The sequence below is a fragment of the Heterodontus francisci genome, unplaced genomic scaffold, assembly GCF_036365525.1.
Source record: "Heterodontus francisci isolate sHetFra1 unplaced genomic scaffold, sHetFra1.hap1 HAP1_SCAFFOLD_304, whole genome shotgun sequence".
NCBI lineage: Eukaryota > Metazoa > Chordata > Chondrichthyes > Heterodontiformes > Heterodontidae > Heterodontus > Heterodontus francisci.
In genome coordinates this window covers 1,882,363-2,026,541 of record NW_027141800.1, presented here as the reverse complement: position 1 = coordinate 2,026,541, position 144,179 = coordinate 1,882,363, and the positions used below count along the sequence as shown (strand labels likewise).

Here is a 144,179-nt window from a genome sequence, read left to right as displayed (position 1 = left end):
CCCCAGCAATTACTGACACCCATTTCAATGTCAATCTGGCGGCACGCTGAGCCCAAAGTGTTTTATTTCCATGATGCAGGCAGTACTGAGTGAGAGGTAGTGGGAGCTGCACACTCAAATGGAGCATGAATTAATGTCAGCTTCTGTGGATGCCCCAAAGTGGTACATATCCCCGGATTGTGCATCATATGCTCCTGTAGCACCTGAAATTGCCCAAACAACTCCGATCGAAATCGAGCTCATTTGGCTGACACAGGCCTTCTGCACAGTACAGCCAATGTTGTCACTTACGAAAATATTACCTGAAACCCAGTAAGGAACACGTCCCTAATCAGTGTTTCACTCACATGGAGGTGGTGGTATTGCACAAGTTTGTATTTCTTCCTCCTGTGCTTCACTAACTTCCCTTGTATACATCGATACTATTCACCTCAACACTCCCTGTGGTAACGAGTTGCATAGTCTCCACACTGACTGGGTAAAGACGTTTCTCCTGAATTCCCCATTGGATTTATTAATGACTGCCTTATGCTGAGGGCCCATGCCACCAGTTCCAGTCTCACCCGCAAGTGAAAACGCCTTCCCTACGTCTACCCTATCTCTGTCTTCTGTATGTTATGCAACATCAGCAATGTGAATTAATATAGCAAGCGTCACATCGTGAAGTGTCCCACGACGTTTTGTGTGACAGGAGAAAACCCAAAAAACATCAGTCACCGAGCCATGGAAGGAGATATTAGGGCCAGGCTACCAAAAGCTCAGCCAAAGAGGTCGGTTTAAGGGAGCGTCTTAAAGGAGGAGAGAGGGAGACAGAGAGGTTTAGGGAGGGAATTCAACAGCTTAAGGATCCAGGCAGCTGAAGTCTGCTGAGGAGCCCTGAATTGGAGGAGTGCAGGGATATCAGAGGATTGTCGAGGCTGGAGGAAGTCACATAGAAAGGGGGGGGGGGGTCTCGGAGCAATAGAGGTATTTTTAAAGAAGGATGGGTATTTTAGAGGCACTGCGGACTGAGAGTAAGTGTAGATCAGCGATCACAGGGGATGAAGGGTGAATGGGGCACAGTGCACGTTAGGATCTGTGGGCAGCAGTTTTTTGGATGAACTCAAGTATATGGAATCTCTTCTCGGGGTATAGCCTCAGACAATTTTTAGGGAGACGAATGGAATCAGTAGCTGGGAAACCGAGTTTGTGATGGGGACAGAAGATAATTCCTTCAGTCTTCACAAATTTAACGGAAGAAGATTTTTGCTCATCCAGTAGTGTGTGTTGGATAAGCAATATGATAAAGTAGAGAGTGTGGAAGAGTCGAGAGTGGTGGTAGTGAGGTAGAGCAGGGTTTCGTCAACATGCATGTGAAAACCAATGCTGCATCTTTGCGCGATGTCCCAAGGGGTAGTTTGAAGATGTGAAATACGAGGTAGTGAAGGGTAAATCCTTGGTGGGTGGGGGGATAAAAAGGTTAAGTTGATGGGGATAATTAATACATTTGAAAATTGCAATCTTTTGAAAACGTTCAAAACGGAGACGGTTGTATTCTCATTGGGAAACGGAGTGGATTGTTAGAGCACCAAGGTGGATAGATGGAATTAGCATGCATATCAACATGAGCTGGTTGTATGATGGAAGAGGCTTGAGGGGCTGATTGGCTTCCTTTTCTTCCTACGAATGGTCCTAAAATTTAGCTAGTGCAAGATTTATTTACCTCTCGCTGGAAGATGTTTATTCTCTTCCATCGCAGTGATGGGCTATACCAAGGACTCCAAGAACAAAGAGCACTGTATTCATCATCTTCTGTCGAGCTGCTCAGTTACAATGAGATGGCTGAAGTACAGCAGATCTTTATATGAGCTCAGGGAATATTCAGTAATTAATAACCACACCAACACGCAGAGGCGATTGGCTCCATATTTGGCATGTTAAAGGGGCAGTGCACTAACTAGGACAAACAGTAACTGGAATCAAACATTGAGTGTGTCTCCTAAGCTGGTTGCTTTTCAAATTAATAAAGGGAGGGACCAGTCTGACTAATGAATGAATTGCTGAAGGTTTAAAGGAATTATTTGCAGTGCTTATTGTACGAAACATGGAGCAGAGGAGGAAGCCATTCGGCCCATGATACCTATGCTGCGTCTATGCAATGTTTGGCCAATTATTCCCACGTATCCACTACTGACAACCTGCGCATCGAGCCAAGCTGTTCTAATAAAGCTACAATACTGGCATCGGCCTGGCAATGTGAAAAATTGCTCATGTATGTCCTTTCCTTAAAAAGCAGGACAAACTGGCTAAGTACCACTCTGTCAGTCTACTCTCAATCACCAGCAAAATTGTGCAAGGTGTCGTCAATAAAGCTATCAAGCAGGACTTGGTCAGCAATAACTTTCTCACTGAGGCTCACTTTGGGTTTTACCAGGGCCACTCGGCCCCTGACCACATTACTGCCGTGGTCAAAGCATGGACAAAAGACATCAGGTCAGAGTGACAGACCTTCACACCAGGGCAGAATTTGACCAAGTGTGGCATCAAGGAGGGAGATTAAATTTGAAGTATTGGACATCAAGCGGAACCAACTTCCCCTCCCCTGGTTGGATTCATTCCTAGAACAAAGGAAGATGGTTCTGGTTTCTCGAGGCCGATCATTTCAGTGCAAGACATCGCTGCAAGTGTTCTCAGGGTCCTAGGCCTTAGCATCGTCAGCTGCTTCCTGAATGACCTTACCTCCATCATAATGTCAGATATGGGGATGTTTTCTGATAAGTGCACAGCGTTCAATACCAATTCTCAATACCTTGGATACTGAAACAGTCCACTTAGAAATGCAGCAAGATGTGAACAACATCCAGGCTTGGAATGATATGTGGTAACTAACACTCACGTCATATATGTTCCAGGCAATGGTCATCTCAAGCAAGAGAAAATTTAACCATCTCCTCTTGACATTCAATGGAATTATCATTGTGAACTCCCTATCCTGAACATCCCAGATGTTACCATTGACCAGAAACTGAACTGGACCAACTGCATAAATGCTGTGGCTACAAAAGCAGCTCAGGTGCTGGGTATTCTGCTTTGACTAACCCACTTCCTGACTCCACAAACTACAAGGCGTAGTCAGGAGTGTGATGGAATACTTTACACTTGCCTGGATGGTACAGATCAACAACGCTCAAGAAGCTCGATACCATGCAGGACAAACTAACCCGCTTGATCGGCACCGGATCAACCTTCAGCATGCACTCCCGCCACCGGTGGTACACCGGGACAACCGTGTGCACCAAATACAAGATGTCCTGTAGCAATTTGTCAAGGCTACTTCGACAACGCCGCCCAAATCGATGACATCTGCCACCTAGAAGGACAGGAGAACAGATATGTGGGAACACCACTGCCTGCAATTTCGCCTCCAAGCCACACACACCATATTAACTTGAAACCATATCAGCCGTTTCTTTACTGTGGCTGGGTCAAAATTCGGGAACTCCACTGTATGTGTACTTACATCACACCGACTGTAGTGGTTCAAAGGTCACCTCACCAAAAGGGCAATTACTGATGGTCAACAAATGCTGGCTTGCCAGCGACACCAACATTCCATGAACGACTTCATCAAAAAATTGTTGAATATGAAGCAGTGTGAGTCAGCGAGCTCAGGGGCGATGGTTCGATAAGACACGGGAACGGCAGAGTTTTGGATGAGCTGAAGATTACAGAAGGTAGGAGGTGAGAGGTCGAGCACAGTGCCCTCCGTACATGTTTGACGGAGACATTGTCACGGGGAAACCCTTTGTGATTTTGTAACTTGACATTGAAAGAGAAAACGTAGAGACCTGCCTGCGCCAGACAAATCAGTGTTTCTATAACTGTGGTTAGTTCAGCAAGCAGGCAAACACTGGTCCCCGAGATTGTCAGGGGAGGGTTTTCCAAACAGCGGGTGAGAATTTCGATAAGGAATGTACTCTAGATATGGAGGGGGTTCCGAAATACCCATCACTAACAGTTTAGATAGGAATGATGGTAGTGCCACCGAGCTGGCCAAGTACTGAAGAACATAGCGACCATACGGGGCCTGCACCAGGTGGTGAGAGAAACCACATCATAGAAACAAAAAGCACTCTCTGGCTTTCTCTCTGTTTCTCTCAGTCTCTAATCTTCTCTCTGTCTGTCTCTGTTTGTCTATCTCTATTGCTCTCTGTTGCTATCTCATTCCATCTTTCTCTCTCCCTCTATCTCTGTCTGTTTCTCTGCCACTTGATCATCATCTCTCTCTCTCTCACACGCACACATTTCGAGGAGTTGACACTGAGATACTTACCGGAACCATATATTGCCAGACGGGAGTGAACCTTTCCCTTTTACCCACTGTGTTTACTGTAAATGTGAAGGAGCTGAACCTGAGACACACACACATGCACCGTGCAGTACAAGATGGGACTCAATCATTCCCCTCTATGCACTGTGTACATGGATAAGAGCTGATACTGTGATGCACACAGGCAGTACAGTACCAGATGGCAGTGAATCATTCACTTTTTACCACTGTGTGTACTGCACATATACAACAGCTGATACTGATACACACATACACACCAACAGTACAGTAGCAGATGCCAGTGAATCATTCCCTTTTATCCTCTGTCTGTACTGTCCATGTACAAGAGCTGGCACTGTGACACAGGCACACTTCTTCGTACAGCACGAGACCGGAGTGAATCACTCCCCTTTAACCACTTTGTGTACTGTACATGCACAGGAGCTGACGCTGAGACACACATACACAGACCATACAGCATCTGCACAGGAGTTGACAATGGGGCACAAATGCGTTTATGTCGCTGCTGAAGTGTTGGGTGAATAAGGAGAGACAGACAGCATTGCTGTACTGTCATCATCTACTTCGTATTCCCCCTATATGTTCACACTATATTACCCCCAGAAAATCACGTTTTCGTGATTGCTTGTGAGAAGCCTCTCTAACCAGTAGGCATGAAAAGCAAAAACAAATCAGCAACCATGGGGTTAAATGGCGTCTCAACCAAAGCTAAATGTAGCAACTTAAATATTGAGAACAGCGCCAGCTAAGATGGAATGAGCACACGGTGTTCTAAACAACGAGTACCAGAGTTAATCATTGCAACCACTGACGGATTTGGACACTAAAATAAAAGTAAAATTTAGATGATGCAGTTGAGGTGCTTTCTACTATTCCAGGAACCTGGGACGAGCTGGCATGCCTGACGCTGCACTGTTCAGGACAGCTGATGCCAGACCACCTCTGCTCAGTCTTATGAAGGCCAGACTTTCGGTCTCCAAATCGGTTGTTCCTCAAAACAACTCGATATCTAACAGACTGATGCAGGGGTAAAACGTTAACCAGGAATAACAGTCGAACAGAACACTTCATTCCTCTATTATACACCACTGGCACAGGTGTGACAAGGAAAAGGTGAGCTTCATTCTATTCATTATCGACAGGAATTGACTGACAGCAAAGTCCCGAAAATTGAAGAGGGCTTAAATATATCAATATTGGCATTAGCAACAGTGCACAAAAGTGAGGATATTATAGCTAAACTGGAGAAGCTGGTTTTGTTCTCCTTAGAGAGGAAAACGCTAAAGAGGAGATTAAATGGATGCATTTAAGAACATCATCCTGGCTGGGAAATGTAGCCACGGTTCCTTCAGTGTTACTTTGTCAAACTCCTGGAACTCGCACCCTAACAGCAGTGCAGGTGTACCCACACCACATGGACTGGAACAGTTCAAGTAGGCGGCTCACAACCAACTTCTCCAGGGCAATTAGTGATGGGCAACATCTAAATAAAATTTTTAAAAATCCATAAGAGTCAGCATTTCGAAAAGGCAGACAAAATGGAAAAATAATTGGGTGCTTTATCACTGGATAATAAAGCATGTCATCAGGGCATGAATGATAAATGGTGTCTGCTCAGGAGAATGTGTCGTAGAATCAGTATCAGTGGAGATTAGAAATAACAAGAAGTAGAAAGCGCTGGGGGGAGCAGTTTCTCAGTTGCGTAACAGTAACTACTGTTAGACAGAACAATAGTCAAGAAATAAGAGGAGCTTGTAACAAAGGGATTGCACTAGTCCTGGGTGACGTTAGTCTCCATGTAAATGGGACAAAACAATTCAGCAAGGTAATTTGGAGAAATGCATTCATGATAGTTTCCTGGATCTGTATGTCATGGAAGCAATCAGAAAAGAGGCTCTTGTGGGTCTTACTTGTGCAAGGCGACGGAGTAAATTAGTGATCTTGAAGAAAGGGATGCTGTGGGGAAGAGCGGTCAGAATCTGGTGAAGTCAAAATTGAGTTTGAGAGAGATGAACATCAGTATGAAATCAGAGCACTGGACTTAAATAAAGACAAATGCATAGAAATGAAGGATCAGTTGATAATATCGATAACCAATCACAAAACATTTGAAGAAATATTGCATCATTCCTATCTAAACCTGCATTCCATTGAGAAAGAGAAACTCCATTCCAAAAATATTGGGGAACTAAGTAACTGTACTGTTAGACCGCACAGATATCTGTTAGAGTTCATTTTATTTGAGGATACAGAAAGTAGGGTCGATAAGGGAGAACCAGTTGATGCAGTACATACAGATTACCAAAAGGTGCCATGCAAGGGTTGTTACACAACATAAGACTTCATCGAATGGGGGGTAACGTATTGGCATGGCTATGGGATTGATTAACTCACATGAAACAGAGAGTCGGGTTGAGTTTTCTGGTTGCCAAACTAATTAGTGGAGTGTCGCAATTATCAGTGCTGGGACTTCAGATATTTGCAATCTATATTATTGACTTAGACGAAGAGATGGAGAGTAATGTATCTAGGCTTATTGAGGATACAAAACTGGGTGGGAATGCAAGCTGTGAGAAGCATAGACAGAGTCTGCAAAGAGATATAGACAGGTTAAGTGAGTGGGCAACAAGTTGCCAGATGGAGTATAATGTACAGAAGTTTGAGGTTCTTCACTTTGGTACACAGCATTGAAAAACAGTTTTTTTTTAACGAGGAATCTTGTCAATGTTGATGTTCAGAGAGACTCAGACAAGTCACACAAAAATTTAAACATACAGGTACAGCAAGCAATTAGGAAGACAAAAGACGTGTTGGTCATTATTGCAAAGGGATTGAAGTACGATAATAAAGAAGTCTTAGTACAATTGTACGGGGCTTTGGTGAGACCACACCTGGAGTACTGTCTGAAGTTTTGACCTCCATATTTTAGGATGGATTTACTTGCAATAGAGGCTGCACAACGAAGGTTCGCTAGACTGGTCGCTGGGATGAGAGTGTTGTCCTGTCATGAGAGGCTGATTAAATTCGGCCTATACTCTATGAAGTTTTGAATAATGAGACGTGATCTCAGAGAAACAATATTATGAAGGTGCTTGGCAGGGCAGACACTGAGAGGTTGTTTTCCCTAGCTGAGAATCTATATCACGGGGGCACAGTCTCAGGATAAAGGAGCGGTAATTTCTCACTGCAACAAGGAGACATGTGTACACTCAGAGGGTTGTGAAACTTTGGAATTCTCCACCCTAGATGGGTGTGAACATTGTATCATTGAGTATTTTCATGACAGAGATCGATAGATATTTGGACTGCAAGGGAATTGTGGGATATAAAAAGGGGGCAGGAAAGTGGAGTTGAGGTCAAAGATCAGTCATGATTATGTTCAATTGCAGAGCAGGCTCGAGAGGGCGAACACCGACTACAACTCCTATTTCTCATCACAACTGTCCCTGCACTGAATGCTATCACTGTACTGAACATAGTCGATTAAATTGAAAACAGCCTTAGAATTGCATAAAACATTCACCAGCTCAATCATTATTCAGAACGGTCCCTCCGTTTATTAATGAGAAAGCAGCTTTTGAGATTGATTTAATCATTGATTCCAGTTACAATTGGTCTCAGTTAGTGGGATGTCCCTTTAACGTGCCAAGGTACAGCCAATCCCCACTGCTTGGGCATTATTATTATCTGCTGAATATTCTTCGAACTCGTATAAAGAGGTTCTGTACACCAGGCATCTCACTGTGTTTCTGAGAAGCTCAATGGAAGATGAGGAAACTGCTCTTGGTTTTTGGTGTCCTGGTGCTTGTACAGCCCATCCCTGCCGAAGAGGAAGAGAGAACTACAGTTTCATTCATAGGTCAGCATATTGTTCTGGAGCCAATCACTCGCAGGAACAGGAAGAGACCTTTCTGCCCCTCGACATTTTCTTTCTGCCATTCAATTCGATTGCAGCTGCTTTGTATCTGAAATCCATCTGGCCTCCTTGGTTCCGTTGTCGTGAATATCCTTTCCGAGCAAACAATCTATCAACATCTGCCTTCAAAATTCCAGTTCTACCCCGGCATCCACATCCGTTTGAAGGGGAGAGAGTTCCCTTTTTCATTCATTCATGGGGGTGTGCATCACTGGCCAGGCCAGCATTTATTGCCCATCTCTAACTGCCCTTGAGAAGGTGGTGGTGAGCTGCCTTCTTGAACCGCTACAGTCCATTTGGGGTAGGTACCCCCACAGTGCTGTTAGGAAGGGAGCTCCAGGATTTTGACCCAGCGACAGTGAAGGAACGGCGATATAGTGCCAAATCAGGATGGTGCGTGACTTGGAGGGGAATTTGCAGGTGGTGGTGTTGCCCTTGTCCTTTTTGTTCGTAGAGTTCGCGGGTTTGAAAGGAGCTGTCTGAGGAGCCTCGGTGCATTGCTGCAGTGCATCTTGTCGATGGTACACATTTCTGCCACTGTGCATCAGTGGTAAAGGGAGTGAATGTTTGTAGATGGGGTACCAATCAAGCGGGCTGCTTTGTCCTGGATGGGGTCGAGCTTTATGAGTGTTGTTGGAGCTGCACCCATCCAGGCAAGTGGAGAGTATTCCATCACACTCCTGACTTGTGCCTTGTAGATGGTGGACAGGCTTTGGGGAATCAGGAGGTGAGTTCCTCACTTCAGCATTCCTAGCTTCTGACCTTCTCTTGTAGCCACGGTATTTATATGGCTACTCCAGTTCAGTTTCTGGTCAATGGCAGCCCCTACTATGTTGACAGTGGGGAATTCAGCGATGGTAATGCCATTGAATGTCAAGGGGAGATGGTTAGATTCTCTCTTGTTGGCAATGGTCCTTGTTTGGCACTTGTGTGGCGCGAATGTTACCTGATATTGTCCTGGTCTTGCTGCATTTCTACACAGACGGCTTCAGTATCTGAGGAGTCACGAATGGTGCTGAAGATTGTGCAATAATCAGCGAACAACCCTCTTCTGACCTTATGATTGAAGGAAGGAAATTGATGAAGCAGCTGAATATGGTTCGGCCTGGGACACTACCTTGAGGAACTCTTGATATCCTTGGAGCTTAGCTGATTGACCGCCAACAACCACAACATCTTCCTTTGCGCTACATATGACTCCAGCCAGTGGAGGGTCTTCCTCTGATTCCAATTGACCTCAGTTTTGCTAGGGCTCCTTGATGCCATACTCGGTGAAATGCTGCCTTGATGTCAAGGGCAGTCACTCTCAGCTCACCTCCTGAGTTCAGCACTTTTGATCATGTTTGAACCAAGGCTGTCATGAAGTTAGGAGCTGAGTGGCCCTGGCGAAACCCAAACTGAGCGTCACTGAGCATGTTATTGCCATGCAAGTGCTGCTTGATGGCACATTTGACGACACCTTCCATCACTTTACTGATGATTGAGAGTAGGCTGATGGGGCGGTAATTGGCCGGGTTGGACCTGTCCTGCTTTTTGTGTACAGGACATATCTGGGCAATTTTGCACATTTCAGGGTAGATGCCAGTATTGTAGCTGTACTGGAACAGCTTGGCTAGGGGCGTGGCAAATTCTGGAGCACAGGTCTTCAGTTTTATTGCCGGAATATTGTGAGGGCCCATAGTTTTTGCAGTATCCAGAACCTTCAGTCGTTTCTTGATATCGCACGGAGTGAATCGAATTGGCTGACTTCTGGCATCTGTGATGCTGGGGACTTCAGGAGGAGGCCGCGATGGATCATCAACTCGGCACTTCTGGCTGAAGGTTGTTGCAAATGCTTCAGCCTTTTCTTTCGCACTGATGTGCTTGTCTCCCCCATCATTGAGGATGGGGATATTTGTGGAGCCACCTCCTCCAGTTAGTTTTTTAATTGTCCACCACCATTCACAGCTGGATGTGGTCGGACTGCAGAACTTAGATCTGATTCGTTGGTTATGGGATCGCGTAGCTCTGTCTATCACATGTGCTTAAAAGCTTTGGCACGCAGATAGTTTTGTGTTGTAGCTTCACCAAGTTCACACCTCATCTTGAGGTATGTCTGGTGCTGCTCCTGGCATACTCTCCTGCACTCTTCATTGAACCAGGGTTGGTCTCCTGGCTTGATGGTACTGGTAGAGTCGGGAAATTTCGGGCCATGACGTTGTGGTTGAGTACAATTCTGCTGCTGCTGATGGCCCAATGCGCCTCCTGGATGCCCAGTTTTGCATTGCTATATCTGTTCGAAATCTATCCCATTTAGCACGTACATAGTGGCACACAGCACGATGGACAGTATCCTCAATGTGAAGGCGGGACTTTATCTCCACAAGGACTGTGCGGTGGTCTCTCCAACCAATACTATCATGGACAGAAGCATCTGCCGCAGGCAGATTGGTGAGAACGAGGTCAAGTATGTTTTTCCCTCATGTTGGTTCTCCCACCACCTGCCGCAGACCAGTGTCGCAGCTACGTCCTTTAGGACTCGGCCAGCTCGGTCAATAGTGGTGCGACTGAGCCACTCTTGGTGATGGACATTGAAGTCCCCCAGAGTTCCTCCAAGTGGTGTTCAACATGGAGGTGTACTGAGTCATCAGCTGAGGGAGGGTGGTAGCTGGTAATCAGTAGGAGGTAACCTTTCCCATGTTTGACCTGATGCCATGTGACTTCATGGGATCCGGAGTCGATGTTGAGGACTCCCAGGGCTGCTCCCTCCTTGCTGTATACCACTGTGCCACCACCTCTGGTGGGTCTGTCCTGCCGGTGGGACAAGACATACCCGGGGATAGTGATGGCAGTTTTTGGGACATTGTCTGTTCCGTATGGTTCCATGAATATGATTATCTCAGGCTGTTGCTTGACTGGTCTGTGGGACAGCTCTCCCAACTTTGGCACAAGCTACCAGATGTTAGGAAGGAGGAGTTTGCAGGGTCGACATGGCTGGGGTTGGCGTTTACGTTTCTGGTGCCTCGGTTGATGCCGGGTGGTCCGTCTGGTTTCATTCCTTTTTTAGTGACTTTTGTAGCAGTTAGGTACAACTGAGCGGCTTGCTAGGCCATTTCAGAGGGGATGTAAGAGTCAACCACATTGCTGTTGGTCTGAAGTCACATGTAGGCCAGACCAGGTAAGGACAGCAGATTTCGTTCCTCACAGGACATTCGTGAACCAAATGGGTTTTTATGAACAATCGGCAATGGTTTCACGACCATCATTAGATTAGCGTTTAATTCCAGATATATTAATTAAATTCAAATTGCACTTTCTGCAGTGGTAGGATTCGAATCCATGTCCCGAGAGAAATACCCTGGGTCTCTGGATTACTCGTCCAGTGATAATACCACTGCGCCACCACCTACCCTGTCTTCTCCCCTTTGCACCAATATGTGTTGGCCGACATCAACGCTGAATGGCCCGGCTCTATTTTTGAGAATCTGCTCGCCCTGCTTTTGGGTGCCTACAAGAGGGAACTGTTGCTCTCTGTAACCTATATACCTGTCCTTGTGTTAAAACTCTTTGAGACCTCGGGTTTGTTCTGGTGAGTTTCGACTGTACCCCGTCCAAGGCTGATGGATCATTCCTCTGTTTTGGAGCCCAGAATTGAATGCAATTATTCAGAAGTTATGTCAATCGCTGCTGTATACCACTGTAACATGAGTTCCCTTCCTCCATCCGACCCTTGCTCCCCCCGCCCCCCCACCCCTCCACACACACACACCTTTGCTTTCCAGTCCTGTTGGGACAAGGTCAGTATCCTATTAGTATTATTATTTATCAATGATGCGATCTCATGCAAAGTCACCCGGGGCCAGGCAGTCAAGAGCCCATCTCAGGGCAAATATTGGGCTCCGGGACACGTGGGACAACTCTCTCCTCCAACTCGCTCTGATTCCAATAGCTGTCAGGATGTCATTTAGTCCTGCCTGAGAGGTAGATGAGAGCCTGCGTTACCTCAAAACATGGCCCCTGAAACAGAGGGCACTCCATCAGTACTGACCCTCTGACAGTACAGCACTCCCTCCCTACTTGACCTTCTGAAAGTTTCGTGCTCCATCAGTGCTGACCCTCCGACAGTGCGATGCTCTCGGTACTAAACCTCTGACAGTTTGGAATTCCGTCACTACTTGACCCTCCAACAGTGTGTTGCTCCCTCAGCATTGACCCTCCCACAGTGCGGCACTCGCGGTACTAAACCTGAACAGTACAGCGCTCTCTGTACCGACCTTCCAACAGTGCAGCGCTCCCTCAGAACCGACCATCCATAGTGTGGTGATCCATCTGCTGACCCTCCGACAGTGCAACATTCCTCCAGAACCGACCCTCTGATAATGAGACGCTCTGCCACTGCAGACCGTCCAACAGTGCGTTTCTCCCTCAGCACTGACCCTCCCATAGTGCGGTTCTTCCTAAGAACTGAACTTCCCACAGTGTGGCCCATCCTCAGTACTAGTCATCCCATGGTACAGAAACACTTCAGAACTGACCCTCTGACAGCACATTCTCCCCCACAACGAACCGTCCACAAGTGTGCTGATCACTCAGCACTGACCCTCCAACAGTGCAGCATTCTCCCTCTACCGATCGTCCGACAGTATGGCGCGCCTTCAGTTCTGTCCCTTTGACCGTGTGGCTCTCCATCATTATGAACCTCCCACAGTGTTGTGCTTCCTCAGGATTGACCCTCCGACAGTGCGGCTCTTCCTTCGGCCTGAACTTCTGACAGTGTAGCGATCCCTCATTACTGACCCTCCCATATGTGGTGCTCCCTCAATAATGACCCTCTGAGAGTGCAACACTCCTTCAGTACTGACAATCCAACAGTGCACTGCTCCCTCAATACTGACCCTCCGTCAGTCTAATTCTTCCTTCGTACTGGCCCCCCGACAGCATCGCAACCCCTCAGTACTGACCTTCCAAAAGTATGGTGCTCCCTCAGTGCTAACCCACCGACAGTGCGGTGTTTCCTCAGTACTAACCCGCCAACAGTGCAGCTCTCCCTCAGGACTGGACTATGGCAGTGCAGGCTTCCCTCAGTGCTGAGCGTCCCACAGAGCAGCACATCCTCAGTACTGACCCTCTGACAGTGCAACACTCCACCAGAACTGAGCTTCTGATAGTGTGGTGATCTGCCTCTGCAGACCATCCAACAGTGCGCTACTCCCTCAGCTCTGACCCTCCCACAGTGCGGTTCTTCTTCAGTACTGACCCCTCCACAGTGTGGCGCTTCCTCAGTACTGGCCATCCAATAGTACAGGAACCCCTCAGACCTGACCCTACAACAGCGCTGTGCTCCCCGACAGCCGTCCCTCCAACAGTGCACCGTTCCCTCAGCAATGGCCCTCTGAGATTGCGGCCTTCCTCCTCTACTGACTTTCCAAATGTACAGCGCTACCTCAGTGCTGACCCTCCGACAGTGTGGTGCTTCTTCAGTACTGACCCTCCGACAGTGTGTTATTTCCTCAGTACTGTCCCTCCGACAGTGTGGTGCTACCTCGGTACTGACCGTCCTACAGGGAGGCGCTTGCTTAGTACTGACCCTCGGACAGTGCGGCATTCCCTCAGTACTGATCATCCACCAATATGGCGCTCACTCAGTCCTAACCCTCCGAACTTGTGGCGCTTCTAAGTACTGACCCTCTGACAGTGCTGCGCTCCCTCACTACTAACCCTCCAACAGCGTGGCTCTCCCTCAGTCCTGACCCTCCGACCCTCCCTCATTGCGAACCATCCCACAGTGCAGTGCACTAATTGATGCTCTGACAGTGTGGCGCTCCCTCAGTACTGACCATCCTTCAATGTGGACCTGCCTCAGTACAGATTCTCCGACAGTGCAACTCTCCCTCTGTACTGTCACTCCAACTGTGCAAAAGTCGCTCAGCACTGGGAGCTGGGGAGTTTGAGCCGTACTAGTCTCTTGAGTTTCTGGTGTGTGTGTGTGTCCTGAAGCCACATACCTCTTACTGAGGAACGGGAGGCAGTGAATAAGCAAAATCAGAAAGCATTAACAAAATTGGAAGGAGGGTGTTATTCCCTTTGTCGGTGCACAGCGCACACTACAGACCCTGACCAGTTTGGACACATGGAGACGAAATGTTGATTGAGGTCTGTACCAAGTCTCTGATGCAAAATGTCCCATTCAGAGGCTGCACCTGAGACAGAACCCACTGGGACAGAATGTCAAATGAAGTGGGGCATGGGGATTTTAGGAGTGGCAGGAATTGACTGACAGTAGTGTCACGAAGGAGAGATGTCCTGGCAGACGATTACGTGCGGGTCCTGGAGGACAGCCTGGCTACTGTCGAATGCCCTCCTTGTAGCATCGGGCGGTCACTGTCCTACTGCCGAAGATGGGCGATCTCTACTTGCTTAAAAACTGGCATCCAGTCTACATCCTCAGCACGGATTATAAGATCTTTGCCCGGGCAATGTCTACCTGCCTGGCCTCCGTGCTGGCCCACATGATCCACCCCAACCAGTCCTACACAGTCACATGCCAGTCCATCCAAGCACAGCATCCACAATGTTCCAGGACCTAATCCGTCTGACCCACAGGACTGGTCTGTCGGCAGCCTTTCTCTCCCTCAAACGGGAGAAGGCATACGACAGGGTGGATCACGAATACCTTTACGGGACTCTGCAGTCTTTCGGACACAGGCCTCATTTTTTGGCCCGGGTCCGATTTTTATACGCCACCGCAGAGTGTCTAATCAAAGTTACCGGGTTCTTGATGACGCCCCTTCGCTTTGGGAGAGGATTGTGTCAGGGACGCCCCATTTCTGGCCAATTGTACAACATCTGTGTGGAGCCATTCCTCTGCCTGCTTCGCAGGAGGTTGACGGCATTGGGTCGACGCCAGCAGGCCATGTGGGTAGCCCTCTTGGTTGATGACGTGCTCCTCGTGGTCACAGATCCCGTTGAATTGTGGAGGCTCTGCAACTGCCAACAGACCTTTTCTGCCGCGTCTTCTACAAAAATCAATTGGGAGAAAGTTTCCAGTCTCCTTGTGGGTCAGTGACATGTGGATTACCTGCCAGAGGAGTTGACACCTATTGTGTGGAGCACTACGCACTTACTGAATCTGGAAGTCCACCTTAGCCCCGCTGAGGAAGCCTGGCCAGAAAACTGGCCGGGCCGGGAGGCGAAAGTCACCACATGGCTGGGGCGTTGTACAGGACTGCACCATGTGCTTTCAAACAGGGGTCGAGTATTGGTCATAAACCAACTGGTGGGTTCGATGCTGTGGTACCGATTAGTCATTGTGGCCCCACCGATTGCATTTGCCACCAAGATCCAGAAGAAGCTTGTCGATATCTTCTGGGGGAAGAGGAAACACTGGTTCTCTGCTGTGGTCCTGAGTCTCCCGATCGAGGAGGACGGCCATTCACTTTTGTGCTTCCACACCCAGGCTGCGACTCTCTGCCGCCAAACCCTTCTCCCTCTATGTCGAGGGTCCTCCCAGATGGCGTGCGCTGGGCAACTTTCTCCACCAGTAGCAATGCCTTCAAGCTGTCACGCAGCTCCCGGCAGAGTCCATTAGCTGCACCCCTGTGAGAGAGTTGCCTGTCATTCACCGGGATCTATTCAGAGTCTGGAACATGGTCGTCTCCAGTCAGGGCACTCCACTGCCAGCGGAGGAGAGCGCCGCGGCTCAGTGGGCGGCCAGATCCAGGGATAGGTCAACGGGCGGAGGAAAAGTCGAAGTCCTCAGGACGCCCCTCACTGTGGGTGACGCGGGGATTCGGGAGCGCGGAGCGCTCCCGGTGGAGCTGGTTCTTCAGACCCAGGCCCCAAAACCGTCTGCAGCAGCCGGTCCCACACAACCCAAGCCGCCTCTCAGAAGTGCCCTCCGTGCCATTCCAATCGGTATGGAGGGGTTTCCTGTACGGGCTGGTGCTGCACACGGTCCATGTCCTTGCCCTCGTCAGCCGTCAGGTCACACCCTGGTGGTCTGTGTTGCCAGCTGGCGACGAGTGGAAACCCCGGTGGAGGTCTCTCTCCGCGGGAGTCCTCCTCCATTACATTAGGGACCAGTGTGGAGGGTGTTGCACAGAGCAGTCCCATGCAATAGAGTTTTAAGTAGGTTCACGGACTCCCAGGCCGCCTTTAATTTCTGCGGCCAGGGCGAGTCCTTATTGCACGTATACATGGAGTGTGCGAGGTTGCAGCCCCTGTTTGAGTATTTGAAGGGGCTGCTCCTCAGGTTTTGTTTGCACTTCAGCCCCATGCTCTTGAGCTTTGGGCACCAGGTGGAGAGGAGCGTAGGCCGGGAGCAGGATCTCCTCGTCGGTCTGCTCCTGGGCCTGGACAAGGGGGAAATTCACATGCGGCCACCGTGGAAGGGGGTGGGGAGGGGTACGTCCTCCCTGATTGCCTGCCGCTCTTCTGTGGTTACGTTCGCGCCACTGTCTTCAAGTGGAAGGAGCATGCGATATCCTTCGGTACGCTTGAGGCCTTCTCAGGCCAGTGGACAACGCGGGGACTAGAGTGCATAATTGACACCGACAATGTTTTTTTTAGCTGAGTTCTGTTTTATTTATCTGTTTTGTTCCAGTAAATATGTTAAATAAAATATGTATAAAGGGGGTTTTGAGAATAAAGGCCCCTCGACATAAAATATATAAAAGGGGCCTGGGGTATAAATGCCGCCTTATAAAAATAGGGAAAGACAAAAAAAAACAGGTTTAGGTGAGAGTAAAACTCCCTCCACATTGTCCCCATCAAACACTACCAGGACAGGTCGAGCACTGGGATTGGCTGGGCAATTTGGGAAGCACTTCTTGTCTGCAGTCAGGGGGAGCAGCTGCGCTTGTGTTGCTGCAACTGCAACTGGAGTGGAATAACTGGAAAGGAGACCGCAGAGTGGAGTAACTGCAAAGAGGTGACTAGAATGTGGAGCCAGCTGCATTTACTTTGGAACTGTTGCACTTTTTCAACACTAAAAGACCTGCAAGTCATTTTGGAGAGGTGGGTGTTGGAGCACGAGATAACTGTTTGTTGTTTGAACTTTTGGGTGAGGGAAGAACTAGGGTTGGGGCTGCCACATTCTGTAGCCCCGATAGTTGTATTTGCTCCTGTATTTATCTGCCATTCTGCACAAAAGAGGCTCCCTCCCCACCGCCAACTGTGTGGCTCGGGAAGGCTGGAACTGCCCGGCTGAAGAAAGTCTTCACAGTCTTTACAGAACAGTGGAAAAGGAGAACTGGGCGGCTCTAACTGGCCCGGGCGAAGAACCCTCCCATTACTGGAAGACAGGACTGTGAACTCCGAAATAAAGTGCTCCAACTACCGAAGCACAGCAAGATCCTCACTGGTCAACTCTTCCTTCCAACACTCGGCTGTCTATCCTCTCCACTCCTTGCCCATTTCCTTTGCACCCCTATTCTGCTCTAACCCCACCCCTCCCATCATATTGCTTTAGTTTAAAAACTGTGCGTTTATTTCTGAAGGGTGGCCGTGGCTCTGCGACCCCATGGCAAGTCCCTTTTCACCGGTAGCGGGGCATTCTCGCACGTGTGCTGCTGTGAATACTGCAGCTGTTGCCCCATCATCGTTTGCACTAATAACATCAAAGCATGGGGTCAAGAGTTACCTCCATCCAAACATGACGATAGAGGTATGTGTTAAGGCAATGGCCGAGGTTCTCGGCCCGTCGACCATTGTTTCAGCCCCTAAAATATATGGGAAGCCAATGTTTTTCCTGAACACCGAGCGGGCGGTGTCCCTGGCTCTGAAACAAGGGCTCACCGTGGGCGGGACCTTTCTGCCAGTGGGCACCCTGGAGGCCACTGCACAAAGAGTCATATTGTCAAATGCCCCACCCTTCATTCCTTGTGAGCTCCTCCTTCCCCACCTGCACCATCTGGGGGACGTAAAGTCGGGGCTCACCTCAGTCCCGCTCGGTCTTCGGAAGAACAACATCCAGCAAGTGTCCTCTTTCCGCCGCCAGCTATTCATGCAGCTGACGTGGGAGGAAGTCACAGAGCGCCATTTCAATGTATTGTTCCAGGGGAGGGCCTCCCGAATCTTCTGGACCTTGGACGAGGCACCATGTCACGTCTGCAAGGGGGTGGGGCATGCTTGTATGAACTGCCCCAACCTCCCCGCTGCCAACTCCACCTTGGCAGCTCAGGGTGGCGCCGCTGCACTTCCTCGGTCGGTCGGTTTCCTTTCGTTCCCTCGATCAGGAGAAGGTGTTTAACAGGGTGGATCAAGGTTACCTTTTTGGGACTTGGACCGCATTTCGTGGCCTGGGTCCGACTTTTATACGCCGCCACAGAGTGTCTGGTCAGGGTTAACAGGTCCTTGACGGCGCGCCTTTGCTTTGGGAGAGGAGTGCGTCAGGGATGCCCCATGTCCGGCCAATTGTGCACCATCTGCGTGGAGCCGTTCCTGTGCCTGCTTCACAGGAGGTTGACCAGATTGGCTCTGCGCGAGCCGGCCATGCGGGTCGTCCTCTCGGCTTACGCTGACGGCATGCTCCTCGCGGTCACAGATCCCGTTGACTTGTGGAGGATGCGCAAGTACCAGCTGACCTTTTCTGCCGCGTCCTCCGTGAGGATCAATTGGGAGAAATGTTCCCGTCTCCTGGTGGGTCAGTGGCGGGTGGACTCCGTGCCGGAGTCCTTTTGCCTGGAGCACCACTCCCCTCCTTTATCTGGGAGTCCGCCTTAGCCCCGCTGAGGAAGCTTGGCCGGCAAACTGGAAGGAGTTGGAGGTGAAAGTCACCACTCGGCTGGGGCGCTGGACAGGATTGCTCCGAGTGCTTTCCTACAGGGGCCGAGCGTTGGTAATCAACCAACTGGTGGCCTCGATGCTGTAGTACTGCTTGGTAATTTTGGCCCCGTCCCCTGCATTTGCCACCAAGATACAGAAGAAAGTTCGTCGAATTCTTCTGGGGAATGAGGAAACACTGGCTCTCTGCCGCCATCATGATTCTCCTTTTCGAGGCGGGCGGCCAGTCGTTGGTGTCAGTCAGCACCCAGACTGCGACTCTCCGCCTCCGGACCCTGCAGAGACACATGTAAGTCGAGCATGCTTCCAGATGGTGCGCACTGGCGATGTACTTTTTCCGCCAGTGTCACTGCCTTAAAGATGATAGGCAGTTCCCGGCATAGTCCATTAGCCACACCTTTCTGAGGGAGTTGCCTGTCTTTTACCAAGATCTATTCCGAGTCTGGATCATCGTCGCCTCCTGTCGGGGCACTCAGCCCCCGGTGGCGGAGAGTGCCTCGGCTGTCCGGGCGGCTGACTCTGGGGGCGGACCGGCAGGTGGAGGAGTAGCCGAAGCCCCCGGGACGCCCCTCACTGCGAGTGGTAAGGGGACTCGGGATTGCGGAGCGCTGTTGGCCGAACAGACCACCGCTCGGCCGGAACTGCTCATCAGACCCAGGTCCCAAAACCCTCCTCGGGAGCCGGTCCCGCACAACCCAAGCCGCAACTCGGAAATGCCCTCTGTGCCATTTTAATCGGCGCGGAGCGGGTTTCCTGTACGGGCTGCTCCTGCACACTCTCCACTTCCTCGCCCTCGTCAGCTGGCCGAACACACCCTGGCAGTCCGTGTTGCCATCTGGCAGCGAGGGGAAACCCCGATGGAGGTCTCTCTATGCGGGAATCCTCCCCCTTTAAATTGGGGACCTGGTGTGGAGGGTGTTGCACAGGGCAGTCCCGAACAGACTTTTAAGTAGGTTCACGGACTCCCAGGCTGCTTGTAATTTCTGAGGCCTAGACGAGTCTGTATTCCATGTACATATGGATTGTGCAAGGTTGCCGACCCTCTTTCAATATCTGAATATTTGAAGGGGCTGCACCTCAAGTTCTTGCTGCACTTCAGTCCCACGCTCCTGATCTTTGGGCACCCGGTGCGGAGGGCTGTGGGCTGGGAGGAGGAACTGCTCGTCGGTCTGCTCCTGAGCCTGGCCATGGTGACAATTCACAGGTCCAAGCTGCGGGCCGTCGGGGGGTGAGTCCTTCCCGATTGCCTGCCCCTCTTCTGCGGTTACCTTCGCGCCTGGGTGTCCCTGGAGAAGGAGTATGCCGTTTCCACCGGGACGCTTGAGGCCTTCCGCGACCAGTGGACACTGCAGGGACTGGAGTGCATTGTCAATGCCGAGAATGGCATTTTAGCTTCCGTTTTTTTGTTTATTTATCTGTCTTTCACAAAGTTTAAAACATAAATATGTATAGAAAAAGGGGCCTGAGGAGTAAAGGCCCCCTCGACGTTAAATTATAAAAGATGCCTGGGGTTTAAAGGCCAACTTATAAAAAAAGGGGGTTTGATTAAAAAAAAGGATTAAATACAGAATTAAGCTCTCTATTCGTAGTCCCCATCAAACACTCCCAGGACAAGTATAGCACGGGGTTAGATACAGAGTAAAGATCCATCTGCCAATGCTGGCCACAATCTTCCTCTGTCTCTTTCTCCTCATCTTGCTTCTAAATGGATCAGAGGGTGAAAGCAGGAACACATTACTGAGTTGGGTGATCAGCCGTAGTCATAATGAATGTTCCAGGTTTGAGTCGGTTTGGGTTTTGTTTGATGTGTGTTGCATTTCCCAGATCTAGGTCATGCAATGCCAAAGATGTTCTCCCTGGTCTATCTGTTCATACTGTCTCCTGTTCTTTAGCAGCTTGGCTCAGTCACCCCGGGACTTCTCTGGAAGACACCAGATTATTTAACAACTTTGCATTGGCTAATCTTATTATGGAGGTTTCGAATTGAGGACTTTCAGTCACAGATGTATCAGTTGAACCGTCTGCTGCAGTTATATCACCATTTCCTTCCTTACTACCTGCAGTAAACTCGCTAGTTTTCTAGCCTCCCTATCATAATATCGTTGAAGTATTTACATCATGCATTTGTTAATTTTCCCTTCTGTCTCTAGTGCTAATTACATAGTTTAACCCGTTAAGTTTATTTTTAACATAATAATGTCCACTAAACCTAGCCTTCAGTGATTCGCTCGGCAAAGGCAAGATAACAAGAACTTTATCCCCAGCTTTAAAAGTTCCAGTTTTCATCTGCCTTATCCAATCGGTTTTTCATTACTTGTTGGGAAACTTGAAGATGCTCCTAAGCTACTGCACATAATTTTAACATTGTTTCTCGAAACTGGGACAAGTATTCCAAAAATAAATTTATTCTTCCCAAGCCATAATGTTTCTTTAATAAATCGAAATTTTCTCCTTGCCACATGTCCATCGACAAACTCAAATTGAATGAAACCAATTGGCTCAATAGGTTGATCTTTTATGGCAAATAATAACAATGAAATTCCCTTATTCCAATCTGCGGGATTTTCATGGAAATAAGGTCTAATCACACTTTTTAAATGTTTGATGACATATTTCCAATGCCCTCTGAGAATATGGATGTTATGCAGATGAGTTAAACTGCTTTATTCCTAAGCAACACATTGTCTCCCGGAATGCTCTGGAAATACAACTTCATTCATTATCAGATTGATCCTCTCTGCGAAACCCATAACTAGTGAAAAACTAAACTTAACCTTCGATTATCACATCTGCAGTCAACCCTCTTAAGAATAATGTCTCTGGGAACCGAGTAAAAACATAATCTCTGATGATTAACAGATTTTGATACCCCGTTTTAGTTTTGTGCAGGTGTCCCACGCAATCAACTAGAACCCGACTGAATGGTTTATTCAGCGTTGAAGTAGGGATCAATGGAGCTGGCTTAATTGACGGCTGGTGCTTCCCAATCATTTGATATGAGTGACATATCTTGTAGAATTCAAACACACCTACTTACATTCCTGGCCGACAGACATAATTCAATACTTTAAAACCGAGTATCTATTATTTCTAAATGACCTTTCATCTGAATATCACGGCAATTCTTAAAATTTCCCTGTGGCAACCATGAGGGACAACAATGTTATGGATTATTGTCCACTCCTTATTCATCCATTTCTCAGGATTCATTAACTTGTCCTTTTTATTAATAGCATTCAGAGATGTTTTCTGATTCTTCCTCAGAATACATTAACTGAGACAAACCCGGGAAACCAGGATCTGCCTGTAAGGCCCCAATCAATGAAGACCAGCTCAATCATTTAGCTCTCTGTTTTAAAGAGTTTTATCCTCATTTAAAAGACCTAGCTAACCGATCACCTGGAATCATCCTCTCTGTCAATTGATTCATCGTCATTCTGTCTCGACTTACGAGCTTGAGACCTAATTTCCAAAAAATCTGTAAACAATCTATGATGTTCCTCCTGAAAAATCTCAGTTTCTCACACCTCAACCTGCTTTCTCGAAACGCTTGGAAATGGAGTTGAGGGCAAATTATTAACATGGTTAGAAGGTTGGTTGAGTGGTAGGCGACAGAGAGTGAGGATAATGGGTAAGTACTCCGATTGGCAGGATGTAACTAGTGGTGAACAGCAGGGATTTGTGTTGGTGTCTCAATTATTCACATTATTCATTAACGACATGGATGATGGCACAGCAAGTCATATATCTAAATTTACTGATGATACAACGTTAGGCGGCATTGTAGACAGTCTAGATGATGGCATAAAATTGCAGAGAGATGTTGACAGACTAGGTGAGTGGGCAAAACTGTGGCAGATGGATTTCAATGCGGGCAAGTTTGAGGTTACCTTTTTCGGATCAAAAAATGATAAATCAGGGTAGTTTCTAAATGGGAAGAGGTTAAGTACTGTGGATGTCGAAAGAGACTTGGGGGTCCATTTGCATAGATCTTTAAAATGCCACGACCAAGTGCAGAAAATAATCAAAAAGTCTAATTGAGTGCTTGCCTTTTTTGGAGTATAAAGACACAGAGGTTATTCTGCAGCTGTGCAAAACCGTGGTTAGACCCCACTCGGAGTACTGTGAGCACTTCTGGGCACCGCACCTTAGGAAGGATATATTGGCCTTGGAGGGAATGCAGTGCAGGTTTACAAGAATGATACCTTGCCTACAGGGGTCAAGTTGCGAGGAGAGATTACACAAATTAGGCCTGTTTTCGCTAGAATTTGGAAGCTTAAGGGGTGATCTGATTAAAGTCTTCAAGATATTAATATGAAAAGACAGGATAGATAAAGATAAACTATTTCCACTGGTTGGAGATTCTAAAACTAGGGCGCATAGTCCAAACATTTGGGCCAGGCCATTCAGGAGAGATGTTAGGAAGCACTTCTCCACGCAAAGGGTGATAGAGGTTTGGAACTCTGTCCCTCAAACCGCAGTTGAAGATAGAACAGTTGTAAATTTTAAATCTGGCATAGATAGATTTTTGTTAAGCAAAGATATTAAGGGATATGTGTCAAAGGGAGGTATATGGAATTAAGCCGTGGATCAGCCATGATCTCATTGAATGATGGGACAGGCTCGAGTGGCTGAAGGGCCTCCTCGTGTTCCTATCTTCCTAAGTTCCTATGCTGATACTCTCAAACTTGTCAAATAATTTCCGAGCATAAACTCTAGCCCTTCAATAAATATATTAGGAAACCCTCAACAGTAACAATTCTGTTTGCTACGTTATTTCAGAAGCTAACTTTATTCAAGTTCACAACTCCTGTGAACACACAAGTCATCAGAAAGAAAGATCATGTCATCAGCCACAATAAATGACTAAACTGCTCCAGTATCCCTCACGATATGAATTGGTTTACTTGTTTACTTGAAGGAGTAGGGAACACTTATTCCTTCGAGACAATACCTCGATATCTCTAGTAACCCGACTCACTTCAACAGTATAAATGTTGCCATGCCTTTGACAATCTTCAGAGGCTACATCACCCTTCTGGTAGGTTCTGAGGGAACATTGTGCATTTATACTGTTGCTACTGTTTTATCATCTGTTTCTTTTACTGGTATTGTGGCTTCTGAATACTCCTATTCATTTATCTTTCAGCTTCCATCAATGTGCTTTTACATGTCCTGGCTTAGGGCAATGGGAACATGCTGGTTTCCTTACATCACTTGTATCCATTCTGCCATTATTTATATTGACCAGAAGAGCTTTTGCCTTTCCCCGAAAGCAATCACCGTTTTCCATTCTCAAATGTTCTATTTCTGCAGTTTCCCTGTGGGCTTACAAATGAAGATCTACTGCTGGCTAGCTCTCTTTGTCCATCTAAACATCTCTCTGTCTTGTTTCATGCAGACTGGGGATAGAAGTAAGCATTTCCTGCTCGGTTAGTGCCTCAGTATCTCTCTGCATTGCTTCATAAGTCCGGGGATGGATTGAGGCCTTTCCTCCTCTGTTTGTAGATCTCAGTGTTTTGCTGCATGTTTTTGCGCAAACCGTTTATTTAATTAGGCAATTCATGATATGTTTGTGGGTCTCAGTGACACTTTGTGTTGTTAAATATGGACCCGAGGATGAAATTAGACATTTCCTGCTCGGTTTGTGGATCACATTACCGCGCTGTACCGTTTAATACAGATCGGGGATAGACTCAAGCCTTCCCTTCTGTGTGTGTGTTTCTCAGTATCTCTGTGTATGGTTTAGTGCAGATTGCAGATACAATTAAACCTTTTCCGCTCAGTATGCGTGTGTTAGAACCACTCAGTATGGTTGAGGACAGACCAGGGACAGAATTAGTTATTTCCTTTGCTGCTTGTGTGACTCAGTATCTCTCTGTGTGATTTCCTCATGTCTGGGGCTGCAATTAGACCTTTCCTGCTTTGTTTGTCTGTCTTAGTATCTCTCTGCTTAGTTCAACGCAGATTGTTGACAGATTTAGGCCTGCCCTGGTCTGATTGTTTGCGTCTGTGTCTCTGCGGTTGGATACAGACCAGGGATGAACGTATTCTGTTCCTGCCCTTTTTGTATTCCCATTAACTCTCGGCATGGTTAATAAAGATCGTAAATAGATGGAGGCTTTTCCTGCTCTGTTTGTGTGTGTCTCTGTGTGTTTCAATGCAGGGCGGGGATCGAATTAGGCATTTCCTGCTCTGTTCGTCTGTCTTTGCCTCTCTCGATGAGGCCTTTATACTGACTGGGGATGCAATTGGCAATTTTATGTGACAGTTGCTGTTGCCTTTTAAAGTCATCTGCTGTCCAGCCATTATGAATGCCATGTTCCCCGGCCATTTCAACTGAGATGCACTATGGCTATTTTAAATGATATGCACTGGGGTCACTTTAAATGATGTGCACTGTGACCTCTGTCACCATGCGACAGGTCCCGTCCTCGCTCTGTCACCACAGTGACAACCGCCTCCAACCCCACCCCATCCCACCCCCGCTGCTGATAACAGTCAGTGATTCAGCTCCTCTCATCATTGAATGAATTTAATAATTAAAATAAAGGGATATGTCAGCACTATCTTTAACTGCTCTCTGAACTGAGTCTGTGTCACGGCATAAATGGCAGTGTTTGTGCAGCAACTCAGGAGCTGCAGCATGAAACCCAATTCCTGCAGAAAATCAGGTAGAAATATAGACTGATCCCCCCAATATCGCATCCTGTTCCATATCGAATACACCATAAACACTGACCATAACAGGATGAAATTGGCCGAGATGACTAACAGTAAAATGATGGATTTCCTTCGGGTCTCCATTTCTGGATCTCTGCGACTCTCCCCACTACTGTGAGCCCGTAGTCTCTTGCGTCCTCTGCTGCTCACTAAAATGTGTCTAACAGTGAGAGCATTGAGCAACAGAATCACCACAAATGGGACTCCCGGTGTTAGAATGTTATGGAGAAACTCGATTATTACCCAGAGACGAGAGGACTGAACATATCCTGTTCCAGCACAAAACCAAGGGAGGTTCAACATCAAATACCGCACTGAGAACATGAAATACCAGATGATGTTCTTCAAACAGCTCAGCACAGTCACTGTTCCCAGAACCACAGCTGCTGTTTTCTTGAGGCAATATTTACTTTTCAGCTTCTGGAAACAAATGGCCACAAATCGATCAAAGGTGAAAGTGACGGTGAACCAGACAGAACAGTCAGTGGCTGCGTAAAGCAGGGCAGCGTGGATATTACACATTGGGATGTCCCACAGAAACTGAAACTGTTCCCAGTAAAGAATGGGAATGTGCCTCAATATTAGGTCCAGGATAATGACCAGTAGATCCGCCGCTGCCATGGCCACCAGGTAGCAAGTGACACATTTGGAGAGACCACACTCTCCCCGAGAAAAGATCCCAATCGTTAGCAAGTTAACTGTGAGGATGGAAAATACACAGGGAAATTATACATCAGGCAGGATCAAAGGTACCAGTTTGATTGAGGAGCTATTGAGATTTATAAATGTGTTACTGTATCCAATGATGTATTGGAATGATTGGAACGGAAAGAACAAATTGGAAGTTCTGTGATACGGTGGAAGTAAGGAGAGATTAAATAAAAGGAGGATAATATTGAAATTGTTAAACTCATGTTGATCATAATGCCCTTCCCTCTCCTTTCCCTGTCTGGTTTACAAACTGTTCCATCTCTATTCTCTCCCAGTTCTAATGAAGGGTTACCGACCTGAAACATTAACTCTGTTTCTCACTCAACATAAGCTGCCATACCTGCTAAATATTTCCAACATGTTACGTTTTTATTTCAGATTTGTAACATCTGCAGCACTTTGTTCTTGTATAGAAAGTTAAATGTTGGAATGACTGAGAGATTCCGTCACCTGTGACAGTCAGCACGGAATTCAAATATTTCAAAGCAATTATTGGGAATGAGACTACTGATAAATTAGTGAAAAAATGTAATCTCAATCGTCACTAAGTTAACTGTAAACAAGGAAATTTATGACGAAATGATACATCAACTTGGGAGCAGAAAGAACCGTTTGAAGGGGTGCACAGTGATATTTGTATATTGGTTACCACTGTCCTGCTGCATCTAATTATTGTACCAGTGATAGGGATGTCTGCTGGAGGCAGGGAGCTGAATTTAGTGGAGCCAGCCTGGTTCCTAACGGCGGTACGAAAATACAAGGGGAACCGAGTCCGAGTTATTGGGAACTTACAGCCGATGCAATTCAGTGACCTAACGGCAATTAAGTGGAGTAGCCGTCGTCAGTCTGGGAGCAGGGGCCATTGCTGGTACTGCACCCGGATCAGGAGCAGTCTTGGAGACCCAGCCCCCAGGTACGGGGGACTGGAGCAGAAGTAATAAGTCCCATGGGGGAGGGGTATCCTGGGAGGGTCATTGTTTCCTGACCGGTGCCATATGTGGGCCACATATTACCCAGGGAGGAGAGAGAACCCCAAGCCCACAGGAAGAGTGTCCCTTTATACATGGCGCCCTCCCCAAGTGACAGAATTAACTCATCACTAGTTAGATCCCAACAGCGGTGGTGGCCACTTGAGGGTCTCAATTGGTCACTGGGCTGGAAGGTCATCGTCGACCTATCCTGCACTTATCAAGATCACTTGAAGATGGGAGAACGAAGGGACCACTGCCCTTACTGCCCATTGCAATTCCATGGTCTCCCCCGCCTCCGACCTCATGGGGACCCATAAAATCCAAATCAGGGAGTACTGAGGCCAGGGATGAATTTGAAAATAATGATGAGAATTTTAAATAAAGGACTTTTCTTAATCGATAGCCAATTAAGTTCACGAACACAGGAGTGATATGTGAACCGGATTTTTGTGAGTTAACACATCAGCAGCAGGGTTTTGGATGACCAGCAGTTTACAGTGAATAGAATGTGCGAGGTCAGCAGGGGGGCATTTTACTGGTCAAGTTCAGTGGCAACGATGGCATGAATGAATGTTTTGGTCACAGGAGCTGAGACAGGGGCAAAGTCAGGCGATGATAAGGAACCATTTTTGCTCAGTACTCAGGAGAAACCTTCTGGCCAGTATGTGGCAAATGCAACAAGAGAGGGCGCAGTTTTAGATATACTTTTAAGAAATGAATCTGGGCAGGTGGTAGGAGTGACAGTGGGAGCCCATTTTGATGGTCGCGCCTTTTAATGGTAACCATCATAAATCAATCAGTCTGAACATAATGCTGGAAAAGACAGAGATAGAACAGGAGTTAGAGTTCTCAATTGAGGCAAGGGCAATTGTACTAAACTGAGGAATAATTTAACGAAAGTGAACTGGAAAGAGCCACGTGATAGTAAGACTATGTCAGAGCAGTTGGGAGCATTTGAACGGGGGATTCAGAGTAAACATGTTCCCAGAACGAAAAATGGTGAAATGGTCGAATCTAGAGCCCTTTAATGTCAGGGAACCTTCAGGGTAAGTTCGGGCAGAAAAGGAAAGCTTATGTCCGACAAAGAGAGCTGAATACTCCAGAAAGCTGAGAGGAGAATAGAAAGTGGAGCGGTGAAATCAAAAAGGAAAGTAGCAAACAAAAGAGAGGGCATAAGGAGTATTGGCAAGGAAAATCAAGGGGAACCCAAGATGTTTCATCAGTGAAGCGTAAGAGGATAACTAAAGAAAGAGTAGGGAACATAAAATACCAAAAAAGTAACCTATTTGTCGAGATGGAACATAATGGTATGGCTCAATATTAATACTTTGCATATGTCTTCACAAAAGAGGGCAATGATGCATTTACTGTAGTTAAGGAAGAGGAGTGTGAACTATTGGATGTGATGAACCTGAGAGGAGAGGATGTCTTAAATGGATTATTATCCTGGACATTGGATAAACCATCAGGGCCAGATGAAGTTTACCCTCGGCTGCCAAAAAAAAAAAGAAGAATTAGCAGAGGGTCTGTCTATCATTTTCTAGTTCTCAGTGGATACAGGTTCGGTGCCAGGGCATTAAAGAACTGCCAACATCGTACTTTTGTTTATAAAGGGAGCGAGGGATAGAACGAATAACAACAGGCCAGGGAGTTCAAAGTCAGTCGCGGGCAAATTATTGGAATCTATTCTGAGAAAAAGTATAAACTGTCACATTGAAAGGCACAGGTTAATAAAGGACAGACAGCATGGATTTATTAAGGGAAAATCTTGTCTGACGAATTGGATTGCGTTTTTGGAAGAATTAACAAGGGAGATTGGTGCGAGTAGTGCAGGTGATGTGGTCGACATAGATTTTGTGAAGGGGTTTGACGATCTCCCACGTGGTGGACTGGTGAGCAAACTTCAATCATTTGAATTCCAGGGGAATGTAGCAAGCTGGGTTGAAAATTGGCTCAGTGGCAGGAAGCATATGGTAGCTTTTTTCGAGTATTTTAGTGATTGGAGTGCTCTTTCCAGGGTTTCTCTGCACGGTCCTGTACATGGTACCTTGATTTTTTTTGTACATATTAACGATTTGGATCTAAATATATGAGGCAATGAGGTTATTTGCAGGGAACACAAAAATTGGTCGCGTGGTTGATAGCGAGCAGAATAGCTATAGGATGCAGGAAGGTATTGATGATCTCGCCAGATGGGCAGAATAGTGGAAAATGGAATTCAACCTGGAGAAGTGTGACGTGATGCATTTGTGAAGGTCAAACAAGGCAAAGGAATACACAATAAATGGAAAAGTACTGAGAAGTGGGGAGGAAGTGAGGGACCTTGGAGCGACTGTCCACAGATAGCTGAAGGTAGCAGGACAGGTCGATATGGTGGTTAAGACGGCATATGGAATATTTTCATTTATCAGCCAAGGTATAGAATAAACGAGCAGGGAGGTATGCTGGAACTGTATAATTCATTGGTTAGGCCGCAACTTGAGTAATCTGTGCAGTTTTGGTCACTTCATTACAGAAAGGATGTAAATTGCCCGAGAGACCGTACAGATGAGAATAATGAGGATGTTGCCAGGGCTGGAAAAATGCAGCTCTGAGGAAAGATTCGATCTGTTGAGGTTGTTCTCTTTAGAACAGAGAAGGTTTTGGGAAATCTGATTGAAATGTACAAAATTTTGAGCTGCATTGGTATACTGGATAAAGGCTCCAGTCACCTTAACACATCGGTCTGCAACGAGGAGGTATAGATTTAAACTGACTGGTAGAAAAAATAGCATGGCGATGATGACCGCGTTTTCTATCCAAAGTATGGTGCCTGAAAGGGTAGTTGTGCCTTTCCAAAGGAATCTGGATATGCACCGCAAGTGCGCAATCTGCAGGGCTACTGACCAAATGCTGGAAGGTGGGATTTAAATAGGTGGATAACTTGTCGGCCGACCCAGACACGATAGGCCAAGTGACCTCTTTCCGTGCCATAAGCATTCTGTGATTCTATGATTCCACCTGAATGCTTCCAGGGATTATGGATTTTTGTTGCAAGGTTACTTTGGAGAAGCTGGAAGTTCTCTCCTCGGAGCAAAGGAGATTAACAGGAGATTTGATAGAAGTGTACAAGATTATGAGAGACAGAAAGAAAACACAGCGGGAGCAGAGCTTTGAAAAGCGCACCAAATGGAACAGGGTCGGAGACCAGACAGAGCGAGAGAGAGAGAGGCAGATGTGGCGGCGAGAGCGTGAACAGTGGGCCTGCTTGACCAACAAATAAAACACGAAGTATGACGTCATATGGGAGCTGATCTGTGATTGGTGGGTATTTCTTCCATGTCTCTTTTTTGTTTTGTCCAAGTGATTTAAATTAGGAGACGTCATTACAGGTTAAGAGTGCACTTAAATAATTCATTTTTTAAATACTGAGATCATAGTTAAATAATTAAATAGAAGAAGACTGGCCAGGCGATCTGTGCAGCTGCAGTTTGTGGGAGCTGGTGGACGCCTGTTCGATCCACAGTGACCATATCTGCAGCAAGTGTTAGTTGCTCCAGGACCTTTGGTTCAGAGATGAAGCAAGAAAGAATTATTTTTTTTCAATGGATATGGATATAAAAAAATGGGCCAAAATGTGATAGATTGAGTTTAAGTGTGAGGTTATCCATTTTGGTCAGAAGATTAGAAAGGCAACTTATTATATAAATGGAGAGAAACTTCAGAGTGCTTTGGTGCAGAGGGATCTGGGTGTTCCCGTGCTGGGATCACAGAAAGCTTGCGTGCAGGTACAGCAGGTAATAAGGAAGGCAAATGTAATTTTGGAATTTTTTGCAAAAGGAATAGTATATAAAAGAAGGGAAGTGTTGCTGCAACTGTACAAGGTATTAGTGAGACCTGGAGTATTGCGTCCAGTTTTGGTCCCCTTACTTGAAGAGAGATGTAATTACTTTGGAGGCAATTCAGAGGAGGTACATTAGATTGATTCCAGAGATGGCGGTAGGGGTGGCGGAGGGGGGGCGGGGGAGTTCTCTTATGAAGAGAGATTGAGCGGTTTAGGCCTTTACTGTCTGGAGTTCAGAAGAATGAGAGGAGATCTAAATGACGTATATCAGTTGATTCACTGGATTGACAAAGTAGACGCAGGAAGGATGTTTCCTCTTGTGGGGCAATCTAGAATAGTTTTAGGTTAAGGGGTAGCAGATTTAAAAGAGAGATAAGGAGAATGTACTTCCCTCAATGGGTCGTGAGTGTGTGGAATTCACTACCCCAGAGTTCGGTGGATGCCGGGACATTGAGTAGATTTAAGCAGGGGAAAGACATATTTTTAATTAATAATGGGTTTACGGGTTATGGAGCACGGGGAGGAAAGTGGAGCTGAGGCCGAGATGAGATTAGCCATGATCATTATGAATGGTGGAGCTGGCTGGAGGGGCTGAATTGCCTACTCCTGTTCCTAGCTCATATGTTTCTATGTTCTTTCGCAGTCCAAGCTTTGGACACTGCGACACACCAGGCAAGGGGAGAGCTACCTTACACAGGAGACATTCACACCCGTTAGATTAATTCCATCACATTTGGAGCGTTGTCAGGGACAGGAGGGTGTGACTGTGAGCGAGGCAGGTATGAGGATCCAGACTTTAGCTTTGAAGGAGCCTCAGCCAGTGCCCTTGTCCAATAGGTACGAGGCTCATGCTCCTGGTGTGGACGAGGGCACAGACAGCAGGGAGGATGTGCAAACTGACCACAGCATAGTAGTTCAGAGTGCCATTCAAGTGGGCAGAGGAGAAGAGAGAAATATAGCAGTAATATTGGATAGCATAGTCAGGTAAATAGATACTGTACTCTGCAGCAAAGATAGAGAGTCCCGAAGGCTGTGTTGCTTACCTGGTGACAAGGTTAAGGACATAATTTCCTGGGCTCGAGAGGAACTTGGACTGGGAGGAGAAGAATCCAGTTCCTGTGGTCCATGTAGGTACATGTAGGTACCAATGATATAGGTAGGACTAGGAAACAGGTTCTGCTGAGGCACTACGAGCAGCTTGGGGCTAAATTAAAAAGCAGAACCAAAAAAGTAATTATCTCCCCATTACTACCTGAACCAAGTTGAAATTGTCGGATGGTAAATAAGATTAGAGAGGTAAATGCGTAGCTTAAAGATTGGTGTGGGTGAAATGGGTTATGATTAATGAGACACTGGCACCAGTACTGGGGAAAGAGAGAGGTGTCCCGTTGGGATGGGCTTCACTTGAACCATGCTGAGACCAGTGTCCTGGGAAACTGTGCAACTTGTATTGCAGATAAGGCTTTGAACGAAATCGTTGGGGGGGTTCAATTGAAGGGAAGTTTAAAAAGTCATAAGTATCGAAAGTGCAGAGGTGCAGGGTAGTGAAGGGACATACATTAATCAGAGTGTGTCAGGTAGGGACAGAGAATACAAGCATAAGAGTGTAGCAGAAATTCGAACCAGAGTTGGTAAAAATATTAAAAAGTCAAAGCATAAAGCTGTTTATCTGAATGCACGTAGCATTTGTAACAAGACGGCAGAGGTAGAAATAAATGAAAATGATTTGATAGCTATCTCAGAGACGTGGTTGCAGGATGACCAGGACTGGAAACTAAAAATTCAAGGATATTTGACGTTCTGGAAGAATAGACCTAAAGGAAAAGGAGGTAGGGTTGCTTTGCGATCAAGAAGGGACCAGTGCAGTTTTGAATAAGGATATAGGTGTAATCGATCGTGATGTCGAATCAGTTTGGATAGAAATAAGGAATAGCAAGAGAAGGAAATCACTTGTCGAGTGGTCAATAGGCCCCCGATGAGTTGCCTCCCTGTAGGACAAAATATTAACCAGTAAATAATGGAGGCGTGTAAGAAGTGCACTGCAATTATCGTAGGTGATTTTAATCTGCATACAGACTGGACAAATCAAATTGGCAAGGGTAGCATGGGAAGACAAATTTGTGGAATGCATCAGGGATTGTCTCTCAGAACAATACATTGAATAATCTACCCGGGAACAGGCTATTTTAGAGTTGGGAATGCGTCGTGAGGTAGGGTCAATAAGAGATTTCGTAGTTAAGGATCCTCCAGGGGGAAGCGATCAGTACATGGTAGAATTTCAAATGCAATTTGAGAGTGAGCAACTCGGGTCTCAACCTAGTGTCTTCAATATAAGCAAGTGCAATTACATAGGTATGACAAAAGAGTTGTCTAAATCGGGCGGGGAAAATCAAAAATAAAGGAAGACAAAGCAGCGGAAGCTTGTGGTAGACCAAAGGATTAGGATTTTGTTTTAGAAGCCAGCATCAGATGACTAAAGATTCTGATAAAGAGGGAGAAAATTGTTTATGATAGTAATTTGACAAGAAATATATAAAAAAGTAACAGCGTCTTTCCTTTTTGGCCTCCTTCTCTCGCGAGACAATGGTAAGCGCCTGGAGGTGTTCAGTGATTTGTGGAGCAGCGCTTGGAGTGGCTAAATAAGGCCAATTATCGAATGACAGACTCTTCCACAGGTGCCGCAGATGAAGTTGGTTGTCATAGCTGTTACACAGTTGGTTCTCTCCTTACACTGCTGTCTCTTTTCCTGCCACCTGCTGAGTCTCTTCAACTCACCTCTGTTTAGCCCCGCCTTTATGGCTGTCAACCAGCTCTGGCAATCGCTGGAAACTGGCTCTCACGACTTTTGGTCAAGGTAGCAAGACTTCATGTCGCGTTTGAAAGCGGAGACATGGACGGCTGGTGGGTCAGATACCAGCGATAAGCTCACTTTACAATATGTCCTTGGGGGATCCTGCCATCTTCCATGCAGCTCACGTGGCCAAGCAATCTCAAGCACCGCTGGCTCAAAGGGGCGCAAATGCTGGGGATGGTGGCTCGAGGACTTGTGTGTTTGCGATACTGTCCTGCCACCTGATGCCAAGGATTCTTCAGAGACAGCGAAGTTGGAATGAGTTGAAACGTCGCTCTTGCTGATAGACGTTGTCCAGGCCTCGCTGCCATAGAGACAGGTATTGAGGACACAGGCTTAAAATACTTGGACGTTTGTGCTCCGTGTCAGTGCGTCATTTTCCCACCCTCTCTTACCCAGTCTGGATATCGCAGTGGACGCCTTTCCCATGCGCTTATTGATTTCTGCATCGAGAGATAAGTTGCTGGTGATGGTTGAGCGCACGGAGGTGAACTCGTGAACCACTTCCAGAGTGTGGTAGCCGATATTGTGGGATGGAACATTTCTGACGTGCTGAATGCAGCATCGTCAGCAAAGAGGAGTTCCCTGATTCGGACTTACTGTACTTTGGCCTTCGGTCCAAGATGGGCAAGGTTGTAAAATCTGCCATCTGGCCTTGTGTGGAGGAAAATTCCTTCTTCTGAAGACTTGAACACATGTGAGAGCAGCAGGGAGAAGAAGATCCCAAACAATGTAAGTGCGAGAACACAGCCCCTTTTCACGCCACTCAGGATAGGAAAGGGGTCTGATGAGTAACCATTATGCTGAATTGTGTCTTTCATATTGTCATGGAATGAGGTGATGATACGTAGCATCTTGGTGGACATCCAATCTTTGCTAGTAGCCTGAAGAGACCACGTATTCGGACGAGGACAAAGGCTTTGGTGACATCTATCAAGGCAACGTTGGGGGTGGGGGGGGGGTGGGTTGCGGTGGCATCCGTTGTTCACGGCATTTTTCCTGGTGAAGGGACAACAGCACATTAATGTCAATAAGAGCTTCAACTTGTATATATAAAAAAAGAGAGTAGATAATATAAGTGTGGAGCCTTTAGAGGACGAGACTGTCGAATTAATAACAGGGAACAGGAAAATGCCCGACAATTTAAACCAATATTTTGCTTCGGTATTTACGGTGGTGGACACTATAAACATCCCAACAATAATAAATGAGAAAGGTGTAAATGGGAGAGGGAGCTTGTAACAACCTGTACCACGTGGGGAAAGGTGCTGGAAAAACTGCTGGTACTGAAGGCAAAAAAATTGTCAGGTCCTGATGACCTGCATCCAAGTGTTTTGCAGGAAGTGGCTGCAGAGATAGTGGAGGCATTGGTCAGAATGTATCAAAACTCACTGGATTCCGGTCGGATACCAGCGGATTGGAAAGATGCTTATGTGATGCCCCTCTGCAATAAAGGGGATAGACAGAAAGCAGGAAACGATAGACCAGTTGGCTTAACATCTGTCATTGGGAAAATGCTAGAGTCCATTATTAAGGAAGAAACAGCAGGACATTTAGAAAAATATAATGCAATCAAACAAAATCAATATGGTTTTATGAAAAGGAAATCGTCTTTGACAATTTTGTTCGAGTTCTTTGAGGATATAGCAAGCAGACTGAATAAAGTGAAACTGGTAGATGCAGTGCATTTGGATTTTCAGAAGGCGTTCGATAAAGTGCCACATCAAAGGTTATTGCACAAAATAAGAGCTCAGGATATTGGGGATAATGTGTTGGCATCGATTGAGGATTGGCTAACACACAGAAGGCAGTGAGCTGGGATTTATGGGTCTTTTTCAGGTTGGAAAGCCGTATCTAGTGGGTGCTCCAAGGATCTGTCCCAGAGCCTCGACTATTTACTTTCTACTTTAGTGACTTGGAGGAAGGGGCAGAGTGTAGTGTATCTAAATTTGCTGACGTTACATAAGTAGATGTGAAGGCATGTTGTGATGAGGATACGAAGAATCTGCAAAGGGATATAGATAGCTTAAGTGAATGGGGAAAAACAACTTCGCAGATGGAGTTCAATTTGGGAAAGTGTGATGTCATACAATTTGGTAAGAAGAATGAAAAGGCAGATTATTATTTAGATAGAGAAAGACTACCAAATACTGCAGCACAGAGGGATATGGGTGTTCTTGTACATGAAACACAAAATGTTGCCATGCAGGTGCACAAGTAATTAGGAAAGCATATGAAATCCTGACCTTTATTGCTAGGGGGTTCGAGTTTAAAACTAGGGAAGTCTTGTTACAACTGTTCAGGGTGTTGGTGAGGTCATACCTGGAGTGCTGCGTGCTGTTTTGGTCCCCTTATTAAAGGAAGGAATTAGCAGCATTTGGGGCAGTTCAGAAAATTGTCACTTGGCTGATTCCTGGGATGAAGGGGTTGTCTTATCAAGAACAGCTAAACAGGTTAGGCCTTTTTCCATTGGCGTTCAGAAGAATGAGAGGTGATCTGATTGAAACATGTAAGATTCTAAGGTGGATTGACAGGGTAGATGTTGACAATATGTTTCTACTGATGGGAGAATTTCGAACTAGGGGCCATGGTGACAGAATAACAGATCAAACATTTAAAATTGAGGTGTAAAGGTATTTCTTCTCTCAGAGGCTGGTGAATCTCTGGAAATGTCTACATCAGAGAGTTGTGGTAACTTAATGAATTTGAGGAGGATGTGGCTCGATTTTTGAACACTCAGGAAGTCGAGAGTTATGCAGAGTAGGCCCGAAAGAGGAGTTGAGGCCTGGGACAGATCAGCGATGATCGTATTCAATGGCGGGGCTGACTTGAAGGGCTGAATGGCCTACTCTTGCTCCTATTTCTTACGTTGTTTTGACATGCTTAGAGAAGGTAGACCAGGAAAATTGTTCCCATTAACTAATGGAACAAGCAGTGGGGAACGCAGATGGATTGTTTTGGGTAAAGGATGGAAGGAGAATATGAGGAAGATATTTTTATGCAGGGGATAATAATGAGCAGGAACTCACTGACCATGAAGGTAATGGAAGCCAAGACCATTATGATTTCAAAAGGACATTGGGTGAGCACTTGAAGGAAATGAACTTGCAAGGCTACGGGGAGTGAGCAGTGAGTGGGCCAGACTGAATCGTTCCACAGAGAACCGGCATGGAATCGATGGACTGCATAGACTCCTTCGGTAGCGTAAATGGCTCTATGACTCTCTGTGACTCTATGTTGAATATGCCGCCCACACCTGCCTGGAAAGATCAGGATGCAGTGAAGATCAACAAACTGTGACGTCAATAGCCACAGACAGCTCCATCCTCACCCTGGTGGGAGGCTCCAGGTCGTGTTGCAGGAAGTGATGCTGCCCTGTGAACATCTGCCTATTGAATCAGAGTCACCTTCCACCCTGCTCCTGGGTAAGGTGTATATAGGAAAGTGCTCTTGGAAAATCCGGAGTGGGTCGGGCACAGTGCTCTCCTCCTCCCGCTTTACAGAGTTCACCTTCTCGACAGCCTGTGCTCCATTTTTTTGGTCATGTTACAAACCCAGAGACACTGTAGCTGCAGTCCCCATACCTCGTCCAGAGTTGGGTCACAGAATCCACTGTCCTCCCTGAATGTCCGCAGCAGCTCACAACACAAACTCCAGAAAAAAATATCCAAAGCACCTCCAATAAGTTTAAAATATCAGAAGTAAGTCAAACGGCCATTGTGAAAATTGGATGCCTGGTCCTTTTAATTGACCGCAGAGGGGGTTCCTCGTGCTGCTGAATGCATGTTGAGCTCAGAGTGACTAACACAGGCGGTCAATGGACATGCACAGACCAAGTTTCAAAGACGTACATCAATGTTGTCTGAATGGTACATTGACGTCACATTGAAATACCACCCTATATGAGCAGCACATTCAGGGTGCGACTGGGCTACAGCCCTGCCCAGCATGGGGCACTGTTCAGGCCACACTAGAAGTGGCTGGCTGTGAGGTTCACATCTTATTATGGATCCCAGCTTCCGTCCCGCCAGCAAAGAGGTGTTGTGGAGTCGAAAACCGTAGCGAGGGAAAGATGCAGAGGGAAAAACAATTGACTTTAAAAGAAGAATTGAATGAAGACTTAAAGGCAAAATACTTACAGGAATATGGGAATGGACAGAGGAATGGGACTAATTGGAGGGGTAAGGCCATGGACGGATTCAAACACAAGAATGAGAATATTAAAATTAAAGTGCTGCCAGACTGGGAGCCAATGTAGCTCAATGAACACAGGAGTGATAAAATATCGTAATTTGGTGTGAGTTAGAATACAGGCAGCAGAGCTCTGGGTGGGCTGTGATTTATGAAGGTTTACAACTGGGAGGGCAACCAGGATAGAATTGGAATAGTCAAGTGTGGATTTAACAAATGTACGGATGAGGGCTTATGCAACAAATTCGCTGAGACAGAGGTGGATACGGGTGATATTGCAGAGGTGGTAATATGCAGGATTGGAGATGGGGAGAATATGGAGTTGAACTCAGCTCAGGTTTTAGTGGAACACAGAGGTTGCAGACAGCCTACTTCAGCCTCAGACATTGTAAAACTTGGGATTTGTGTTTCACAGATAGGGATTGGAGGATAAGCAATGGAACCAAAGCACAATTACAGCACAGAAGGGGGCCATTCAGCCCGCCGTGCCCGTGCCGGCCCAAAGATAACTAGCTGCCCAATCTAATCCCGCCTTCTAGCTGGTCCATAGCCTTGCCAGTTTCAGCACTTCAGATGCATTTCCAGGTACCTTTGAAACAAATTGAGGAAGATGATTGTGGTTGTTCGAGGTCAATCATCTGAGCTCCAGGATATCACTGCAGGAAGCCCTCAGGGGAGTGTCGTAGGTCCAACCATCTTCAGCTGCTTCGTCAATGACCTTCCTTCAATCATCAGGTCAGAAGTGTGGAAGTTCTCCAATGATTGCACAATATTCAGCACCATTCATGACTCCGCAGATACTATAGCAGTCCTTGTAGAAATGCAGTAAGATTGGACAATATCCAGTCTTGGGCTGATAAGTGGCAAGTAACATTCACGGCACACAAGTGCCAGGCAATGACCATCTCCAACAAGAGAGAATCAAACCATCTCCCCTTGACATTCAACGGCATTACCATTGCTGAATCCCGCACTATCAACATCCTAGGGGCTACCATTGACCAGGAACTGAACTGGAGTAGCCATATAAATGCCGTGGCTGCAACAGCAGGTCAGAGGCTAGGAATCCTACGGCGAGTAACTCAACTCCTGACTCCCTAAAGCCTGATCACCATCTGCAAGGCAGAAGTCAGGAGTCTGATGGAATACTCTCCACTTGCCTGGATTGGTGCAGCTCCAACAACACTCAAGAAACTCGACACTATCCAGGACAAAGCAGCCCGCATGATTGGCACCTCATCTACAAATATCACTCCCAGCACCACCGATGCACAGTGGCAGCAGTGTGTACCATCTACAATATTCAATTCCGCAACGCACCAATGCTCCTTAGACAGCACCTTCCAAACCCGCAAACTCCACCAACTAGAAGGGCAAGGGCAGTAAATGCATGGGAACACCACCACCTGCAAGTTCCCCTCCAAGTCACACACCATCCTGACTTGGAATTATATCTTAGTTCTTTCACTGTCGCTGGGTCAAAATCCTGGAACTCACTTCCTAACAGAACTGTAGGTGCACCTACTCCAAATGGACAGCAGTGGTTCAAGACGACAGCTCACCACCACATTCTCAAGGGCAATTGGCGATGGGCATGAAATGCTGGCCTGGTCAGCGATGCCCACATCCCATGAATGAATAAAAAACTGAGTGTTTCTGCCGTTCCTGACAGTGAATTCCAGACGCCCAACAACCTCTGGGTGAAAACGTTTTTCCTCATGTCCCTTCTACTCCTTCTATCAATCAACTTAATTCTGTGCCCCCTGGTAATTGAATCAGCCGCCAGGGGAAAGAGGTCCCTCCTGTCTACTTTATCTCGGCTCCTCAGTTTTGTACAGCTCAATTAAGTCATCCCTCGGCCTCCTCCGTTCTAAGGAAAACAACACTAATCTTCCCAATAAGTCCTTTTGGCTGCTACTTTCGAGCCCTGTCACCAATCTTGTCAATCTCCTCTGTACTCTCTCCAGAGCAATTATGTCGTCTCTGTAATGTGGTGATCAGAACTCTATGAAATACTCCAACTGTGGCCTAACCAGCGTTTTATACAGTTCAAGCATTGCATCCCAGCTTTTCAATTCTATACCTCGGCCAATAAAGGAAAACATTCTGCATGCCTTCTTCACCACTGTCCAACCACTTTCAGGGAACTGTGGACATGCACTCCAAGCCAGGTTTCTCACTTCTTCGACGCCTCTCAATACACTGCAGTTCATTGTGTATTCCCTCAATTTATTTGCCTTCGCCAAGTGCATTATCTCACACTTTTCTGGATTGAATTCCATTTACTACTTTTCTGCTCACTCAACCAACCCATGGCCATCCTCTTCAACTGCACGACCAATTTTTGTGTCATCAGCAAATGTTCCAATCATGCCTCCCACATTTAAGTCTAAATCATTAATATATACCACAAACAGCAAGGGGCCCAGTGGTTAGCACCGCAGCCTCACAGCTCCAGCGACCTGGGTTCAATTCTGGGTACTGCCTGTGTGGAGCTTGCACGTTCTCCCTGTGTCTGCGTGGGTTTGCTCCGGGTGCTGCGCTTTCCTCCCACATGCCAAAGACTTGCAGGTTGATCGGTAAATTGGCCATCATAAATTGTCCCTAGTATAGGGAGGTGGTAGGGAAATATAGGGACAGGTGGGGATGTGGTAGGAATATGGAATTAGTGTCGGATTAGTATAAATGGGTGTTTGATGGTCGGCACAGACTCGGTGGGCCGAAGGGCCTGTTTCAGTGCTGTATCTCTAAACTAAACTGAACTCTGGCTCGCCACTGGAAACAATTTTCCACTCACAGTAAACATTCATCCACGACTACCCTTTGTTTCCTCTCCCTGAGCCAAATCTGGATCCAACCTGCCACATTCCCCTTTATTCCATGGGCTTTCATTTTACTGACAGTCTGCCATGTGGAACCTTGTCAAATACCTTACTAAAGTCCACGTGATGCAGACAAATGACACTGGCTTCAGTCGTCCCAAAATTTACATTAGATAAGAGTATTTCAGAGATCCAGCATTTACAGATCTCAAAGCTGGAAATGGAGACAGCAGCAGCAGCAAAGTTGAGAGAGTAAATTACAAGAACTGAAATAGAGTTCATAGAGCTAATAGCTGGCGACAGAGATTCACCAGGAATAACAACATCAGCAAGGAGGACATGGTAAATTACCGGAGCAGTAATTCAGGTAAACATGGCTTAGATAATTAATAGCTGGATAGAGAGACTTACCAGGGACACCAACAATAGCGAGAAATGGATAATAAATGTATTGAATAATGTGAATTGCGAGACCGATCCGTTGGTCAAATGAGTACCAATCATTATCTGTAGTAAGAATGTAAAGCTCCCAGGATAAACTCCTGTTGCCCATTGTTGTAACATTCCAATCCATTACTCTCAGATTCTGATCTAGCCTCTCCCTTTCACTGCAGGCGTTGATTCCTGCTGGTGCCAGAGCTGATGCTCCCACTGACACTATGGAATAATACATTGAAAACATTCCCTTATTAATAGAGGAGGCAAACCCTCCAGTGACAAAATTAGGGTCCGTGGAGACTGATATTAATTATAGTCGCTGAACAAACAGGTTCAGTTAACCCCTTTCAATGCAACGCTTACTGTGCCACAATAAAGTAGAGCATTTGCACGTTCTGGATGGAATGTATGAAGATTGCTGAGGGAAGGAATGGTGTAAATGGACCCTCATCCAGCAAATCCCCGGTCCACCTCAAAGAATGCCCTGTGTGTTATCCGGAGCCTTGTGGCGTATCAGTGCACCCTCATCCCACGATTTGCAGAGACTGCGAGTCTTCTTTATGAACTACCAAATGGTGATGATGACCAGGTTTAACCCGGTTGGACTGAAGAGAACATGGAAGCAGTGACACAGTTGAAGAAATCAGTCACCCAGGCAACGTGCTTTTTCTGACCTAACCCTGACAAGACATTTTACATGGTAGTGGGGGGCACAGAGAAAAGCCTGGCTGCTGTCCTATGTAGAGAAAACCAGGAGGAACTGCTCCCCATTCTGAATGACTCCAGAATTGTGTGTTGGGCTGAACTGATTCATTCTGTTTGTGAAGGGCATTTGTTAACCATGTTCTGGGGCATCAAACATTTCACTTACATCACGGGGTTCAACAGAAATGGAATATTTCAATAGAAATATGATAAATTCAGTTTATACAGGAGATGCTTCTCAACTAGGTGTGGGAGACCTGACCTGGAACCCTCCGACCCCTGTTTTAATGCCCACTCCAGATGTGAGGGGAAATTTGGAAACTGATGTGCTGAACCAATACGGAGCTATAATTGATGATAACAATAACTGCTGTTCGGGAACAGCATACCATCGAGATCTCAGATGTCCATTCGCTGTTCGCGATTAAGGAACCTTCTCCCTCCGATCCTCTGAGCCACTGTGATGCTGGGGCGATGGGACCAACCCATCAGCACCATCTACTGTTCATCACGTGTAAGCATGATTGCAGCCGAATGACCTGGGAGGAATCCAAAAATGGGACCCCATACACACCAGTCGAAAAATACCCCGTCCATCTGGAGAGTTACCCTTTTGTCAGGGATACTATTCAATCCCTCCTTCAGCAGGGTGTTGTTAGCGCCGGTTACTTTCACGAGCAACATGCCTATTTAGCCTGTAAAGAAACTGGACAGCAGTTGGAGATTGACTATTGAATACAGCACGCTTTATTTTGTAACACCAGTCTGTTCACTGGTCGGGAGGGAAACGCCAACACTTTTGTAACAGATATCACTGGGATGTAAGTTCTTTTCGACACTGGACATTTCAAATGAATTTTGGAGTATTCCAGCTGAGAAAGTGGATCAGTAAAAGTTTGTATTTACCTTTAAAGCTATAATTGGACATGCTTGCCTCGGGGATTTCATCATGCCCCAACTATTTTCCACAGATGTCTGGCAAAGACACTGAAGGGATTTTCAAGACCAGAGAGTTTGCTTTCGTACGTGGATAATTTGCTTTTGGCTGCCCTTACTGTAGACAAACATGTATTCTGTCTCGACGAAATGTTAACTATATTGTTCCAGGCTGGTCTTAAGGTTAATTCACGCAATGCTCAGTTACTGAAAGAACAAGTCACCTTTTTGGGACTGCCTAAATCATTTGCAGGAAAAACCCCGGAGATATCGTGGTAGGAAATCCCTTCTCTGATACTGTTTAACACTCTCACAGTTTGCACCTTATTTGGATTTTCGTTTTTATATGCTCGCGCCCATGTCAATTTAGTTTATACACTCCCCAAGCATACTGGTGAATCTCCCCATGAGGACTTTGCTCCCAGTCCTGTTTCTGCACAACCTGTCTCTTTTAAATAGGTGCCTCTTGGCCCAGACCTGGGGCAATGCCCGAAGAATCTGAAGCCTGCCTTCTGAATGCTTCAAGGCATGCATTGATCCTCCCTATCTTCCTATTTCTACACTCACTAGCACATAGCACTGGAAGTAATTCAGCGATTACTACCTTCGAGGTCTTGCTCTTCAACTTCATTTTAAGTCCTGAATAACAGACTGAAGGATCTCAATACATGTAATTTCTGCGCCAGCGGTAGGACATGGAGGAGTTCTCAGAGACAGGGAGGGTTGTGCGGGCTGGAGGGGGATTAAGAAATATGGAGAATTCCAGGGGCTGGAGGATGCTACAGAGATAGGGAGTGTTGTCAGGGCTGGAGGAGTTTATAGTGATGTGACGCATTGTAGACTCTGGCGTAGGTTGCAGAGATAGGGAGGGAAGTAGTTGCTCGCAGACGTTACAGAAGTAAGAATGGTGACAGGGACAGAAGGAGATTCTGGTGATCGGGGGGGGGGGCGGTTGTCGAGGCTGGAAGAGTTTGCAGAACAAGGAATTGTTCTAGCGGCTGGTGCAAGTTACAGCCATAGGGAGCTTTGAGCGGCTGGAGCATGTTATAGATATAGGGTCGGGTGGAGGGCCTGGAGGAACTTACAGAGATAGGGAGCGCTGTAGTGCTGTGGGATGATACAGAGAAAAGGTGGGTTTACGTGGTGGAGGAGGTTACAGTGATAGTGAGGGGTGCAGGGGTTGGAGAAAGTTGCAGACAACCTCGGGTCGTAGCGTATGGTGGTGGATACAGTGTTAAGAAGGATTGAAGTGTTCCGAGGAGGTTACAAAAATAGGTAGGGATCTCGTCCCTGGAGGATGTTACAGAGATAAGGATTGTATCGGCCTATATATGATAGAGGATTATGCAGATTATTTAGAGAAGAGGGGAGGGTTGATGGAGAGAAACCTTTTTCCTGCTGGTGGCTGATTCCAGGCCAGTGGGATACACCCGTCAATCATAGCCAGGCCATTCAGGAGTGAATTGAAGAAACTGTTCTTCTCACACAGGATGGTAGATTTGGGGAAACCTCTTCCAGAAAAATGCAGTGAATGCTAGTCTTCAATTAATCATTTTAAATCTGAGCTGGATAGATTTTTGATCGCCAGTGAAACTAAGTGGTATGCTGGATTGTTCTGATCTCACTGAATAGCAGAACAGGCTCAACAAGCTGAAAGGCCTCCTGATGTCTCGATGTATACAAGTATTCATCACACTAAACAGAGCAGGTTAGCTCCGGTTATTCTGTGCAATGAATGATTTTCATTCATTTTTGGATGTATTTGCAGACTCACGGTAGATGTGCCTGCCATCCGGGATTATGAAAATAACACCACGATCTTCCTCGACACATTTCTACCATTCAATTCTCCCCCACAAACGGGTAACAGTTCCACTAGACAACGGGGAAAATGAATACTGGTTTGTTAATGTATGTTTGTGAGTGTGCGAATGTGTGTGTGTATGTGTGTGACAGCGAGAGAGAGAGAGCACGAGTTTGAGCATGAGTGTCTGCCTGAAAGTGTTTGCGTATTACTCTAAATATGTATGAGAGTGCATGTCTCCGTGAGTGTGTGCATAGATTGTGAATGTGTGCAGTGAGTGTGTGTATGTGAGTGTTTGGTTCTGTGTGAGTGAGTGTGTCTATGTGAGTGTATGTATGTTTGTGTGTGAGTTATGCGTGCATGTGAATGTATGTTTGTGTGAGATTGGCTGTGTGTATGAGTGTATGTTTGTCTTTGTTTGATTCCACCTTACAAGCTTCAAAAACTGCCTGCTGACCATACCCATCTAGGCCTATCATTACTGCAGATAGGCACCCTGTGAATGACAAATCTCTGTCGCTGTACTCCAGGAAAACCTAAAACGGGGGGGGGGGGGGTGAAATTGTGCGGGGGGTGGGTGTTAAATTAATTTGGCAAGGAGATGGGATACAGAGTGGTGGTACAGTAGGGGGTGATGCACAGTCAAATATGGAATGGAAACTAAGTCAATCTGGAAAGAACGAGCAGATATGGACCTGGTAAGACACAAACGAGTAATACAAGGCTGGATTGCATCTGTTCTAACGCAAGGAGTCTTACTAGCAAGGGAGATGAATTGAGGGCGTTGTTTTACACTTGGGATTATGATATTATTGCTATCACAGCGACATTTTGATGGAAGGGCAGGAACGGCAGCTCAATATTCCAGGGGATAGAATCTTCAGGCACGACAGAGGAGGGTGGAAAAGAGGAGCTGGCATTACACTGTTGATCAAAGAGTCAATTACTGCAGTAAGGAGGGATGATATCTTAAAAGGTTCCTCAAATGAGGTCAAATGCGTAGAACTTCAGAACATGGGCCAGGATTTTACAGTAGGCAGATGGGATCCGTACTGCGATGTAAATGTTGGTGCCGAACCTGCTTCTGCGCAGCCTGGAGATACATCCCCTTATTTTACGGATCCCCAGGCTTTAATTGGCCCGAGGCGGGAGTTCCACCCACTTGAGGGAGGAGGTCCCGCCTCAGTGAGCTGCTGGTCAATCAGCGGGCCGGCAGCTCTTAGTCTCAGACGCGCCACCCAGAGCGCCTGCAGCCTAGTCCACTGAGGAGGACAGCAAGGAGCTGGGACTGAAGGTAAGTTTGTGTTGCCTCACCAGGGGAATCGGTCGTGCTCTGGTGAGGTAACACACTGGGGTGGAGTAAAATTCCGGCCATAAATCGGGCAAACATATGGCTGGAAGTACAGTACAGGCCTCCAGCAGTCAGGGAAAGATCGAGGAGCAGATGTGTCGGCAAAACTCTAAGAGATTAATAAATAATAGTGCAAAAATAGTAGAGGATTTCAACTTCCTCAAGATCAACTCGATAGTCATGGTGAAAAAGAAAGATTAAAGGGGGCAGAATTCTTAAATTTCATACAGGACAGCTTTTTGACCCAACCCATGGAGCTGCCTACAAGAGAAGGGGCAATAATGGACCTAATCCTGGGGAATGAAGTCTGACAAGTGGTAGAAGTGTCAGTGGAGGAGCAGTTCTGGGATAGTGACCATAACTCTGTAAGATTTAAGGTCGTTCTTGAAAAGGACAAAGAGGGACCGAAAATAAAAGTACTGAATTGGGAAAGACCGATTTCAATATGATAAAACAGGATCGATCCAAAGTGGAACAGTTACTTGTGAGAAAGTCTACACTACTCCAGTGGGAGTCATTCAAAAAGGAAATACTGATAGTTCAGGGCCCACATGTTCCCGTAAAAGTGAAGTGCAGGACCAACAAGTCCAGGGAACCCGGGATGCTGAGGGATATAGAGGATAGGATAAGGAAGGAAGAGGAGCCTTATGGCAGATTCAAAGCCCTGCAAACAGCGGAGGCCCGCGATGAGTATAAAGAGTGTAGGGGGTACTAATACAACGAATTAGGAGAGCAAAGAGGAGGCATAAAAACAATGTTGGGTAAGATGGAGGAAAGTCCCAAGACGTTTGATAAGCATGTGAAGGACAAGAGGATAACCAGGGAAGAGTAGGGCCAATTAGGGACCAAACTGGCAATCTGTGTGTGGAGCCGGAGGACATAGGTGAGGTTTTAAATGATTACTTTTCATTTGTGTTTACTATGGACAAGCACGATGTAGGTGAAGAGATCAGGGGTGGGGTGATACACCTGAACAAGTTAGCATACGAAAGGGAGGATGTATTAGCTGTTTTAGCGGGCTTAAAAGTGGATAAATCCCCAGGCCCACATGAGGTGTATCCCAAGCAGGTATGTGAAACAGATTTTCAAAACCTCTCTGGCCACAGGAGAGGTACCAGAGTATTGGAGGACAGCGAACGTGGTACCATTATTCAAGAAGTGTAGCAAGGAGAAAGAAGGTAATTGTCGGCCAGTGAGTCGAACGTCAGTGGTAGGACAACTATTGGAAAAAATTAAATCGGAGGGACTGGATTAATCTCCACTTGGAGAGGAAGGGATGAATCAAGCATAATCAGCATGGCTATGCCAGGGGGAGATCGTGTCTAACTAACTTGATTGTACCTTTCGAGGAATTGACTAGGTGCGCAGAAGAGGGGTAATCAGTTGATGTTCTCCATCTGAACTTCTGCAAGGTTTTTTGATCAAGTCCCACATGTGAGATCGTGCAAGAAGGTAAGAACCCATGGAATGCTAGGCAATTTGACAAATTGTATCCAAAATTCGCTTCGTGGTGGGAGGCAGAGGGTGATGGTCGAGGGTTTTTTTTGCGAGTGGAAGCCTGTGACCAGTGGTGTACTGCAGGGATTGGTGCTGGACCCCTTGCTGTTTGTAGTGTACATTGATGATTTAGACGTGAACATAGGAAGTATGATCAGTAAGTTCGCAGATTACACGAAAATTGGTATGTCATAAATAGTGAGGAAGAAAGCTGTAAATTGCAGAACAATATGGATGGACTGGTAAGATGGGTGGAGCAGTGTCAAACCGAATTTAATCCTGTGACGTGTGATGTGACGTATTTTGGGAGGACTCACAAGGCAAGGGAATATACAATGAATGGCAGGATAGTAGGAAGTACAGAGGGTCAGAGGGACCTTGGTGTACTTGTTCATAGTTCACTGAGGGCAGCAGCACAGGCAGATAAGGTGGCAAGGAAGGCATGTGGGATACTTGCCTTTATTAGCTGAGGCATGAAATATAAGAGCAGGCGGGTTAAAATGGAGCTGTATAATACATTAGTTGGACCACAGATGAAGTACAGTGCACAATTCTCGTCACAACACGATAGGAAGGATGTGATTGCAATGTGGAGGGTGCAGAGGATATTCACCAGGATGTTGCCTGGGCTGGAGCATTTCATTTATGAAGAGAGACTGGATAGGCTAGGGTTCTTTTTCTTAGAGCAGAGAATGCTGAGGGGGGACTTGATTGAGGCATACAAAATTATGAGCGACATTGATCGGGTAGATAGGAATAACCATGTTTCACTTAGCCAGGTGGAAGAGATTTCAAATAAGGGGCAGGAGGTTTCGAACGGAATTGAGGGGGAGAGAAGAATGACCCAGAGGGTGGCTGGGAGCTGTAACATGCTGTCTGTCGGTTCCTGGAGGCAGGAACCCTCCCAAAATATCGGATGTATTTAGATGTGCACTTGAAACGCCTTAGCATACAAGGCTAAGAACCAAGTGCTGGAAAATGTGCAATTAAAATAGACAGGTGCTTGATGGCCGGCACAGAGACGATGAGCCGAAGGGCCTATTACTGTGCTCCATGTTTCCATGATCCTTTGACACTATGCTATCCACATCTGCAGCCCGAAGCCTCAGAATAACCGAATTCATCCGGGAAGAGAACTAAGTCACCAAACTCCCGGCACTATATACTCCAATTTAACGCTCAAGATTCTAATTCGACAAATCCATCCCTCCCCATTATGTGACCTATTTGTCTTTCTATTTGTGCGTGTGTGTGTGTGTGCTTGCGTGTGTGTGTGTCCATGTGCGTGCGTGTGTGGGTGTGTATGCATGTGCATGTGTGTACGCCTGTGTGTGCACGCATGTGTTTGTGTGTGTGTGTGTGCGTGTGTGCGTGCATGTGTGCGTGTTTGTGTGATTTCCATGTGCATGTTTGCATGCATGTGTGTGTGTCTGTGTGTGCGCGTATGTGTGAGCATCTCTGTGTGTGCTTATGCACGTGCTTGTGTATCATTGTGCGTACGTGTGTGTGCATGTATGCATGTGTGTTTATGTGTGCACGTGTATGCATGTGTGTGCATTTGCGTGTGTGTTTGTGTGTATGTGAGCCTGTGTGTGTGCATGAGTCTATGTGTGAGTGTGTTTGTGTGCGTGTGCTTGCGTGTGTGTACTTGTGTGTGCGTGTGCGTGTGTGTGCTTGCATGTGAGTGCGTGCATGCGTGTGAAAGCATGTGTGTGTGTGTGTGCGAGCGCACATGTGTGTGTGAACCTGGTGTGTGTATGTCTGTGTGAAACTTGGAGTGCAGTATGCTGTTTTACTTACATCTGTTTTATTAATTGTTCTCTCAATCTGTCCTGCCTGCTTCAAAGATCACTGCTCTTTTACCATCACGTTCCTCTGTACTTGCACACTCTTGACAAATGTGCCATTGTAAATCAAACAAAGCCACGTGGTATTCCAAAACAGAAATGTTTCTTGAGGATGCAATTATTCAGGCAGCTAAAGAGGTACCAGGAGATGTTTTATACGTGGATTTCGGAAAGGAGGCATACGAAAGATTAAAATGAAAAAATAGGACTCATGGAGTTGGGGATAATATATTAACGTGGATGGAGGATCGGTTAATGGACAGGAAGCAAAGAGTAGGGATAAACAGAGCTTTTTCAATTTGGCAGACGGTGACTAGTGGAGTGCCACAAGGATCAGTGCTGGGGCTCAGCTGTTTGTGCTGAATATATTTGTTCTGAACGCTCACTAACTCTCACTGCTTCGCTCGGTCCCTCTGCCACTCTTTGTCAGTCTCTCCGCCCATTTCTCTCTCTCTCTGAACTTATGTATAAATCCTCACTGAGAACCTCAGTAAGAAAACACAGTCACAACATTAGCCATTCAGTCACTTAATATCAGTTTACAAACATCAATCGGCCATTTTAGGTTTGTTCACGGTGGCCATTCTATGTTACTACAGCACTGTTGCATTTATTTCCAAGACTAACGACTCCTCACTAATGTAAATTTAGTGCTTTAAAAGTGACATTGACACAGACAGGAAGACACTGAGATACACAGTACCAGACAGGAGTGAATCGTTCCCTTGTTACCATTGCGTATTGTACATGCACCGGAGCTGACACTATTAAATTCATTCACAGGATCTGGTCATTGCTGACAAGACCAGCATTTATTGTCCATCCCCGATTTCTCTTGAGAAGGCACTTTTGAATCGTTATCCTCATCGACCCACCGTGTTACGCCCACAAAAAAATCATCAACCTAGTCTGATACGATCTTCACTTAACAAATCCATTCTGACTGTTCTTGATTAATCTGCACCATTTTAAATGACGGTTACTACTGTTTATCAGTATTTTCCCAATAATTTATCCCACAAATCTCTGTCCACAAATGTGGTCTGACCTGCTCAGAATTTCCACCATGTTCTGCAGGGTTTCATTATCTGAGGATGTGCGAATGGACGTGAACACTATGTAATCATCATTGAAAATTCCCACTTCTGAAATTACGATGGAGGGCAGGTCAATGAGGCTGCAGCTGACAATGTTTGGGCCGAGGACTCTAACCAGGGGAAATCCTCCAGTGATGCCCTGCTGCTGAGATGACTGATCTCCTACAACCAAATATGTCTTCCTTTGTACGAAGATGTACTGCGGGAGGACACCTCTGAGGGGTCATGCAGCGAGGCAATATGGGTGGAGCACAGGAATAGGAAGGGTGCAGTCACGATGTTGGGGGTTTTCTACAGGCCTCCCAACAGGCAGCGGGAGGTAGAGGAGTAGATATGTAGACAGATTTTGAAAATATGTAAAAACGCCAGGGTTGTTGTTGTGGGTGATTTTAACTTCCCTTATACTGACCCGGACTCACCTAGTGCTAGGGGCTTGAATGGGACAGAATTTGGAAGGAGCATCCAGGAGAGCATCTTGAAACAATATGTAGATAGTCTAACTAGGGATGGGGCCGTACCGTACTTGGCATTGAGGAATGAGCAGGCCTGGTGGTCGAGGTTTCAGTAGGGGATCATTTTGGGAACAGTCACCATATTCCATAAGTTTTAAGGTATTTGTGGATAAGGATAAGAGTAGTCCTCGGGTGAAGATGCTAAATTGGAGGAAGGCTAATAATAACAATATTAGGCAGGAACAGAAGAATTTAGATTGGGGGCGGCTGTTTGAGGGCAAATCAACATCTGACATGTGGGAGTCTTTCAAAAATCAGTTGATTAGAATTCAGGGCCAGCCTGATCCTGTGGGGAAGAAGGATACATTTGGCAAGTTCTGGGAACCTGTGATAACGCGGGATATTGTGACCCTCGTCAAAAAGAAAAAGGAAGCATTCATAAGGGCTGGACGCCTACGAACAGACGAATCCCCTGAGGAATATAAAGACAGTAGGAAGGAACTTAAGCAAGGAGTCAGGAGGGCTAAAAGGGGTCACGAAAAGTCATTGGCAAACAGGAATAAGGAGAATCCCAAGGCTTTTTATGCGTATATAAAGAGCAAGAGGGTAACTGGGGAAAGGGTTGGCCCACTCAAGGACAGAGAAGGGAATCTATGTGTGGAAGAAGAGGAAATGGGCGAGGTACTAAATGAGTACTTTGCATCAGTATCCATCAAAGAGAAGGACGTGGTGGATGATGATCCCAGGGCAGGGAGTTCAGATAGTCTCAGTCATCTCATGATCAAAAAAGGAGGAGGTGTTGAGTGTCTTGCAAAGCACTAAGGTAGATAAGTCCCCAGAGTCTGATGTAATTTACCCCAGAATACTGAGGGAGGCAAGGAAGAAATTGCTGGGGCCTTGACAGAAATCTTTATCCTCATTGGCTACAGGCGAGTTTCCAGAGGACTGGAGAGTAGCCAATGTTGTTCCTTTGTTTTAGATGGGTAGGACGGATAATCCAGGGAATTATAGGCCGTGAGCCTTACGTCAGTGGGAGGGAAATTATTGGAGAGGATTCTTCGGGACACGATTTACTCCCATTTGGAAACAAATGAAATTATTAGCAAGAGGCAGCATGGTTTTGTGAAGGGGAGGTCGTGTCTCACCACCTTGACTGAGTTTTTTGAAGAGGAGACGAAGATAATTAATGAAGGAAGGGCAGTGAATGTTATCTATATGGACTTCAGTAAAGACTTTGACAAGGTCCCTCATGGCAGACTGGCACAAAATATGAAGGCACACGGGATCAGAGGTGAGCTGGCAAGATGGATACAAAAATGGCTTTGTCATAGATGACAGAGTGCAGCAGTGGAAGGGTGCTTTTCTTCATGGAGGGTTGTGACTAGTGGTGTTCCACAGGGATCGGTGCTGGGACCTTTGTTGTTTGTGGTATTTATAAATTATTTGGTGGAAAATGCAGCTGGTCTGATTAGTAAGTTTGTGGATGATACAAAGGTTGGTAGAGTTGCGGATAATGATGAGGATTGTCAGAGGATACAGCAGGATATAAGTTGGTTGGAGACTTGGGTGGAGAAGTGGCAGACTGAGTTTAGATTAGAGATACAGCACTGAAACGGGCCCTTCGGCCCACCGAGTCTGTGCCGAACATCAACCACCCATTTATAATAATCCGACACTAATCCCATATTCCTACCAAACATCCCCACCTGTCCCTATATTTTCCTACCACCTACCTATACTAGTGACAATTTATAATGGGCAATTTACCTATCAACTTGCAAGTCTTTTGGCTTGTGGGAGGAAACCAGAGCACCCGGAGAAAACCCACGGAGAACTTGCAAACTGCACACAGGCAGTTCCCGGAATCGAACCCGGGTCCCTGGAGCTGTGAGGCTGCGGTGCTAACCACTGCGCCACTGTGCCGCCCGTTTGATCCGGACAAATGTGAGGTAATGCATTTTGGAAGGTCGAATGCAGGTGGGAAGTATACAGTAAACGGCAGAACCCTTAGGAGCATTGACAGGCAGAGCGATCTGGGCGTACAGGTCCACAGGTCACTGAAAGTGGCAACCCAGGCGGATAAGGTAGTCAAGAAGGCATACGGCATGCTTGCCTTCATCGGTCGGGGCATAGAGTATAAAAATTGGCAAGTCATGCTGCAGCTGTACAGAGCTTTAGTTCGGCCACATTAGAATTATGTGCAATTCTGGTCGCCACGCTACGATGTCTCAGTTTGTACTGCACGTGACCATTTGTCTGTTTGTAATACAATAGACCTTGTCTTTACTCTGTATCAAACCCCATGCTGCTCTTGCCCTGGGAGTGTTTGATGGGACAGTGCAGAGCGAAATTTACTCTGTGTCTAACCCAACACTGATTGGCTTGGGACTGTTTCAGGGGACAGTGTAGATGGAGCTTTACTCTGTGTCACTGGAATTTAGAAGATTACGTGGTGAATTGATCAATTTTTTCAGAATATTGAGGGAAACTGATAGGGTCGATGGAAAGAAACTATTCCCATGGCTGTGGAATCCTGAACTTGTGGGCGGAGTCTAAAAATCTAAACATAGTCTAAAACCACTCAGTAGTTTAATGAAGAAACACGTTCGACTCTGCAGGTGTGGTAATCAGTTTGGGACACACTTCCACTAATAGCATTGATGCTGAGCCACTTGTTAATTTTATATCTGAGTCTGATAGATTTTTGCTCACAAAAGGTATTAAGTGATATTGGGCAACGACGGGTATATTGATTTAGATCACTGATCAGCATTATTTCTCTGAATGATGGAACAGGATTAGAATTAGAATTAGAACATTACAGCGCAGTACAGGCCCTTCGGCCCTCGATGTTGCGCCGACCTGTGAAACCATCTGACCTACACTATTCCATTTTCATCCATATGTCTATCCAATGACCACTTAAATGCCCTTAAAGTTGGCGAGTCTACTACTGTTGCAGGCAGGGCGTTCCACGCCCCTACTACTCTCTGAGTAAAGAAACTACCTCTGACATCTGTCCTTTATCTATCACCCCTCAACTTAAAGCTATGTCCCCTTGTGTTTGCCATCACCATCCGAGGAAAAAGACTCTCACTATCCACCCTATCTAACCCTCTGATTATCTTATATGTCTCTATTAAGTCACCTCTCCTCCTCCTTCTCTCCAACGAAAACAACCTCAATTCCCTCAGCCTTTCCTCGTAAGACCTTCCCTCCATACCAGGCAACATCCTAGTAAATCTCCTCTGCACCCTTTCCATAGCTTCCACATCCTTCCCATAATGCGGTGACCAGAACTGCATGCAATACTCCAGGTGCGGTCTCACCAGAGTTTTGTACAGCTGCAGCATGACCTCGTAGCTCCGAAACTCGATCCCCCTACTAATAAAAGCTAACACACCATATGCCTTCTTAACAGCCCTATTAACCTGGGTAGCAACCTTCAGGGATTTATGCACCTGGACACCAAGATCTCTCTGTTCATCTACACTACCAAGAATATTCCCATTAGCCCAGTACTCTGCATTCCTGTTGCTCCTTCCAAAGTGAATCACCTCGCACTTGTCCGCATTAAACCCCATTTGCCATCTCTCAGCCCAGCTCTACAGCCTATCTATGTCCCTCTGTACCCAACCACATCCTTTGGCACTATCCACAACTCCACCGACCTTCGTGTCATCCGCAAAATTACTAACCCACCCTTCTACACCCTCTTCCAGGTCATTTATAAAAATGACAAACAGCAGTGGCCCCAAAACAGATCCTTGCGGTACACCACTAGTAACGAAACTCCAGGATGAACATTTGCCATCAACCACCACCCTCTGTCTTCTTTCAGCTAGCCAATTTCTGATCCAAAGCTCTAAATCACCTTCAACCCCATACTTCCGTATTTTCTGCAATAGCCTACCATTGAGGGGCAAAATTGCCTCATCTTTCTCTGTGCTGCGACAAATATCCTGCTATCACTCTCTGCATCTGCATCACCTTCTCGGTCAGTTTCTCCCTATTTGTCTCTCTTTCTGTCTGTCTGTCTCTCTCTCCCTCCTCTCTCAGAACATCTGTGGATATCCAGAAACATCAGTCCGCCACTTTAGATTTGTTCTCGTTGGCTATTTTATGTTGCCACAGCATTGGGACACTTATTTCAGAGACTGACTCCTCACTAATGTACTGTTAGTGCTTTAAACGTGACAGAGACACAGACATGGAGTCACTGAGACACACATTATCAGACAGGAGTGAATCATTCCCTTGTACCCATCGTGTACTGTTTGTGTATTTGACACTGTATTAAATTCATATACGGGATCTGGGCAGCGTTGACAAGAGCAGAATTTATTGCCTAATTTCCCTTCGACAGTGGTGATGAGCTGCTCCCCTCATCGACCCTGCTAGTTACTCCCACAAAAAATATCGTCAAGCCAGTCTGACACGGTCTTCACTTAACAAATCCATGCAGTCTGTGCTTGATTAATCTGAACCTTTCTAAATAACGTTTACTACTGTTTATCAGGAATTTATTTTACAATAATTTGCCTTCCACTGAAAAGCTGAAAGGCCTGTAATTACTCAGTCTATCCCTTTCTCCCTTTTTAATCAATGACACAACATTAGCAGTCCTCCAGTCCTCTGGCACCATTCCTGTCACCAGAGAGAATTGGAAAATGATGGTCAGCGCCTCGATTATTTCCTTCCTGGCTCCTCTGTGCAATCTGAGCCTGGCGAATTATCAGCTTTGAAAGATGCAAACCCCTTAACATTTCCTCTCACTATGTTTTTCCCATGCAATATTTCAAACCCCTCCTCCTTGTGACAATGTCTGACTCGTTCCCACTTCTGGAAAGGCAGATGCAATGTATTCATTATGAACCATGCCCATATCTTCCACCTCCACTTGGACGAAGAAGAAAGAGAGACAATCTAAACTACCGGATATAATTGTAACAGGGGGTGCAGAAACATAGAGATCTGGGGATGTTTCTGTGCACCAATCACTGAAAGAGGCAGGACAGGTTGAGATGGCGGTTAAAATGCATTAGTGGTCCTGGGACTTATAAAAAGAGACATAGAGTGCAAAAGCAAGAAAGATATGATGGACCTTTGTAAAACACTGGTTTCACCTCATCTGGAGTATTGTGTCCAATTCTGAACTCCACACTTTGGAAAGGATGTCGAGGCATTAGCGAGGATACAGAAAAGATTCACGAGAAATATTCCAGGGATCGGGGAGCTTCAGTTACGTGGATAGATTGGAGAAAATGGGGTTGTTCTCCATAGAGAAGAGAAACTTGAGAGGAGGTTTAGTAGAGGTGTTCAAAATCATGAGGATCCAGACAGAGTAAATGGACAGAAACTGTTCACATTGGCAAGGGTTCGAGAACCAGAGGACACTGATGTCAGGTGGTTGGTGAAAGAACTAAAGGCAATGTGAGGCAAAGTGTTTTTTTCTTACAGGGAGTGGTTGTGACCTGGATTGCACTGTCTGAGAGTGTGGTGGAAGCAGATTCAAACATAGCTTTCAAAAGGAAATTGGATAATAACTTGAAGGGAAAATATTTGCAGGCCTTCACAAAAAGGCAAATACAAGTTTGTTATTTTTTTCAGGTAAACTACAGTCAAAACCCATGGCAGTAATTAACAACCTAACACAGATATCACCCATCTTAGAGACTGTGCGGCAAAGCGCACAACTCTTTCTCTTGCAGCTTTTGGTCGTCTATTTTTTGTTTGATCTCTCTCTCTCTCTTGTCTCTGGTTGTTTTTAGAAAATGTTCTGTCATATAATATCAAAGACAGGACTTATTTTATCCTGGCAGCATTCCGGTTATCCCTCCTCTCTCCCAATCAGTGATTAGTATTGTATTAAAGAACGCCTTTCTTAACCAACCAAGGATCATTCTGTGATGGTTGCTATTCTTTGTCATTTGCAAGAGTAGTATCCTTTTGATAAAGTTGACTGCTTTATCTCAATGCTTTCACATTTCGAGGCTCCTTATCTCAGTCCCAGACAAATATACGCAGAAGCTGTTTTCACTGTCTGCTCTCAAAGCCTTACCCTTTTGCTGTAAGTAAACATTTTAAAACTTGACAAAATCTCCCAGAATCCCTCTACCTTTACATCTTGTCGAAACTGTGCCCTATTTCCTGCATTTTCCCACTTTACCACACTGCAAAGTATGTTTCTAATAAAGCGAAATATTAGTTTTAGTTGTTAGTTATAATAACTAGATATTAACAATAAGCTAATAATCTTACATGGATGAGTGATTGGCCTGAGGCAGAGACAGAGGCAAGAGTTATTATGGAGGTGGAAGGAGGCGTCATTTCTGATGGAAACAACATCAGGTCGGAAGCTCAGGTCAGGGATGACAGTGATCACATTTTACACAACATTACCCTGATTTAACAGCTAGGAATGGCGATGGAATCAATGACACGAGCATGGAGTTTGTGGTGGAACCAAAGATGGAGGCTTCGCTCTGCCCATGTTTATTTGGAGGAAATCGCAGATCATGGGAAACAGACTGTTGGAGTCCGATAGCACAGAGGCAGTGGAGGGTCACGAGATATTGATGGAGATCTGGAGCTGGGTATTGTCAGCACACATGTGGCAGCGAACCCCATATCTGTTCATGGTGTCGCCAGCTGGCAGTATATAGATGACGAAGAGGAGGAAAGAACAATGGAAAATTCTGGGACTCGAGGTAATAGTGTTGGTTTGGGAACAAAGGCCATTGCTGGCGATACTCTGGTTACAACCAGATCAGTCATATTGGAACCAGGCGGGGCCAGTCACGATGAAAGATTGCAATGCCAGAGATCTGGGGAGATCACACATGTTTGCTGGAGGTTTGGATGAGTGGCTGGAGATGAGTAGTGGTGAGGACATGGAAGGATTTTACCCGAATGATAAGAATTATGAATTTAACTACTTAACGGAGTGGGAGTCAAAGCAGGTCAGTTAGGCTGAAGGTGTTGGACGAGATGTGAGTTGGACATGGAAGCAGGGATTTGGATCAGTTGATGGTGAGGGAAGGTGGAATTTGGGTGTCTGGTCAGCAGTGAATTGGACCTCAGGAGTCAGGAGTTGGCACAGTTCCAATTTCACGGGAATCAAGAACCACTGTAGAACAAACAGGTAAATTTCTGCAGTGAAACAGTGGATTGAAGATTTTTTTAATGTTCTTTCATGTGATGTGAGCTCCGCTGGCAAGGTCAGCACTTGCTGCCCTTGATAGCTTGCTGGACCGTTTCAGAGGGCAGTTAGGTAACAGCCACATTGTTCTGGTTCTGTAGCCACATGTAGACCGGATCAGGTAAGAATGACATATTTCCTTCCCTGAAATGAATTAGAGAACCAAATGGGTTAGTACAACAATCAATGGTAGTTTAATGCAACCATTAAAGAGACTAGCTTTCAATTGCAGACTTTTGTTCATTGATTGTATTTAAATTCCAGCAACTGCCATAGTTGGATTTGAACTGCCGTCACCAGACCATTGGGTTAGGCGTCTGGATTACTAGCCCAGTGATGTTATCACAACTCCACTGGCTCCCACATGATGTGTACATTGTCTGCCCCCTAATATCACCAGCAGTAATTCTAGGCTGTAGCCCTGCGTGTGGTCCCGAATTAGAGACTCAACGTTCACATTTTAATTGGGAAAAGGCAGGAACAGAGTAAATTTTGTGGATTGATTTTCTCCCTGGATTCAGTGCACACTGAAGACAGATCAGGTACATTTATAATATAAACGCCAGGAGTGTACAAGGTCAATATGGAAAATGTAAATGATGCCACTCATAATTGTAGCACCCACCAGTATGAGTACAGATTTCAGGATTATTCCCGAGAGAGGTTTTCCTGAGAAAATGTCATTTGCATTGTAATGATTGTGTTTTTGCCACCATATTATATATAACAAAGCAAACGCTGCTAATGTAATGTGTTTGTACAGGTGAGTGTAAATAATACCAATGATCATGGTATAACTGTGTCGGGGATACCTATTCCCTGTATAAATCAGGACGCATTGGAATCCATCAGCACAGAATGCCTGTTGGAGCTCTGGGTTCTAGGATAACAGAACTCTGCTTCCGGCAGAAATGGGATATCCATTAATGCATCAGATACGACACATTTATTATCCCGTATTTGGAACAACTGGAGTTCCTGGTCAGCCTCTTTTCCAGCTTTTAATGGTGCAAATTGATGTGAACTGTGCTTCTGCTCTCCGTATTATTTCTCAATGTGTGTTTTACACAGCTGGCTGTACACTTCCAACAATTGACGGATGGAATCTCCAAATTGTCTACTCTTTCAGTCTGACAGCAGCTACATTATGTCTTGAATGGTTTTGCTTCAAATTACAATGACATTGTTACTGGATTATTCTGTGTATTGAATGCACTTGAATGAGATGTGTCAGTTAGGATCAACATTCAGACCATCAGACCAATCAGACCCTTTGCAAGCAGTCAGAGGAAGGGGGAATAAAAGACAAGAGCAAAAGACAAGTCAGGGAATAAGAAACGTGATAGACAGAGAAATCAAGGGCTAGCATCAAACGGGGAACCAGTGAAAAATAGAAGAAAGGGGCCAAGTAATGTCAAAAAACAAGCCTTAAGGCTTTGTGCCTTAACGCGAGGAGCATCTGCAATTAAGTGCAAGAATTAATCCTGCAAATAGATATATATGGGTATGATATAGTCGGGATTACGGAGACATGGATGCAAGGTGACCAGGGATGGGAAATAAGCATCCAGGGGTATTCAGTATTTAGGAAGGGCAGACAAAAAGCAAAAGGCAGTGGAGTTGCATTGCTGGTTGCAGAGAGCATTAATGCAACATTGAGGAAAGATATTAGCTCTGACGATGTGGAACATGTATGGGCAAAAAACGTTAGTGCGGGTTGTATATAGACCCCAAAACTGTAGTGGTGATGTTGGGAATGACATTAAACAGGAAATTGGGGCGCATGCGATAAGGGAACATCTGTAATCATGGCTGCTTTAATCTGCATATAGATTGGGCAACACCGAAGAGGAGGAATTCCTTGAATGTATACGGGGTGGCTTTCAGCACCAATATACTGAGGAACTAACTAGAGAACAGGTCATCCTAGACTGGGTATTGTGTAATGAGAGAGGAGTAATTGACAGTCTAGTTGTGTGAGACCCCTTGGGGATGAGCGACCATAATGTGATAGAATTCTTCATCAAGATGGACAGTGATGTAGCTGATTCTGAAACTAAGGTCCTGAAACATAATAAAGGAAACTGCGAAAGCATGAAGGGCGAGTTTGTTATGATGGATTGGGAAACGTTACTTAAAGGGATGACGGTGGAAAGGCAGTGGCAAAAATTCAAAGAGTGCATGGATGAACTACAACAATTGTTTATCTCTGTCTGATGCAAAAGTCAAACGGGAAAGGTAGCCAAACCATGGCTTACAAGGGCAATCAGAGATGGTATTAGAACCAATGAAGAGGCATATAAATTCGCCAGAAAAAAAAACAAACCTGCGGATTGGGAGCAGTGTGGAATTCAGCAAAGGAGGATTAAGGGACTGATTAAGAAGGGGAAAACAGAGTACGAGAGCAAGCTTGCGGGGAACATAAAAACTGACTGTAAAATTCTATATAGGTCTGTGAAGAGAAAAAAGTTAGTGGGGACAAATGTAAGTCCCTTCCAGTCTGAAACAGAGGAATTTATTATGTGGAACAAAGAAATGGCTGACCAACTAAATGCATACTTTGGTTCTGTCTTCACAGAGGAGGACACAAATATCATACCAGAAATGTTGGGGGACACAGGCTTTAGTGAGAGAGAGGAGCTGAAGGAAATCAGTATGAGTAGATAAATGGTGCTGGGGAAATTGATGGGACTGAAGGCAGATAAATCCCCAGCGAATGATGGTCTACATCCCAGAGTACTTAAGGAAGTGGTCCTAGAAATGGTGGAAGCATTGGTGGTCATCTTCCAAGATTTTATAGACTCTGGAACAGTTCCTACAGTTCGGAGTGTAGCTGATTTAACTCCACTGTTTAAAAACGGAGGTAGGGAGAAAGCAGGGAATGAAAGACCAGTCAGCTTGACGTCCGTAGTGGGGAAAATGCTGGAGTCCATTATCAAATATTTTATAGCAGAGCACTTGGACAACAGTGGTACAATCGGACAGAGTCAGCATGGATTTATGAAAGGGAAATTATGCTTTCAAATCAGCTACAATTCTTCACGGATGTAACTAGTAGATTTGATGAGGGGGAGCCAGTGGATGTGGTTTATTTGTACTTTCAGAATGCTTTCCACACAGTCCCACGTAAGAGATTAACATGTAAAATTAAAGCGCATGAGATTGGGGGTAGTATGTTGTGATGGATAGAAAATTAGTTGACAAACAGGAAACAAAGATAGGGATAAATGTATTTCGTTTCCGAATGGCAGGGACTGACTAGTGGGGTACTGCAGGGATCGGTGCTCGGACCACAGCTTTTTACAATATGTATTAATGATTTAGATGAGGAAACTAAATGTAAAATCTCCAAATTTGCAGATGACACAAAACTGGGTGGGAGGGCAAGTTATGACGAGGATGCAGAGCGGCGTCAGGGTGATTCGGACAAGTTGAGTGAGTGGGTAAATGCATGGCAGAAGAATTATAATGCGGATAAATGTGAGTTCATCCACTTTGGTAGCAAAAAACAGGAAGGCAGATTGTTATCTGAATGGCTCTAAACTGAGAGAGGTGAATATGCAACAAGAGCTAGGTGTTCTCGTACACCAGTCGCTGAATGTAAGCATGCAGGTCCAACAGGCGGTAAAAACGGTAAATGGCATGTTGGCCTTCATAGCGAGAGGATTCGACTATGCGAGCATGGATGTCTTGCTGCAATTATTCAGCGCCTTGGTGAGGTCACACCTGGAATATTATGTGCAGTGCTGGTCTCCTTATCTGAAGAAGGATGTTGTTGCTATAGAGGGAGTGCAGCGAAGGTTTTCCAGACTGATTCCTGGGTTGGTGAGACTGACATATGAGGAGAGATTGAGTCGGTTAGGATTATATTGGTTGGAGTTCAGAACAGTGAAGGGGGGTTCAAATAGAAACCTATAAAATTCTAACAGGGCTTGACAAGGTAGATGCAGGAAGCGTGTTCCCGATGGCGGGGGAGTCCAGAACCAGGGATCATAGTCTAAGGATACGGGGTAAACCTTTCAGGACTGAGATAAGGGGAAATTTCTTCACAGAGAGAGTGGTGAACCGATGGAATTCGTTACCACAGAAAGCAGTTAAGGCCGAAACGTTGCATGTTTTCAAGAAGGAATTAGATATAGCTCTTGGGTTTAAAGGGATCAGTGGATATGGGGCGAACGTGGGAACAGGTTACTGAGTTGGATGATCATGTATTATCATAATGAACGGCGGAGCAGGCTCGAAGGGCCGAATGGCCTACTCCTACTCCTATTTTCTATGACTCTATGTTTCATCAGGAGCTTTAAAATGTTTCATGATGTTGAACAAACCGGTCCTGGATTTATTAATGGATCTTTTTCGTTGATTATTAATGAGACATCTCATGGTCTTAGTGTTGCAAGGAATAGCGCAATGTCCTCGCTCCCCCATAGCAAGGTTCAATTTAACTAGCAGTTCAAAGTATTTATTGGTTATCACTGTTATAAAATAATTTTTTTCCATTCACTGTGTGTCTGATGCTGCTTCAGATGTCTGGCTACTAAACTGTGTTTGCTGCTGACTCTTTCACATCTCCTTCTCTGCTTCACTCTGGAACCTTCACTGTCACTTTATTACATTGTAAATATAAAACATTGATATGATGTTTTATTGGTTTATTTTCTATCAGTTGGAATCAAGAGTCTCCCATTTATCTGTACATTATTAGATGCACGCTGATGTTGGTGTTTATTAATTAAATAATCTCACATTCTAGCGGTGTACTTTATAATTCCAGGAGAAGGATTTTCAATGATTGTGAAGCTTGTCTGAAAGAAGCTTTTCATCCTGTTTATTCCATGCATGGTAGATGGGATGAAGAGTGCAGCTGAAGAGCTGGAGATCTGAGTGTTCTGTAGACACATTAAAATATGCACAGAGGTTTCACTATTGAACAAACTGCCTCTGTGAATAGAATCATTGAATACGGGCCTGGCGAACAGAACACATGCGTAGAATGTTAAGAATAAAACGTACACGAAAAGTAGCATTAAGTAACTGTTTGCAGGGTGTGAGTACTCCAGAGAGATAGGGTGGGAAACTGACAGAAGGAAGGGGAAAAGGAGCAGGGGAAACGAAAACGAGCGGAAGAGATAAACAAAAGTAAATAGAAATATAATGAAGCAGCAGTGTGAATAAGTCACTATCATAAAGTGCTGGAATATCCAGAACAATTAGTGACAGAAACTGTGAGCTGAATGTATCTGTTATCAGATTGTGTTAATTTTACTGTTGGATTTGATCCTCTGTGTTTATTTCTGTCAGGTCTTCCTTTTTTATAGGAAGTTCCTATTCCTTACTGATTCACTGAAGAAACAGAATAGAATCAGTTCTTTACTGATGGTAATTTATTATTTAAATACTGAAATTTAAAATCTCTGTTACTGCTGAAATCAATGAAAAGTGAGGCTGATATCAGAAATCTCTTTCAATTCATAGCTAATTGCCTGTACAAACTAAATGTATTGACTATATTGGATAACCAATGAACTGTTCGCCAACACCAATAACCACAGGGATAATTGTTTTAATGTATTAATTAAGTTCAGTTACTGGGATCCATAGACCTGATTTCCTCTAACACTCTGCTGCAGTCTCTCCTTGTGAATCTCAGCCTCTCCTCTCACTAGATTGAATCCTCAGTCTCCTCATCCATTGCTTCAGTTTATCCACTTTCCCAAACCATCTGCTCCTGTCTCCATTCCAGATGCAACAGGTCCTTTTCGCTGTCTCACCACCAAATCTTATTCACTGGCTCCACCGTCAGCTGCCGCGTCCAACCTGATAGGATCATAGGAACATAGGAGCAGGAGGAGGCCGTTCAGCCCTTCGAGCCTGCTCTGCCATTCTAGATCATGGCTGATACGAGCACTCAAAGCCAGCGCTGCAGTTTTAAGCCTTTTCCCATTAGACTACAGTCTTAGTCGGTTCTCTGACGCCAGAGCAACAAACCAGCTGCACTTCCCGCTGTCCACAAACCCTCCCGACAGTCTGGAGACAAATTCCGATTTACCCCATCTCTGTAAAACATTCTTCTCATTTACCTACCAACCCTGCATCCTCACTCAGTGCTTTCATTTGTTCCAGTGCGAAGTTTATTCACTTTCTGCATCAATTTCCCAATACATTAATAATTGTGCTTCACACATTTCACTGTGGCAAAGCCTTTCCCATGTCAATGAATCAGTTGTAACTGCTCGATGCAGCAACAAAGCTGTACATTTCAGCCCAGATTCTGTCAAACCGCTGCTTTGTCTCCAGGTCTGATCAGTAAGTTCTCTGCTTCCTTTTATCTCTCTTCCAGTTAACATGGTGGCGATTTTGATCCTGTCCCGAGAAAAACGCGGGCTCTCCAAATGTATCACTCTCTACCTGGGAATGGCAGTGGTTGATCTCCTGATCGTTATAACTGGTCCAATATTGTAATGGATTGTTGGAATGTATTTCCCAGATTCATTCCTGAGATTTATTCCCGTGTATTGTCTCATTGTCGTTCTAGGTTCTGCATCCACAGTTCTTTCTGTCTGGCTCACAGTCACTTTCACCTTTGATCGATTTGTGGCCATTTGTTGTGAGACGGTGAAAACAAAATATTGCAGTGAGAAAGCGGCGGATGTGGTTCTAGGAACACTGAGTGTGCTGGGTTGTTTACAGTCTCTCCCCTGGTACATTACACTGGAACAACAGTACATTATTGATAATGTTCCCATGGGTTTTGGCCATAAATCAAGCTTCTTTACTTCCCCCATAAGGGGAGATTTGAATGGTTTGACTGCAATTTATCCCCTTGTTTCCCGGTTTTTCTGATTTTCCTGCTCAATGTTCTGACTGTCAGACGTATTTTATTCGCCAGTAAAGTCCGCAGGGGATTCCAGGGCCACAACAATGGAGAGAATCACAAGTACCCAGAGATGGAGAATCGGAGAAAATCTATCATTTTACTCTTCAATATATCTGGCAGTTTTATACTGTTCTGGGTGATTCGGGTTGTGTATAACATTTATGCGCGAATTGCACATATTCTGTATTACTCGTCCTACACTGACCTCTCTTTACCCCAGAACAAGCATCAATAATGTTGTAGCTTCTCCGTTCCTGCACCAACACGTGTATTTACGGAGTGACCCAGACTAAATTCAGACAGGAGCTGAAGAGGCGGTGAAATACCCTCACAATCTCATTGCTAAATTAGTGAAATAATAGAAACTATGAACTATGAACATAGAAACACTGGAACTAAATCCCATTTCATATTCCATTCTCTGCATTCCACACAGAACAGAAAGTACATTTTACATTCACAGCACAGAGCCCTGAAATTATTTTAAATCTGATTCTGAGATTATATTTTATGGATAATCTGATTTACTGAGGTTCTGCAGAAGATACATTATGTGTTTCTCAAAAAAGGCATCACTGAGACGGTCAGCTGGATTCAACTAAACCCACCCTGGACCCACAGCAAAATGGACAAAGCTGCATATCACAGTGATTGTGCAATTGTGGCAGGGGCAGCAACTGCAGTGAGACAGGGACACCAGCACATGGTGATGGTGAGGGGAGGGGGTGGCAATAACTACAGTGAGACAGAGACATCAGCACATTGAGATGGTGAGAAGCGACAGTAACTGCAGTGAAACAGTGACACCTGCACATGGAAATGGTGAGAGGGGACAGTCACTGCAGTGAAACAGGAACACCAGCACAAGGAAATGGTGAGAGGGGACAGTAACTGCAGTGAAACAGGAACACCAGCACACGGAAATGGTGAGAGGGGACAGTCACTGCAGTGAAACAGGAACACCAGCACACGGAAATGGTGAGAGGGGACAGTCACTGCAGTGAAACAGGTACACCAGCACATGGAAATGGTGAGAGGGGACAGCAACTTCAGTGAAGCAGGAACACCAGCACACGGAAATGGTGAGAGGGGACAGTAACTGCAGTGAAGCAGGAACTCCAGCACACGGAAATGGTGAGAGGGGACAGTAACTGCAGTGAAACAGGAACACCAGCACACGGAAATGGTGAGAGGGGACAGTCACTGCAGTGAAACAGGGACACCAGCACATGGAAATGGTGAGAGGGGACAGTAACCTCAGTGAAACAGGGACACCAGCAAATGGAGATGGCGAGAGGGGACAGTCACTGCAGTGAAACAGGGACACCAGCACATGGAAATGGTGAGAGGGGACAGTAACTTCAGTGAAACAGGGACACCAGCAAATGGAGATGGCGAGAGGGGACAGTCACTGCAGTGAAACAGGGACACCAGCAGATGGAGATAGCGAGAGGGGAGACAGTAACTGCAGTCAGAAAGGGATACCAGCAGATGGAGAAGGTGAGACGGGACATTAACAGCAGTGCGACAGGGATGCCAGCAGATGGAGATGGTGAGAAGGGGGCAGGAACCAAGTGCAGTGAGACAAGTATACCAGCAGCTGGAGATGTTGTGACAGAATAGTAACTGCAGTGAGACAGGGACACCAGAAGATGGAGATGTTGAGAGGGGGACTGTAAAAGCAGTGAAGCAGGTACACCAGCAGATGGAGATGGTAAGCGGGTGACAGTAACTGCAGTGAGCCAGTCACACAAGCATTTGGAGATGGTGAGATGGGCCAGTATCTGCAGTGAGACAGGGGCACAAGCAGATGGAGATGGCGAGACAGAATAGTAACTGCAGTGAGATGGGGGCATCCGCAGATGGAGATGGTGAGAGGGGCAGCAACTGCAGTGAGACAGGGGCACCAGCAGATGGATATGGTGAGAGGGGGCAGCAACTGCAGCGAGACAGGGACACCAGTCGATGGATATGGTGAGAGTTATGACATCGCTCACTTCTCTTTTTGTGCTGCTATCTTCTCTACGATCAGTGAGAGGAATTGAAGTATTGATCCAATTGTATTTTGATAGCGAATATTAAATCTGTTTCCACCAACCTGTCCGGCAGTCAATTTCAGCTCAGAGCAACTTAATGTGGATTATTTCCCCTGATTCGCTCCTTGTATTGCTATCCCATTATTATTCATTTTAATTATTTTCATTGCTTCCTGACCCCCGCGCATCATCACCCACCCACCACCACCCTCCGCTCCCCCCCCCCCCACGCCCCACCACCACCACAACCATCAAACTCTGCTGTTGGAAACAGTCTCTCCTCAATTATCCAAACTGAGTGAAAGAGTTTGAATGTTGTTATTGCTCTATGGCAGCTGCAGATTCGCTGGTACCTCCTGAATTTGGACAGTGATCAACATGTGAAAGAATCCCTCTGAATACTCCAGCAAAGCAGAAGACACAAACAGTGAAGATGGAAAGTTAAACAAGTGACACTTTATTGCAGCAGCAAAATCTCTTCCAGATTTTCGAGGTAATTATTGCTGAACTTTATAAAAACTGGAGGTGAAAAGTAAAAGAGCTTCCATACAATTTGTCGTCAGTGGTCGTTTTCCAACGTTGTAAGCCTTTGCAACATTAAACTGGTAAATGTAAAGAAAATTACTTTGAATGATTCGAGGCTAATACATAAATGTAACAACATCAAATGAAATACCAATAATCATTTACAGATACAACTGTAAATATGCATCCGAATTGTAGTGTGAAATGTCACCAGTTGTAGATGTTCTATTGGCTGCATCATTTACCAGGCTCTAGTTTAAGGGATTGTCAGCCAATGGAACTGAGAAACCTAATAGAAACTATCTGTTCATCAAACTGCAGCAAACTGGCCTCTCCAGCAAAAACAATTTGCCAGAATTTCAAGGTAGTTATTGCTGCACTTGCTGTAAATTGGAGGTGTCTCGTGAAAGGCATTCAGTACAATTTGTGCTAAATGGCCATTTTCCAAACATGTCCCTCCAGGTTTGATATTGAAGCATTTATTTTAATTTTCTACATTCAGTTGTTACTGAGGTTTTGTGGGAGGGAGAAAAATGCACATAGACAGACAGGTTCCTGGGTTGTACCATTTACGACATTGGCTGAAATATCCCTCTCCCATTTCCTGTGTACACAGGGACTCACCTTGGACTGTCCCATACCTGGGAGGAAGTGTTCAAGTGGAGGAAGCTAAGAGATGGTTGGACGAGCTGTACTTTGGGAAGACTTGGTGTTTGAATGATAGGTTCTGGGACATATGAGGACAACATCAGGTCCCATTCTGTCTTTTTCATGCGATGTCTGAAGTTGTGTTTCTGCATCTCTGTCTCTGCGTTTCTGTGCCCAGGTGAATAGGAGCTGTCTACTGTGTGTGTGTGTGTGTGTGTGTGTGTGTGTGTGTGTGTGTGTGTGTGTGTGTGTGTGTGTGTGTGTGTGTGTGAGCGCGATTCCAGCCTGAATGACCATCTCTCTCTCTGTCCTACATTCACCTTTTAACCTAATTCCCACCCTAATCACACTCTGGCCAATGTTCATTCTCCCCCCACTTCCACCATGGACGAGCTGATGGTGGGAAGGGTTGAGAGTCCAACGATGGAGCAAAGGCTGCGCGGGATGGTAAGTATTAAATCTGTAATGTCCCTCACATTCGTTCTGCCTCCCTCATCTCAATATCTCTTTCCGTCTCTCTCTTTGTGTGTCTCTTTTCTCCCACTGTGTGTGCACTTCTCTCACTGTCTCAGTCTCTCTGTCTCCCTCTCAGGCTTTCCTTTCTTTCTTTTTTCTTTGGCCCTCTCACTCCCACTTTTTCTCTCTCTCTCTCCCTCTTTGTGCGTCTCTCTCTTTCGCTTCATTTCCCTCTCTCTCACTTTTAGGCTTCCCTTCCCTCTTTTTCTTTGACTGTCTCTTTCTTTCTCTTGCTTTCGCTCTTTCTGTCTCTTTCTCTCTCACTCTCAGTCTCTCTCTCGCTCTCGCAGACTCTCTGGTTGACTCTTTCTCTCTTTCTTTCTCTGCGTTTCTTTATTTCTCTCTCACACTCTCAGGCTGCAAGTCTCTCATTCTCAGGCTTTTTTTTGTCTCCCTCTCTCTGTTTCTTTCTCTTTGCCTCTTTTGCTTTCTCTCTTTCTCGAGATTTTTATCTCTTTCTAGCTCTCTCTTTCTCTGACTTTATTTTTCTCCGGCTGTCTTTTCCCCTCTTCTTTGGCTCTGTCGCTTCTCTGGATTTCTATCTATTTTTTTTCTCCCTCCAACTCCTTCACTCTTTTCTCAGCTTTGTCCTCGACTCTTCATCTCTCTACCTCAGTATTTCTTTTCTTTTTCTGCCTTTTTGATGCATCTTTGTAGTTTTTTTTCTTTCATTCGGTCCTTCTTTCTTTCTTTGGCTCTTTCTCTATTTCATTTGCTCTTTTGCTCTCTCTCTCTCTCTATCTGAATTTCTCTTTTACTCAATCTCTGTAGCTTCATTTCTGGTTCTTTATCTGTCTCAATGGCTTTCCCTTTAGTTGTTTCTGTGACTCTCTCTCTCTCTCTCTCTCTCTCTGGTCTTGTCTGCAGCTGTTTCTCTGAATTCTTTTCTCTGGCGTTCTCTTTCTCTCTGGCTCTGTCTCGGCGGCTTTTCCAGTCTTTCTAGATTTCTTACACCACCCCCACACACGGAGAATGTGGGTGCTCCACGCCCCCAATCTACCCCAGCAAAATTCTCCTCCACAAATCCCTCCGAAAAATCCACCCCCTCAACCTCCCCACCCCCACCCCCCACAATGCGTTGCATTTTGGAAGGAAGGCTGAGGAGAAGCGATATAAACTAAATGGTACAATGTTAAAATGGGTGCAGGGACAGAGAGATCTGGGATTTCATTTGTGTCACTTTTTAGATCTTGAAGATTCAATTTGGAGCTTGGTATCTTGTCAGTTGAATTTAGCTTCATCCAGATAAGTGTTCGCAAACGTGTTGGAAAATGTGTCAAAAGCTGTTTCCATTCAGACATTCCTGCATTGTGGAAGTGTGAGCTATCTTTGCAGAGACAGGAAATAGGGGTGTTTGAATTGACCTGCAGGTTTTGGTTGATGCAATAAGGTGAGAATTTGAATTGTGTCCCTTGCAGATCCACAGAATTGAAGGTATTTACAGAACACCGTATGAAGTAGTTTACCAATTTCTGACAAACGTCAAAAACTTCAGACACTTGGAAGAAGAGGAGAAGGAAACAATATACAAAACCTGAGACAGACGGACAATAGCAGTAGGAAAATTAACATCTTTTCCTGGTTTTAATTTGAAGGCCTGAACTGATGATTGAAAAAGCAGGCGTTCAAATCCCACGCTGGGCTGTTGTGAATTTGAATTATGTTTTTTTTTTCCTTTTAAAAAAGCATAAATCTGGAATTAAAAAAAAAGCTTTAGGATGGAATAATTCACTCCTGTCTACTCGTGCTAAACCCGTGTGTGTCTCAGTTTTGCTGTATTTATTAACAATTTAAGATGATGGGGTAGAATGCCACATACCCATGTTGCTAATGACACATAACTAGGCAGCATTGAGAGAAGTGTAGCTGGAAGCATCAAATTACAAAGGGATATTAATAGCTGAAATGAATGGACAAAACTGTGGTAGATAGATTTCAATGTCAGCAAAAAGTTTAGAACAGAATACTTTATAAATGGTGAAAAGCTAGAAACACTGGGGATCCAATTAGACTTGGGTCGTCCATGTCCATTTGAATGCAGCGTAGATTTGCCAGAATTATAATTGGACTCCAAGGGATAAATTACGAGGTGGTATTATACAAACTAGGGATGCATTCCATGGAATTTAGGCTAATCAAGGTGATTTGATCAAAGTTGTTGAAATATTAAGGGGAACGGATGGCGTAGTTTCAGCAGCTTGGGGACATAGGAACAGGACTAGGCCATCAGCCCATCCTGCCTGTTTCGCCATTCAATGCTATCTTGGCAGATCATCCACCTCAATGCCGCTTTGCCACATTATCCTCATATCCCTTTATATCACTGGTATTTAGAAATCTGTCACGATCTGCTTCAAACATACTCAATGACTGAGCTTCTACAGCCCTTTGGAGTGGAGAAAACCAAAGATTAACAACCCTCTGAGTAAAGAAATATCTCTTCATCTCTATCCCAAGTGGCTTCCCAGTTTTTTTGAAATTGTGTCCCCTGGTTCTACACTCCTGACCAGGGGAAACATCTTACCTGCATCTACGCTGTTGATCCCTGTAAGCATTTTATAGGTTTCAATAAAATCACCTCTCATTCGTCTAAACCCCAATGAGTAACGGCCCAACCTGTTCAACCATTCCTCACAAGACAACGACTTCATCCCAGGAATCAGCCTAACGAACCTTCTCTGAACTGATTCCAATGCATCCAGGCCTGACCATTTATTCACTTTCAAAGAGGCCAAACCTTCATATTTCCCCTCTCACTCTGTTTATCCCATCCAATATTTCACACCCCTCCTCTTTAACTACAATGTCTGCATCATTCCCCCTCTTATACAAAGACAGACACAAATTATTCATGACGAACACCATGCCCGCATCTCCAACCTCCATACACACATCCCCTTTTTGGTCCTGAATACACTATCCTTAGTTATCCTCTCGCTCTTCATGCATTTATAAAACGTCTTTGCATTATCTTTGATTTTACTTGGTAATATTATTTTCCGACTGTCTCTTAGCTTTCCTAATTTGCTTTTTAATTTCTCCCTTCAACTTTCTTAACTGCTCTCAGTTTTCTGTGGTATTGAGCTCTCGGTATCTGGCATAAGCTTCCCTTTTGTACCTTATCCTACCCGGTTTGCTCCTTGATTTCCAGGGGACTCTATATTTGTTCTTGTGGGAAAATATTTGTTATCAATCCTCACTAATTCTCATTGCACTGACAACTTGATGTAGCTGTTTCCAATTCACTTTGCTAAACCGTCCCTTCCCTGGAACTCGCATCTCCTCTGATCCCCCTGAAGATCCCACATATCCTTCCTAATGTGTTGTGTCCAGAACTGGATGCAGCATTCTAGTTGTGGCCTAACGAGAGCTTTGTAAAGGTTCAGCATAACTTGCATGCTTTTGTACTCACAACAATTTATCAAAGCCCAAGATCCCATATACTTTGCTGACGACTCTCTACATAAAACCTGCCACCTTCAAAGATGTAAGTACATGTACCCCCCGATCCCTCTGTCGCTGCACACTCGCTAAAACTGTACTATTAAGTCTATATTGTCTCGCTCTGTCTCTTCTGCCAGAGAGAGGGCAGGGTTGGCGCGCGGGGTGGGGGGGAGGGTGGATTAGCTGGAGAGGAGAGAGTGGGGGAGAGAGAGCGAGGGGATGAGAGAAAGACGGGGGAAGAGATGGGGACAGAGAAAGAGAGTGTGACAGAGAGGAAGAGAGGGTGGAACAGAGGCGGGAAAGAAAGGGATGAGAGGAGGAGGGGAGGAGAAAGAGAGAGAGGGCAGAAAGAGAGAAAGATCTGGGAAGAGAAAGCAGGGGAGAGAGAAGGCGAGAGAGAGGAGGTGTTATGGCCATGTGATAAAGGTGTCTACGGGTCTGTTACTGTCTTCACCTGGTCTTATAGTAACAGCGTTTAATTTTAAACACGCTGTGTTTTGTGTTCGCCCTTGGTGAATCCTTGTACATCGCTTTCCAATGATTGGGCAATAAAATGAGCACAAACATGCTTTCTTAGGTTTAAAGAAGAAAAATGAAATTTATTGAACCATAAACATAAACACTAATATGGTTAACGCCTCCGGATATACGGCGCACCCACGCTATCATGCACACACAATATAAACATCCAAATAGGGACAAAAAAGAGCAGAAGGAAAGATAAGTAAAATAGTTAGAGGCAATATCTTGTTACTGTTTCTCGATCTCGCTGAAGTCCTTGTTTGAAGCTATGGTCTTGCGTTTCGTTGGGGCCCAGTGTTCCTTTTAAACCTGGTTCACGTAGGCGACATTTTCTCTCTTTGAAGTTATATTTCTTCTTTGGTTTCCGAAGCTGGTGACAGCGAAATGAGGGCAGATTGGTGAGAGGTCTTATAAAACCAGGAGCCAGGAGTTTACTCAGTTCGAATCCTTTGTTGGAAGTTCAAATCTCAACAGCCAGCTAGTAATATGACTATGTTCAGTATGGAGAAGGACGATGTAGATGTAAACATCAAGAAGGGAGATTGTGATATACTTGAACAAATTAGCATTGAAAGGGGGAGGTATTAGCGGTTTTAGCAGGCTAAAAAGTGGAAGGATTCCCAAGCCTAGCTGAGGTGTATCCCTGGCTGCTACGTGAGGCAAGGGAGGAGATAGCAGTGGTTCTGACACAAATGTTTAAATCCTGTTTGGCCACAGGAGAGATACCAGAGGACTAGAGGACTGCGAATGTGGCACCATTATTCAACGGTAGCAGGGTTAAACCAGGTAATTACAGGCCAGTGGTCTGAACAACATCAGTGATACGGAAAATATTGCAACAAAATTCTGAGGGACAGGATTAATCTCCACTTGGAGAAGCAGGGATGAATCAAGAATAGTCCGCCGGCGTTATCAGGGGCTGATAATATCCAACTAACTTGATCGGATTTTATCAGGTGACGAGATGTGTAGATAAGGGTAAAGCAGTTGCTGAAGTCTCCAGGGACCTCAGTAATGCTTTTGATAATGTCCCAAATGGGAGATTGGTCAAGAAGGTAAGAGGCCATGGGATCCAGGACAATTTTGCAAATTGGATCCAACATTAGATTAGTGGCAGGAAGCAGAGGGTGATGGTTGAGGGTTGTTTTTTCGATTGGGAAGCCTGTGGCCATTGGTGTACTGCAGGGATCGGTGCTGGGACCTTTGCTGTTTGTAGTGCACCTTCATGATTTAGACGTGAATAGGAGGTATGATCAGTCAGTTCGCAGATGACACGGAAATTGATGGTGTCGTAAATAGTAAGGAGGAAAGCCTTAGGTTGCAGTACGATATAGATGGGATGGTAAGATGGGCAGAGCAGTGGAATATTGAACGTAATCGTGAGAAGTGTGAGGTGATGCATTTTGGAAGTAATAAAAACAAAAGGAAATATACCCTAGGAATTACAGAGTGCCAGAGGGACCTTGGTGTACCTGTCCATAGATCACCGAAGGCAGAAGCCCAGTTAGATAAGGTAGTTCAGAAGGCATATGGGATACTTGCCTTTGATAGCCTAGACATAGAATATAAGAGCAGGGAGGTTATGATGGAGCTGTATAAAACGCTAGTTCGACCACAGCTGGAGTACTGTGCACAGTTCCGGTCGCCACACTATATGGAGGATATGATTGCACTGGAGAGGGTGCCGAGGAGATTCACCAGGATGTTGCCTGGGCTGGAGCATTTCAGCTATCAAAATAGACTGGAGAGGCTAGGGTTGCTTTCCTTAGAGCAGAGAAGGTTGATTGGGGACCTGAGTGCGGTATACAAAATTATGAGGGGCATAGATAGGGTGGATACGAAGAAACTTTTCCCTCAACGGACGTGTCAATAACCAGGGGGCATAGATTTACGGTAAGGGGCAGAAGGTTTAGAAGGGATCTGAGGAAATAATTTTTCACGCAGAGAGTACTGGAAATCTGGAACACGCTTCCTGAAGGGGTGGTATAGGCCAGAACCCTCGCAACATTTAAGAAAAATTTAGATGAACACTTGAAACGCCAAAGCATACACGACTACGGTCGAAGTGCTGGCAAATGGGATTAGAAGAGATAAGTGCTTGAAGGTCAGCATGGACACGATGCACCAAAGACCTATTTCTGTGCGGTATATCTCTATGCCTTTATGACATAAACTGGTCTGACCGTTTCTTCTCTGTATTGGGGACGCAACGACTGGATCTCTTTTGTTCCATCACTGATAGTAATATGCAAATATCCTTACAGTCAGGGGTTTGCAATTTTAAGTTTTAATGTTCATGTGACGAAATCATGTGTGCATCAGTCTTGGCAGGTGGGGTTTTGCCTGACAGGGGGTGGGGTTTGGGGGGTGGGTGGACAGGAAGAGAGAGAAGGGGAGAGGGAGATCTGCAGAGAGAGAGGGGAGGAGGCAGAGAAGGGAGGAGGGACAGAGAGAAACAGCGAGTCGAACAGACAGAGAAGGGGAGTGGAGCGGGGGCAGAGAGATAGAGTGGAGGGTGTCTGGGGAGATAGAGGGTCGGGGAGAGAGTGGGAGAGGGAGGGGGGAGCAGAGAGAGAGAATAGAGGGTGGGTGGGGAGAGAGATGTGAGGTGAAGAGAGAGGGTGGGGACGAGAGGGGGAGGGAGAGCGGACAAGAGAGAGAGGGGATGAATGAGGGAAGGGGAAAGAGAGGGAGAAGAGATAGAGGGGAGAAAAGTGGGAGCAGAAAAAGAGGAAGAGGGAGAGACAGAGCACAGCACAGAGAAAGGAGCAGAGAGAGAGGGGGCAAAGAGTAAAAGAGGGGGCAGACAGGTGGTGCAGAGTGAAGTACAGAGAAGCAAGAGAGAGAGGGAGTGGAGAGAGAGGGGCGAGAGAGAGAGAGAGTGCGGAGTCAGAGAGGAAGAGAGGTACACTGCGAGCAAGGACGACACAGAGGGGAGGGGAACAACACAGAGAGGGGGAACAACACAGAGAAGGGGTAGACAGAGATAGAGAGAGAGGGAAAGACTGATCAAAATCACTCTTGACTGTTCCTCCATCGTAAGGTCAGAGGTGGGAATGTTCACTGATGCTCAGCACTATTTGTGACTCCTCAGATACCGAAGCAGTCCGTGTCTAGGTGCAGCAGGGCATGGAGAACATTCACGCTTGGGATGATACGTAGCAAGTGACATTTGCATCACACAAGTGCCAGACAATGGCCATCTCCAAAAAGAGAGAATCCAAACATCTCCCCTTGATATTCACTGGCATTACCATTTCTGAAACCCCACTATCAGCATCCTGGGGGATACCATTGACCTGAAACTGAACTGGACCAGCCACATAAATGCCGTGGCTACAAGAGCAGGTCGGAGGCTAGGAATTCTGCAGTATGTAACTCATTGCCTGTCTCCCCAATGCCGGTCCACCATCTAGAAGAAACAAGGCAGGGTTGTGATGGAATACTCTCCCCTTGCCCTGATGGGTGTAGGCCCAAAACACTCAAGGAGCTCGCCACCATCCAGTACAAAGAACTCCTCTTGGTCGGCAACCCATCCACGAACATTCACTCCCTCCACCACCAATGCACAGTGGCAGCAGTGTGTACTATATGCAAGATGCACTGCAGCAACTTATTAAGGCTCCAAAAACAGCAATTTCTAAATGCGCGACCATAAGACCATACAAGTTAGGAGAAGAAGTAGGCAATTCGGCCCATCGAGCCTCCTCCGCCATTCAATAAGATCATAGATGATCGATTTCAATCTCGAATTTCATCCTCCCATCTGCAGTCGATAATAGTTCATTCCCTTGCCTAACAAGAATCTATCGACATCCGCTTTAAATTATTCAATCACCACGCCTCCACAACCTTCTGAGGCACCTAACTGCAAAGTCGCAAACCCTCTGAGAGAAAAAAAAATCTCCTTGCCTCTGTCTTATCAGGGTGACCCCTTATTTTGAAACAGCGCCCCCTTGTTCTGGGCTCACCCACAAGAGGAAATATCCGTTCCACATCGATCTTGTCAAGACCGTTAGGATCTTCCATACTTCAATCAAGTCTCCCCTCACTCTTCTAAACTCAAGTGAAAACAAGCCCAGTCTGTCCAGCCTTTCCTCATCGGATAACCCGTTCATTCCCAGTATCAATCTAGTAAACCTCCTCTGAACCGCCTCCAACGCATCCATATCCTTCCTTAGATAAGGAGATCAAAACTGCACACAGTATTCGAGATGTGGTCGCACCAATGCCCTGTATAACTGAATCATAACATCTTTACCTTGATTTCAATTCCTCTTGTAATGAAGGATATCACTCCACTGACCGACTTTATTACTTGCTGCACCTGCAAACTAACTTGTTGTGACTCATGCACTGGAAAACCTAGATCCTTCTGCACTTCCGAATTCTGCAGTAGTTCCCCGCTTAAGACAAACTTGGTGTTTTTATCTTCCTGCCAAAGTGAACGACGTCACATTTTCCCACTTTATACTCCATCTGCCAGATTTTTTGCCTACTCACTCAACCTAACTATATCGGTCTGCAAGCTCTATATGCCCTCTTCACAACTTACTTTCCTACATTGGTTTATGTCATCTGCAAATTTAGCTACCTTGCCACCGCACCCCTCATCGAAGTGACTGATGTAAATTGTAAAAGGTTGAGGCCGCAACAGGATTCCACTCGTTACATCCTGCCAATCAGAAAAGGATCAATTTATGCATGCTCTCTGTTTTCTTCCAGCGAGCTAATCTTCCATCCATGTTAATATACTACCCCCTACACCGTGAGCTCTCACTTTGTGCAATAACCTTTTATGTGCCACCCTGTCAAATGCCTTCTGCTAATCCAAGTGCAGTACATCAGGGGGGTTCCTCTTCATCCACAGCGCATGTCACTCCTTCAAAGAACTCCGATAAATTGGATAAACATAATTTCCCCTTCACAAAACCATGCTGACTATTCTCGATTACCTTGAGTTTTTCTAAGTGCCCAGCTATAACCTCCTTAATGATCGATTCCAACAGCTTCCCCACGACAGACGTCAAGCTAACGGGCCTATAGTTTCCTGTTTTCTGCCTCCCCACTCTCTTGAATAGTGGGGTTATATTTGCTACTTTCCATTCAGGTGGATCCTTTCCATCAAGTGAATTTTGCAACACTAACACCAACACATCTACTACCTCTTTAGCACCTCTTTTAAGACCCTCAGATGAAGCCCATCAGGACCAGGGGACTTGCCAGGCCACAGCTCCATCACTTTGCTCAGTACTGCTTTCCTGGTGATTGTAATTTCAGCAGTTCCTCTCTTCCTTCCACCTCCTGATCTGCAGCTATTACCGGAATGTTTTTGTATCCTCTATTGTGAACATAAAAGTAAAATATTTGTTCATTTCTTCCGCTGTTTCCTCATTGTCTGCTATTAACTCACAATTCTCACTCTCTAGAGCAACTACACTCACTTTACTTACTCTTTTCCTTTTTAAATACCTGTAGAAACTCTTGGTATTTCGGTTAACATTTCTAGCTAGCCTCCTTTCATGCTCTAATTTCTTCCTCCTGATTAACCTTGTAGTCACGATCTGCCATTCTTGATATTTTGACCATCCACTCATTTTTGCACACTTATATGCTTTTTCATTAAGTTTGATGGTTTCCTTAACTTCCTCAGTTAAAGACAGATGGTGGGTCCTCCCCTTAGAATCTTTCATTACACAAGGCATATACATATTCTGAGTATTTTGAAATATCCCCTTAAATATCTGCCACTACTTCTCGATTAATCTATCAGCTAGCCTAGTAGCCAAGTTCTTTCAGCTTTCGAGCCAGTTCAGCTTTCATGCAAACATAGTTGTCCTTCGTTAAGTCTTAGACAAACTGCTCCCTCTTTCAAACTGGATGCAAAATTCAATCATATTGTAGTCACTGCGAGCGAGATGTGCCTTTACTTTGCGGTCATTAATTAATCATGTCACATTACACAATGCCAAGTCTAATTTAACCTGCTCTCTGGTTGGTTCCAGATAGATAGATAGATAGATAGATAGATAGATAGATAGATAGATAGATAGATAGATAGATAGATAGACAGATAGATAGATCGATAGATAGATGGATGGATGGATGGATATTAAAAAAACACTGCAGATGCTGGAAATCTGGAATAAAAACAAGAAATGCTTGAAATACTCAGCAGGTCTGGCAGCATCGGTGCAGAGAGAAGCAGAGTTAACGTTTCAGGTCAGGTACTCTTGCAAAGGGCTCCATTTTATTCCCTTATGCCCCCACCTCAATGAATTCCCTGCTCGGCATGATGTTGAGCTCTTCGTAGATCACCTGCGCCTCCTGGCTCACTTCTTTAACCAGGAGTTGTCCCCTCGACCAGCGGACCCTTTCACGCGCCTCCAGCATTCCCCGTCCACCTGGACCCCTCCCTCTGACCTCTTACCCGCTCTTCATTTTTCATTGAAACCAGTCGGCGAGGCATCGGCCGTCTCAATTTCTCTGCCCCCTCACTCCCTCTAACCTGCCCCCCTCTAAACTTGCCGCATTCCGTTCTGTCACGTCTAACCCCGACATTGTCATCAAACCTGCAGATAAGGGTGTGCTGCTGCTGTCTGGCACACCGTCCTCGACCTTGCCGAGGCTCAGCGCCAACTCTCAGACACTTCGTCCTGCCTCCCCTGGACCATGACACCACCACCGAACATCAGGCTACTGTCACTGATCTCATCTCCTCTGGAGATCTTCCCTCTACAGCTTCCAACCTCATAATCCCGCAACCCCGGACAGCCCGCTTCTTGCTCCTTCACTAAATTGGCAAACAGGACTGTCCCAGCAGACCCATTGTTTCAGCCTGTTTCTGCCCCACTGAACTTATTTCTTCCTATCTTGACTCTATCTTTTCTCTGTTGGTCCAGTCTTTTTCGAACCTACATCTGTGACTCCTCTGACGCCCGACGTCATTTTGACAATTTCCAGTTTCCTGGCCCTAACTGCCTCCTCTTCACTATGGACGCCCAATCTCTCTATACCTCGATCCCCCACCAGGACGGTTTGGGGCTCTTCACTTCTTCCTTGAACAGAGGTCCAACCAGTCCCCATTCAGCACCACCCTCCTCCGCCTGGCTGAACTTGTTCTCACATTGAACAACTTCTCCTTCAACTCCACTCACTTCCTTCAAGTAAAATGTGTTGCTGTGGGTACCCGCATCGGCCCCATTTATGCCTGTCTTTTTGTGGGATATGTCGAACATTCCTTGCTCCAGTCCTAATCAGGCCCCCTCCCCCAACTCTTTTTCCGGTACATTGATGACTGTATCGATGCCGTTTCCTGCTCCTGCCCGGAACTGGGAAACTTTATTAACTTTGCTTCTAATTTCCACCCTTCTCGCATCTTCACATGGTCCATCTCCGACACGATCCTTCCCTTCCTCAACTTCTCTGTTTACATCTCTGGGTATAGGTTGTCTACGAATATTCATTTTAAGCCCACCAGCTCCCACAGGTACCTCAACTACACTTCTTCACACCCTGCCTCCTGGAAGACGCCATCCCATTCTCCCAGCTTCTCCATCTCCGACGCATCTGCTCTGATGATGCTACCTTGCATGACAGTGCTTCCGATATGACTTCCCTTTTCCTCAACCGAGGATTCCCCCCAACTGTGGTTGACAGGGCCCTCAACCGTGCCCAGCCTATTTCCCGCACCTCTACCCTCAGCCCTTCCCCTCCCTTCCAGAATCGCGATCGGGTTTCTCTTGTCGTCACTTTCCACCCCACCAGCCTCCAGTTCCCAAGGATCATCCTCCGCCACTTCCGCCACATGCAGCTTGATGCCACTGCTAAATGCATCTGCCCCTCCCTTCCCCTGTCATATTTCAGAAGGGATCGTTCACTCCGTGACAGCCTCGCCCACTCCTCCATTACTCCCACCACCTCGTCCCCTTCCCATGGCATCTTCCCCTGCAATCGCAGGAGTTGTAATACCTGCCCATTTACTTCCTCTCTGCTCACTGTCCCAGGCCCCAAATACTCATTTCAAGTGAAGCAACGATTTACATGTACTTCTTTCAATGTAGTATGCTGTATTCGCTTCTAACAATGTGGTCTCCTCCACATTAGGGAGACCAAATGCAGATTGGGTGACCACGTTTTTGGAACACCTCCACTCAGTCCATAAGCATGACCCCGGCCATCCAGTTGCTGGCCACTTCAACACACCCTCCTGCTCTCATGCTCACATCTCTGTCCTGGGATTTGCTGCAGTGTTCCAATGAACATCAACGCAACTCGAGGGACAGCATCTCATTTACCGATTAGGCACGCTACTGCCTGCCGGACTGAACACTGAGTTCAATAATTTCAGAGCATGAAGGGTCCCCTTTTTATGCTTAGTTTTTTTCGTCTCTTTTCGTTTTCCTTTTTTATCTGGTTATTTTATGTTAGGTTTTACAGTTTATTTAGTTTTTTTTCCAGTGTGCTTACCCACTGTTTTGTTTCTTTTAATGTGTTTTTTATGTTTCTGATTGATGTGCACCGTGCTTTACAGTCAATCACATCCTATCACTTTGTCTTTCAGCACACCATTAACATACCATCTGTCTTTGTTCCATGACCTTCTGGTCAGTTATTCTCGGTGACCCTGTCCTATCAGCATCTTCACCTGTGTTATCTCTTCCCCACCCCCGATTTACTTGCTTAAAACCTTCTACATTTCTTATATTTGCCAGTTCTGACGAAGGGTCTCTGACCAGAAACGTTAACTCTGCTTCTCTCTGCACAGATTCTGCCAGACCTGCTGAGTATTTCCGGCATTTCTTGTGGATAGATGGATAGATGCATCGATGGATCGATAGATAGACGGATAGATAGATAGATAGATAGATAGATAGATAGATCGATAGATAGATAGATAGATAGATAGATAGATAGATAGATAGATAGATAGATAGATAGATAGATAGACAGACAGATAGAGAAGGAGAGATACCGTGGTTGTCACACCGCTGGTATTAGCTTCACAGGCAGAAAGGTGGATGATTGACCACCAGGCAGAGTCGTAGGTGCAGACTTGTAGTGCAGGAGTGCCCTGTGACCATTCACCTCTCAAACTGATATATAATTTTGAATACTGTTGGGGGATGGGCTCCCAGGGGAAAGCAGCATGTTCCAAGTTTGTGGCACCAAGGATGGCTCTGCTGAACAGCTGGGGAGGGCGGGGTGGCTGGTGGAAGAATGGAAGAGCCATACTGGTTGGAGATTCAATAGTAAGGGGAACATACAGGCGTTTCTGTGGCCACAAACGAGACTCCAGAATGGTATGTTGCCTCCCTGGTGCTCGGGTTAAAGATTGCTCGGAGCGGCTACGCGACATTCTGAAGGGGCAGGGTGAATAGCGTGTGGTCGTGGTACATGTCAGTACCAACGACACAGGTTGAAAATAGGATGGGTTCCTGCAAAATGAATTTAAGGAGTTAAGAGCTAAATTAAAAAGCAGGACCACAAAGGTGGTAATCTCAGTGTTACTAACATGTCTCACGTGTTATTGAGTATCGGTACGGCAGAATAGACCAAATCAATGCGTGGCTGGAAAAACGGTGCAAGAGGGAGGGATTTAGATTTTTTGTTCATCGGGACCGGGTCTAGGGAAGGTGGGACTTGTTCAACCGGGACGGCTTGCACTCAGGCAGGACGGGAACTGATGACCTTGCAGGGGCATCTGCAAGTCCTGTTGTGGAGGATTTAAACTAGAATGGCAGGGGGTTGGGAACCTGAGCGGGGAGACTGAGGAGGAGGAAACAAGGATAGAATTGAAAGACAGGAAACAATAAAGTCAAAAGTGGAAAGCTCAGAAATCATGGGCAAGAAACAAATAAGGCCACAGTGTAAAAGAATGATAAGATAGCTTAAAATGTTGAAAAGACAAGCCTAAAGGCGTTGTGTCCCAATGTGTGGAGTATTCACAGTAAAGTAGACGAGTTAACCATGCAAATAGATATAAATAGATACAATATAGTTGCAATTACGGATACATGGCTGCAGGGTGACCACTGATGGGAACTGAACATTCAATGTAATGAAATATTTCGGAAGGACAGGCAAAAAGTGAAAGGAGGTGGAGAAGCGTTGTTAGCAAAAGAGGAAATCAATACAATAGTGAGGAAGAATATTAGCTCAAATAATTCTGATGTGGATTCTGTATGGGTGGAGTTCAGAAACATTAAGGGGTTGGTTCTATATAGACCCCCAAACAACAGTGGTGATGTAGAGGATGGTAAACAGGAAATTACCATTGCAAGCAATAAGGGTGTCACTGTAATTATGATTTACTTTGATCTATATATAGATTGAAAAAAAAACAAATTAGCAATAATACTGTAGAGGAGGAATTCCTGGAGTCTGTACGTGATGGTTTTTGTGGAACAATAGTTTGAGGAACCAACTGGAGAACAGTTCATTCTAGACTGGATGTTGCGTAATGAGAAAAGATTAGTTAAAAAACTTGTTGTGTGGGCTCCCTCGGGAAAGAGCGATCTTAACATGATATAATTGTTGATTAAGATGGAGATGAGATCGTTGATCCCGAGACTAGGGTCCTGAACCTAAATAAAGGAAATTATGAAGGTATGAGGCGCGAGTTGGCTATGATCGATTGGGGAAACTTACTTAAAGTGTTGATATTGAATAGGCAATGGCTAGCATTTAAAGAGCCCTTGGCTGAATGACAAAAAATGTTCATTCCTGTCTGACACAAAAATAGACAGGAAGGATAGCTCAACCGTGGCTTTCAAAAGAAAGTAGGAACAGTATTAGATCCAAGGAGGAGAAATATAAAATGGTCAGAACAAGGAGCAAACCTGAAGTTTGGGAGCAGTATAGAATTCAGCAAACGAGGACAAAGGGATGTATTTAGAAGGGGAAAATAGAGTATGAGAGTAAGCCTGCAGTCTGTAGAATCTTCCACAGTTATTTGAAGAGAAAAAGATTAATGAAGACAAATGTAGGTTCCTTTCAGTAAGAAACGGGGGATAATGTATAATGGGGAACGTAGAAATGGCAGACCAATGAAATGCATACTTTAGTTCCATCTTCACAAATGAGGACACGATGTACCTCCCAGAAATGCTGGGGAACATATTGTCTAGTGAGAAGGAGGAACTGTATGAAATCAGCATTAGTAGGGATATGGAGTTAGGGAAATTCATGGGATTGAAGGCCGATAAATCCCCAGAAGCTGATAATCTACATCAGTGCTTAAGGAAGTGACCCTAGAAATAGTAGATGCATTGCTGGTCTTTTTTATTTATTTAATTCTATAGATTGTTGAATAGGTCCAATCTATTGGAGGGCAGCTGATGTAACCACACTGTTTAAAAAAGAAGATGGAGAGAAAACAGGGAATTATAGACTGGTTAGCCGGACATCAGTAGTGCGGGAAATGCTAGGGTCCATTACAAAATAGCAGAACACTTATAAAACAATGACTGGGTCGGACAAAGTCAACAAGGATTTACGAAATGGAAATCATGCTTGACAAATCTATAGGAATTTTTTGAGGATGTAACTAGTAGAATAGGTAAGGGAGAAGCAGTGGATGTGATGTACTTGGACTTTCAGAAGGCCTTCCACAAGATGCCCCGTAAGAGATTAGCGTGCAAAATTAAAACACATGGGATTGGGGGAAACGTATTGACTTGGATAGAGAACTGGATGGCAGACAGGAAACAAAGGGTAAGAATAAACGGGTCTTTTTCTGAGTGGCAGGCAGTGACTAGTGAATTAGCGCAGGGATCAGTGCAAGGACCCCAGCTGTTCACAATATATATGAACGATATAGATGAGGGAATTATATGTAATATATCCAAGTTTACAGACGATACAAAACTGGCTAGGAGTGTAAGCTATAAGGAGGATGCAGAGGAGCTCCTGTGCAATTTGGACAGATTGAGTGAGTGAGCAAATACATGGCAGATGCAGTATAATGAAAATAATTGTAAGGCTATCCACTTTGGTAGCAAAATCAGAAAGGCAGATAGATTGGGAAAGGGGGAGGTGCAGCGAGACCTGGGTGTCCTTGTGCACCAGTCGCTGAAAGTAAGCATGCAGGTGCAGCAGGCAGTAAAGAAGGCAAATGGTCTGTTGGCTTTCATAGCGAGAGGATTCGAGTACATTAGCAAGGATGTCCTGCTACAATTATACAAGTCCTTTGTGAGACCACGTCTGGAGTATTGTGCGCAATTTTGGTCTCCTTATCTGAGGAAGGGTATTCTTACTATGGAGTTAATGCAGCGAAGGCTCACCAGACTGATTCCTGGGATGACAGGCCTGTGGTATGAAGAGAGATTGGGCTTGTATTTGCTGGAGTTTAGAAGAATGAGGGGGGATCTCATAGAAACCTACAAAATTCTAACTGGACTCGACAGTGTAGTTGCAGGAAGGATGTTCCCGATAGTCGGGGAGTCCAAGACCAGTGGTCCATGTCTAGGGATTCGGGGTAAGCCATTTCAACTGAGATTAGGATAGAGTTATTCAACCAGAGAGTGGTGATCCTGTGGAATTATCTACCACGGAAAGCAGTTGAGGACAAATCATTAAATATATTCAAGAAAGAGTTAGAAAAAGTTCTTAGGGCTTCTGGGATGAAATGATACGCGGAGAAAGCATGAACAGGTTACTGAGTTTGCATGATTGGCAATGATCGTATTGAATGGCGGAGAAGGCTCAAGGGGCCGAATGGCCTAATCCTGATCCTCTTTTTCTATGTTTCTATGCTTCTTCCATCACTTTGATGATGACTGACAGCACATTGATGTGGTCGGAATTAACCTGGTTCAGTTGTTCCTGCTTTTTGTGGAGAGGACATAGCGGGATAGTTTTCCACATTGACGCGTAGCTGACAGTGTTGTAGCTGTTCTGGAACGGCATTTAGGGACATAGCCAGTTACATATGAACATACGAGCATACAAATTAAGAGCAGAGTTTGGCCATTCAGCCCCTGGAGCCAGCTACGCCATTCAATACGATCATGGCTGATAGATTTGTATCCTCAACTCCACATTCCTGCCTTCACTGAATAACCTTTCACCCTCTTGTTTATCAAGAATCAATCTACCTCCACCTTAAAAATATTTAAAGACTCTGCTTCTGAGGCCTTTTGAGGAAGATAGTTCCAAAGAGTCACGATGCTTTGTGAGAAAAAAAAAATCCTCATCTATGCATTAAATGGGCGTCCCCTTATTTATAAATAGTGATCCTTGTTTTAGATTCTCCCACAAGAGGAAACATCATTTCCACATCCACTCTGTCAAGACCCCTCAGAATCTTCTTTGTTTCAATCAAGTCGCCCCTTACCTTTCTTTAATCCAGCGGATACAAGCCTATCTGTCTAACCATTCTTCATTAGATAACCCGGCCATTCTTGTACACCTTCTGTGAACTGCATCCAATGCATTCACGTCCTTCCTCAAATAAAAAGACCAATACTGTACACAGCAATGCAGATGTAGTCTCACCAATGTCCTGCATAGCTGAATAATATCATCACCTACTTTTGTGTGCAATTCCCTTCGCAATAAATGATAAAAGTATTTTCGCCTTCCTCATTAATTGCTGTACCTGCAAACTAACCTTTTGTGATTCATGCACGAGGACACCCATAGCACTTTGCAATTTCTCATCATTTATATAAATAATTAATTATTAGTCAACCTGCCAAAATGGACAATTTCAAAATTTTTTCTCGTTAACACAATTTGTCTGATATTTGCCCACTTATTTAACCTATCTATATCCCTTTGTAGCCTCCATATGTCCTCTTCACAACTTATTTTCCTACCTATCTTTATGTCACCAGCAAATTCAGCAACCATATCATTGGACCCTTGATCCAAGTCATCTATATAAATTGTGAAAAGGTGAGGCCGTTCACTGATCCCTGTGGTGCACCATTCGTTACAACTTGCCAACCAGAAGAAAGACCCATTTTTGCCTACTCTCTGTTTCCTGTTAGCTTACCAATCTTCTATACATGTCATTATGTTACCCCCAACTTTATGAACATATATATTCCACAGAAACCTTTGATGTAGCACCATATCAAATGCCTTCTGGAAATCTAAGTACAGTGCAACCCTTTATCCACAGTACGTGTCACTTCTTCAAAAAACGCCAATAAATTGGTTAACCATGTTTTCCCTTTCACCAAACTATGTTGACGCTGCCTGATTCTGTTCAATTTTTTTAAGTGCCTTCTATAACGTCTTTAAGAATAACGCATAACATCTTCCCTATGACAGATGTTCAGCTAATTGGCAGCTAATTTCCAGCTTTCTGTCTCCCTCATTTTTTGAATAAATGACTTGCATTTGAATTTTCCAGTCTGATGTAATCTTCCCCGAATGTAGGGAATTTGGGGAAATCATAATCAACGCATCGATGATCTCACCAGCCACTTCTTTTAAAGACCCTAGGATAAAGTCCATCATGACCCGAGGACTTGTCAGTCTGCAACTCAAACAATTTGCTCTGAACCACTCCCCTGGTGATTGTAATGTTCTCACGTTCTTCCCTCCCTTCCATTTCCTGATTTACAGTTAGTTCTGGAATGCTGCTTCTATCTTCTATTGTGAAGACCAATGCAAAGTATCTGTTCAATTCATCTGCCACCTCTTTATTTTCCCTTATTGCTTCCCTTTACGCACTTTCCATAGGACCAATAATCTTTTGGTTTAATGGTTTCTTAAATAAAAAGAAACTCTTGCTATCTGTCTGAATATTTCTCGTCAGCTTTCTCTTGTACGTTAAACTTCCCCTCCTTATTAATCTTTTAGTCGTTCTTTGCTGCTTTTTATGTTCTGTCCAATCTTCTGACCTGTTACCCAACTGTGAGCAATTATGTTTTTTTCCTTTAGTTTGATACTAACTTCAACTAATTTTATTAACAACAGATGGTGGGTTCTCCCCTTGGAATTTTTCTTTCTCGCTGGAATGTATCTATTCTGTATATTTTGAAATATCACCTTTAAAGTCTGCAACCGAATCTCCCTTGACCGACTCTTAATCTACTTTGTCAGTTCACGTTTGCTCGCTCTGTTTCCATGCCCACTTAATTGCTCAATTCAGTTTAAGCAAAGTGATTCCAGACACCGCAGTCAGCCGCTGACGTCATCAGTCTGCGCCAAATGCGCCCATGCGCAGATGGGCTCCAGTTCTCTACGAATTGCCAGGACTGGTTACTGCATGCGCCAACAACTTCATCACAAACGTGTACATCGTCATGCAACGCGCCTGGTCGGCTCCTCTCCCCCACAACCCTCACTACGCGCCACCCTCTCCGGCCGCACCGCTCCATCGCCTACCCCGCCTCTCTCCCCCACACCTCGCCACCCCCTCTCCCCCATCCCTCCAGTGCTAGCTCGAGGCGGTGCCACTTCCCTCCACTCTGCCACGTGCTCCTGCATCGCTTGATTCTTAGGGCGGTGCGGTGCGGGAAGGAAACGGGGGCAGGGAGCAGTTACATTCTGGTTTCCTGAGCATAGGTCATTCATCACACATGTGCTAATACCATCATTAGTTAATCCCTCCACGTTTTCCTAGTTTCCTGTCCTTCCTAAATGACATGTACCCTTCACGATTCCGATCCCAGGCTATGTCATCCTGCAGCCATGTCTCCATAACGGTTATCAGATTTTACGTATTTATTTCTATTTGCGATGACAGCTCATCTGTTTTGTTTTGAATGTTATGTGAATTCAGATACAGAATTTTAGTTCTGTCCTGTTATTACTTTTGTAAACTCTAGCCTTGTCTGCTGACTTAAGCTTTGATTTGTCCTTCCTGTCGCTTCCTGTCACGGTCTGTCTATCTTTTCCATACTCATTCCTTTCTCTCTTCCCTTGCCTCCACTCTTTAATTTGGAACCCTCTCTCCTTTGCTGGGTATGCGGTTCGCTAGAGCACTGGACCCAGCATGGTTCAGGTGCAGACTGTCCCTCTTTCTCCCGTTCTGGTGCCAGTGCCCACGAATAGGATTCCACTTTGCTCACAGTCTTTGAGCCACACATTCATTTCACTAATCTCATTTGCCCTGCTTATGTTTACACATAGCGCAGGTAATATGCATGACATTATTACATTTGCGGTTCTGTTCTATAATTTGTTGCCTTGTTCCTCGCTCTTTCCTTGCCCTCCTTATGTTGTTAGTACCTATTTGGACGACGATCACTGGATCCTCCCCCTCCCACTTGAACTTCCTGTCCAGCCCTGAGCAGAGTCCAGAACCCTGACACATACGCAGGTAACACATTTCCGAACTCTCCCCCTTTATTGCAGAAAACAATGTCCATCCCCTCACTATACTGTCCTCTTCTACAACTACATTTGATTCTTCTCCTGCCACGTGAACTGCTTCCTGTTCCATGGTGCCATGCTCAGTCTGCTATATTTATTTATTTTAATTCAGAGATACAGCACTGAAATAGGCTTTTCAGCCCACCGAGTCTGTGCCGACCATCAACCACCCATTTATACTAATCCTACACTAATCCCATATTCCTACCACATCCCCACCTGTCCCTATATTTCTCTACCACCTACCTATGCGAGGGACAATTTATAATGGCCAATTTACCGATTAACCTGCAAGTCTTTGGCATGTGGGAGGAAACCGGAGCACCCGGAGGAAACCCACACAGACACAGGGAGAACTTGCAAACTCCACACAGGCAGTACCCAGAATTGAACCCGGGTCGCTGGAGCTGTGAGGCTGCAGTGCTAACCACTACGCCACTGTGCCACCTATTCTTGACCCCCTTCCCCGTCTGACTCGCAGTCACAGTCTCCTGTCCTTGATCACTGACCAAGACAAGTGACCCTATCCTCAGGGACTGCCTTCTGGAACGAAGTGTCCAGGTAACTATTCCCTTCACTAATACATCGAAGTATCTGCAGCTCGGCCGCCAGCTCAATGACTTTGAGCCTTAGCTCCTCACGCAGCAGACACTACCTACAGACGGGGTTGCCATGGATTTCCCACATACTGCAGACTTGAAATATCACTTGTCTTGTCATCGTTATTGTTAATTTAATAACATTTATTTCCTTTTAATTACTTTGTAGTCCCCCCCCCATAACCGAACTCCATCACTGAGGAAATTCCCTCTTCATGCTCTGTGCCCTCCAGCAGCACTCATTGCAAACGCACAGCTCTGAGAATCCACTGAATGTACACTCTCTGAAAACAATGATCTGTCAGCTTTGCTGGAGCTCAGAAAGCAGTTTAAGCTAGCTACGTAATTAACGAGCTACAGGTTCTCTTCGAGAGCTTGCACATCCCTGTTTAAAATTTTAAGAAACCTCACTTGCCTCTGAACTTAAACAGTAATTTCAATTAATTGTCAAATGTAAACACAATAAATACTAGACTTTAAAGCCTTAAAAATTCTCACTTACCAAATACCCTTCTTTACACTCTGTGCCCTCCTGCAACACTCAGTAGAGGCCAAAGAGCTGCAAAGGTTTATAAATTGCTATCAATTGTTATGAAGGTTATTAAGGGCCACAAATGATTAAAACGTATTGGAAAGGATTATGAAGGAAGTTAAAGAATTTTGAGGAATTCTAAAGAATTATAAACGATTTGAAAGACTGGAAAAGCTTCTACAGATTCTGAAGTTTAACCATGCTTTATAAAGATGTTAGCTACTATAAAGTGTTATACTGTGCTATAACTATTTATGAAGGATTATAAGGTGTCATAAAGGGTTACCATGTGCAAAGAAGTGTCTGAAGGGCGATAAAGGATTATAAACAATTTTAAAGGATGGTAAAGGATTATAATGGCTAAGAAAGTGTTATAAAATGTTAGAGCATGTCATAATGCGTTATAAAGTATTGAAAAGTGTTACAAAGAATTATAAAGTGTTCTAATGTGTTGTAAGTGCTGATGAAGAATTCAGGTTGAAGATTCCCACTATCATTTCTCTTTCAATTGTTTTTATCCTAGTTGCTTTGGAGACGGCTGGTAGGTAGGTCTGCTCCTGACGGGTCCCCCTCGCGCTGTCGCTCTGCTCCAATACATGAACAAGCTGGGCAGGGCTGAGGACCTCAGACCCCGCCCCCAGTCCCTTCTTCCTTCACCATTGGGAACAGCCACGCCCCCACTCTGGTCACCATAGGAACAGTACTCGCCCCCACGCTCCCATTACCATGGGAAAAGGAACCTGCTGCAAAGCCCCATCCCCATGTGGAACAGGTCCCACCCCCTGCCCCGTCACCTTTCAGAACAGTCCCGACTCCATTCCCACTTCACATTTGAGAACATGCCCCGCGGCCATGAAACATCACCATGGGAAAGAGACTCATTCCCCGCCATGTCACCGTATAATGACTGGTCCCACACTCGCTCTTATCTGATAGCATGCGCCCTTTTCCAACTCCCCTGTCAGCATGCGAAGCAATAACCACCAACTACCCCGTCAGCATGTGGAACAGGCCCGGGCGGACTACCCCTTCCACATGTGGAGCAATACCCTTCAACTACCTCCACAGCATGTGGAAGAGGCCCGGTCAAACTACCCCATTAGCATGAGCAACAATCCCTGCCCAACTATTCTGTCACCTTGTGAACAGACCCTGCCCCTGCTGTGACAGACCCAGCCCCTGGCTGTTTGAAAAAGTGAAATAAAATGAGAATCTTTTAGAAACGGTGAGTGATTACAGTCCCTCTTATCATTGAATGAACTTAACATCACGTAAAGGGATATTTCAGCATTTTCTTCAACTGCTGTCTGAACTGAGTCTGGGTTACGGCATAAATCACAGTGTTTGAGCAGCAGCTAAGGGGCTGCAGCATGAAGGCCATTTCCCGCACATAACCAGGAATTCCAGCCACAGACCCAGAATGAAAGTTCATATACCGTATTCTGGTGCATAGCAAAACCACCATTAACATTGCCCATAAAAGTATGAAATTGGCTGAGATAACTAACAGGAAAATGATAGATTTCCATCGGCTCTCCATCTCTGGGTATCTCGGACTCTTGGCACTGCTGTGAGCCCGAAGTCTCCTGCGCCCTCTGCTGCTCAGCAAGATGTGTCTAATGGTGAGAGCATTTAGCAGCAGAATCACCACAAATAAGATCCCCGGGGTTAGAATGTTATGGAGGAACTCGATTGTTGCCCAGACCCGAGAGAAGACAACATCCTTTGTTACAGCACAAAACCAGGGTTGGTTGTGCAAAATATACTGACCTGTTAACATAAAATACCAGAAAATGTTCTTGAAACAGCTCAGCACAGTCACTGCTCCCAGAACCACAGCTGCCGTTTTCTCGGTGCAATATTTTCTTTTCAACTTCTGGCAGCAAATGGCCACAAATCGATCAAAGGTGAAAGTGACGGTGAACCAGACAGAACAGTCTGTGGCTGCATAAAGCAGGACGGCATGGATATTGCAAACGTGGATGGACTCCCGGAAATAAAACTGTTCATGGTAAACAACGGGAATGTGCCTCAGTATCACGTCGAATCTATTGACCAGTAGATCCGCTGATGCCATGGCCACCAGATAGTGAGTGACACATTTGGAAAGACCACACTTGCCTCGAGACAGGATGACAATCGTCATCAAGTTAACTGTGAGGAAGGAAAATAAACAGGCACATTATTTATTAGGCTGTGAGCAAAGTTACCAGTTTGATTGAGGTCTGACTGAGACTTTCAAATGTGTTACTGTGTCTAGCGATTCATTGATTGATACTGAAGGAACAATTAGAATACCTGTGACAACTTGGAAGGAAGGAGAGATTAAAAGGCAAAAGGATGATGCTGAAGTAGTTCAACTCAACGCTTATTATAATCCTCCCCATTCTGCCTTTCCCTTCCTGGTTTCAAGACTGTTCTGTCTCAAAGTGCTCGCAGTCCTGACAAAGGGTCAGCGACCGAAACGATTAAGTCTGTGTCTCCCTCCACAGATGCTACCAGACGTGCTCAGCATCTATAGCACTTTCTTTTTTTTTTAATTTCAACTTTCCAGCATCTGCTGCACTTTAGTCCTGTACAGAACGTTCAGTGCTGGACTGACAGAGAGATTCCCTCGCCTGAGACAGGCAGTTCGGAATTCAATGATTGCAAAACAATGATTGGAAATCAGTCCACTGAAAAATCAATTAAACAAATAATCCCAATTGTCACTAAGTTAACTATAAAGAAGATGAACTTTACACCAGTTTGGAAATAACAGCAGCAGTTTGAAGAAGTACTGGTGACATTTGTAGATTTTTTGCACATTCAGTGATGGAGTAAATTACTATACCTTTGACAGGGCTTTCTGCTAGATACAGCGGCTGAATCTAGTGGAGCCAACGAGGGTCCCCATGTCAGGACAAAAAGGTGAATGAAACCCCTCCGCGGTCTTTTGTACCATCCCGCAGTTCAGTTGAGCGGCACTAGGGCAATTAACTGCCTGGTGCCTGGTCCCGGTACATTTAATCATGGAGATCCCGCCTGTTTAAACGAGTTAAACAGTCACAGGACTAATAGCTCAGTTCTATTAGCAATGCTACTGGGAGCAGTGGAGCTGCTGGTACTACAGCAGGCCTGGGATGTGAAGCATCACTGGAGACCAAACTCCAGATGAATGTGCCAGCAAAACTGCGACATATCAGGTAGCGGCGCCACTAACTATACTACATCAGACATGGGAGCAGATGGGTTGCTGGAGCTCCAGACCACAGTTTAGTCTGGCAGAGTTGCTGGCGTCAGCCAGTGAGCGTTGTCCACTGACAGTACGAAACCAGACCATGGGCCAGGACCATAGTAGGGGATACAGACCCAGATTTGTGCAGTGGAGTCACCGGGAACAATCATGGAGGGGTAACCACTGCTGGTAATACACCAGGTTACGACTGGGACCATCGCATGAGCGTCAGACTCCAGGTGAGTGTAGCAGAGTCACTGGGGCCAGTCAGTGAGTTGGGGCTACTGCTGGTACTGGGAAAAAAGATTACTGCTGAAGTCCAGCCCCCAGGTAATATGGTGCGGTCACCAGTGTCAGTCAGGATACAGGCGATTCTACCACTAGAGCACCAGGCCTCGGAGCAGGACCATCGCTGGACACCGGGACCACTACCGGTACTGAACTAGCCTTGGGAGCAGGGCCATCGTGGTGACCTGAACTCCAGTTAAATATGACGAGGTCACCGGGTCCAGGCAGGGAATGGCCGAATGCTCGTACTACACCTGACCTGAAAGTTGATACATCGCTGGAGCCATGGACCATATAAAAATGAGACAGATTTGTTGGGAACAGTAGAGGTTGGGTGCTGCCAGCACTAAACCAGGATTTAGGCCAGAAGCATTGCTGGAGACACGGAACCCAGGTAAGTGAAAAAATGTGGCTGGGAACCATCAGGCTGCAGGGGAGCCACTGCTGCCAATACACAAGGTCCGTGAACAGGACCATGGCTGGAATCTCGACTTCAGTTAAGTAATGCAGGGTCAGCAGTGACAGTCAGGGATAGGAGGCCCTAGGCCATGTTGGACCAGCCCGAGGAGAAGATCCAGCAAAAAATGTACAGACTTCAGTTGAGTACCGCAGCATCTCCAGGGCCATACAGGGATGGGGCATAAAAGCAAGAAATGCTGGAAATACTCAGCAGGTCTGGCAGCATCTGTACAGAGAGAAGCAGAGTTAACGTTGCAGGTCAGGGACCCTTCTTCAGAACTGGGTTTGGGGCCACTACAATCACTAAACCAAGCCTGGGACTAGGACCATAGCTAGAGAACCAGGCCACTGATAAGTGTGGTGGTGTCACTGGGGCCTGTTCAGGCGTAGAGGCCATTGCCATTACTGCAGCAGCCCTGAAAACCTGGGCAAATGAATCCCCGAGAAATGTTGCAGGGATGCCAAAAGCAACTAACAAGCAGCAGCCACTGACGATGCTACACCAGCCCTCAGAACCAGGCCTTTCACTGGAGTCCCAAACAGCAGGTGTGGCGTGGCGCCTGGATCAGTGCGGGAGTAGGACCCATTGCTGATTCGACACCAGGCCTGGAGGCAGGAACATTGCTGGAGACCTGGAACCCAGCGAAGCACGACGGGTTCACTGGGGCCAGTCACTGAACATGCAATACTGATGGGACTAAACGAGGCCTGGGACCAGGCCATCACTGGAGCCACAGTTACTATTTCTTTACATTGTGGTCACCAGACCCAATCTGGGATATGCGGCCGCTGCCGGTACTGCACCTGGCCTGGGAGCATGCCATTGTCTGGTGATCCAGCACCAGGTAAGGGTGGTGGGGCTGGCGAGCCAGTCAGGAAGGAGCCCCTACTTCTTGTACTATACCAGGCCAGGGACCAGGCCCATCGTTGGATCGCCAGACACCAAGTAAGTGCGGTCAGTCACTGAGGGAGCGTGATCACAGTCAGTACTACACCAGGACTTAACCACAGTAAATGGCTGGAGACCCAAATGCCTGTTAAGTGTGGTGGTGTTCCGTTGACATGCATGGTGCATTGCGTGTACTACACCTGGTCTGGAACCATAACCATCGCTGGACAAACGGATCTCTAATGATTGTGGCAGTGTCAGCGAGCTCAGACAGGAAGGCAAGCCCTTGCCATTAATTAAGAGATATCCTTCTTTTTCTTTCATTAAATAAAGCTTATAGTTTATAACGTACAGGCATTTCAAAGGAAATCAGAAATAAATTACATATTCTTCACAAAGCATCGCATTGATTTTTGTAAGACATTTGACAAGGTCCCACATGGCAGACTGATCATTGAAATGAAAGCCTATGGGATGCAGGTGACTGTTGCATGTTGGATCCAAAATTAGCTCAGAGATAGGAAACAAAGGCTAGTCATTGACGTTGTTTTTGTGAATGAAAAGCTGTTTCCAGTGGCGTTCCACAGGGCTCAGTTTTGGGAACAAAAACAAGAAATGTTAAAATCACTCAGCAGGTCTGGCAGCATCTGTGGAAAGATAAGCAGAGTTAACGTTTCGGGTCACTGACCCTTCTTCAGAACCTTCAGTGTTGGGTCCTTTGCTGTTTGCAGCATTTATGAATGATTTGGAATATGATTGGTAAATTTTCTGATGGCACAAATGTTGGCCGTGCAGTCGTCAGTGAAGAGGATCGACTCCAGAAAGATTTCAGTGGTTTGGTTGACTGGGCAGAAAAGTGGCAAATGTAATTAAACCCAGATAAATGTGTGGTAATGCATTTGGGGAGGGCAAATAACGCAAGAAAAAATACAGCAAACGGGAGGGCATTGAGAGGGTTAGAAGAGGTGAGAGACCTTGCAGGTCGCTGAAGGTGGAGGTACAGAGGTAGATGGAGTGGTGAAGAAGGCGCATGGAATGCTTTTCTTTATTGGTCAGGGATAGAATACAAAGACAGAGATATAATGCTGCAACAGTATAAAACACTGGCTGAGTCACAGCTGGAGTGCTGCATACAGTTCTGGTCACCACATTGCAGAAAGGACATAATTGCTCTGGAAGAAGTACGGAGGAGATTTAAAAGAATGTTGCCAGGGCTTGAAAGTTTCAGCTATGAGGAAAGATTAGATAGGTTTGTTTTCTTTAGAATAGTGAAGGCTGTGGGGTTAATTAATTGACGTGTACATAATGATGAGGGGCCTAGATGGAGCAGACAGGAAGGATCTGGTTCCCCGGGTGGAGTAGTCAGTTACCAGGGGCACAGATTTAAGGTGATTATAGCAGGAATAGTGGGGACATGAGGAAACGTTTTTCACTGAGAGGGTGGTGGATGTTTGGAATTCACTGTCAGGAACGATGATGGAGGCAGAAAGCATCAATTCTTTTAAAAGGTACCTGAACAAGCATCTGAAGTGCTGGAACCTGCAAGGCTATGGACCAGCTGATGGATGGTGGGAATAGCTTGGGCGGCTAGTATTTTTTTGTCTGGCACAGACACGATGAGCTGAATCGCCTCCTTCTGTGCTGTAATTTTTCTATGGTTGTTTGTCAGACATCTCGATGTCCAAGAAAAAATTATTTGTACAGGTGCTGGAGGCAGGGTATTGAATATTATTCAAGGCGAGGTCGATAGATTACTGTTAGGTGAGGAAATCAACGGTTATCGGGGTCGATGAGATTGTGGAATTAGAAACACAAACAGATCCTCCCTGACCTTATTGAATAGTGGTGCAGGATCGAGGAGCCGAATGGTCTACGTCTATTGTTAATTCTATTCCTGTGATGGGGCGTTTCAGATGGATGTATCTTGCTGAATGGGGGATCCATTGGTGGAATAAAAGTTACCCTATTTGCACTGGAGTGTTATCAGGAACTGTCTCACAGCCTGTCTGTGTTGATGGGAACCAGATTACATCCTCTTCATCCTCCTCATGAGGTGGCCTCCCGATTCCCCTGTTGTCACGATGGCAATGATTTGAAGTGTGCAGCAGAAAACACAAAGTTGTGCACCTGTTCTACCGTGTACTACAGGGCTCCCCATGAGCCGTTCATGCATTGGAAGCAGTGCTTCATCACGCCGATTGCTTGCTCTGCGATGTATCTGTTGGCTCCATTTTTCACGTTAAACCTGTGTTATTTTTGGTTGCTTGGGGACAGAGGGGTGTGAGTTTGGGCGGAGAGAATTAATTATCTATGGAAAGAGTTGGTGGCCTTATTCTCTGGAAAACCACATTTTGGTGCTCCTTGGAGGGTCGAAGTCGTTGTGAACATGCACTGCTTCAGAATGAAGGGATCATGGCTACTGCCAGATTAGTGGACATTCACCGAAATGATATATTGTGCATGGTCACATGGCGGCTGTGCAGTAATGGTGTGAGAGTTCTTTCAGATCCTATACCTTTCCCCATTGACATATGAGGTTCCACAGAGCCACGTACACCATTGCAAATCCCGCTCTCCTGGCAAAGCCATGGGACCTCACATCGTGCTGCTCCCTGCAGAGGGAGAAACAGTGTATCACCTAACCGAGTATAGATGACATCTGTCGTCTCCCGGACGCATCGATGAACTGTATGCAGTGACTCATTGGATACATTGCCGGCTCCTGCCTGCATAGCTCCGGGTGCAAAGAAGTTCAATGAAACTGAAACTGGCCGCCACATCCTTGCCCTGGTGCGCATCTTTTAGTTTTGGTTGCAGCAACTTTGACAGAAGTGGAGGTGCGGAGCGAACTTGCAGCTGGTCAGTTTCAGTGCAAGTTAAAAGTTAATTCCCTTTTGTTTTCGGAGGACCAGGGGACTGCTGGGTAAGTAAAAACTATATATTTGGGGAGTGGCTCTATCCGAGACACGACACGTGTCCTGTCTCCCACCCACCCTCCTCCTCTAACCAAAAAAAGGACTCTTGTGTGTTGATAAGGTAAACTTTTTATTTAAAAAGTTCTGTCCGTCGGATTGCTAAGCGAACAAGTTTTGACTTTTTTTTTTGGTTTTCCAGCAGATTTGTTGGGACTTAAGAACAGTGGGAATGGAGGTTAAGGCAGTTGCATGTTCCTCCTGCAGAATGTGGGAGGTAAGGGTCGCCAAGAGTGTCCCTGCTGACTGCATCTGCGGGATGTTCACCCAACTCCAGCTCCTCAAAGACCGCGTTAGGGAACTGGAGCTGGAGCTGGATGAACTTCGGATCATTCGGGAGGTGGAGGGGGTTATTGAGAGGAGTTATGGGGAGGTAGTCGCACCTCAGGTAAAATAAGTAGGTAGATGGGTTACTGTCAGGGGAAGGAGAGGGAACCAGCAGGCAGTTGTGGGATCCCCTGTGGCCGTTTCCCTCAACAACAGGTATACCGTTTTGGATACTGTTGCGGGGGACGACTTAACAGGGGTAAGCAACGGAGTACAGGTCTCTGGCACAGAATCTGTCCCTGTTGCTCAGAAGGGAAGGGGGAAGAGGAGCAGAGCATTAGTCATTGGGGACTCCATAGTTAGGGGAACAGATAGGAGGTTCTGTGGGAACGAGAGAGACTCACGGTTGGTGTGTTGCCTCCCAGGTGCCAGGGTTCGTGATGTCTCGGATCGTGTTTTTGGGATCCTTAAGGGGGAGGGGGAGCAGCCCCAAGTCGTGGTACACATAGGCACCAACGACATAGGTAGGAAGAGAGATGGGGATTTAAGGCAGAAATTCAGGGAGCTAGGGTGGAAGCTTAGAGCGAGAACAAATAGAGTTGTTATCTTTGGGTTGTTGCCCGTGCCACATGACAGCGAAGAGAGGAATAGGGAGAGAGAGGAGTTGAACACGTGGCTGCAGGGATGGTGTAGGAGGGAGGATTTTGATTTCCTGGATAATTGGGGCTCTTTCTGGGGTAGGTGGGACCTCTACAAACAGGAGGGTCTTCACCTGGACCAGAAGGGTACCAATATCCTGGGGGGGGGGGGGGGGGAGATTTGCTAGTGCTCTTCGGGGGTGTTTAAACTAATTCAGCAGGGGAATGGAACCTAAATTGTAGTTCCAGTGTACAGGATGTTGAGAGTAGTGAGGTCAGGGATAAGGTTACAAGGACGCAAGAGGGCACTGGCAAGTAAGAACTTGGTTTAAAGTGTGTCTACTTCAACGCCAGAGGCATCCGCAATAAGGTGGGTGAGCTTGCAGCATGGGTTGGTACCTGGGATCTCGATGTTGTGGCCATTTCGGAGACATGGTAGAGCAGGGGCAGGAATGGATGTTGCAGGTTCCGGGATTTAGGTGTTTCAGTAAGAACAGAGAAGATGGTAAAAGGGGGGGGGGGTGGTGTGGCATTGTTAATCAAGGAGAGTATTACAGCGTCAGAAAGGACGTTGGAGGACTCGTCTACTGAGGTAGTATGGGCCGAGGTTAGAAACAGGAGAGGAGAGTTCACCCTGTTGGGAGTCTTCTATAGACCTCTGAATAGTTCCAGAGATGTAGAGGAAAGGATAGCGAAGATGATTCTCGACAGGAGCGAGAGTAACAGGGTAGTTGTTATGGGGGACTTTGACTTTCCAAATATTGACTGGAAATACGACAGTTCGAGTACGTTAGATGGGTCAGTTTTTGTCCAGTGTGTGCAGGAGGGTTTTCTGACACAGTATGTAGACAGGCCAACCAGGGGCGATGCCACATTGGATTTGGTACTGGGTAATGAATCAGGCCAGGTTTTAGATTTAGATGTCGGTGAGCACTTTCGTGATAGTGATCACAAGGGGTGGCACAGTGGCGCAGTGGTTAGCACTGCAGCCTCACAGCTCCAGCGACCCGGGTCGATTCTGGGTACTGCCTGTGCGGAGTTTGCAAGTTCTCCCTGTGTCTGCGTGGGTTTCCTCCGAGTGCTCCGGTTTCCTCCCACATGCCAAAGACTTGCAGGTTGATAGGTTAATTGGTCATTATAAATTGCCCCAAGTATCGGTAGGTGGTAGGGGAATATATAGGGACAGGTGGGGATGTTTTAGGAATATGGGATTAGTGTACGATTAGTATAAATGGGTGGTTGATGGTCGGCACAGACTCGGTGGGCCGAAGGGCCTGTTTCAGTGCTGTATCTCTAATCTAAACTAAATTCGGTTAGGTTTACCTTAGCGATGGGCAGGGACAGGTATATACCGCAGGGCTAGAATTATAGCTGTGGGAAAGGAAATTATGATGCGATTAGGCAAGATTTAGGATGCGTAGGATGGGGAAGGAAACTGCAGGGGATGGGCACAATCGAAATGTGGAGGTTTTTCAAAGAGCAGCGACTGCGTGTCCTTGATAAGTATGTACCTGTCAGGCAGGGAGGAAGTTGTCGAGCGAGGGAGCCGTGGTTTATGAAAGGAGTTGAAGCGCTTCTCAAGAGGAAGAAGAAGGCTTATGTTCGGATGAGACGTGAAGGCTCAGTTAGGGCGCTTGAGAGTTGCAAGCTAGCCAGGAAGGATCTAAAGGGAGAGCTAAGAAGAGCAAGGAGAGGACACGAGAAGTCATTGGCGCATAGGATCAAGGAAAACCCTAAGGCTTTCGAAAGGTATAGCAGGAATAAAAGAATGACTAGAGTTAGATTAGGGCCAATCAAGGATAGTATTGGGAAGTTGTGTGTGGAATCAGAGGAGATAGGGGAAGCGTTAAATGAATCATTTTCGTCAGTATTTACAATAGAGAAAGAAAATGTTGTCGAGGAGAATACTGAGATTCAGACTACCAGGCTAGATGGGATTGAGTTTCACAAGGAGGAGGTGTTATCAATTTTGGTAAGTGTGACAATAGATAAGTCCCCTGGGCCAGATGGGCCAGATGGGATTTATCCAAGGATTCTCTGGGAAGTAAGGGAGGAGATTGCAGAGCCTTTGTCCTTGATCTTTTTGTCGTCATTGTCGACAGGAATAGTGCCAGAAGACTGGAGGATAGCAAATGTTGTCCCCTTGTTCAAGAAGGGGAGTAGAGACAGCCCTGGTAATTATAGACCTGTGAGCCTTACTTCGGTTGTGGGTAAAATGTTGGAAAAGGTTATAAGAGACAGTATTTTTAATCATCTTGAAAAGAATAAGTTCATTAGCGGTAGTCAGCACGGTTTTGTGAAGGGTCGGTCGTGCCTCACAAACCTTATTGAGTTTTTTGAGAAGGTGACCAAACAGGTGGATGAGGGTAAAGCAGTGGATGTGGTGTATATGGATTTCAGTAAGGCGTTTAATAAGGTTCCCCACGGTAGGCTATTGCAGAAAATACGGATGTATGGGGTTGAAGGTGATTTAGAGCTTTGGATCAGAAATTGGCTAGCTGAAAGAAGACAGAGGGTGGTCGCTGATGGCAAATGTTCATCCTGCAGTTCAGTGACTAGTGGTGTTCCGCAAGGATCTGTTTTAGGGCCACTGCTGTTTGTTATTTTTATAAATGACCTGGAAGAGGGTGTAGAAGGGTGGGTTAGTAAATTTGCGGATGACACGAAGGTCGGTGGAGTTGTGGATAGTGCCGAAGGATGTTGTAGGGTACAGAGGGACATAGATAGGCTGCAGAGCTGGGCTGAGAGATGGCAAATAGAGTTTAATGCGGAAAAGTGTGAGGTGATTCACTTTGGAAGGAGTAACAGGAATGCAGAGTACTGGGCTAATGGGAAGATTCTTGGTAGTGTAGATGAGCAGAGAGATCTTGGTGTCCAGGTACATAAATCCCTGAAAGTTGCTACCCAGTTTAATAGGGCTGTTAAGAAGGCAGATGGTGTGTTAGCTTTTATTAGTAGGGGGATCGAGTTTCGGAGCCACGAGGTCATGCTGCAGCTGTAACAAACTCTGGTGCGGCCGCAGCTGGAGTATTGCATGCAGTTCTGGTCACCGCATTAGAGGAAGGATGTGGAAGTTTTGGAAAGGGTGCAGAGGAGATTTACTAGGAAGTTGCCTGGTTTGGAGGGAAGGTCTTACGAGGAAAGGCTGAGGGACTTGAGGTTGTTTTCGTTGGAGAGAAGGAGGGAGAGAGGTGACTTAATAGAGACATATAAGATAATCAGAGGGTTAGATAGTGTGGATAGTGAGAGTCTTTTTCCTCAGCTGGTGATGGTAAACACGAGGGGACATAGCTTTAAGTTGAGGGGAGATAGATATCGGACAGATGTTAGAGGTAGTTTATTTACACAGAGAGTAGTAGGGGCGTGGAACGCCCTGCCTGCAACAGTAGTAGACTCTCCATCTTTAAGGTCATTTCAGTGGTCATTGGATAGACATATGTATGAAAATGGAATAGTGTAGGTCAGATAGTTTCACAGGTCGGCGCAACATCGAGGGCCGAAGGGCCTGTAATGCGCTGTAATGTTCTAATCCTAATTCTAATTCTAATCTCCAGGTCCTGTTGTCGAAGGTGCAACAGCTCTGTGACCATCTCCTTCTTGAATTGGAGTTGCCTCACACACTCATCCTGGGTTAGTTGTAGGTAAAAAATTTGCTCTTGGCGAAGGCTGGCTGGGTAGGACTGACTCCTCCTCCTCCCCTTCTTTCTTTGCAGAGATTCCTCTGTTCCATTCCGTGATCACTGCTACAGACCCAGATGCACTGTATCATACCTCGTCCAGAACTGAGTCACCAAATCCTCTGGCCTCGTGTATGCAACAACTGGCAATAACCCAATCCTCCCACCTTCACCGCCCTACACGGTGCAATAAAATAATTCACAGTACCACCATTAACGTTTCCATAGCAGAAGTATGCTATCAGCCCTTCACCTGCATGCAGAATGCCTGGACCTTATAAATAATGCTGGAGGGGACGTTCCTGGTGCTACCAAACGCATTTTGACCTGAGACTGACTAACACAGGTGGTCAATGGACACACAGAGATCAAGCTTCAAAAACGGGTGTCAACGCTGCAAGAATCCACAGCCCAATATGGAGCACAACATGGGACATTACGGTGATGGCCAGCAGATTGTCCCATACATTTGCGTAGTTTCTGGTTTTGCAGCACTGGCATCAGTGTATCTATGCAGCCCAAAACAACGGTCAGGGTGAGATACGGAGGGAAAGAAATTCTCCAACAACACTCAAGAAGCTCATGAACATCCCGGACGAAACGACACGGGCGGCACAGTGGCGCAGTGGTTCGCACCGCAGCCTCACAGCTGCAGCGACATGGCTTCAGTTCTAGGTACTGCACTGTGTGGAGTTTGAATGTTCTCCTTGTGACTGCGTGGGTTTCCTCCAGGTGCTCCGGTTTCTTGCCAAAGCCTTGCAGGTTGATAGGTAAATTGGCCCTTGTAAATTTCCCCTAGTGTCGGCAGGAGAATAGTGGAGATGTGACAGAGAATATGGGATTCATGTAGGATTAATAGCGACAGACAGCATGGTTTTGTGATGGGGAGGTCGTGTCTTACGAATTTGATTGAGTTTTTTGAGGAAGTGACGAAGATGATTGATGAAGGAAGGGTAGTCGATGTTATCTAAATGGACTGTAGTAAAGGCTTTGACAAGGTCCCTCATGTCCGACTGATACAAAAGGTGAAGTCACATGGGATCAGAGGGGAGGTGGCAAGATGGATACAGAACTGGCTCGGTCATAGAAGACAGAGGGTAGCAGTGGATGGGTGTTTTTCTGAATGGAGGGATGTGACTAGTGTTGTTCCACAGGAATCAGTGCTGAGACCTTTGCTCTTTGCAGTATACATCAATGATTTGGAGGGAAATGTAGCTGGTCTGATTAGTAAGTTTGCGGACGACACAAAGGTTGGTGGAGTTGAGGATAATGATGAGGATTGTCAGAGGATACAGCAGGATATAGATCGGTTAGAGACTTGGGCGGAGAAATGGCAGATGGAGATTAATCCGGACAAGTGTGATGTAATGCTTTTTGGAAGGTCTAATGCAGGTGAGGTTCGAGAAACTCGGATTGTTTTCACTGGAACGACGGAGGTGGAGGGGCGACATGATGGAGGTTGACTAAGTTATGCGCTGCATGGACAGGGTGGATAGTCAAAAGCTTTTTCCCAGGGTGGAAGAGTCAGTTACTCGGGGTCATAGGTTTAAGGTGCGAGGGGCAAAGTTTAGAGGGGATGTGCGAGGCAAGTTTTTTACACAGAGGGTGGTGAGTGCTTGGAACTTGCTGCCAGTGGATGTAGTGGACGCAGATATGATAACGACGTTTAAGAGACATCTTGACTAATACATAAATAGGAAGGGACTACAAGGATATGGGCCCCAGAAGTGCAGAAGGTGTTAGTTTCGGCCAGCATCAGGATCGGCGCTGGTTTGGAGGGCCGAATGGCCTGTTCCTTTGCTGCACTGTTCTTTGTTCTTGTTGTTCTTTTGATTAGTATAAATGGGTGGTTGTTGGTCAGCACAGACTCGGTGGGCCGAAGGGCCTTTTTCAGTGCAATAAACCTGCTGATTGACATCCCATCCAAAAACATTCGCTCTCTCCACCACCGACACACAGTGGCAGCAGTGTGTACCATCTACAAGATGCACTCCAGCAACACACCAACGCTCTTTAGGCAGCATCTTCCAAAATCACGACCTCTACCAACGAGAAGAACAAGGGCAGCAAATGCCGGAAACACCACCACCTGCAAGTTCCCCTCCAAGCCACACACCATCTCGACTTGGAGCTTTATCGCTGTTGCTTCCCTGTCGCTGTGTTAAAATCCTGAAACATTCCTTTCCAGCAGCACTGTGGATGTACCTCCCTCACATGAACTGCAGCAAGTCAACTCACAACCACCTACTCATAGGCAATTTGGGAATTGTGATAAATGCTTGCCTAGCCAGCGACGCCCACATCCAATGAGTAAATAAAAACATAAATAAATACGAAGCTTAAATGAGAAGTAGAGTAATTGTCTCAAATGTGATCTACGCATCTAATGAATCACTTTTAAAGATCTCATAGCTGTATTTAGAGTCTTTCCAGAGACACCAACAGGAGTAAAGATGAGAGTAATTTAGAAGAGCAGTTAGAAAATACTTACCAGCAATGCCAACAACAAGGAGGGCAAAGTAAATGACAGGAGAAGTAATGCAGTTGAAGATGGTTTATATATTCAATAGCTGGATAGCGAAGCTTACCAGGTACAGCAACAGTAGCCAGGATGGGGTAATAAAAGTACTGAATAATCGAAAGTGAGAGCAAAATCCGCCAGTTTAAAGATAGCTCATCATAGTATGCAGAAAGATAGTCAAACTCCCAGGAGAAACTCCTGTCTGTTGTTGCAGCATTCCGATCTATTGTTTTAAGATTATGACCCATTCCTGTAACATTCCAAGCTATTGTTCTCAGATTTTGACCCATTGTTGCAGCATTCCAATCTATTTTTCTCAGACTCAAATGTATTCGCGCTCCCTGCCTCTGATGCCACTGATCTCTGTTGGTGCCAGAGGTGATGTTCGCTCTAACACGATGGGGTAGCACATTGAAAGGAGTCCCTTATTAATAGTAGAGGTGAAATCTCCAGTGTCACAATTTGGGTCCATGGAGGCTGACAATAATCACAGTCACTGAACAGACAGGTGCAGTTAACTCCTTCCAATCAAACACAGCTTGAATCACAATAAAATGGTGCTCGAGGGCTGGAGGAGGCAAATGTTAAACCCTCTTTTAAACAGGAGAGATGTGATAAACCATGTAATTACAGGTCTATCAGGCAAACCTCGGTGAAATGTTGGGGACATCCTTCCAGTCTATAATCTGAGACAAGGAAATTGTGCTTTTCAGAAAGCATGAGATTATAAATGAGAAGCAACACAGATATGTTAATGGTAAATCATGTCTGTCAATGGCCGTCTAGCCCTTTGCTGATGCATTGGAGAGAGTTGATGAGGATTGCACGGTTGATGCTTTGTATTTGGACGATAAAAAGCCTTGGAATCAAGTAACATTTAATAAACCCATTTGGGATCTCTGAACCTCATGGATTAAAGGGGTAGTGGGAGCATGGAGATGATATTAGCTGAATAACATAATGCCGAGAGAAGCGGTGAACGTTTGTTGTTCGGACACTAGAGGGTAGAGCATAGAGTATAGAATGGCGTTGCCCAGGCGTCAGTACTAGAAGCACTGCCTAGACTTATATATAACGGGTATAACTTCAAATTCCTCAGACGATAGAGACTCGGGCATATGAAAAAGCAATGCGAATGAAATGTGGTAAGAGGGAGGATGAGGTCCTGAAAGCAGATTTTACGGAGCGAAGAAGGATATGAAAAAGCAGGATCTCAAAAGCAGTAATCTCAGGATTCCTCCCAGTCCCACGTGCAACTGAGTATAGGAGTGGAAGACTTGAGCGATTGAACACGTGGCAGGATAATTGGTGTAAGAGGGTGGGCGTCAGATTTCTACGACATTAGAACAGCTTCTGGAGCAGGTGGGACTTGTGCATGATGGATGGGTTGCATCTTAGCATGTCGAGGACAAATATTCTGGCAAGGTGATTTTTTAGTGTTATTGAGGAGGGTTGAAACCAAATTGTCAGGGGGTTGCGAACCTGAGAGGGAGCTCAGATTGGAGAAAGTTATACTGGTAACTTGTCAGGGTTGTAGGAGGCAGGAGCAAGTATCAGAGAGGAATGCCAAAGAGTTCAGAATGCTCGGGTAGATAGATAGCACAAGAGTAGGGAATTGTTCATTATTAGCTGGGGTCAGAGTAACGGAGAAAGTAATAAAGTCTGTATCAGGGTTAATGTGCATGCATGTGAATATACACAGTGTGCTTAATAAGACTGACGAGGTACAGGCGCAGATTTCCATTTGGAAATATGATGTTGTGGCGATAACAGAGACCTGGCCCTAAGAGTGGCAGGACTGGGTGTTAAATATACCTGGATAACAGGTGTTCAGGAAAGATAGGAAAGAGAAAAAGAAAGAGAGAGGGGTGGTGGCATTGATTAATGAGATCATTGCAGTTCCAGGGAGAAAGGAAGTCCGAGAGGGGTCGAGGACAGAATGAATTTGGATTTGGCTCGAACTCTGGAACAGAAAAGGTGCAGTTACATTGCTCGGTGTTGTCTATAGGCCACCAACTGGGTGAAGGATGTGGAGGAACAAATTTGCAAGGCAATTGCAGAGAGGTACAAAGATTATAAGGTAGTTATAATGGGTCTTCAATTATCCAAACATAGCCTGGGATAATTACAGTGTAAAGAGCCGTGAGGGGCAAGAGCTTCTAGAGTGTGTTCTGGAAAATGTTCTGCAACAGTATGTTGCTAGTCGAACGAGAAAGGAAGCACTGCTCGACCTCGTGTTTGGAAATTAGGTGGGCCAAGTGGATCAAGTAACAGTTAGAGAGCATTTAGGGGATTATGATCATTGTGTCATAAGGTTTAGGCTGACGATGGAAAAGGACAAAGAGCAATCCAGGGCAAGAATAGTTAACTGGGGGATGTCCAACTTCAGTGGGGTAAGAATTCAGCTGGGCTGGTTAAATTGGAGTCAAAAGCTGGCAGGAAAACCGATGGAAGAACAATGCGCGACCTGCAAAGTAGAGATAGATTGGGCACAGTCAAGGTATGTTGCTTGGAAGGGGAAAATTAGGGCAAACAAATCCAGAACCCCCTGGATGACAAACGAGGTAGAGATTACAATAAAGAAGAACAGTTTACTTATGTCAGATGCCAGGTAGAAAAAAATATTGACAACCAGGCTGAATGTAGAAGATGCAAGGGGATGTGAAAAAGTAAATAAGAGAAGTAAACAGACAGTATGAAAAGAGACTGGCAGCTAGCATTAAAGGAAATCCCACAGTTTTCTATAGGCATATACATAGCAAAAGTTTGGTAAAAGGAAGAGTAGGGCTGATCCCACAGCAAACGGTGAATTTGAATTCAATCAATAAATGTTGAATTAAATGCTAGTCTAATGATAGCCATTGTCGATTGTTGTAAAACCTCATCTGATTCACTAATGTGCTTTCGGGAAGCAAATCTGCTGTCCTTATTTGGTCCGATCTACAGGTGAGTCCAGACTCACAGTAATTTGATTGACTCTGAAATTGCCTCTGAAATGGGCAGTTGTATCAAACCGCTGCAAAGTCAATAACGGCACCAAAGGCAGCTCACCATCTATTTCTTAAGGGTATTATGGATGGGCATGAAATACCATCCCAGCCAAAGACACCCACATCCCATGAACGAATGAAAACAAAAATCAAACTCATCAGGGGTCTGGACACAGTAAATAGAAAGAAAATGTTTTCTCCCGTGAAAGGATCGAGAACGAGAGGGCAGAGATTTAAAGTGTTTGGTAAGAGAATCAAAAGTGGCATGGGGAAAAACCTTTTCATGGAGCGAGTGATTGAGGTCTGGAATGCGCTCCTTGAGAATGTGGTGGAGGCAGATTCAATTAAGCATTCAAAAGGGAGCAAGACAGTTAAATGAAAAGGAAGAATGTGCAGGGTTATAGGGAGAAGGCAGGGAAATGCAACTGAGGGAACTGTTCTTTCAGAGAGCCAGTGCTCACACCATGGGCCGAATGGCCTCCTCCTGCGCTATAACGATTCTGTGAAGTCTCTCCGAGTGAGGGTGATGAACAGTTGTGATAGGTAGGCGTTCAGGGCAATTCGTCTGCTGCAGGCATCACATAGGTAGTTCAGCAGGGGTGCTGTAACAGGTCTGCTGGGGCTCAAAGTAGCAACATAGCAGTGTCTTCACTGTTACTCAAAGTGTTTTCTTGAGTAGATCAATCCCTTGGCTGACTTCTTTAAAATGATGGGATTCCTATTATTGTATACAAAGTCAACATCCAAACCTTCCAGCTATTTGCAGGTGTCCAAGTCCTCTGAAAATCGTTTTCTTTTCATGTTATTAACACAACGAAGTGTGAGATTTTAATAGACACTCTAACATTCTGGAAATTCGTAACTAAATGGACACAGTTGAACAGTATAGATACATCACAGGGAACAGTGGAGCAGCTCTCAGTGAGGTATTCTAACATTTGTAGCTTAATTGATGAATGGTCGTGGTTAAAGATGAAAGCCACATTCCAGAGTGCCGTAGATCAGTCCTGAGTGGTGGTCCAACGTTTGAAATTTAATTTTTGAATGGTCTCAGTGATAGAGAAGATCCAAATCCCATAGTATAGTAGTGCAGCCATGAGAGAGACATCTTACCACTTGAAATTTCAATATTGAATTGCAACAGAAAAAGAGGACAGCCAGATCTCTGATTGCAGTAGATCTGGTCTGAGAGAAGGGCTCAAAAATTTGGAGATTAATGATCGATTAAAGCAGTTGCAGAGGAGAGCCACATCCATGAGTGCAGTAGAACAGCCCTGAAAAAGACACTCAAACTGTTGGAATTTACATACTGAATGGCCGTGTAGACCGTGGAGAGCCACATCTCAGAGTTCAGTCGATCGGCTCTGAGAAATAATTAATGACCTCATAGTTAGGGATCCTCTTGGAAGGAGTGATCACAATATGGTTGAATTTAGAATACAGATGGAGAGTGTGAAGATAAAATCCAATACCAGGGTCCTGTGCTTGAACAAGGGGGATTACAATAGAATGAGGGAGGACTTGGCTAAAGTAGACTGGAAACAAAGATTTTATGGTGGGACAGTTGACGAGCAGTGGGAGACTTTCAAAGCAATTTTTCAAAGTGCTCAGCAAAAGTATATTCCAGTGAAAAGGAAGGACTGGAAGAAAATGGGTAATCTGCCATGGGTGTCGAAGAAATATCAAATTGAAAGAGAAGGCATACAAAGTGGCCAAAAACAGCATGAAACTAGAAGATTGGGAATACTTTAAAGGTCAACAGAAAGCCACAAAAAGACCTATAAAGAAAAGTAAGAAAGAACATGAGAAAAAACTAGCACAGGATATACAGACAGATAGCAAACGTTTCTATAAATATATAAAACGAAAAAGAGTGGCTAAAGTAAACGTTGGTCCTTGAGAGGATGAGAAGGGGAATTTAGTTACGGGATATGATGAAATGGCCGAGGCATTGAGCAGCTATTTTGTATCGGTCTTCACAGTGGAGGACATTAATAACATGCCAGTAATTGACAAAGAGACGAACGTAGGTGAGGACCTGGACACAATTACTATTACGGAAGAGGTAGTGTTGGGCAAGCTAATGGAGCTAAGGATTGATAAGTCTCCTGGCCCTGATGGAATGCATCCCAGGGAACTAAAAGAGATGGCGGGAGAAATAGCAGGTGCACTGGTGGTAATTTTCCAAAATCCGCTGGACTCTGGGGTAATCCCAGCCGATTAGAAATCAGCAGATGTGACGCCACTGTTTAAAAAGGGAGGAACACAAAAGATGGGGAATTATAGACCGGTTAGATTAACCTCTGCAGTGGGGAAGATGCATGAGCCTATTATCAAGGAAGAAATAGCAGGGCATATCGATAGAAATTGTCCCGTTGGACAGACGCAGCATGGGTTCATGAAGGGCAGGTCATGCTTGACAAATCTTTTGGAATTCTATGATGACATTACGAGCAAGGTGGACATTGGGAACCCAGTGGATGTGGTATAACTAGATTTCCAAAAAGGCCTTCGACAAGCTGCCGCACTCGAGGCTGCTGCATAAGATAAGGATGCATGGCGTTAGTGGTAAACTTTTGGCATGGATAGAGGATTGGTTGACTAACAGGAAGCAGAGAGTGGGGATAAATGAGTGCTACTCTGGTTGGCAATCAGTCACTAGTGGTGTGCCGCAGGGATCGGTGTTGGGACCACAATTATTTACAATTTATATAGATGATTTGGAGTTGGGGACCACGTGTTGGGTGTCAAAGTTTGCAGCTGACACTAAGATGAGTGGCAGAGCAAAGTTTGCAGATGACTATGAAACTTTGCAGAGGAACATAGATACATTGAGTGAGTTGGCAAAGGTCTGGCAGATGGAATACAATGTTAATAAATGTGAAGTCATTCATTTCGGTAGGAGTAATAGTAAAACGGATTATTACTTGAATGGTAAAAAGTTGCAACATGCTGCTATGCAGAGGGACCTTGGTGATATTGTGCATGAATCGCAGAAGGTTGGTCTTCAGGTACAGCAAGTAATTAGGAAGGCAAATGGAATTTTGTCCTTCATTGCAAAAGCGATTGAGTTTAGAAGCAGAGAGGTTATGTTGCAGCTGTATAAGGTACTGGTGAGGCCGCACCTGGAGTACTGTGCGCAGTTTTGGTCTCCTTACTTGAGAAAGGATGTACTGGCACTGGAGAGGAGGTTCACTAGGTTGATTCCGGAGTTGATGGGGTTGGCTTATGAGGAGAGTCTGAGTAGATTGGGATTATATTCATTGGAATTCGGAAGAATGAGGGGGATCTTACAGAAACATATAGAATCATGAAGGGAATAGATAACATACTAGTAGAGAGGATGTTTCCACTGGCAGGTGAAGCTTGGACAAGAGGGCATAACCTCAAGATTAGAGGGAGCAGATTTAGGACTGAATTAAGAAGGAACTTCTTCACCCAGAGGGTTGTTAATCTATGGAATTTCTTGCCCAGTGAAGTAGTTGACGCTTCTTCAGTAAACGTTTTTAAAGCTAAGGAAGATATCTTTTTGAACAATAAAGGAATTAAGGGATACGGTGAGAATGCGCGTAAGTGGATCTGAGTCGACGAAAAGATCAGCCATGATCTCATTGAGTGACGGAGCAGGCTCGAGGGGCCGGATGGCCTACTCCTGCTCCTAGTTGTTATGACCTTATGATCTTATGATCTTACAGAATGCGGAAATGAACAAGTCACCCATCTCCATGTAACAATCCAATCACATCTTTCTGACCCAGAAAAGTGTCATTTCCACAATGCTGGAATGAATAAATCCCCATCCTTATTGGACAATATCAGATCCTCTCTCTGACCCAGATACCAGAATGTTACACAATGCGGCAATTAACAAATCTCATGCCTTCATTTAGCAATCTCAGCTCCTCTCTCTGACCTGGATAATAGGCAGTTCTGCAATGCAGGAATAATCATGTCCCCATTTCCATTGTGCAACCACAGACCTCTTTATGATCCGGATAACAGACTGTTCCACAATATGGGAATGAATAAACCCCCAATCTCCATTGAACAATCACAGTTCCTCTCTGTCACAGGACACCAGGCCGTTCTACAATGCGGAATGAACAGATCCCATCCCCACTTAAAACTGCCTGCTCCTCTCTCTGGCCGGGATAGCAGGCAGTAGAACAATACGGAAATGAATAATTCCCCAGCCTTCTCTGAATATTCCCAGCTCCTTGCTCTTGCCTCAAGACACTCAGTTCCACAAGGCGGGAATGAAAATCTCTGTCTGAAGTGATCAATCCCAGCTCCTCATTCTGAAACACAAGAATGGCAGTTCCACAATATAGAGAATGAACAAATTCACATCTCCATCCTAAAAGCCTATCTTCCCTCACATATACCGACAATTAGCAGATCAGGAACGTGGAATGAACAAATCACACCCGACAATTGAACAAACCCAGCTGCTCTCCCTGGACCATTAACAAACTGTCACCAATGCGGAAATGAACATATCCACACCTGCAGTGAGCAATCCATGCTCATTCCTTTGACCTGGAAAGCAGGCAGTTCCACCATTTGCTTCTGAACATATCCCGATCTCCATTGCAAGATTCCAGATTCTGTCACTGACACCGATTACTGGCTGTTCCACAATGCGGGAATGAATAAAACCTCTATCTCCATTGAATAATCCCAGCACTAAATTCAGACAGGAGCTGAAGAAGGCCGCGAAATACCCTCTCAATCTGATTGTTAAATTAGTGAAATCATAGAAAGAGCTGAAGGGTTTCAAACACTGGAACCAAATCCCATTCCGCACCCCCCCCACCCCCACCCACTCCGCTCCATCACCCGCACCCCACCCGCCTTTGTGATTATTTGATCGGCGCCACCTTTAGTCCTGGCAGCTTCCAGAACGTGGCAGCCTATGACGTTTAAGTGTAACAGGCCACATTTGCGCATGTGCCAGTACAGCGCCACCGAGTGAATGCGTTGTCAACAAATTCAGCCAATGGACGAAGCTGTAAATCACATTCACTGTGAGGTGGTGAGATGGGGCAGAATCTGCAGTGAGACTGGGACACCAGCAGATGGAGATTGTGAGAGACGGACAGTACTTGCAGTGAGACAGGGACACCAGCAGATGGAGATGGTGAGAGGGGGACAGTAACTGCAGAGAGACAAGAACACCAGCAGATGGAGATGGTGAGAGGGGGGGCAGTGACTGCAGTGAGACAGGGACACCAGCAAATGGAGATGGTGAGAGGGGGACAGTAACTGCATTGAGACAGGTACACAAGCAGATGCAGATGGAGATGGTAAGAGGGGACAGTAATTCCAGTGAGACAGGAGCACCAACAGATGGAGATGGTGCGAGGGGCAGAAAATGCAGTGAGACGGGTACACCTGCAGATGGAGATTGTGAGAGGGGGCAGTAACTGCACTGAGACAGGGACACCAGCAGATGGAGATGGTGGGAACAGACAGTAACTGCAGTGAGTCAGGGTCACCAGCAGATGGGGATGGTGAGAGGGGCAGTAACTGCAGTGAGACAGGGACACCAGAAGATGGAGATGCTGAGGCATTGCTGATGGGAGATTCGCTGTTACTGAGAGTTTGAAAGTTTCCACAAGTTTGAGGAATTTACTTTATTAAAACTTGAGATGCTGAATAAAATAATTTCAATACAGTTTGTGTTAAATGGCTATTTTCCTACTATGTAAGCTTTTGTAACATTAAAATGCTCCTGTTTGGAAAATTATTTTGACTGATTTAAGGTAATGCATTAATAAAGCAACGGCAGCAACTAAAACTCAATCATTTACAGAGAAAAACTCTCAAAATAAGTTGTTTTGAGTTCTTTATCACTAGCGTTATGACATCTATTTCTCTCACACACACAGTTTTTCTATGCTGGTATCTTCTCTGCGATAACTCAAAGTAATTGAATTTTTGATCCAATTGTCTTTTGAAGGTTACCATTGAATCTGCTTTCAGAAACCTGTCAGGCAGTGAATTCCAGACCAGAACAACTCCCTGCCTATTAGTTTCTCCCCTCTGCTAGTGAAATCAGTCACTCCTCATGTCTCCAAACTGAGCGAAAGATGTTGAGTGCAATTCATTTCTCCAGGACAGCAGCTGCAGAGGAGCTGGAACCTCTTGAATTTGGACAAGTGATGAACAAAAATCCTTCTGAATCCTGAGTTCTTAAGAAGGGCCACTGACCCGAAACGTTAACTCTGCTGCTCTTTCCACAGATGCTGCCAGACATGCTGAGTGGTTCCAGCATTTCTTGTTTTTATTCCGTCTGAATCCCCCAGGAGAGCAGAAGAAAGAAACAGCCAGGAAGGAAAGTGAAACAAGTGACACTTTATTACAGCAGCAAAAACTCTTTGTCAGAATGTGGAGGTCGTTATCGCTGAATTTTATATAAAGTGGAGCTGAAAAGTGGAAGATCTTTCATACAATTGGGGTTAATTCGCCATTTTCCAGCTTTGTAAACCCTTGTAACATTAAACTGGTAAATGTTAAGGTTTTATCGATTGATTACAGGCTAATGCATAAATGCAGCAGCATCAAATAAAGGACAAACACTCATTGACAAATATAATTGTAAATATGGGTGAGAATTGTGTGAAATGTCACCAGCTGTAAACGTTCTCTTGGCTGCATCATTAACCTGCCTCTCGTTTCAGTCTTTGTCACACAGTGGAATTGAAAATCTGAATAAAAACTGCATGTTTATAGTGCAGTCAAACAGGCGTCTCCAGCAAAAACTCTTTGCCAGAATTTTAAGGTAATTGCAGTCAGCCATTTGCAGTCATTTTCTGAACTTCCTGTAAACTGGAGGTGAATAGTGAAAGACATTGAATACAATTTGTGTTAAATGGCCATTATCCAAAGCGGCCCCTCCATGTTTTAAATTACAGCAGCTTTTCTATACTGTTAATGAGGTTTTTGGGGTGAGAGAGAGAGAGACAGACAGACAGGTTTCTGTCTGGAATGGTCCATTTGGGATATGGCTGGAATATCACTCTCTCCTCCATTCCCTGCTCACACAGAGACTCACTTTGGACTGCCCCATACCTGGGAGGGAGTGTCCAGAAGGAGGAAGCTGAGAGCTGGTTGGATGAGCTTTATTTTGGGTGGACTGTCTGTTTTGAGTGACAGGTTTTTAAATTTTTTATTTATTTATTTATTTAGAGATACAGCACTGAAACAGGCCCTTTGGCCCACCGACTCTGTGCCGACCAACAACCACCCATCTATACTAACCCCACAGTAATCCCATATGACCTACCACCTACCTACACCAGGGGCAATTTATAACAGCCAATTTACCTATCACCTGCAAGTCTTTGGCGGTGGGAGGAAACCGGAGCACCTGGAAGAAACCCACGCAGACACAGGGAAAACTTGCAAACTCCACACAGACAGTACCCAGAATTGAACCCAGGTCCCTGGAGCTGTGAGGCTGCGGTGCTAACCACTGCACCACTGGGATACATTCGGCCAACATCAGCCTCCATTCTTTCTTTCCATACGGCTACTTAGTGAAAGTGAGTTTCTGTTTCTCAGTCTCTGTGTCTCTGTGCCCAGGTGAATTGGAGCTGATTACAGTGTGTGTGTGTGTGTGTGAGAGAGTCCACTCGGAATCCCCCTCTCTCTATCCAGTCCTGACACTCTTCTCCAAGTCCCACCCCAATCACCCTCTCCAGGATCTTTTCCCCATGGACAAGCTGATGGAGGTAAGATGTTAGAGTCTAACGATGGAGCGCAGACCGTGTGGGATGGTGAGCATCACATCTTTATTGTCTCTCTCTGCCTTTCTCCCTCCTTCTGATCTTTCTCAATCTCTCCCTCTCACTCTCCCCCTCCAAATCTCTCCCTCCCAATCTCTCCTCCCAATCTCTCCCTCTCAATCTCTCCCTCTCAATCTCTCCCTTCCAATCTCACCCTCCCAATCTCTCCCTCACAATCATTCTCAATATCTCTGTTTATCTCTCTCTCTCTCTCTCGGTGTTTCTCTCTCTTCCTCTGTTAACTCCCTCTCTGTGTTCCTCCATCTCTCTCTCTCTCTCTTTCTCTCTCCCCTCACTTTGTGTTTCTCTCTCTCTCTGTTTCTCTCAGAGTGATTGTGTGTCTTTCTCAATGACTTTCTCTGTCCTTCTCTCTCAATCTCTCTGTGATTCTCTGTGTGCCTTTTTCACTGGTTTTCTGTCTGTCTCTTTGCTGCCTGCAATTTCTTTGTCTCTCTGTTCTTTTCCTCCACTATTTTCCCTCCTCTTTTTCTCTGTCTCTTTCTACCCTTTCTCTATTTCTGACTGACTTCAGTCTTTTCTCTATTTCTCTGACTTTGTCTTTTCTCTATCACCCTGTCTCTTTCTGTCTTTACTGTATTTCTGACTTTCTGTCTTTTCTCTATTTCTGACTTCCTGTCTTTTCGCTATTTCTCTGACTTTCTGTCTTTTCGCTATCTCTCTGTCTCTTTCTGTCTTTTCTCTATTTCTGATTTTCTGTTTTTTCTCTATTTCTGACTTTCTGTCTTTTCTCTGTTTCTCTATTTCTCTGTCCCTCTCTGTCTTTTCGCTATTTCTCTGACTTTCTGTCCTTTCTCTATCTCTCTGTCTCTTCTGTCTTTTCTCTATTTCTGACTTTCTGTCTTTTCTCTTTATCTGACTTTCTATCTTTTCTCTATTTCTGACTTTCTGTCTTTTCTCTATTTCTCTGTCTCTTTCTGTCCTTTCTCTTTCTTTTTTCTCTCTTTCTTTGTCTCTTTCTACCTTTTCTCTCTTTTTCTCAATTTTTTGTCTCTTTCTGTCTTCTGACTTTATCTTTCTCTCTTTTCTCTCGTTCTTTCTCTCTCGTTCTTTGTCTCGTTCTTTTTCTCTCTCTCTCTTTCTCTTTCCATCTTTTCTCTCTCTTGCCGACTTTTTCTTTTTCTCTTTCTTTTTCTAACCCTAACCTCCAATGAAATTTATACCCCCCCCCACTAATTATATTCCCCTTGCAATTTATATTCCCCCTGTAAATTCACCCCCCGCAATTTCCCCCCGCAATTTACACCCCCCGAAACCACCCCCCCACGCAAATTCCACCCACCCCCGCAATTTCCACCCCACAATTTATGCCCACGCAATTTATCCCCCTCGGCAATCTAACCCCCTGCAATTTATTTTCCCCCTCCTGCAATTCTTCCCCTGCAATGTCCCCCCTGCCATGTTTCCCCTCTACAATTTATTCCCCCAAAGATTAATTTTTCGCCCAGCAAAATTCCCCTCTCAAACTATTTCCCCCGCAAATATTCCCCCTGCAAAATACCCCAATATCCCCCCAACAAATTTCCAAAGGCATTATTTCCACCCTGCATATTTCCCTCCCGTGAATAGCCCCCACCCATCTAAATACCCCTGATCTACAGACCTCTATCTGATATCCGTCTGGTAACTGACCCTCATCTAAATACTCCTCCTGTGAACAGGATCCCATCGAAATACCCCTCCTGTGAAAAGACTCCCATCTAAATTTCCCTCCTGTGAACCGACTCCCATCTAAATACCCCTGGTCTGCAGACCCCTATCTGATATCCGTCTGGTAACTGACCCTCATCTAAACTCCCCTCCTGTGAACAGACTCCCATCTGAATTCCTCTCCTGTGAACAGACACCCATCTAAATACCCCCAGGAGCAGACTCCCATCGAAATAACCCTCCTGTGAACAGACTCCCATCTAAATACCCCTGGTCTACAGACCCTTATCTGATATCCTCCTGTTAACTGCCTCCTCATATAATACCCTCCTGTGAACAGACACCCATCTAAATACCCCCAGGAACAGACACCCCATCTCGTACCCTCTTGTGAAAAGCACACCATGTAATTAACACCCACCCTGCCGGTGAACAGTCCCACATCTAACCCGCCCCCCGCCCATGAACAGACTGGAAAATCTCCACTGCCCCTCCCATTTTATACCTGGAGAATCTCCATTGCCCCCTCCCATTTTGAACCTGGAGTATCCCCTCTATGCCCTCCCATTGTAAACCTGGAGAATCCCCGCTAAGCCCTCCCTTTTGAAACCTGGAGAATCACCACTGCCCCCTCCCACTTTACACCTGGAGAATCCTCACTTACCCCCTCCCATTTTAAACCTGGAGAAACCTCCCCCCTCCCACTTTAACCTGGAGAATCCACACTGCCCCCTCCCATTTAAACCTGGAGAATCCGCACTGCCCCTTCCCATTTTAAACCTAGAGAATCCCCACTGCCCCCTCACATTTTAAACCTGGAGAATCCCCACTGCCACCTCCCATTTTAAACCTGGAGAATCCCCACTGCCCCCTCCCATTTGAAACCTGGAGTATCCCCATTGTCCCCTCCCATTTTAAACGTGGAGAATCCCCACTGTCCCCTCCCATTTTAAACCTGGAGAATCCTCACTGCCCCCTCCCATTTGAAACCTGGAGTATCCCCACTGTCCCCTCCCATTTTAAACCTGGAGAATCCCCACTGCCCCCTCCCATTTGAAACTTGGAGTATCCCCACTGCCCCTCCCATTTTAAACCTGGAGAATCCCCATGGCTACCTCTCATTTTAAACCTGGAGAATCTATCACCCCCTCCCATTTTTAACATAGCTCATTCCCTATGTGAATATTGCCCTCTAATTCTCCCCCTGCTCCCCCACTGTAAACACTCCCTCCTTTCTAAATACCTTCCTGTCCTATAAAAGCCTCCCTCTACTAATTCCCACCCTGTATCATCTCCCTGTGAACAGCCATCCCCGCCAGCCTCCCTCTGTACCTCCCATCCCAGCCAACAGCCCCCACGCCACCCCGTGTAATTCCAACCTCCATCACTTTCCTGGGTGTGGTACCGTCTCCCGACACTCTTTACGTCACTTTAATTCCTGGTCTGGATAAACCATTGCAATTGCATCAACTGGTTCCCAGACCCTCGGCACCTTTAATCCGTGTCCGGCCAACAGCAGGGCCGGGCAAAGAGCCATGACCCCCCACTCTCCCAGATGCTAACTGGAATTCTGAGCCTTTAACGCACAGTAAGATCCCAGCCCAGACACATCCCTCGCTGCAGAAAGGCTTTTCACCTGTTCTCCCAGTCAGCTTCAGGAAATCAAACAGAGGGAGACATACACAGACATGCATACAGTGAATGGCACTGGGACAGGAGGAGGATATTCACCACTTTGATCCTGTACCACCAATGTTGGATTATGGCTGATATGTCCCTTCCCCCATTGAGCCACAAGGAGACAGGCAGAGACAGTCGGTGAGCAGATACTCAGAGAGGCAAAGAAACACCGGGCTGGACTTGGACTTGGTGCTAATGGTGCAAACTGGGGTGCAGGGGAGGAGGGTGGTTGTGAATAGGCTGCCCGTTCAGCATCTCCCCCCTCTTTTTACCTCAATGGGAGCAAATCTGGGAAGAGGTGGAAAGCAGAATCCCGGTTCACAATCATCCTGTACAACTCCAAGGCAGCGAGTTCAAATCCACCCCGAGACAGAGGGATAGAGACACAGACAACAGATCCCGGGATTAGGACAGAACAGAGAGCGAGAGGAATAAAAGGAAAGGGAGATGGAGAATGACATGCAGGGAGTCCGAAACCAGTGAGAGAGAAACTGAGAACAGAGGACAGAAACACCTATAAGGGCAGAGAGAGAGAGAGAGCGAGAGAGAAATGGAGACATACAGAGAGAGAGAGAGAGAAATGGAGACAAACACAGAGTGAGAAGTGGAGACATACAGACAATGCGAGAGAGAGAAATTGAGACATACAGAGAGAGAGAAACGGAGAGATACACAGAGGGAGAAAGAGAGATAAATGGAGAGATAGAGAGTGAGAAGTGGAGACATACAGAGAGAGAAATGGAGACATGCAGAGAGAGAGAGAGAAATGGAGACATACAGAGAGAGAGAAAAATGGAGACATACAGAGATAGGGAGAGAGAAATGGAGACATACAGAGAAAGAGAAAAATGGAGACATACACAAAGAGAGGGAAATGGAGACATACACTGAGAGAGAGAGAAATTGAGACATACAGAGAGAGAGAGAGAGAGAAATGGAGATATACAGAGAGAGAGAGAGAGATGGAGACATACAGAGAGAGACAGAGAGAGAGAGAGAAATGGAGACATACACAGAGAGAGCTGGAGGTGCAGAGAGAGAGAATGCAGCTGCCATGTCGATATTGAGAAAGATCGCAGACAAAGAGAAAGAAACGTCGAGACAGAAAGAAGTGGAGGGGCAGAGAAACGAACTAAGATTCGTTTACAGAATAGAGAGGGGTGTCCCGGGACAGTGGGGGGAGGGAAATGCAGAGATAATCTTGCAGGAAAGGAGAAACATAGATGGAAAGATTCAGGGATTTGGAAGTGAGTGAGAGAAGAAATGGACTGAGAGAGACAGATAAAGATGCAGAGAGTCACAGAAAGAGAATGAAAATGGAAACTTGTGAGACTCTAGAGAGAGGCAGAGATAGAAAGGATGTTGAGAGATGCAGAGATAGGGATTTAAAAATGTGAAGAAACAGAGCTAGGAACAAACAGGAAGATGCAGGGAACTAGTTGCAGCAAGAGATGGAGAGAGGGAAATCTACAGGATTACATTGACTGTTCTGGAGCAGTGCTTCCCCAACTATTTCCTTCGGAATGCCCTCCAGCCCCTCCCTTGAAATAAAATCCACAGACCCCCGAAAACACAAAATCAAAATACTGCGGATGCTGGAAATCTGAAATAAAACCGTGCTGGAAATACTGAGCATTTCCAGCACTTTGTTTTTCTATCAGCCCCGAAAACACACACAATCTTCTTTTCTGTATCTAGAAATGAATTTGACAATGGCACATATATATTTATTATTATTTTCCCTCTCTGGTTAAAGCTCTTGTCTGACGATTCCACGTGCCAAATGATTCGCCCTCTTCATCATCACAGCTGCAGCTTCTGAAAAGATTCTCCTTGGGGATAAGAGAAGTAAAATTGATTCGAACAAAGCAAAGTATTTTTGAGCAGAAATAAAACACAGCAAGAGACCAGGGCTCTTTCTCTCACTCACTGACATAAAACAAGCTCTCAGTGACTCCCCGTCTTACAAACACATCACCCGACACAGAGCCAGAGACTGGGAAGTATGGATGTGTTTACTCTGTCATTTCCAGCTATCTTTCTCGCTCTCCCTCTATTTCGCTGTGTGTCTCTCTACATCTGTTTTTGCCTCATTGTAAAAACACACAAACACTGGTAACCCCCATCCCCTCTCCAGTAGAGGGATGGAGAGAGAAATCCACATTCGCATCCCTGAAAATCTGAATTAAGATGGCCGCCAGGTGTTTCATTTCAGTGTCAAATTCAGCCCACAGCCTAAAACACCAGCAATATTCGGGAATGAGATCAAGCCTTTACAAACCTTCACATTTCATCCATTTCATTGCTGATTCACGGAAGCATTTGACACTCAATGAGTGAATTTTTAAAGTGGTCGTCACTGTTGCAATGTTGGAAATGCTGTAGTCCATTGGTGCACTGCAAGATCCCACAAGCAGCAGTGTGATAATATCCGGCTGCCCATCCTCTCCCCCTTTGACTCCCTCCATGTTTCCTTCAATCTCTTGCATCTCTGTCCGTCCTGTTACTCTCATTCAGAGAGACAGATGGAGAGAGAGTGAGAGACAGAGAGACAGAGAAATCCACTCTCAAAACTTCACTCTCAATACAAATGGCTGCTACATATTTCATTTCTCCCTCAAATTCACGGCACTGCCCAAAACACCAGCATTATTCGGGAATTATACCTGCTTCAAGGTCAGGACGTTAATTCCAGGCGTTCAGGAGATCTTCACTCACAATGAATTCACTTCTAAAATGTAGTACTGTTACAATGCAGGGAATTCTGCAGGCACGCTGTGCACAGCAGAATCCCAGAAATTGTGACACTTCAAAATTCAGTTTGCCACGGGTTTGAGTGTGGATTCCTTTCTCTGTCTTTCTCTGTTTCTCTCCCTGTCTTTCTCCATCTTTCTCTGCCTTCCCTACTTCACCTACATTCCACCTGTCTCTCTCTTTCTCTCTCTCTGCATTTAACCTGCCACCTCTCGCTGTTCCTCACTCTCCCTCTTTTTCTCTCCATCTTTTTCTGCCTCATTGTTGTATTGTAGGAATTGATGCAGGGAATGTATGCACAGCAGGATCCCACAATGAGATCAGAGCCAGATATCCCATCACAGTCGTCAGCAAATGCTAAACTCCATCTTTAAGCGTATAACAAGCCTTTATACAGCTTCACGTTCATCTCTTATAATTATTGTCATTCTGGAGCAATTAACACTCAATGAATTAATTTTTAAAGTGGTCGTCAAATTTTCAACGCAGGAAATCTGCGGGCAATTTGTGCACATCAAGATCCCAGAGGCAGCAATACGACAATGCACAGATAGTCTGTTTTTTTGTGATGTAAGTTTAGAGATCCCAGAGAGTGGAACATTCCTGCAGTTTGTAAATCTCAAACACCCTTCTCCCTGACTTGCTCCCGCTCCCACCAGCCCCACCACGACCGCCCCCCTCCCCCACCCTCCACTGCACTGCATCCACATCTGTTTTTTTTTCTCTCTTGATCTGGGATTTCATCTGGATTGAAACGTCCTCTGAAGTGTTTCTGTCACCGTTTAAAATAACCACACGTCTCATTGTGGCTCCTATTGATTAATGGATAAAATAGAGAAAGTGCAGGGGAGAGAAAAGCAGAGGAAGATGGAGGGAAAACACAGAGAAATCCACACTCAGACCCTCAGGAAGCTGAATTTTAAAGTGTCCTCATTGTTGTGGAGGAAATGCTGCAGGGCACTAAATGCACAGCAAGATCACACAAGCAACAATGTGATAGTAGCCAGATTTCGGTCCCCAGTAAGGGTATAGTGCCCTCTTTAAACAGGGAACATTCCATTTGTGCACAGCAAGATCACACAAGCAACAATGTGATAGTAGCCAGATTTCGGTCCCCAGCAAGGGTATAGCGCCCTCTTTAAACAGGGAACATTCCATTTGTGCACAGCAAGATCCCACAAGCAGCAGTGTGATAACAACTGGCTGCTGCACATTTAATTTCACCCTCAAATTCACGGAACTGCCCAAAACACCAACATTATTAGGGAATAACAGCGGCTTCAAGCTCAGGACTTTAATTCCAGACCTTCCAGAGAGCTTTACACACAATGAATTCTCTTCTTAAATGTTGTCACTGTTACAATGCAGGGAATTCTGCAGGCAAGCTGTGCACAGCAAGATCCCAGCTATGTTGACACTTCAAAATTTAGTTTGCCAAGGTTTTGATTGTGGATTTCATTCTCACTTCTCTCTCCCTGTCTTTCTCCATCTTTCTCTGCCTTCTCTCCCTCACCTACAATCCGCGTCTCTCTCTCTCTCTCTTTCTCTCTTTCTGCGTTTACCCTGCTACCTCCAGCTGTTTCTCACTCTCCCTCTTTTTCTCTCCATCTGTTTCTGCCTCAGTGTTGTAATGTAGGAATTAATGCAGGAATATATGCACAGCAGAATCCCACAATGTGATCATAGCCAGATATCCCATCACAGTCCTCAGCAAATGCTAAACTTCATCTTTAAACTTACAACAGGCTTTGATACAGCTTCAGGTTCAGCTCTTGTAATTGTTGTAAATTTCCTGTAAAAACCCAAAGAAATCCACACTCATACCCTCAGGAAGCTGAATTATAAAGCATCCTCATTGTTGCCATGTAAAAAAATTTGCAGGGCTCTAGGTGCACAGCAAGATCCCACAAGTAGCAATGTGACAATAGCCAGATGTCCCCTCAGTCCGCAGAAAGGGCAAAACTCCCTCTTTAAACTGGGAACAAGCTGCTGATTCTTTCGCACCATTGCAAATAACGACAAATCACTTTGCTGTGTGTGGTATGTTGTTTTATTTATGAAAGTTTTAAATGGAAAAGGCGAGTGTGAAACAGACAAAGAAGAGAAAGCATGAGGAGAGATAGAGACACAGGGAAAGAATGTGGAGACAGAGAGAAAGCTAACCTCAGAACTACAGTAAAATTAATAATGGGCACTGTGCATCTTATTTAGCTGTTGGCTTCATAGCGTTGCCCAAAACACCAGCAAACCTCACAGACAGGGCTGGAAGGAGCAAGTGGCAAATGGTACTCCCTCCTTGGGCTGCTCCTTTAACCCTAGACTTTCAACCTGTTTAAAACTCCAGGGTCCCATTCTAACAGGAACTTGTTAACCCCAGAGAGGAAATTAAACCTCGGGCTAATAAACAGACACAACTCACATGGGCCCACTGGGTGCAGTCTGTAGACAAGGTCTCAGTCCGTCCGCTCTGGAGGAAGCTCCTTCCAAGGATTCCTCATCCCAGACTTTCCCTCTTTTCACCTTCGCGATGAATTTTTCAGAATTAAATTCCTGAAGGCAAGAGGGAGAGAGAGAAAATTGATTAAAAGGCATTGTTAAACAAAACAGCACAGCAAGAGTCCAGGAATTCCCCTCGGTGACAGATAATCTCTCCGCAACGCCCAAATAAAGACAAATCACAGTTAACAAAGCAGAGGCCATAAGTGTTCAGACAGTTCCCTCTCACAAGTGTGTGTCTGTGTGTCTGTCTCTTTATCTCTCTCCCTGTCTCCGTATCTCTCTCTCTCTCTGTTCCTATCTCAGTCACCCCTGTGTACCTCTCTCTCTATCCATATTTTTCCCCCTATGTCATATCTAATTTTAATTGAAATAAGCTATGAAATATTTCTTTCTCACCATTAAAAACAACAACAAATCATATTGCAGTGTGTGGTACATTTTTTAATCATTGCCCAAAGCACACGGATTATTCTTGAATCATAACAAGCCTTTAGAAACTATTGCATTTGTGACTTAATTCCGAGCATTTGACGCTCAATAAGGCAATGTTTAATGTGTTCTTTAATTTTTAAAGTGTTCGTCACTGTTGCAATGTTGGAAACGCAGCAGGCCATTGGTGCACAGCAAGATCCCAAAAGCAGCAGTGTGATAACAGCCGCCGGCCCCTCCTCTCCCCCTCTCCAAAGTGAGAGTCACAGAATGGGTGTGTTATTATCGTATCTCCACAGGGAGATTGACTGATTGGGTGTGTTATTATAGTATCTCCACAGGGAGTGTCACTGAGTAGGACTGTTATCAGTGTATCTCCACAGTGAGATTCTCTCTCTTTCTGTCTCTCTCTCTCCCTTTCTCTGACTGCCTAATTCCCTTTTGAATGCTTCAGTTGATCCTGCCTCCACCACGTTCTCAGGTAATGCATTCCAGACCTTAACAACTCACTGCATGAACATGTTTTTCCCATGTCACTTTGATTCTCTTACCAAATATTTTCAGTCCGTGTCCTCTGATTCTCGATCCTTTCACAAGTGGCAAGAGTGTCTCTCTATCCTCTGTCCAGATCCTTCATGATTTTTGATACCTCGATCACCTCTCAGCCGTCTCTTCTCCAAGGAAAACAGCCCTAACTTCTCCAATCTATCTTCAAAACTGAAATTCCTCATCCCTGGAACCATTCTCGTGAATCTCTTCTGTATTCTCTCCAGTGCCCTCACGTCTTTCCTAAAGTGTGACACCCAGAACGGGACGCAATATTCCAGCTGAGACCGACCTAGTGTCTTATACATGTTCAACATAACTCCCTTGCTCTTGTATTATATGCCCCTATTAACAAAGCCCAGGATACTGTATGCTTTATTAACTGCTCGATCAAACTGTCCTACCACCTTCAATGACTTATGCACATGTACACCCAAGTCCCTCTGCTCCTGTACTCCCTTTAGAATTGTTCTCTTTATTTTATATTTCCTCTCTATGTTCTTCCTACCAAAATAAATCACCTCACATTTCTCTGCATTGAACGTCATCTGACATCTGCCTGCCCATTCCACCGACTTGTCTATGTCCATTTGAAGTTCTACACTATCCCCCTCACAGTTCACAATGTTTCCAAGTTTAGTATCATCTGCAAACTTTGAAATTGTTCCCTGAACACCGGAGTCTAAGCCATTAATATATATCAGGAAAAGTAAGGGTCCCAACACTGATCCCTGGGGAACTCCACTACAGACCATCCTCCAGCTTGAAAAACATTCATTAACCTATTCTTTGCTTCCTGCCACTCAGTCCATTCCGTATCCACGTTGCTGCCGTCCCGTTTATTCCATGAGCTACAAGTTTGCTCACAGGTCTGTTGTGTGGTACTGTATCTAACGCTATTTGAAAGTCCATGTACACCACATTAACAGCTTTGCCATCATCAACCCTCTTCGCTACCTCCTCACAAACCCCCCCCCCCCCCCACCCCCAGTTAGTTAAACATGATTTTCCCTGAAGAAATCCATTCTGCTTTTCCTTAATTCACTCACCTTTGTCCATGAGACTACAGATATTGACACGAATTATTTTGCCTGGAATTTTTCTCACCACAGACTGACCTAAAGTTGCTGCTGTAGTCTCCCCACTCTCTGTCCTTTTCACTCTCTATGTCTCTGTCTTCCCTCTCTTTCTGTCTCTCTCTCTCGCTTTGTCTCTGTCACTCTGACTCTCTCTATTTGTCTTGTCTCTTTCTCTGTCTCTGTTCCTCTCTCTTTCTCTATCCCTCCGTCTGTTCTACCCCCTGTCCCTCCCTCTCTCTCACTCTGTCCCTCCCTCTCTCTCCTTATATATCTCTCTCTCTGCTTCTATCTCTCGGTCTCCCCGTCTATCTCTGTCTCTGTCTCTGCCAATCCGTCTCTTCCAACCAACCCCTCCCCTCTCTATCTCTCTCTCTTTCTCTATGTCTCTCCCTCTATACCTGTCTCCCCAATCCCTACATCACTCTATCCCTCTCTCTGTCTCTGTTTCACCCTCTCCATCTGTCCCTCTGTCTGTCTTTCCCTCTCCCTCTGTCCCTCCCTCTCTCTCGCTGCCACTCCCACTCTGCCTGTTTTTCCCTCCCACTCTGTCTCTGACTCACCTGTCTCTACCTCCCCTGTCTCTGTCTCTCCGTTTTTCTCTGTCTCTGTCTCTCCCTCCTTCTCTGTCTCTGTTTCTCTCTCTCTGCCTTTCTCTATGTCTCCCTCTCTCTGTCTCTATCCCTCTGTATCTGTCTCTCTGGCTCCCTCTCTCTGCCTCTCCTTCTCTCTTTCTCTATCTTTGTCTCGCAATTCTTACAGCGCAGAAGGAGGCCATTCGGCCCATCCTGTCTGCACTGGTTTTTAGCGAGTGCAATTCTCTCAGTTCCATTTCCCCGCCTTCTCTCCATAACCCTGTGCATTCTTCCTTTTCATATACCTTTCTAATTCCCTTTTGAATGCTTCAGTTGAACCTGCCTCCACCACGTTCTCAGGCAGTGCATTCCAGACCTTAACCACTCACTGCATGAACATGTTTTTCCCCATGTCACTTTGGCTTCTCTTACCAAATATTTTCAGTCCGTGTCCTCTGATTCTCGATCCTTTCACAAGTGGCAAGAGTGTCTCTCTTTCCTCTGTCCAGATCCTTCATGATTTTTGATACCTCGATCAAATCACCTCTCAGCCTTCTCTTCACCAAGGAAAACAGTCCTAACTGCTCCAATGTATCTTCAAAACTGAAATTCCTCATCCCTGGAACCATTCACGTGAATCTCTTCTGTATTCTCTCCAATGCCCTCACGTCTTTCCTAAAGTGTGGCACCCAGAACTGGACGCAATATTCCAGCTGAGGCCTACCTAGTGTCTTATACATGTTCAAAATAACTCCCTTGCTCTTGTATTATATGCCCCTATTAATAAAGCCCAGGATACTGTATGCTTTATTGACTGCTCTATCAACCTTCCTACTGCCTTCAATGACGTATGCACATATACACCCAAGTCCCTCTGCTCCTGTACCCCCTTTAGAATTGTTCCCTTTATTTTATATTTCCTCTCCATGTTCTTCCGTCTAAGTTGAATCACCTCACATTTCTCTGCAGTGAACGTCATCTGAAATTTGCCTGCCCATTCCACCGACTTGTCTATGTCCTTTTGAAGTTCGACATTATCCTCCTCGCCGTTCACAATGTTTCCAAGTTTCGTATCATCTGCAAACCTTGAAATTGTTCCCTGAACACCGGAGTCTAAGCCATCAATATATATCAGGAAAAGTAAGGGTCCCAACACTGATCCCTGGGGAACTCCATTACAGACCATCCTCCAGCTTGAAAAACATTCATTAACCACTATTCTTTGCTTCCTGCCACTCAGTCCATTCCGTATCCACGTTGCTGCCGTCCCTTTTATTCCATGAGCTACAAGTTTGCTCACAAGTCTGTTGTGTGGCACTGTATCTAACGCCATTTGAAAGTCATGTACACCACATTAACAGCTTTGCCCTCATCAACCCTCTCTGTTACCTCCTCACAAAACTCCCCCCAGTTAGTTAAACATGATTTTCCCTTAAGAAATCCATTCCACCTTTCCTTAATTCACTCACATTTGTCCATGAGGCTATGGATATTGACACGAATTATTTTGCCTAGAAGTTTTCCAACCACAGAGGTTAAAATGACTGACCTAAAGTTGCTGCTGTTCTCCCCCCACTCTCTGTCTATTTCTCTCTCTTTGTCTTTGTCTTCCCTCTCTTTCTGTCTCTCTCTCTCTCGCTTTGTCACTGTCACTCTCACACTCTCTATTTGTCCTGTCTCTTTCTTTGTCTCGGTCTTTCTCTCTCTCTCTCTCTCTCTCTATCCTCCCTCTGTTCTACCCCATGTCCCTCCCTATCTCTCACTCTGTCCCTCCCTCTCTCTCCTTATATCTCTCTCTCTTTCTCTTTGCTTCTATCTCTCGGTCTCCCCGTCTCTCTCTGTCCCTGTCTCTGCCAATCCCTCTCTCCCCCACCCTCTCTCTCTCTCTCTCTCTTTGGCTCTGTCTCTCCCTCTATACCTGTCTCCCCCAATGTCAGCATCTCCCAATCCCTCTCTCTGTCTCCGTTTCTCCCTCCCCATCTGTCCCACTGTCTGTCTTTCTCTCTCCCTCTGTCATCCTCTCACACTCTCTCTGCCACTCCCTCTCTGCCTGTTTTTCCCTCCCACTCTTTCTCTGTCTCCCCTGTCTCTACCTCTCCTGTCTCTGTCTCGCCCTTTTTCTCTTTCTCTGTCTCTCTCTCCTTCTCTGTCTCTGTTTCTCCCTCTCTGCGTTTCTCTCTGTCTCCCTGTCTCTGTCTCTATCTCTCTGTTTCTGTCTCTCTGGCTCCCTCTCTCTGCCTCTCCTTCTCTCTCTCTCTCTGCCTCTGTCTCGGAATTCTTACAGCGCAGAAGGAGGATATTCGGCCCATCATGTCTGCACTGGTTTTTAGCGAGTGCAATTCTCTCAGGTCCATTTCCCCGCCTTCTCTCCATAACCCTGTGCATTCTTCCTTTTCATATGACTGTCTAATTCCCTTTTGAATGCTTCAGTTGATCCTGCCTCCACCACCTTCTCAGGTAATGCATTCCAGACCTTAACAACTCACTGCATGAACATGTTTTTCCCCATGTCACTTTTGATTCTCTTACCAAATATTTTCAGTCCGTGTCCTCTGATTCTCGAACCTTTCACAAGTGGCAAAAGTGTCTCTCTATCCTCTGTCCAGATCCTTCATGATTTTTGATACCTCGATCAAATCACCTCTCAGCCGTCTCTTCTCCAAGGAAAACAGCCCTAACTTCTCCAATCTATCTTCAAAACTGAAATTCTTCATCCCTGGAACCATTCTCGTGAATCTCCTCTGTATTCTCTCCAATGCCCTCACGTCTTTCCTAAAGTGTGACTCCCAGAACGGGACGCAATATTCCAGCTGAGGCCGACCTAGTGTCTTATACATGTTCAACATAACTCCCTTGCTCTTGTATTATATGGCTCTATTAATCAAGCTCAGGATACTGTATGCTTTATTAACTGCTCTATCAACCTGTCAAACCGCCTTCAATCACTTATGTACATATACACCCAGGTCACTCTGCTCCTGTACCCCCTTTAGAATTGTTCCCTTTATTTTATATTTCATCTCCATGTTGTTCCTGCCAAAATGAATCACCTCACATTTCTCTGCATTGAACTTCATCTGACATCTGCCTGCCCATTCCACCGACTTGTCTATGTCCTTTTGAAGCTCGACATTATCCTCCTCACAGTTCACAATGTTTCCATGTTTTGTATCATCTGCAAACTTTGAAATTGTTCCCTGAACACCGGAGTCTAAGCCATTAATATATATAAGGAAAAGTAAGGGTCCCAACACTGATCCCTGGGGAATTCCACTACAGACCATCCTCCAGCCTGAACAACATTCATTAACCACTACCCTTTGCTTCCTGCCACTCAGTCCATTCCGTATCCACGTTGCTGCCACCCCTTTTATTCCATGAGCTACAAGATTGCTCACAAGTCTATTGTGTGGCACTGTATCTAACGCCATTTGAATGTCCATGTATACCACATTAACAGCTTTTCCCTCATCAACCCTCTCTGTTACCTCCTCACAAAACTCCCGCCAGTTAGATAAGCATGATTTTCCCTTAAGAAATCCATTCCGCCTTGCCTTAATTCACTCGTATTTGTCCATGAGACTATAGATATTGACACGAATTATGTTGCCTAGAAGTTTTCCCACCACATAAGTTAAAATGATTGACCGAAAGTTGTTGCTGTCGTCTCCCAAATCTCTGTCTCTTTCTCTCTCTATGTCTCTGTCACTCTGACTCTCTTTCTGTCTCTCTCTCTCTCGCTTTGTCTCTGTCTCCCTCTCTCTCTATTCCTCCCTCTGTTCTTCCTCCTGTCCCTCCCTCTCTTTCACTCTGTCCCTCTCTCTCCTTATATATCTCTCTCTCTGCTTCGATCTCTCGGTCTACCCGTCTCTCTCTGTCCCTGTCTCTGCAAATCCCTTTCTTCCCCCCAGCCCACCTCCATCTCTCTCTCTCTTTGTCTCTGTCTCTCCCTGTATACCTGTCTCCCCAATCCCTGCATCTCCCATCTGTCTCTGTTTCTTCCTCTCCATCTGTTCCTCTGTCTGTCTTTCCCTCTCTCTCTGTCCCCCTCTCTCTCTCTCTGCCACTCCCTCTCTGCCTGCCCCCCACTCTGTCTCTGTCTCCCCTGTCTCTACCTCCCCTGTCTCTGTCTCTCCCTTTTTCTCTGTCTCTGTCTCTCCCTCCTTCTCTGTCTCTGTTTCTCCCTCTTACCCACTCTCTGTCTCCCTCTCTCTCTCTCTGTTTTAGCCTCTTGCTCTGCCTCTCCCTTTCAGACATTTATTGGTTAATTTTGAACCAGTAACTCTTTCCATTAGAATCAAAGAAAATTTAAGGCACAGAAAGAGGCCGCTTGGCCCATCATGTCTGTGTCGGCCGATAAACGATCCACTGATTCTCATCCCACCTTCCAGCATTTGGTCCGTTGCCCTTCAGCTTACGGCACTTGAGGTGCATATCCAGACGTCTTTTGAATGAGTTGAGGGTCTCTGCCTCAACTATCATAGAAACGTAGAAAATAAGAGCAGGAGTAGGTCATTCGGCCCTTCGAGCCTGTTACACCATTCATTATGATCATGGCTGATCATCCAACTCAGTAGCCTGTTCCAGCTTTCGCCCCATACCCTTTGATCCCTTTAGACCCAAGAGCTATATCTAACTCCTTTCTGAAAACATACAATGTTTTGGCCTCAACTGCTTTCTGTTGTAGCGAATTCCAAAGCGTCACCACTCTCTGGTTGAAGAAATTTCTCCTCATCTTAGTCCTGAAAGGTTTACCCCGTATCCTTAGACTATGACCCCTGGTTCTGGACTCCCTCACCATCGGTAACATCCTTCCTGCATCTACCCTGTCAAGTCCCGTTGTTAGAATTTTACAGGTTTCTATGACATCCCTTCTCACTCTTCTGAACTACAGCGAATACAATCCTAACCGACTCAACCTCTTCTCATACGTCAGTCCCGCCATCCCAGAAATCAGTTTGGTAGACCTTCGCTGCACTCCCTCTGTAGCAAGAACATCCTTCCACAGATAAGGAGACCAAAACTGCTCACAATATTGCAGGTGTGGCCTCACCAAGGCCCTGTATAATTGCAGCAAGACCACCCTGCTCCTGTACTCGAATCCTCTCGCTGTGAAGCCCAATAAACCATTTGCGTTTTTTACCACCTGCTGCACCTGCATGCTTACCTTCAGCTACTGGTGTACGAGAACACCCAGGTCTCGCTACATATTCTCCTCTCTCAGTTTATAGCCATTCAGAAAATAATCTGCCTTCCCGTTTTTGCTCCCAAAGTGGATAACCTCACATTTATCCACATGATACTGCATCTGCCATGCATTAGACCACTCACTCAACTTGTCCAAATCACCCTGAAGCCTCTCTGCATCCTCCTCACAACTCATCCTCCCACCCAGTTTTGTGTCATCTGCAAATTTGGAGATATTGCATTTAGTTTCCTCATCTAAATCATGATTGCATATTGTGAATATCTGGGGTCCTAGCACCGATCACAGCGGTACGCCTCTAGTCACTGCCTGTTTAGTCACTGCCTGCCTTTCGAAAAACCCATTTATCCCTCCTCTTTGTTTCCTGCCTGTCAAACAATTTTCTTTCCATCGCAATACACTAACCACAATCCTATGCACTTTAATTGTACACACTAATCTCTTATGCGAGACTTTGTCGAAAGCCTTCTGAAAGTCCAAATGTACCACATCCATTGGCTCCTTTCAGGCAGTGAGTTCCAGACCATCACCAGCCACTGGGTGAAAACGATTTTCCTCATCTCGCCGCTATTTTGTTTCTGCCAATTACTTTAAATCTATGCATCATCGCCACTGACCTCTCTGCTAAGGTAAATAGACCCTTCACCTGTTCTGTATCGAGGCCCCTCAAAATTTTGTACATTTCAATCAGATCTCCCCTCAGCCTACTCTGTTCCAAGGAGAACAACCCCAGCCTAACCAATCATTCCCCATAGCTGCATTTTTCCAGCTCTGGCAACATCCTCGTAAATCTCCTCTGTACCCTCTCCAGTGCAATTAAATCCTTTCTATAATGCTGTGACCAGAACTGCACACAGCACTCAAGTTGTGAGCTAACCAATGGGTTATACAGTTCAGGCATAACCTCCCTGCTCTTCTATTCTGTACATGCCTTGTTGGGAACGTCACTGCAGTTTGAAAATATGAAACACTGATCCAACACTCACCCCTAAACACTCACACTAAACTCCCAACACAGGACTGGGCAGATAATGAGGATTGCGACTTATTGTTACATCTTGTCTCATCCTTTATCTGTCTTTCCCTCTCATGTCTGTCTCTCTCCATCTCTCTCTCTCTCTCTCTTTCTCTCACTGTGTCTCGCACACTCGCTGTCACTGCCTCTCCCTCTTTCTCCATCTCTGTCCATGACTCTGTCTGTGTCTCTCACACCAACTCTTCCTCTCTCTCTCTCCTTGGGCAGAAATGCTTTAAAATATTTCTTGGTTAATTCTGAAGGTGGGAATCTTGCCCTTGCTGCGAAGGTCACTGCAGTTTGAAAACATCAAACACTGACCTCTGACCCACTCTGTCTGTGCCTCGCTCCCTCCATCTCTTCCTCCTTCACTCCCAGGGCAGCAATGTCGGGAGTCGCTTCAGGTTAATTTTGAACCTGTAACTCTTGCCCTTTTTGACAACGTCACTGCGGTTTGAAAATATCAAACACTGATCCAACACTCACCTCTAAAACACTCACATTAAATCCCCAATACCGGACTGGGCTCCCTCCATTTTATACATAGCGAGGGAGCTCCCTCTACTTTATGCACAGAGAGGCAGCTCACTCCACTTTATACATAGAGAAGGAGTTCCCTCCACTTTATACGTAGAGGGGTAGCTCCCTTTATTTTATGCAGCAGTCATGGTGGGTTTAAACGTTTGTCACCAGGCCACTAGTGGGCCTCTGGATTACTTGACCGGTGATATATTCACTGTGTGACTGCCTCCCCAATGGACGTTAACAGTGTCTGTCTCCTAATATCACCCACAGTAGTTTTTCGGCTGTAGTCCTGAACATTGTCTTGAATCAGATCCCCAAAGTTCACATTTTAACTGGGAAAAGGCAGGAACAGAGTGAAACGGGATTAGTTTTGTCCCTGGATTCAGCGTGCACTGCAGACAGATCGGTTACATTTACAATATAAACACCATGAGTGAACAAGGTCAATACAATAATCTGGAAAATATAAATGATGCCACTCATAATTGTAGCATATATCCCGAATGAGTGCAGATTTCAGGTTTATTCCTGAGAGAGGTCTTACTAAGAAAATGTCATTGACATTGAAATGATTGTGTTTTATCCACCACATTATTTACATCAGAGTCAAAGCTGCTGATGTAATGTGTTTGTTCAGGAGAGTGTAACCAATAGCAATGATCAGGGGTATAACCATGTCATTGGAGACGTATCCCCTGTATAACTCCGGACCCATTGGAATGGATCAACTCAGAGTGCCTGCTGGAGCTGTGGATTCCAGGCTAACAGAAGTCTCTGCTTCTCACAGAAATGGAATATCCAGTAATGTATCAGATAGAAGAGTTTTACTATCCTGTACTTGCAGTAATTGGAGTTCCTGGTAAGCCAGTATCTTAGCTGTTAATGGTACAAATCGAAGTTAAATGTGCTGCTGTAGTCGGTATTATTTCTTACTATGTGTTACACAGCCGCCTGTTCTTTTCTTTTCCAGCAATTTACTGATGGAATCTTCTCATTTTTCTAGTCTTTCAGTCCTGTGTCCATAATATGATTGGTTTCTGCAACCGTGGCATTGTTCCTGGATTATTCTGTGCATTGAGTGTATTCGAATCAAGCTTCTCGGTTAGGATCACGAATCAGATCATCAGGAGCTTTGAGCAGTTTCATGATGTGGATCGAACTGGTCCTGGAATATTTTTGAATCTTTTTTTCCTTGATTGATAATGAAACATCTCAAGGTCTCAGTGTTACAAGGGGACAGCACAATGTCCTCCCTCCCCAATAACATGGCTCAGTTTAACTGGAATTTCAATATATTTATTTGTTATCACTGGAGATTTTGGAAGAACTCGGATTGTTTTCACTGGAACGACGGAGATGGAGGGGCGACATGATAGAGGTTTGCAAAGTTATGAGCGGCATGGACAGAGTGGATCGTCAGAAGCTTTTTCCCAGGGTGGAAGAGACAGTTTCTAGGGGACATAGGTATAAGGTGCGAGGGGCAACGTTTAGAAGGGATGTGCGAGGCAAGTTTTATACACAGAGGGTGGTGAGTGCCTGAAACTTGCTGCCAGGGAAGGTGGTGGAAGTTGATACGATCGCAATGTTTAAGAGACATCTTGACAAGTACATGAATGGGAAGGGAATAGAGGGAGATGGGCCCCGGAAGTGCAGAAGCTGTTAGTTTAGGCAGGCATCAAGATCGGCGCAGGCTTGGAGGGGCGAATGGCCTGTTTCTGTGCTGTACTGTTCTTTGTTCTTTGTTATTTGTTATCAAATATTATTTCATTTTGTGTGTGTCTGACGCTGCTTCAGAGGTCTGGCTACTGAACCGGTTTGCTGCCGACACGTTCTCATCTCCTTCTCTGCTTCACTGTGGACCTTCACTGTCACTGGACTACACTGTAAAATAGAAAGTATTGATGTGATGTTTCATTGGTTTACACTCTATCAGTTGGAATTAAGAGTTTTTCCATTTATATGTAGATTATCAGCTGCAGCGCTGATGTTGTTTTATTAATTAAACCATTCCACATTCTAAGCCCCATTACTTTATAATTCCAGGAGAAGGCATTTCAATGATTGTGAGGTTTGTCTGGAAGAAGCTTTCGCTCCTGTTTATTCCATGCATTGTAGGTGAAGTGAAGAGTGGAGGTGAACAGGTGGAGACTTGTGTGTTCTGTAGATACATTACATTATTACCAGAGGTTTCACCAAGTAAACAAACTGACTCTGAGAATAGAATCATTGAACCTGGGGCTGGTGAACAATACACAGGTGCTGAATGTTAGGAGTGCATCATATGTGAAATGTAGCATTAAGTAACTGTTTGCAGGGTGTGAGTACTCCAGGGAGATAAGGAAGGATAAAACGAGCAGGGAGAACGAAACCGAGGGAAACAGATAAGCAGATGTAAAGAGAAAGAGAAAGAAGCAGCAGTGTGAATAATTCACTATCATAAAGTGCTGGAATGTCCAGAACAGTTAGTGAGAGAAACTGTGAGTTGAAGTTGTCTGTTGTCAGATTGTGTTCATTTTCCTGTTGGATTTGTCCTCCATATTGATTTCTGTCAGGTCCTCATTTTGTTTTGTCGAAAGTTCTTATTCCTTACTCAGTGACTGAATAAGCAGAACAGAAGATAATCAGTTTCTCACTGATGGTTCATCATTATTTAAATACTTCAATTTAAAATCTCTGTGACTGCTGAATTTAATAAGGAGCGAGTTTCATATCAGAAATATATTTAAATTTATATTTAATAGCCTGTACAAACTAAATATATTGGCTATATTGTATAAATAATGAACTGTTCTTCAACACCAATAACCACAAGGATTATTGTTTGAATGTATTAATTGAGTTGTATTACTTGGATCTATAGATTAGATTTCCTCTAACACTCTGCTGCAGTCTCTCTCTGTGAATCTCAGCCTCTCCTCTCACTGTGTTGAATGCTCTGTCTCCTCATCCATTGCTTCAGTTTATCCACATTCCCAAACCATCTGCTCCAGTCTCCCTTCCAGCTCCAACATGTCCTTTTCCTTCTCTGCCTCCGACTCTCGCTCACCAGCGCCACCTCCAGCTGCCTCGTCCAACGTGATAGGAATACAGGAACAAAGAAGCTGGAGGAGGCCATTCAGCCCTTCGAACCTGCTCTGCCATTCCAGATCATGGCTGATACTCAAACTCAGCGCTGCAGTTTTCAGCCTTTTCCCAGTTGTTAACAGTCCCTGTCGGTTCTCTGAACCCAGAGCAGCAAATCAGCTGCACATCCCGCTCTCCCCAAACCTTCCACATCAACATTCTGGAGAGAAATTCCCAATTAACCCATTGGATTCCATCTCTGTAAAACCCCTTCTGATTTCCCCACTGGCACTGCATCCTCACTCAGTACTTCCAGTGGATCCGGTGCTGACTTTATTCACTTTCTGCATCAATTTCCCAGTTCATTATTAATATTTGTGTTTTCAAACATTTCACTGTGGCAAATCACTGCCCAGGTCAATCAATCAGTTTTCACTGCTCGATGCAGCAACAAGGCTGGAAATTTCAGCCCAGATCCTGTCAAACTGCTGCTTTGCATCCAGGTCTGATCAGTAATTTCTCTGCTTCCTTTTCTCTCTCTTCCAGTTAACTTGGTGGCGATTGTGATCCTGTCCCGAGGAAAGTGCGGTCTCTCCAAATGTATCACTGTCTACCTGGTGGGAATGGCAGTGTCTGACCTCCTGGTCGTTATCTCTGATCCCATATTGATTTGGATTGTTTCTATTTATTTCCCATTTTCATTCCTGAGAATTACTGCCGTGTGTTCTTTCCTTACCGTTCTGCGTTTTGCAGCCACAAATGTTTCTGTCTGGCTCACAGTCACTTTCACCTTTGATCGATTTGTGGCCATTTGTTGTGAGAAGCTGAAAGTAAAATATTGCCGCGAGAAAACGGCGGCTGTGGTTGTTGGAACAGTGAGTGTGCTGGGCTGTTTAGAGTCTCTCCCCTGGTACTTTACAATGAAACAACGTTACATTATTGATAATGTTCCCATGGGTTGTGTTAATAAACTGAGCTTCTTGACTTCCCCCATATGGGGGGCATTTGAATTGTTTGACCGCATTTTAACTCCTTGTGCACCGGTCTTTCTGATTTTGCTGCTCAATGTTCTGACTGTCAGACGGATTTTATTCTCCAGTAAAGTCCGCAGGGGATTCCGGGGCCACAGCAATGGAGAGAATCACAAGGACCCAGAGATGGAGAATCGCAGGAAATCAATTATTTTACTCTTCAGTATATCCGGCAGTTTTATACTGTTCTGGGTGACCCGGGCAGTGTTTAACATTTATAGGCGAATTGCAGATATTCTGTATTATTTCTCCTACACTGACCCTCTCTATATAACAGATCACACATCAAAGATGTTGCAGCTTCTCAGTTCCTGCACAAACACATGCATTTACGCTGTGACCCAGACTAAATTCAGACAGGAGCTGAAGAAGGTGGTGAAATACCCTCTCAGTCTCATTGTTAAATTAGTGAAATCATAAAACCAGGTGATGAGTTTTAAGCACTGGAACTGAATCGCATTCTGGCGCCCGCCCCGGTCCTCTCCACCACCCTCCCCCACCCCACCCCCCCACCTGCCTTTGTGATTATTTGACCGGCACCATCTTTAGTCTTGGCAGCTGCCTGAACGTGGATGACCATGACGTTGAACTGGAACAGGCTGCATATGCGCATGTTCCAGTACAGCGCCAACTAGTGGTTGCGTTGTCAACAAATGCAGCCTTCCATGACTCCATTTGTCCCTCCCTTACACCATCTCTCCCGCTCTCTCTGATTCTGTCTCTCTCTCTGTCTCGCCCTCTTTCAAGCCATCTCTGACTCTGTCTCGCTCTCTCTTTCTCTCCCCTTCTCTCTCTCTCTCCCTCTCCCTTTGTCGCTGTCTTTCCATGTCTATTTCTCACTGTCTGTCTCCCTCTCTCTGCCTCTCCCTCTTTCTCCCGTGCTCTGCTTGTGTGTGTCTCTCTCTGTCTCTCCCTCTCTCTCTGTCTCTCCCTCTCTCACGCCATCTCGGACTCTCTCTCTCTCTCTCTCTCTCTCTCTCTCTCTCTCTCTCTCTCTCTCTCTCTCTCTCTCTCTCTCTCTCTCTCTCTCTCTCTCTCTCTCTCTCCCTTTGTCACTGTCTGTCCCTATCTATTTCTCTCAGTCTCCGTCCATGACTTTATTTGTGCCTCCCTTACACCATTTCTCCCTGTTTGTCTGTCTCTCCCTCTCTCGTACTCTCTCCCTCTTTTTCTTTGCCTCCCTCTCACTGCCTCTCCCTCTCTCTCCGTTTCTCTCTCTCTCTCCTTGACTCTCTGTCACTCCCACTCTGACTCTGTCTCTCTCTCTCTGTTTCTCCCTCTTTTTCTGCCACTGCCCCTCTCTCTCCCTGTCTCTCTCTTTCTCTTTCTCTCTCTTTCTCTGCCTGTGACCATGAGTCTATTTGTGCCTCCCTGATATTATCTCTCCCTCTCTGTCTCTGTCTCGCTCCATTCCGCTCTCTGTCTCTCCCTCTCTCACGTTATCGGTCTCTTTGCTTCTCTCTGTCTCACTGTCTGATTCTCTCTCTCTCTCTCTCTCTCTCTCTCTCTGTCTCTTTCTCTCTCTTTCTCTGCCTTTGTCCATGACTCTATTTTTGCATCCCTGGTCGCTGTCATTCCCTATCCATCTCTCTCTGTCAGTCTCCCTCTGTCTCCCTCTCTGCTTCTCCGTCTCTCTGTGACACTGCTTCTCCCTCTCTCTCTGTTTCTCCCTCTCTTGTGCTCTCTGTCTCTTTCGCTGCCTCTCTCTCTAACTCTTTCTCTCTCTCTCTCTGTTTTTCTCTCTCTCTCTCTTGCCATGACTCTGTTTGTGTTTCTCTCACACCATTTCTCTCTCGCTTTCTGCCTTTCCCTGACTGCCTCTCTCTCTCTGCCTCTACCTCACCTTCTGTCTCTCTCCCCCTCTCTCTCTCTCTCACTCTGTCTCCCTTTCTCGCTGTCTATCCCTATCCATCTCTCTCTGTCTCTGTTCATCTCCCTTTGTAGTCTATTTGTGTCCTTCTCACAGCTGGCTGTACCACCCAATCTTTTATCACTCTTCTTCATCCCGTTTCACTCTATATCTGCCCCTCACCCCAATGCACCAGTTAATACAGTATTTGACCATGCCTCTGTTTATGTTATACTCGGCTCTGTCTCTGGAATAAAAATGGTTAAAAAGTGTTCTGAAGTGGGTCCCCTCCATTTTATCTGTACAGGTGGAAATCCCAACATTTTATGTATAGAGAGCGAGCTCCCTCCATTTGTTAAATAGACAGGAATCTCCCTCCATTTCATACGCAGAAGGGCCTCTCCCTCCACGTTATATGTAGAGGGGTCTTCATTTTATACGTAGAGGGGTATCTCCCTCCATTTTATACGTAGAGAGGGAGCTCCCTCCATTTTATACTTAGAGAGGTATCTCCCTCCATTTTATATGTACAGAAGTATCTCCCTCCATTTTATGCTTCGAGGGGATTTCCCTCCATTTTATGCTGAGAGGGATATCTCCCTCCATTTTATACATAGAGGGGTATCTCCCTCCATTTTATATGTAGAGGGGGATTTTTATCCAATTTTTATCCAATTTACACAATTTTTATCCACCACACAAATTTTTGCCCCTGCGATATTTCCCCCCTGGAAAATATCTCCCCTTGTACAGACCCACCCCCAATCTAAATAATCCTCGTCTGCAGACCCCCACCCCACCCCCAGGAAGAGACTCCCATATAAATACCACCCCCCCTTTTCCCAGAACAGACTCCCATCTGAATAACCCTCCCAGGAACAGACTCCCATCTAAATGCCCCCATGAACATACTCTAATCTAAATACCCTCCCCGCAGGAACCGACTCCCATCCAAATAATTGCCCAGGAACAAACTCCCATCTAAATAACCCTCCCAGGAACAGAGCCCCATCTAAATACCCACAGGAACAGACTTCCTTCTAAATACCCCCCGTTAACCGTCCCCAATTTAATTCTCCCCTTCCCACACTGTGAACACTCCCCCCTTTCGAAACACCCTCCCTGTCCTGTAAAAGCTCCAACTCCACTAATTCCTACCCTGTATCATGTACACCGTGAACAGCCACCCCCGCCCGCCCCCTGTGTAACTGCCGTCCCAGTCAACACCCACCCCCCACCCCCACCCCCCCGGAATTCCAACCTCCATAACTTTCCTGGGTTTGGCTCCCTCTCCCAACAATCTTTCATTCGCTTTAATTCCTGGTCTAGATAAGCCACTGGAATTCCATCAACTGGCTCCCAGACCCCCGGCACCTGTAACTCCTGTCCGGCCAAACATATGGCCGGGCATAGTGCAACGACCTCCAGAGGCTAAATGGCATTCTGAGCCTTTAACGCACAGGAAGATCCCAGCCTCAGACACATCCCTCTCTGCAGAAAGGTGTTTCACCTTTTCTCCCCACCGGCTTCAGGAAATCAAACAGAGGGAGACACACACAAACACACACACAATGACTTCCACAGGGACAAGAGGAGACCATTCAGCCCTAGGAGCCTGTCCTACCCATGTTAGATCATGGCTGATCTATCCCTTCCCCCATTGATCCACAAGGAGACAGGCAGAGACAGTCAGGGAGCAGCTACACGGAGAGCCAAATAAACACTGGTCTGGACTCGGACTTGGACTTGGTGCCAATGGTGAAAACCAGGGTTGAGGGGAGGAGGGTGGTTGTGAACCAGCTACCCGTTCAGCATCTCTCCCCTGTTTTTACCTCAATGGGAGCAAAACTGGGCAGAGATGGAAAGCAGGATCCCGGTTCATAATCACCCTGGACAACGCCAAGGCAGCGAGTTCAAATCCACCGCCAGATAGAGGGACAGAGACACAGAAAACAGATCCCGGGATTAGGACAGAACCGAGAGAGAGAGAGAAATAAATGGAAAGGAGACGGAGAATTACATGCAGGGAGTCCGAAACCACTCAGAGAGAAACTTAGAACAAAGGGCAGAAATACCGAAAAGGGCAGTGAGAGAGAGAGAGCAATGGAGACATACACAGAGAGATGCAGATATTGAAAAGATCCCAGACAAAGAGAGAGATGCAGAGACAGAAAGCGTGGAGGGGCAGAGATACAAAGTAAGATGTGTTTACAGAATGGAGAGGGGTGTCCCGGGACAGTGGGGGGGGGGGGGGGGGGGGGGGGGGATTGGGAGCGGGGGGGATGCAGAGATAATCTTGCAGGAAAGGAGAAGCAGAGATCGAACGATTCAGGGATTTGGAAGAGATAAAGATGCAGAGAGTCACAGAGAGAGGGTGACAATGAAAACCTGCGAGACTCCAGAGAAAGGAAGAGATAGAAAGGATGTTGAGAGATATAGAGATAGTGATTTAAAAATGTGTCGAGTCAGAGCTAGGAACAAGGAGGAAAGTGCAGGGAACAATTTGCAGCAAGAGATGGAGAGAGGGAAATCTAGGGGATTGCATTGACTGCTCTGGAGCAGCGCTTCCCAAACTATTTCCTTTGGAGCACCCTCCAGCCCCCTCCCTTGTGGTGAAAAATCCACAGACCTCCGAAAACGCAAAATCAAAATATAGCGGATGCTGGAAATATGAAATAAAAACTGTGCTGGAAATACTGAGAATTTCCAGCACTTGTTTTTCTATCAGCTCCGAAAACACACAGTCTTCTTTTCTGTATCCAGAAATGAATGTGACAATGACACATATATATTTATTATTATTTTCCTCTCTGGTTAAAACTCTTGTCTGAGAATTCTCCGTGTCCAAAAGATTCTCCCTCTGCAGCATCACAGCTGCAGCTTCCGAAGAGATTCTCCTTCGGAATAAGAGAAATAAAATTGATTCAAACAAAGCAAAGCAATTTTGGACAGAAATGAAATGCAGCAAGAACCCAGGGCTCTTTTTCTCACTCACTGACATAAAACAATCTCTCAGTGACTCCCCATCTTACAAACACATCCCTCGACACAGAGGCAGAGAATGGGAAGTGTGGATGTGTTTACCCTGTCATTTCCTGCTCTCTCTCTCTCTCTCTATCTATCTATCTATCTATCTATCTCTCCCCCTCCCTCTATTTATCTGTGTGTCTCTCTACATCTGTTTCTGCCTCATTGTAAAAACATACAAACACTGGTGACCCCCATCCCCTCTCCCGTAGAAGGATAGAGAGACAAATCCACATTCTCATCCCTGAAAATCTGAATTCAAATGGCCCCCAGGTGCTTCATTTCACTGTCAAATTCAGCCCACAGCTTAAAACACCAGCATTATTCGAGAATGAGAACACGCCTTTACAAACCTTCACATTTCAGCCACTTAATTGCTAATTCACAGAAGTATTTGACAATCAATGAATTAATTTTTAAAGTGGTCGGCAGTGTTGAAAATGTGATAGGCCGTTGGTGCACAGCAAATTCCCACAAGCAGCAGTGTGATAACAGTCGGCTATCACTCCTCTCCCCCTCTGATTTACTCCATGTTTCCCTCACTCTCCTGTCTCTCTCTCCCTCCTGTTACTCTCATTCAGAGAGACAGATGGAGAGAGACAGAAATTCACAGCACTGCCCAAAACACCAGCATTATTCGGGAATAATATCGACTTCAAGCTCCGAACTTTAATTCCAGGCCTTCAGGAGAGCTTTACACACGATGCATTCACTTCATGACCCCTTTTAGCCCTCCTAACTCCTTGCTTAAGTTCCTTCCTACTGTCTTTATATTCCTCAAGTGCTTCATCTGTTCCAAGCCTTCCAGCCCTTACAAATGCTTCATTTTCCTTTTTGACTAATCTCACAATATCCCGCGTTATCGAAGCTTCCCGAAACTTGCCAAACTTGTCTTTCTTCCTCACAGGAACATGCTGGCCCTGGATTCTAATCAGCTGACGTTTGAAAGACTCCCACATGTCAGATGTTGATTTACCCTCAAACAGCCGCCACCAACCTAAATTCTTCAGTTACTGCCTAATATTGTTATAATTAGCCTCCCCCAATTTAGCACTTTCACCCGAGGACTA

General features: G+C 45.5%; 1 protein-coding gene across 1 annotated transcript; it reads right to left on the bottom strand.

The window, feature by feature from the left end:
• Positions 1–25,529: 25,529 nt before the first annotated feature.
• Positions 25,530–105,676, bottom strand: LOC137364723 (probable G-protein coupled receptor 139). Its single transcript, XM_068027754.1, has 4 exons — positions 105,454–105,676; positions 92,016–92,612; positions 89,949–89,955; positions 25,530–25,824 (listed from the first exon to the last, which is right to left on the bottom strand). The coding sequence occupies exons 1-4, from the start codon at positions 105,674–105,676 to the stop codon at positions 25,530–25,532; spliced, it is 1,122 nt and encodes a 373-aa protein (XP_067883855.1).
• Between the last annotated feature and the right edge of the window lie 38,503 nt (positions 105,677–144,179).

Coding starts and splice junctions, on each gene's coding strand:
- LOC137364723 (XM_068027754.1), bottom strand. CDS start 105,676: ATGGGTCAAAATCTGAGAACAATAGCTTGGAATGTTACAGGAATGGGT. Junction 92,613..105,453: donor GGCTACTGTTGCTGTACCTG/GTAAGCTTCGCT, acceptor CCTTCCTCACAG/TTAACTTGATGACGATTGTC.